Source organism: Excalfactoria chinensis, chromosome 3 (assembly GCF_039878825.1).
Source record: "Excalfactoria chinensis isolate bCotChi1 chromosome 3, bCotChi1.hap2, whole genome shotgun sequence".
NCBI lineage: Eukaryota > Metazoa > Chordata > Aves > Galliformes > Phasianidae > Excalfactoria > Excalfactoria chinensis.
Window position 1 is genome coordinate 17,933,092 of NC_092827.1, and position 144,179 is coordinate 18,077,270.

General features: G+C 38.8%; 3 protein-coding genes across 6 annotated transcripts; 2 read left to right on the plus strand and 1 right to left on the minus strand.

Moving 5' to 3' along the window:
• Positions 1 to 26,923: 26,923 nt before the first annotated feature.
• On the plus strand, positions 26,924 to 37,262 carry ALKAL2 (ALK and LTK ligand 2). Of its 2 annotated transcripts, XM_072332747.1 has the most exons (7): positions 26,924 to 27,064; positions 27,258 to 27,411; positions 27,714 to 28,032; positions 30,447 to 30,500; positions 30,620 to 30,700; positions 32,625 to 32,690; positions 37,134 to 37,262. In XM_072332747.1, the coding sequence occupies exons 3-6, from the start codon at positions 27,774 to 27,776 to the stop codon at positions 32,687 to 32,689; spliced, it is 459 nt and encodes a 152-aa protein (XP_072188848.1). In that variant the 5' UTR covers positions 26,924 to 27,064; positions 27,258 to 27,411; positions 27,714 to 27,773; the 3' UTR covers position 32,690; positions 37,134 to 37,262. The 2 variants fall into 2 exon arrangements, with proteins under 2 accessions (XP_072188848.1, XP_072188847.1); XM_072332746.1 differs by lacking the exon at positions 26,924 to 27,064 and having other exon boundaries at positions 27,156 to 27,411.
• ACP1 (acid phosphatase 1) lies at positions 36,934 to 61,603 on the minus strand. 2 transcript variants are annotated; one of them, XM_072332745.1, is made up of 7 exons: positions 61,511 to 61,603; positions 48,977 to 49,050; positions 48,584 to 48,697; positions 44,556 to 44,617; positions 42,013 to 42,118; positions 39,456 to 41,201; positions 36,934 to 39,409 (listed from the first exon to the last, which is right to left on the minus strand). In XM_072332745.1, the coding sequence occupies exons 1-6, from the start codon at positions 61,551 to 61,553 to the stop codon at positions 41,124 to 41,126; spliced, it is 477 nt and encodes a 158-aa protein (XP_072188846.1). In that variant the 5' UTR covers positions 61,554 to 61,603; the 3' UTR covers positions 36,934 to 39,409; positions 39,456 to 41,123. The 2 variants fall into 2 exon arrangements, with proteins under 2 accessions (XP_072188846.1, XP_072188845.1); XM_072332744.1 differs by lacking the exon at positions 48,584 to 48,697 and adding an exon at positions 48,753 to 48,866 and having other exon boundaries at positions 36,942 to 39,409.
• A 187-nt stretch (positions 61,604 to 61,790) lies between these two features.
• On the plus strand, positions 61,791 to 101,660 carry SH3YL1 (SH3 and SYLF domain containing 1). Of its 2 annotated transcripts, none has more exons than XM_072332350.1 (10): positions 61,791 to 61,890; positions 71,970 to 72,080; positions 73,011 to 73,124; positions 73,581 to 73,645; positions 76,620 to 76,732; positions 79,213 to 79,341; positions 80,285 to 80,429; positions 81,175 to 81,244; positions 81,944 to 82,000; positions 100,234 to 101,660. In XM_072332350.1, coding segments are annotated over exons 1-10 (1,005 nt in total). In that variant the 5' UTR covers positions 61,791 to 61,889; the 3' UTR covers positions 100,434 to 101,660. The 2 variants fall into 2 exon arrangements, with proteins under 2 accessions (XP_072188451.1, XP_072188452.1); XM_072332351.1 differs by lacking the exon at positions 61,791 to 61,890 and adding an exon at positions 66,232 to 66,354.
• The last annotated feature ends 42,519 nt before the right edge of the window (positions 101,661 to 144,179 follow it).

Sequence of the window (144,179 nt, forward strand, 5' to 3'; positions counted from 1 at the left end):
CCAAAATGTATTGCTTGATTAAATTTCTTTCTTTAGCTTTAGATAGAATATGGCAAATTTCACAGATAAAAATGAATTTGGAAATTTAAACATAGACTACTGAAAATCATTAAAGCTGCATGAAGGATTTAAGAGAGCTTTTTAGCTATAAACAGTCCCTTGGTTCCTTGACAAGTTGTAAGAAACGGAATTCCTACTAAGTGGAAAACTAACACTTTAGTGCATCCAGAATCCCACTGTATTTGTTGCACTTAGTTGTGAAATTATTTCCTTTTTTTTTATAAAATGGTCCTACTTCTGTTCTGTCTTTCCTCACCTTCTAATAGTTTGCACAAAAAGTTCAGCTGCATCTTTTAGGCCATTTCTTCTTCCCTGAAAACACAAAGGACATTGTAAGCTTACAAATAAAATACTATCCCAAACTCCTGGTTTGTGTCAGCACTGAAAGACATGAAATCAAGAAACAGGAAATATTTTTCCCAAAAGCAATTTATTGTCCACCTTAATATATATTCATAATTACAAACAAAACTCCTTAGGTGTTTCACTCAATATTTATCTCTCTGTGCACTGATTTGTCTTCATTTTTGTGTCATATCATCAAGGTTTTTGCTATCATTCAAAATTAAATTATTTTCAGAGCCATATGATTTATTCTTGTTCTTCTAGTGGCCATGAAAATTTGCCCATAAGTCTCAAAATAAATTTTCCTTTACATTAATGGTAACCAGTCACCCAGTTGTTTGGGATGCTTCCTTTACGACCCCCTAATCAGAGCTTCTGGTGGTCATATGTTTACAAATTCCATTCAGAACAACAAGAGCAAAATGATGTACTGGACACTGCTGTTGGGGTAATGATGAAATGCATGGCGGCTTTTGGCTTTTTCTCTTTATTCTTTCTGACATGGGGAAGAGATTAAGGAAGAGTGGATGGATCCCATGGGTAAGTAGCTGTTTGCACAGATGGTATTGGCAAGACAGATTATGCTTTTATGATCATTTTTGAAGATTTGAGGATTGCTAGGAAGAGTCAGGACCACCTCAGCAAGTAGGACTAAAGCATACGTGCCAACCTGCTGAGGAAAACCTAAACTTAGGAAGTATGGAGGGGAGCAATTAAGATCAACAATCAGAAGAGGTAGACAAGATGGCAAGAAGTGGATGCAGGGTGATATGGGCAGGATAGATATTGTAATCATCAAAGTAGTGCTAAAGAGTGACAGAAGTATATGCACACAAATAAAGGAGTGATGAAAGGGCATCTCTTTGGGAGAGTTTTTCACACTTCTGGGAAATCAGCACAACTAGGGACCTCCCTGAAGTGCCTGCACACTAATGTATGCAGAATGGGGAACAAACAGGAAGATTTAAAGGCCTGTATGCAGTCTCATTGGGATCAGGAAAATGTGGTGGAAGAAATCCCACAAATAGAGTGCAGCCATGTGTGGATATTGGTGCTCTAGGAAAGACAAAGCAAGAAAAGTCACCCATTATGTATGAGAGCAGAAGGAACACTACAGAAAATATTATCTTCAGAAAACTGAAAGTAGTTTTACATTCACAGCCCCAGTTGTTCATGGAAGTCTATAATCTTCACTGTATCATCTTGAAATGGCAACACAATAATCCAGATTTCTGGAGAGCGTTTTGACAGCATCCTAACAGAGATGACTAGGGACCCCACAAGAAGTGGTGCTCTTCTGGACATTATTCTTACAAATCAAGAATTGATATTGTGCATTGAAGGTTTGGTACTTGAAGGTTTGACTGCTTTGACCACGAGAATGTCAAGATTAGAATCTTAAAAAAAAGGGAAAAAATAATAAAGCAGGATCGCAGTCCAGAGCTTCAGAAGGGCAGACTTCAGCTTACACAGGGACCTCTCTGGAGAATCCCATGGGATATGGTCATGAAGAAAGGAGCGGTCCAGGAAATAAGTTTGGTTTTCAAGGCTCATCTCCTCCTGCAAATGGCTAATTCTGACAAGAAGAAAAAGTACCAAATGCATCAGGAGGCAGAAACAGAGAGAGATCATTCAGAAGACATGCAGAAACACCACTAGAGAATGAAAGAATATGAGAATTGGGGTTGTTCAGCATGGAGAACAGAATGTTCCAGGGAGAACCTTATAGCATTCTTCCAGTACCTGAAGGAGGCCTACAGGAAAGCTACATTTTGAAAAGGCATGTAGTGATGAGATACAATGGCTATAAACTGGAAGAGGGTAGATTTAGACTAGATAAGAGGAAGAAATTTTTCATTGTTAGAGTGATGAGACAATGGAACAGGTTGCCCAGAGAAGTTGTGGGCGCCTCTCTCTGGAGGTGTTCAAGGCCAGGTTAGATGGAGTTTTGAGCAACCTGATCTAGTGGGAGGTGTTCCTGCCTATAGCAGGGGGTTTGGAACAAGATAATCTCCAAGGTTCTTTCCAACTCAAACTATTGTATGATTCTATGTGGGGATGGGGTTAGGAGGGTTGAAACATTTTGAAACTAGTCTTGAAAGGTTGTGGTAACTGGGAAAAATTCCAAAGGACTGGAATACAGCAAATGTCACCCTAATCTTCAAGAAAGGTAAGAGCAAGGATTTGCAGAACTAGAGGACTGTCAGCCTCACCTCAGTAATATCACAGAATCACGGAACTGTAGGGGTTGGAAAGGACTTATGGGGATCAAGTCCAACCTCTCTGCTAAAGCAGATTCCCTATGGAAGATTGCACAGGAAAGTGTCTGGGCAGGTCTTGAATATCTTCACAGAGAAGATTCCACAACCCCTCTGGAAGCCTGGTTCAGTACTATGTCACCCTCACAGTAAAGAAATTTTTCCTCATATATGGAACTAGTCTGTGTTACTGCTTTTTTTCCATTGCCCCTTGTTCTACTGCAGTACATCACTGAAAAGCCTAGCTCCATTCATTCAACTCCTGCACTGTAGATATTTACAAACATTGATAAGCTCCCCTCTCAGTCTCAGTCTTCTCCAGGCTGAACAGTCCCAGGGCTCTCAACCTTTCCTCATGTGGGAGATGCTCCAGACCTCTAACCATCTTTATATCCATCCACTGGACTCTCTAGAATTTCCCTGTATTTTTGGAACCGAGGAGCCCAGAATGGAACACAGATGTGGCCTCAATAGGGCAAGGTAGACAGGGAGAATCACTTCCTGTGACCTGCCAGTTAGGCTGTTTTTAATGTCCTTCTTGGCCACCAGGGCACACTGCTGGCTCATGACCAACATGTTGTTCACCATGATCCCTAGGTCATTCTCTGCAGGGCCCCTATCCAGCGGGTCATACCCCAACCTCTACTAACGCGTGCTGTTATTCCCAGTGTGGGAGAGATAAGGATACACTGGACCGTCAATACATGGAACATCACCACTATAAGTAGCCTTCTCTTAAAAAATGAATCTCCTTCCCTCTGTTCAAATCTCTTTCCCTCTGTTACCTAATGCTTCCCTAACTAACTATACCCCATTGCAACGCCACTTGATGACTTCTCTCATGCTTTAGTTTTCTTTCTTTTTTAAAAAAACTTTGTGACTATGGTTAATAAAGCTTAAATTAATTTTTAATTAATTAATTGTAAAATTTAAAGCTCTCGTTATTCTCAGTTAGCATATGCCTTCCTATTTAAACTGTCTGTTTAGTCCTTCATATATCAGACACCCGGACTTTTGACACGTTTTCCACATTTGACACTGCTGACCACTGAAGATTCCTAACAGTGACTTACAGTCTTCCACAAGTGATGCATCAGAAGAAAGCTTCGCATTTCATGAGTTGTGTCAATTCTCTAACCTTAGTAGTTTTCTAAAATAGGATAGAAACTACATATGAGAGAATTCAATATGTATTAGTAAAGGGCACATAGGTAGAACAAGGTATCTTCCTCTGATCTGCTGCAAGGGTTTATGTTTCTACCTCCAGTTGTTACAAGGTTTTCTTTATTACACTACTGAAAGATTCAGAGTGACATGATTCAAATTTGGTATGGGCAAATTATGTCATTTAAAGCTTAATTAATCTTGCCTGGTATGTAATGGAAACAATAACAAACCTATAAATGGCAAATGTGTGATCTTGATAAACCCAGAGAAAGTGCTGAAATCTTTTACTCAGAAGATTCAGCATTCAAGCAGCAGCCTTGAGAAAGACAAATTAATGAGTTTTAATTCTGATTCAATCCCATTATTTATCTCTACTTACATAAGTAAGTTCAGCATGCCTTCTTTTCAGACCATTATAACTTGGCCTCTAAACCACCCATTAAAAGGAAACACTCAATCTGATGATTCAGATGTACTTTATAACTTTGTCTAACCTGTGATGGTGTTGCTTTATAGAGACCTAAATGATAAAGTGGTGCTAAACTGAACAGTTGCAACTTCTCACACTGTGATCTAGCGTCTTTTGTTCTCTGGTTTTCTGAACTACTTGTCTGTGGCTACTGCAAAGGATGAGCTGTACAAGTGTTGTTAAGTAGGGTGAAAAAAAGAGAATGGAAAAGAACAGATGTCCTTTCAGCATCTTTTCAAACTTAAGAGAACTAAAAAAGAAGCTTAAGTCACAAGAGACTTCCTTCAAATTTAAATTAGAATCTTTAAGCAAAACATTCCATTTATACAGTGAAATATACCTAAAACCATCTTGTGACAAAGCTCATTTTCAAGACAGAGATCACATTTGTAAAAACTACAGTTTTCACAGATTAGGTCTACATTTTGAGGCAGGGCTTTATAATGCAGTTCCTGCTTTACCAGACAGCTCTCAGACTCATTCTACACCTTTTATTATTATTATTATTATTATTTAAATAAATGCAACTTTGGATTTCACGCTTCAGTCTAGTGTTGCACACAAAGATACGATTTCTAGTACTTCACTTCTGCATTCATTTTCCAAAAGACAGCCTGAGGGAAAACTCTGGAAGGCGGAAGTTTTAAAAGTTGCCCTTTGTTCTTTTAAAAGCTGCATTTCAAATTCTCTGTTAATATCTCTATTTCATAACTGAAGTTGTTTTTGCCTTTGACGACTATGTTTTTTCATTGATTTTTCTGAATATGTAATTTAACATAATTTTAAAAGTAAAGAATTGAGCAAATAGTATTATATGCTAGAAGGAAATACGGTGATAAGAGTTGCTGAACTATTGTTTATCTCAGTATAGTGTCATCTGCAAACCTGCGGAAGGTACAGTCTACCCCTTGATCCAGATCAGTCATAGAGATGTTTAATGGCACTGGGCCCTGTATTGATCCCTGGGGTACACCACTATTTACTGGTCTCCAACTAGACTCTGTGCCACTGATAACCACCTCTAGACCCAGCCATTCAGCCATTTTTCATTCCACAAGTCTGAGTGCTTTAGCACATGTTTTTGTCACATTTTCTTTGAGCTGAGTAAGTATGTGGCCTCAGTAAGATAAGTTGAAAAAAACTTCTTCCATGAGAACTACGCTTGTTCAAATTAATTCTCATTACATATATAACAGATTATTTACAAAGTCTTACAAAGCTTAGCTAAGTCTTTAAGCCCTTACTTGTGACCTTTTATGATAAGACTTGCTTTCAAAAGTGTCATTTTCTAGAACATGTAAACTTCAACACCTCACAAAGCACACAGTAGGGCCCAGACTCCTTTGGTGCACCATTAAAGCACACCAGATGTAGAAGAAAAGACAGCATTGGAGAGTTCTCATTGGTTCTGCTTGGTATTTTGTGGATGTCACCTCTGCAGGCATTCAAGGCCAGGCTGGATGGGGCTGTGAGCAACCCGGTATAGTCAGAGGCATCCCTGCCTATAGTAGGGGGTTGGAACTAGAGGATCTTAAAGGTCCCTTCCACCCCAAAGCATTCTATGATCCTATGATATATGCCAATAATGTGAGATGGAAAAGAAAAGGCTTTTTTAAGTCTGGTCATCTGGTAACAAGGCAACTCTACTATTTCCACCTGTAACCCGAAACAGCGGAGATAATTGCATGGAATATTTTGGCAACACAGATAACAAAACTGCAGAACAAGAAATCTTGAGGTGCTAAATTACGTACAGTTCTCACATCTGCATTTTGTCTTTTTTCTGCCAGTAAAAATTCTAAAGAGAAATAAAACAATTTAAATAAAAAGCAGCTAAAAACCTTTACTTCCTGAAGAAAATTAGATCACACACTGTGAGGAATTTAGAGAAAACAGTCCAGATATATTCTTGCATTTTCAATTGCCAAGGGGCTTTTGCCATACTTTTTTGTACTAAATAAAGAAAAAAACTCCTGTTAGCCTCATGGAGTCCTGCTCCCCGTAACACATTCAACAGATGTCTTATATTAAGAAGAAAATGCCTGTAGGGTGTAAGTTCTGTCCAGTCAGACTTCTTTAAACATTAACATATAAGGGATGCAGATATTTGCCAGGATTATCTTTCTTTTTTATGGTGGAACTTCACGGAGAATTTACATATGAATAAGGGAAACAAGTCCGCAAACATTTCTTTCAGAAGACGTTAGATATGGAAGGAAGTAAATATTTCTCTTTAGGGAAGTCTCCCTTTGTGCCAGGTAACTTGATTAAATACATTAATTTAGTAAATTCTCAAAATAAAATTTCAGTTATAACTTTTAGGCCCCTGAAACGTAAACTCACATCTGGCCTCTTGGTAGTAGTTGGGATTACCAGACACATCAGAACAGAACCCAAAACACACAACATGAAACAGCTCAAAGCAGCTATTAAAAAAAAACTACGAGGAGTAAAACATGTGTTTGAACATCTCCATTGCCTAAATTGTCTCTGACATGATTATTTCCTTGTCGTCAAAGGGCTAGGAGAGAGTTCATGTCTTCTTTCAGAGAATAAGTAAGAATGCAATCATTCCATCTTTTCCTGATTAATGCACACATGTGCGTATACACTCAAACACTCCCTCTGAAGTGCAGGTACGCCTCACTGTTCTTCAGTCTGAAGGGGACTCATACACACACAGACACACTCATTAGACTGACTCGTGTACTTCACTAGAGTTGTTATTCCTAGAACAGTGACAAAACTTCTGAAGTGATAAAGAATGCTGCTCAAAACCACGCAAAGCAGCCTGTAAAATAACATTCTCATGGGAATATACTGATCACCCTCTGGGCTGCATATTTCATACAACTAAGATTCTCTGATATTTGGATGGATGATCTATCTACATGCTGCTAAATAGAGAGGAAGAGGGATTGGATTGAGCTTGGAATGAGCTCAGCATAAAACTACCACACTTGCAAAGGCTCAGTTTATAAAATGAGACCTTGTAATGGCTCAACACCAACCCCAGTTACACAGTAGAACAGAAGTAAAAGATTTGTGCTCAGAGTTCTCCACACTTTGTACGGATTTAGTAAGTAATGAATTGACAAAGTTTAGGAAAAAGGAGATTGCTTCTTAATTTAGCATTTAGGGAGTGAAATTCTGCCTTTCTTAAATGAAGAAAGACAATGATGTGGAAATATTTCATCTGTAAAAGCAGTTTTATTGTCATGCTACAGACTGCAAAACTGAGGTCAATTGTCAATTACAGTACAAAAAATGTTGATGCACACAATCTGGGGAGCAACACTGGCAATACGGACATAGGAGAGATGGTAGAGATAGTACAATTATTTTACGAGGGAAGACTAAAATGATAGTTATTACCATTCATAACAGAGAGCTCTTTACATGTCGACTGCAGTAGCATTAAGAATTCCCTCGCATTTGAATACAATTGAAAATGTACATTTATTTAGTAAATTAAATGCATAAATTTGTATTTATACGTTTATGTTTATATTTTTATTTATTAAAATGGATGTGGGATAAATATTCAAAAAGTGCACTTCTATCTTCCTGTTTCAAAAGATGAACTTGTAAGCCTAAGAGATTTTGAAAGCTGAAAAGACATTTTACAATTGGTCTTGATAGGAAAAGTTATATTTATTACATTGAATGGGGCTACATGTTTTACTAAATGCTCTCGAAAGCAGAGGCAGTAGTAAGAGTCGAAAAGACTCCAACTGTAACCAAACAGCATTACATTCAGAGGCAAAAGGACATAAAAAAGCAATCACTGTGTCTTAGGAGGGCTGAGGTAAAGATCAGAACTGCACCTCCTGATGTACAAGAATTTGATTCTGCTTAAAGATTTCAGGAGATATTATAAAAAGGAATAATGTGCTCTCGGGGGAAAAAAAAATAAAATAATGATTTTCAGGTATGTAAAAAGATCTTCAGGGAACAAAAACAACAACTTTATTTTGGTTTCAAATTCATACAACCAAAATGGGAAATATCAAAATTAAGGTTTCCTGGGTTATCTCAGTTTTACATCTTTATGTTTATTAAATGATCATCCGCATGTTTCCTAAATTTATTCAGCTGTGAGCAGAGCATGCAAAGATACATTCAATTATTCCTAAGTACAAAATCAATGCATATTGATACTAATCTTGTTTTATTTGTTTGTCGATGCTGAAATTGTGAATAGAATATCAATCTCAGGATGATTTTCTCTTCAGCATATGTTAATAAGCTTCATCCATTTATAGTGCTGAGTTAATATATGGAATAGATCATTCTTACAGCTATGTTTTGTGGTTTGGATTCTTTTTAAGGAAAATAAGGAAGCACTGTAACTAAAATAATTGAAAAAAAACTGTAAGAATTAAATGCTAATAAAGAATTGTAATTATTCATATGGTCTACAAGAAATTGTATTTCATTTTAAGTTGTACTCATCATTTTAAATGTTGGGTACACTGGTACCACAAGACAACATTTCAGAATCTAAAGCTTTATCTCTCAGTAATCAAAAAATCAATGTTTTTAACAGTGAGATAAGAAATGAGTATGTTACACCACTAAAGAATTCACTCATGAACAAAAAATGCAACAAAGCACTCGCGAAAAGACACAAACATGATTTTGATATAGAAAACACAATCTGAAGTAAGCTTGGCAACTGAGTACTGAATTCTTAACAGTCCTGTTTATGTGCTAAACTGGGCACTGAATTGTATTGAAAATGCATTTGAGGAGTTTCAACGAAGCTTCTTTTGGACCACAGAATATTTTAAGACAATCCTCACAGTATAATAAAAAATCCAGACTCATGTACTGTGTCGGATTTGTATAAGGATGTCTATATAATATAAACCCCACTTCATATAGCTTTTCCTTTTTTTTACAGGACTGGGAGGAAACATCCCTCCCACTTCACAAGTAAACTTACCTTGGATCATATATCAAGCAAGTCATACAGCTGAGAAACAGAAACCTGGTTCAGAGCTGCATTCCTTGCAGCAATAGTGGGAAATTCCTGCTGCAAGAAAGGCAGATCCGGAAATTAGGGGAAAAAATTCTCTCATAGCTGATCTCCCATCTTAAAAAAGAAAAAGAAAAAACGAACAAACAAACAAACAAACAAACAAAACCGAAACAAACTACTTGTAATATATAACCTGCTTTTACCAACAGACAGTGCCCACATTAGTATTAGATATTAGGCTTTCCAAAGCTATCCTTTATCTCAACTCAGAAGATAATGATGATGAGAGGACTGGAGCATCTCTCCTATGAACAAAGGTTGAGGGAACTGGGCTTGTTTAGCTTGGAGAAGAGTAGGCTCCAGGGAGACCTCATTCTGGCCTTCCAATACTTGAAGGAAGCATTTAAACAGGAGGGAGAATGGCTGTTTGCAAGGGTGGATAGTGATAGAAGGGGAAACATTTTAAACAGAGACTGGGGAGGTTTAGGTTAGGTATTAGAAGAAAGTTTTTCGCACAGAGGGTGGTGATGCACTGGAACAGGTTGCCCAAGGAGGTTGTGGATGCCCCATCCCTGGAGTCATTCAAAGCTAGGCTGGATGTCACGCTGGGCAGCCTGGTCTGATGGTTGGTACCCTGCAGATAGCAGGGGGGGTGAAACCAGATGACCGCTGTGATCCTTTTCAACCCAGGCCATTCTGTGATTCTATGACAATCATATCCTGAACTATACTGTGACCAGCTAAGCTCTAGAGGTCCTGCTTTACAGTGCCTAATCTATAACACAAGCTTCAAGTATGGATCTGCAACCTAAATCTCCCTTAAGTCAACTGAAAACTCACTCATATTTACTGTTAAACTCATAGCTCTGTAATATTTGTGTTTCTATTTCCAGTATTAACACAGATTTTTGGCATCATCTGTTTCAGCCTCTAACCAAAATAGCCAGCCATTACTCCTGTGTTTACCACAGTTTTTCTCTAAATGCCAGGCTATGTGTTAGTCCAGGCAGGATGCAGCAATTAAATTTTGCGAGTCACTTGTAAACTGTTACAGTCGTTTATAATCACTGTGGTATCGATCCTAGATTTACATGAAGCATTTTCAAATAAAAAATAAAACCTAGCTGTGGAACACTCTAATTCTGCAGGCATTATGAAATGCAATATTCTTTAAACTTTTTAGCACCTCTTGTGTAGAAACCACATTGAATTGACCAGTTTCCTAGTCTCGTTTCTAATCTTTCCCTTAGATAGGCTTTAAGGTCCTGTGAACTCCTTCACATATCCTCCTGGCCCTGTATGTTCTTCTTAGTTTAAGAATAACCCAATTTCTTAATCTACGTCTCTCACCTTAAGCTTCTTTTATTTGTACACCTCATTAGAACAGTAAATCCTCTACCACAACCACCACAGACTTAAAGGAAGTTTGTGTGGTTGTTTTTTTCTAACAATACTCAATCTCATTCTGCTACTGCAAAATATGTTAAAAAGACTTCAGTCCTTGATGTTTTTAATATTGATCCATTCCATAAAATTAGCCCAGACGTTTTCCATAGAACTTGTTTTGTGTAGAAATTAAATTCTAAACAGTAGTTTCACCTATATAAGGAAGTTTGCAAGTGTAATCTAGGAAACGTTTTATGGGCTATTCTAGCACACTAGTGTGCACTTAAGGAAAAGGCTGAAGTTAAGCCCAAAAGACAACTTGCTGCACTATACTGTCAATGCATGCTACTTGGAAAACTGGGATTTGGGTTTGAGCTGGCAATGTCTAGAACCTTACAGTCAATTCCTGGGTTACTGTATTGTATACTGTACTGTATTGAGAATAAACCTGAGGGTAAAAACTGGGTTTGCTGTTGGTAATACCAGTGGGGAGATGAAATGACGGAAATGTGGGGTAATTGCTGTAGTTTGCATTGTGTTCTTAACTCCTTTCCTACCCACCCCTACCCCTACATTTTGTGGTTCAGTTTAAGAATGGAAATCTTAAGGTTATTTCTTAAGGTTACCAGTGGACATGTAGAAATTCAATGACAGCTGGGTCTGGAATGCCTTTAATGTTTTTCTTCTTAACCTGAATCTGAAGTCAAAGTGCACATCTACATTTATCCATAAACAAAAATGAAGCATTTGTCCTGAGGTTTCAATTCTCACTTTAGCTCTGTGTGGCTTGCAGGATGCCTGCAAATCAAGTTCTTCAGTGTCTATTCTGTCAGCATTATCTGCATCACTGTTCCTAATCTTTACTCTCAATTTGCATCTACTAGTCATAACTGTCACAGAACATACCATAATTTCCCCACTCCTGTTAGCACCAGCTTTTATTCCAATACCATGAGATTTTTTTCTAAGACTGTATCATTAGCTACTTGGTCTCACTTTATAATGCTATGAAACAGATGGGGAGTAATATCTAACCTAAGGATTTTGGGAAGTGAGAAATATCCTGGCCATAGCTAAGTACCTAGGCTTTTGAAAAAGATGAGAGGTAAGACACAGTAAAAACTTAATACTGAGTTCTAAAGGAACATCAGCAAAAGCAATGTGTGAAGCGACAGAGGTAGATACATTTAATTTAGTTATTTCCAGTGTACAATTCTCATCTACTGAATTCTCAGGATCATTGATTTATTGACAATTATAAGCTAACTCTTTCAACAAAGGTTCCACTTACAGGCATAACAGACATAAATTCAATAAGAGACAGGTGTGGGATTTGGTGGAAATAAATGATTTACAGCTGTTCCTCTAGCCACTGCAGGTACCCTTCAACATGGCAGAGATGAGTTTGGGATGAATGTTGGGGTCTGTCCAAAGTCCACTGCATAAGAAAATTATTGGGAAGAAATAACAAAATCAAGTTAGCTTTGTGTCAAATATGGGTTAGCTGCTTATGCTTATTTACATAGTTAAAAACATAGCAGATAACAGCAAAGACTCAAGAACAGGTAACTGTTACACCCAATAGCAGTTCAACAGAGTGAATTACATTTCTGCCATGGATCCCTGTAAAGAAGTCTACTGCTGGTTGCTAGAAAGAACAAACATCTAAGCCAAGGTCTTTACTGAAGATGACCAAAAGTAGGCTACTGTGTTATTAGTGCAGAAAAAACAGGGCTGGATTCAAGCTATGTTTGTAAATCAAGACTGAAGAGCTGAATATTTTATTATTATTATTATTATTATTATTATTATAGAATAATAATAATAAAAAGTTCTGCTTAGGGGAATAGGGGAATTTGTTTTCTTGCAAGAACGTATCATGGAGCAGAAAAAGTGGGCTGCTCTGCAGAGGGTAAGCAGAAGGAAAGCAAATGGAGCAGCAACTTAACTGAAAAGACTGAGAGTTCCACAGTACCCCAGAGCAGAAAAACAATCCAATGACAGTAACTAGAGTCAACCAGTAGACCAGTGTCTGTAAACTCATGTCCTTAACACTAAAACAAACATCTGAAAGCTTTCCAACCAGCTACATATACTCTTCTGATATCCTGAGGACAGTATCTCTTGATCTGTTACCCTGTCTGAGCCCTGCAAATAAGGAGTCATTTGAAATTATCAGGTTATGGCTAAATATAATAGATTCAGGCAGTGCAGATCACAGCCATTCCTCACAACATGTCACAGAATCCCATAAACACCATCACAACCCTCCAACAAATTCACTCATAACTTGCCTTCTCTCCATGAAGAAAAACTGGCTTAGGAATGCTCTAATAGGTCCTGAGAATCCTTTTCAAATCATGCACTCCTCAGCAATACCCAGTAACAATAACTGTCCTTTCAGTTTTACTGCATGTTAGACCACACTTGGACTTCTGATCTTCTTATCCTGCTCAAATTCCTACAACAGGTCAGGCCTTTCTACTCTGTCTTACACAAACTGGATGGTTTGTCAGCTGAATGGTGTCTGGATCTCAGTCAGCCACTTGAAAACTCCAGCAACACTTCCAAGTTGCATTGTCAAGCTGACGTTTTGGGGAATCAAGGCTACTCAGTGAATGTCAAAAGCATTATTCTTACCCAGTATGTTAATTTTTCTTTCTAACGTGGTTTATTATTGAACACAACAACAGCTTTCGGTTGGTTCTGGATTCTCTTGCATTTAGCGTTGTTCTTGTAGCTACAGCTCTTATTGTGCCACTCATCCAACTGTTCTCAAGTTGCTCTTGAAGCTTCCAGTAGGTCTCCTGCCTCCATCTCTTTAACCATGGGTATAGGTGCATTTGTTGCTGGTGGTTTGCAGCTAACCTTGCATTGTTGTTGTTTTTTTTTTTTTTTTCTGAGGAACTCTAAATCCATATTTTCTTTTGTCATCATCCTTGTAGAACATTCTCCATCACGGGTGAACTGTCTTTGCCTGCAGCCATTGCAGGACTTCTGGTTTCACTCCACTAGACAACTCGTGGTCACAGTTTCAAAATTAAGCTAATGCAGCAGTTCTACCCAGGACAACAACAACTACAAAATCTTCTTCTTCAGGTAAACAAGAAGTTTTTACAGTTATTGTAAAAAGAATCACAACACACACAATGACAGCCCCAAATTTTCAAAATCCACATATACTTGAAAAATTTATATGCAAACTTTTGTGCTCCTTCCAGTCTGGCCCTTAATTCACTGAGGTAGGAATTAGCCTCCTGGGCTTATTGCAAGCATGTATCATTTTATTACAGAGCAAAATCAGTCGATTTGCTAGATTCAAAAAAGACACATGAACCGTATTTGAAGGAGCTAACAAAATTAGTTCTTGTGAGTCATCACTGCAATGCTGGTAAAGTGAAACTATTTGGAACAGGAAGAATAGGTATTTTAGTTTTAAACTTGAAGTCTGCAAAGCTGACATGGCTAGGATAAAACAAGAAACAAGAAGGAACTTAATGACTTTTTAAAATTATTTTCTGGCAAGTTTTGATAGATCGTTTATAAAGATAACAGAGTTAAGGATCGCAGCATACCAGTCCATAGGTTTATAATGAGGGTTAGAGATCGCAATAGTCAAGCTCTTTGGCCTACATTAGAGTTAATTCTCCAAATAGGTCTTCTCTACAGAAACTGATGAAAAGAAAAAAACATGCATACTTCTCTCTAGATTTTGTAGGATCTTCAGGAATGTTGGAGGTCTGGAGCTGTCACATTGACATTGACAAATAGGTAGGATCACATCGTATAAGGATATAATTGGCTTTCAGCACATGGGGTTATAAAGTATGTGACGGCAACCATTAAACAAATGGTTTGGTCTGGAGATGGGCTAGAGCTCAGGACATGGAAAGAACAAAGAAAGGTGCTGCATAATTCTAGAAAGAGCCCTTTGAAAGATAAACATTAGAATATTAGTCAGTGCAGAAAGGGCAGTCACTGACGGTGAAGAAAAGGAAACATGAAAAAAAAAAGAACTAAAGGTGAAAATAACATATATATTTTTGTAAGTCATGAACACTTTGAACTCAAAGAACCTCAATCTGCATGGACCTCCAAAATACTCAGACTGGATGATCTTTTAGGTCTTTTCCAACCTTGGTGTTAATACTTTTCTATGAAAACATCTTCATTTACCAGGGAGTGTCCTCAAACAGCTGGCCCATCAAATAAAAAAACACATCTTGTCAATGGAGGCTAATTATTACTACAAGTGTTTCTGCAGCAAATACATGCTGGAGAACAAATTATGTAACTTCCATTGCTGACAACTCAGCTGCCTTCTATTCACATCAAACATTCCCACAGATCTGTTGCTTTGTAGGCTTGTAACTAAGATTTACGTGAGAGGTGGAATTATGATGACAGTTCAGAACAGCATTAGTGAGAAGCCAAACTCCAGCATCCAGGAAGAGTGTTGGTGCTGGTAGGAGCAAAACTATTTTGACTGCATGTTCCCCTGTCATCACTAAAACGAGGGCTGTGTTATGGCTTGGTTGCACAGGTATTACAGGTTATGTCAGGGAACTCAAAGATATGTTGGATTAAAGGGAGGACTGGGTGAGGAGAAACAGTAGAGCTGGTTCACTCATTTTTATAAGATTTAACGGTGGTGATATTACAATTAAACGTGGCTGGGTTTTAGAGAACATTACAGTTGGGAAAAATAAGGACTGAAGATGTTTATTCATTGCTGCTTTACGGTAACCTCAGGGCTAGGAGAAAAGCTAGAGCCAGTGAAGCATTTTGTAGTTGATTTTGAGGTAATTGAAGGTAAGCAGGCTCTAGACAGGCTTAAAATGTAGCAGCAAGCTATTGTCAAAAATGCAAAATACAATTTGGACTGCAGATCTGAACTGCAATGTGTTTTACATCTTCTGTTTCAAATTAAATTCAACCACTTTAAGTTTCTCATTACCATATGCTGTATTATTTGCAATCACCCGTAACATTCCTCAAGAATGGTCATACCTGTTGAAATCAACATTGCATCTAGACAAACATGAAGAGTCTGACAAGAAGACCCATAGGGAATAGCCTCATCATTTTATAGGTCTCTATCATGTCTAGATACACCCCTTTTTGTCAAATAATTTCACATTGGAGATTCATAATCAACTTAGCTGTTCCCTGTAAAGAAGCTATTTCAAGTGTGTGGTCACCTCTCTGCAACTCTTCTGAACCTTCTCCACCTTTGCAATGAAGAGGGAGGATGCAACACGGCTGCAGACAGATCAACATCTCCATGGAGAGGGAAGGAATAGTTTCCATTTTGTTGTCTGCTCTTTTATCAAACATTTCTTAATATTTTGATTTGGAGCACTGGGATGACATTTTTGACAGAACTATTACAATTCTAAGATGTCGTTCCATAATGGTGATCAGCTCAGAGATCAATCTACTCTCTGTGTAAAATTTAGATCCATTTCCCCACATTTTTTACTTAACTCCGGATGTAACCGTACTGAAATTAATCTGCCATTATAGTGACCACACATTTGATCTCATAGAGCTTTTCCTGATTTTTCGTAGTCAGGCTTATTGTCAGTAAACACTGTCACATTTTCCAAAGAACATCTCATTAATGAATACCCTGGAAATAATCAGTCATAGCTCAGTTCCCTAAAGGGTTCTACTGATAAACTTCTTGCATCGCGAAAAATGACTCCTCATTCAAAATTAAGGGTTTTTTTAGTTTTATTTTTTGTATTCTAGACAGTTATTTACCTATGCAAAGACTTTGGTTCTCATTCCATGGACATTTTAATTATGTAGGAGCACTGTGAAAGGCTTTTTTGAGAGTATCAGCCAGATTTCCCTAAAACATGTTGGTTCTTCCATAAAAAGCACAACAGATTTGTAAGGCATGACTTTTCTTTAAGAAACTTGTGTAACTAATACTGAAACGAAATGGTAGGCAGCTAAAACCACCTGAACGATAGGAAAGCTGGTAACAGTGGAAAAAAAATCTATTTGTGGCACAGATAAAAATGAGGAATTCTAATGCACTGCAAAAGAAATGAATCATAGCAATGAAACGAGCCTTTTAACTAGACATGAATTGTTAAATTATTAATAGTGCAGAAAAGGAACATTTATTCAATTAATACTTCTGTCTTTAGAAGGAAGCTGGAAAAGCTACAGGGATCACACAGAAATAAAAGGAAAGATTCTTACTTCACTAGTAACTGAAAAAGATGTTAGACAACCTCAAAAACTGATAAACATCTTACAGGCTCATAAGATGTTTCCAGTAACACTTAATTGTTTGCTGAGGAAATATCTGGCCTCCTGATTTAATTTTATTTATTTGTTACAGTGGCAATGAAACCGTAGGAGACTGAAAATACCTTTTTTTTTTTTTTTTTTGGTCACCATTCAGGATGAGGAAATGGAGTGATATGGATGATAATTGATTAGCTTGATTCCAGTCAGAGGTAAATTAATAGAAAATTATTTAAAAGTCAATATATAAAGAATTAAAAGATGGAATTCTACTTAATCTCTGACAGTGTTTGCTTTATAAGAAAACAGATTTTATCAAACAAGATGAGATGGATTGCTGAGAAAAAGCCACACAGATATCATATTGTTTAACATGCTAAATATGTGTTACTATGAGAACCTGTAGCAAAATGATAGAATGAGCTGGCACTTCAGTGTATGAGAAGGATATAAAGATACACTGAAAGTCTAGGCACAGTATCAGTGTGACTGTTAGCGGCATGCTATGATCTCTCCAGATTTTGCCTATCCCAAAAGGATTTGGAAAAAATAAAGTGGAAGAACCACAGAAATGAATATGAAAATATTTTAAGGGCTGTATGAATTGTCAAAGGAAATAACTGAATACGAATTGAAGCAAGACTGGTAGTCAGATGTTCTTGCTTTGAATAACATGAAAATCTGTTAAAATGGGCAAGTAAAAACAATAATTTATATATTTTATCTTCTGATGAGCTATGATCAATCCGCTGCTACCTGAGTAGTTAATTGGGACTGGCTTTAGTAAGACTCTTCTATGAAGTACATGGATATTTTATCAACTGAGAGAAGTAGAACCTTCAATGTTAGTGTGGTTCCACTGAGTTAAAAATCATCTGAGTTTGATCTTCCGGAAGCATTCCCTTGGGGTAACATCAGAAAGAAATCCGCAGTTTCCCTTTCATGACAGGACAAATATACTCGCTTTCCCTATCACCTAGAGTAACTAATCAGACTATCCATTTGTACTGGATGCATATGTGATCGATACTGGAATAAGGTTTCTTCTCCGAAGTATGCTATAGAAAACTGCCACTTGCTTTTCTCCTGGGAAGAGGATCCTACTGGCAGACAACTATTCTGCTATCACCATCCTACCTTTCATACAGACTAAAAAGAATAAAATGAAAATGTTGTGGGTTTTTTTCCACAAATGCACAAATGTTCCACAATGCACCCCAATGGCTGGTAAGCAAATGCTCACATACACTAGCACTTACTTGTTGAACATAGTGTTTTATCTTCTCTATCAGGAAAACAAAACAAAACACCAAAAAGTATCATAGTATCATAGCATCGTGCGAGTTGGAAGGGACCTTAGAGATCATCGAGTCCAACTCCCGGGATTCGAGGCCTCTAGTGTAGCAGAGCAGCACTTGTACCACTTGCGCCACAAGGGGGATTCGAACCCGGGCCCTCCAGTGTTGCAAGCGGCGGTAATAAAGGCCAAAAAATTAGTAACATCTTGCGTTTTTCTACTAAGAAATACCCTAGACAGATTGCGTGCCTTTAATTTCTACTCCTTCATCCAGTTTCTCAGACTGAGAACTTCTTACTACATGAAGAAAACTAGTAAGACATTTTCTGATATGGCAATATTTCATTAGCATACCCTTCCCTTGTTAAAAACAAAGTTCTGCTGAAAGATTTTACTTTCTGTCAACTTCTGACAAATTGCAAGCACAGCTTCCTAGTAGGTCACACCAAACAGATTGTTTCAGTCAGGCAACTGGGGATTTAGCAGCCAATCTCAGGATCAAGTTTCTTGGCACAGTCAGGAGTTGTAGGACATCATGAAGCCAAGAACATAGTAGTAGCCTTGGGAAATCTAGTTAGACCCCAGCTTTAAAGACCCTGGAAGGCCTTTCAAGTTTTGATTCATTAAACATCCTGTTCTACGTGTTCTTTGTGCTAGTCATCATTCTGGGGAACTCCCAGGAGTGCTCCCACTTCTTAATTAGCAGGGTGCCTTTAGAAAAAATCATAGGATATGCTGTGATTTTCTGAAATTCTTTTAAGGATTGCTTTCCACCACTGATATTCTTGAAGGGTTTTGTTTATGAGACTGCCTTAAAAAGAAAGATATTTTGAAATGTTGAACTTTTCCAGACAATGGAAGTTCTAGGTTTCATCTAGCTTCTAAGCACAAATACCACCATCAAAAGCCTGTTCTTTTGGATACTGTCCTCTTGCTCCTGTAACATACAGAGCAAGAAACCAACAAAGAAAAGGAGACAAATATCTCCATCTGATTTTTGGTTTTGTTTTACTTCAGGTCACGTGTTTTCAAAAGGAATAATTGCAAAGATCACAGCTACAGTGGTCAAAGCTGACTACGGAGCACTCATTCTTTAACAGCCCCAAACAGTATGACAGCCTTAATAGAATCATAGAATCATAGAATTACCCAGGTTGGAAAAGACCTTGAAGATCATCAAGTCCAACCGCAGCCTAACCAGTACCCCATCTCTAAAAAAACCTCTGCTAAATCAAATCCCTGAGTACCACATCCAAACGGCTCTTAAACACATCCAGGGATGGCGATTCAACCACCTCCCTGGGGAGCCTATTCCAGTACCTAACTACCCTTTCTGTAAAGAAGTTCTTCCTAATATCCAACCTAAACTTGCCCTGGCGCAACTTGAGGCCATTTCCCCTCGTCCTGTCACTTGTCACTAGTGAGAAGAGACCTGCCCCACTCTCACTGTAAGAACCTTTCAGGTACTGGAAGACGGCAATAAGGTCTCCCCTCAGCCTCCTCTTCCTCAGACTAAACAGCCCCAGCTTCCTTAGCCTCTCCTCATAGGGCTGATTCTCCAAGCCCTTAACAAGCCTCGTTGCCCTTCTCTGGACCTGCTCCAGTACTAGAAACATCTGACTGCAATTTCTGACTTAACTGGAAATATCCAAGTGGTATTTGCACTAAATTTCCACTGCAAAACAAGTAAGAAGAAAGTGTACACATATCTATATGCAATATCTGATGGTAGTGATAGAAGTCTATCTGCATTTCTTTCATTACAGAGCCAAATTCTTTGGTATACTAGGAGAAAAAAAAATACAGTATTTGCATACAGGAGAAATAATCTCTGCATTCAATATTTTAATTGAAAATTAACATTTTAAGACAAATGCCTTGCCCTTGAGGTACCTTTTCCCCCTAATTCATTAAAAACAATACATTAAAAATGGATAGAGACTTCCCCAGATAAGAGTGCCAACTGGAAAATGTGAAAATGGATGTTTTTATTATGTAGACTGAGCCTCATGAAAAACCTGAATGAGTAACATAAACAGTGAATCGTCAATTAGATCTTTACTTTTAAGGGCAGCAAACAGGTACTAATTCAGCAATGAAAAATCTTTTCACAGTTACATGGCTGTTTTGCGGTGTGTTTTTTTCTCTCCTTCATCTATCTGTGTTTCCAAAATAGTGATAATTAAAATTATCATTAGATTAAAAATGGTAGAAAAGATCTTTATAACTTGATTTTTGGAACACAAGAAATTTCCAGAAAAAAAAAAACAAACCAAACCAACAACAACAACAAACTACCACATGTAAATAGATTTTCTCCACTTTCCTATGAATGTTAAATACAGACAACTGTCAGTTTTAGAACCATTTAGCGTGGTTCTAAGTTTTTGGAGGGAAATGAGATGAAAGAGGCTGAAGAGAGCAATTGCGTTAGTAAAGAATTCAGTAAGTACAGTATAGATTGTTAAAAATAATGTAATGAGAGGCAAAGTCATTTTCTGTCTTAGTAAAAAGACCATCTTGCCAAGGTCTTACAATATTGCTTTTTAAACGCTTCTTTTCCCTCAGGCTAAAACTAAAAATATTGGCAGTTTTATTTCATTGCAATATAGGATCTACTCAAAAGAAAATGTACACAAGAGGAAAAAAAAAGAAAAAAGAAAAAGAAATATATTTTTAGGCCCTTTTTATTCCATTTTGCTACTAACACGATTTCACTGTGAATGTTCCCGATTTACATAGACCCTTTGCTGCCTCCAGTGGAGGATTTGTACAGTAAAGACACAGAACTGTTTACAAAGCTGCTTATGAATTCTCAGATTTTGATGTCAGTTTTACTCCAGTTTAGGCCATGATGCAAAAAAGCCCCTGTAAGTTGGTAACAGTCCTCAAAGGATGGCTGCTGATCACTGAAATACAGGCAGAATTCACAGGCACCTACACTAGAAGACAAAACTGAATGCTGCTAAGGAGGGTTCCAGGCACTGGAATCCAGCCACGTACACTGTTAAACTGCTAGAGCAAACCCTGACACGTGGTTGTGACAACTCTCCCCACTGATCCTGTGGTACTGTTGGGAAGTTAGGAAGCACAGGAAGTAATCAGTAGTTCGCGTAAGGCTGTCCTCTCACAGGGAATAAGGGGGATGGACAGAATGGATGTGGCCTATCCTGTGCCAGCTGGCTTAAGTAACTCAGTCTTTAGCAATGGTCTTGAGCACATTACATTTACTCCTAGAAACGTAGCCTGTGTGTGCCAGGCCCTGGATTTCCCGCAGTTTGTCTGACTCAAGATGCTTTCTCTCTAAAGAATGGCAGCCTTCCGTACAAGAAGAGACAGTAATCACAAGCCTGGATTACTGGAAAATTTCCAGCGGACTTGAAGTGATTCTGCACAAGAAAGGCTAGGAGTCAATGTATTCAATCTCTGGGCTGCTCCTTATGGTCTTGAACTACTGCTGAATAAACTTCATGCCTTCTCGCAGAAAACAGCTTTTCTTTCTATGAAGCTGGTCATGAAGAGGCTGCAGTGTACGGTCAGGACTGCAGTGCTGTTTTCTGGAAGGACAGAACCCGTGATTATTTTGCAGGCCTTTCAAAAAGTATGCTTACTTACAAGCAGTCTCTGGACCATGGCCTTGCTGCTTAAAGGTGTGCTCTACACCTGAACTGTTAAAAGTCAGCCAGTTGTCCACCAGACAGTCACAGAGCCAGCTTAACAGATGAGCAGGATGTCTGCCTATGAATCCACGTAAGGAAAAATGTATTACTGCTTTTCAAGTTCTAGATGTTGGTGCTTACCATTCAGATGCTGTTAACAAGCTGTATGCGAGGCATCCTTACGTATGTTGCCTGAGATGACTTTTGGTTTTTAGCATAAATCTTTAAAGAAGTGGAGCAAACACACAGTGAGTTAACTGAAATTTAGGCTGTACTATCAAAATACGTCATTTGTCAGCAATGATTCTACAAAACACGTGTGACTCGCTCATCTCTTCAAGTTAAGAACCGTTGCTGGGAAGAGGAAGCTACTCTGCCTCTACTGAGATCTTAGGTACACTGAACTATCCTCCTTCCTTTTGCGCAGAGATCAGAGCATTCCAGCAAACATAATGCATTCTATCAGCTAATGGGACATCAGCTCCTACTCACACTCTTACTTTGTTATGGTTAGGCAGTCTCTGCAGCTGTACAACTGTCAGTGAACAAATAAGAGTCAACAGAGAACGCACATACAGTAGGCTTACTGCTGTACAGTAGCTATAGAACTTCCTATGGCCTGAAGGTTTCTTAAAATGGAATTAACCTCCTCAGCTGCTTAAATGTTAAGGTTCTGGTTTATGTTAGCATCCCCCTGAGGTCAACTGTCAAGAGAGGTTTGACTTAGTTCTCTGGGGCATTTATCCTTACTCTGAAAAACTATATAGAGAATAATTCAGCGCGGTGGTCTCCGGACTTTGAGATTTCAGGGGATACTTTGAACACAACGCAAGGTGGCTAAAAAAGGTGAGACAACTCTTGGAACACTTAGATTTCCTTGTGGTGCTGGTTCAGGGCAGCAGCTCTGCATGGATCCAGCACTGCTAAACTGATAGAGACTGATATTATTGAAGATGCTCAATGACTGATGCATTGGCCAATACAGAGCTGTCTTTAGCCTTGAATCTGAATACAGAAAAACCATAGCCAGAAATCTGTTTTGTGGTATTTTTTAAGCTTTCTACCAAACATCACGCTGGCCCTGACCATAATAGCAATAAAATATTTAGGAACTGTATCAAAGTTCATCACTTTTGGTTGTAGTGATGATTGATGGGATTTTAATCTTGTTGGCATTTGCAGCAGGTAGGAAGTTGGGGAAAGCCCTTAAAATGCTCAATTGGCTTCAATACCCCTAACATCTGTTGAAGTTTTTGTTCAAGTTATATATATTCTCTGGCTGATTTCAGTGCTGCAGGAATCCTTAATGCCTCATCATTACTCTCCCCAGCAGCTGTCACTGGGCATTGCCTCTGAGAGCTGGAGGCTCACAGAGATGACTGAGCCAGGTGCATAAATATTATTATACAGCAATGTACAATACATTATATTGAAAACATATTACTCATTTTCATAACTCGGAGGAGAGATTTTGGAAAGCATTGTCTGTTGGATGCAATATGTATACCTTTTCTGCATAGATTGTTAAAAATAGCTATTATACTTGTAATTCCGAAGTAATCCTTACCTATATATTATATCGATTGCTTACCTATATATTACATTGATTGAAAAGCAGCACAAAGACAATGGCCAGGTAAAAAAGCACCAGCTTGCCACCTGCCTGTGCAATTATTCTTTAAACATCAGGTGGGATAAAAGCTCCTCAGTAGAAATTCCTAACTTTTATTGGGATCAGAAGCTTGAAACTATCTGTGGCTATCAAATCCTTATTTTTATAACAGACTTTCAGTATTTTGGAAGTCCAGTTTACCCTGTTAACAAGCCAATATCCACTCAATTCAGAACTACCAGCCCCACCTTAATCCATTTATCAGGAGGAATGAAAAGTTTCTTCTGACCAAATGGCGTAGCTTCTGTTTTAAGATTAATGTAAGCAGTTTAAGTGATGTTTAAGGAGGAAAAGAAAATGCATTTTGAAATCCTACTTTGAGGTTCTGATGTCAATAAAGAGCAACGCAAGGAGCATTTTTATAGTCATGTCGTAAGAACGTGCATCAGAATTTTCTCCTAAGCATACACTGTATTGGATATGAGACTGATTTACACAATCAGCTCTGCTCTGCAATCACTTGAGAAAATGTTGCACTTACTTCTATTAAATATAGATAGGAACCTTTATGTCTGTTATAATCAGCCGAAACAAGAGCATGCTTGAAACCGTAGGGCTCTTAGCATGAAAATTTCACCACTCTTAGACGACAGAACCGAGGAGTACATATTTTCTTGTTTTCACATACACCACGTAAGTAAAAAAAAGTCAAGGCATCTTTCCTTTTTACTGTCTTAACATGGCATAATAGAATGGAAAAGGTAAAAAAAAAGTGAATAATGTGCGTTATTTAACAAAGCTAAAACTCTGCTTGGCTTTTGCTCCGTGTTCCAAATGTAGTGCCCCTGTTTCATAACTCACCAAGGGAATGTGGGAAAAGTACAGTGGTTAAATGCATCCACCGAATACAGAGTGTGGTCCTTTAATGCGAACGTGCTCACTTCATAAGCTCCTTATTCCAAAGATCACAATGAGTATTTTAATGACAAGTCATTCAATACCACAGTAGGCTGATTTATTCATAGATTTTGATTGCAGAGAAGTTCACTCGCCTTACATCCTGTAAAATTAAGCCAATAGAATTACACCAGGTATTTTAAAATGAAATCTACCACTGCAGGACAAGCCAAAACACTGCTTGAATAGCACTGCTTCTGTGATCTACTTACTCTTCCTGGTTCAGGTTGCACTTTCAGACTTGGGTTATTATCTCCACAACCTTCTTTCACAGAAAGCAAGCTGGTTTTTGTCCTGGCCACGAAGCTGCGTTCATCTTTCATCTCTACCTGAAGAGATTAAGCTTACATGTTGTAAATCCTGGAAGAATGCTTTCTGCAGCAGCCTGGCTGCTTAGTGTTGACAAGAGTCAGGTGCTTCCTAGTATCTAGGGAAGAAATCCAAGATCTTTAATGACAAACAGTGCATCTACTCACCTCAGAAGCCTCAGGAGTCAGACTGAGGGTGGGTGGAAGTCCTGGGGGTCAGTTTTGGCAACGTATATGTTGAAGAGCAGTTGGCAGCACTTAACTGGTTAGCATTTAGGTGGCTGGCTTAGATCAAACCCTAAGAAAGTGTAACCTGGTGGAACATTTTCATTCCAAATCAATCAGTGTAAATTTCACTTAACTGCACCAAAGCCATGGGAGCTGTATATATATTTGTGTAATTTAGCATAAACAAACCAGAACAGACCCCTACCTCCATTTCTTTGTGCATAAAAAGATAGTAGAGTGTTACTTATCTGCTTGATATCCCAGGTAGTATTTCCACAGTACCGTGAATTTATACAAATAAATTTAAAAAAGGAGTATTTGTGAGCACTGAAATGGTCTATGATGTTGATTTGTCCTCGGCATGTTTTTTATGAAGTTACCTCATGGAAGGGATTAATGCACAGTTTTTGATACGTTGTGTCTTAACCAGAGGAAGAAAGCAATGCAAGTCATCATTCCATGGCAGCTGGTCTCCATGCCAGACCTGCCTTGGTATATATGAATTGCTAGGGATAATGTGGCCAACTTATGAGCTGAATGGTGCAAGACTGCCTGGTGCGCACTTAGCACAGGCTGCTGTATACTTAAGGGCATGGGGACCGAGCTACATATAGAGGGGGGCTGTAATAAAGAAGGGGACAGGATCTTCAGTATCCTCTGTTGGGACGGGACTAGAGGAAATGGTTTCAGACTGAAAGAGATTTAGACTGGATACAAGGAAGAAATTTTTTACAGTAAGTGTGGAGCAGGTTGCCCAGAGAGGTGGTGGATACCCTGGCCCTGGAGACACTCACAGACTGGATGGGGCTGTGAGCACCTGATTTGACTGTCGGTGTCCCTGTTCACTGCAGGAGCATCGGACTGGATGGCTTTTAAGGGTCCCTTCCGATTCTGTGATTCTGTGAACACCAGGCTGTACCTAACTGGTTCTCCATCCTGCCCACGTCTATCAGGTGACCCCAGCACACAGCCAGAGTGTCAATATTTGGCGTGACTACCTTGTAAATACACCACATCAAGTTATGTCATGCCAGGTGCCACGCTTTGTCGCCGCCGAGCTACTCTTCCAATTAATTCTTTTCCCAGAGCCTCGAGGTAAAGCCAAAGAGAAGGTGGGATTCCGGACTTCACTCGAAGCCCTTCCTGCTCGCTCTGGTCCCCGACAGCCTCTCTCACTCACGGTGCCGGAGGGGCCGCGCTCGCTCCTCTCCTCCCGGCGGCGGGCAGCGCCTCAGCGGCCGCTGCGGGTCACTGTTGGCCGCCGCCTCACCTGCCCTGCGGCCGCTGTGAGGCCGGTCCGTCCGCGCCCCCGTCTACTTGGAGGGTTTGGAAAGCGCTACCGCCACGCGGTCCAACTTTGTATTTGCCTGATGGGTTTTTTTGTTTTGTTTTGTTTTTTCCCGTCTGCCAAGGGAGAGGTTTATACACACAATAAAAGTAAATAAAAAAGTTCAGTCGGATCGTGTTTCACCCGCGCTTCCCTCCAGCTCCACGCGTTCCGAGGGGCTCAGCCGGGCACAGCGCCGCAGAGCAGTGCGGTGGCACCGCCCGGCGGGGCATCGCGGCGCACACGGGACACGGTGCTGCCCCCCAGCCCGTACCGAGCCGTCGTCCCGTCCCCGCCGCCCTCCTTCTCCCCGTGCAGACCCTCCAGGCAGCGCTGACCCAGGAAGGATCCCGCCGGCCGGCACCGCCCGTGCCAACAATACACCCAGACCCCGCTCCACCACCTCTGCGCGGGCTTCCCGGCCGGCGGGAGCAGAAATAGGTTTCCTCTTCCCCGTTGGAGCCCCACCGCCTCCCCTTCCCCGAGCCGAAGTTCCCGGTAAACACGCGGCTTCCCCGCCCGCCCCCGACGCGCGGCCCCCGGCGGGTGACGGCGGGCAGCGGCCCCGCGGCCGGGGAGCGCCGTGCGGGAGCCGCGCCAGGGCCATGAATATTGCAGAGGCTGCTCCGCGCGTTTCTAATTAAAGGCCGGGGCGAGGCGCTCCCCCCCCTCCCCACCTCCCCGCCACCGCCCCCTCGCACCGCACACGCCCGCTGGGGACCGTCTCCTTACGTCGGAGAGCGGTGACTGAGCGCTGCCCGAGCGCGGAGCCGGGGGAGGGACGGGGGGACCGGGCGGGAGCGGCGAGGGCAGGGCTGGGGGGTGGGGGGGAAAAGCAGTGCGGCGGCGACGCTCCCGAGGTTGCCAAGTGGACTTTTATTGTTTTCCACCCACTTCCAAGTCGATACTATCTGCCGTCTCATGGCCATCCTATAGCCTATATAAGCGGTGCGCCGGGGTCGGCGGCGATGGAGTAAGGTGTTGGATGCGGAGGGAGCAGAGGGCCGGCAGGGGGGCGGCGAGCCGCCGGCAACCAGGACTCCCCGCCGCTGCCCGGGTGCACGCAGCTCGCCTCGGCGCGGACACGCAGGTAACGCGGTGCGGGGCAGCCGCTCTTCTTTCCCCGTCCCGCTCTCGCCGCTGCCGGCTGACAGCCGCCACGGAGCCGCCCGGCGGGCAGCGCACACGCGGCCGGAGCGGACGCGGGGCGGCAGGCAGGGGCGGGCTGCGGGCAGGTGCTGCCGGGCCCCGCGCGGCGCTGCCAACTTGTGAAAGTTGGGCTCCCCTCGTTATGCGACCTGCGGAGCGATCTCCCCGCTCCCCCCGATATCCCCCGTTTCACCCCCGTGAGCCGCCCGCCTCCGACCCGCTCCCGCTGTTGTTCTCTCGCAGTGAAACAGGGAAGCTCCCGTTCCGTTCCGCCGGCGCGCTCAGCCCGCAGGACAGCCGGCGATGAGCGGACTGAGGTCTCCTGGGCTGCTGGGGCTGGTGCTCTTGGTGCTCTCGGCAGGATACTGCAAAGAGAAAACAGACGGCGGGGATCTGAAGGAAAGGCAAAGTCTTTTAAATCTCATCATGGAGATCATTCAGGAATTGAAGAGGTACCGCCTGGAGAAGGACAGTGGGGTGCAATACTTCTCCAAGCACGACTACAGCTTGGATCGGAGGGAAGTGGCTGACTACGGAGGATACCAGGATGAGCAGAGAGTTGGTAAGTCCCAGCCCGTGGCTTAGAGCTCTGTCGTTCCGCGGGGCGTTGGGGAATCAGACATCAGGTTACCAATTTTAGACCGAGGATTCACCACCCAAAATACCTGCAGCCTCGCTTTGGTATCTGAAACTGATGCAGGCAGCACATTTGGAATAGGAAAAACTCCATTCACATCTGAGTCTCATACCCTCTGGATAATGTACTCATCTGAGCCTGACTTCCTGTGTGTGGGCTTTGAACGAAACCTGCTAACAAGGGAAAAGACTGCAATGTGTGAGATCAAAGAAGCTACGAAAATGCTCTTTCTCTTATTAGTTTACACTCTTTTTAAACGTGCCTGGTTTAAGTGATTCTTGGAAATCCCTTTAGTAGTGATTCCCCTGCAGGATTCTATGTCCATGCAGAGACAGATACCAGGAACTCTGTCATTTCATTGAACTTTTTGCCCAGCTTTAATGAGTCCCGTTTGTACTCTGAAGGGAACGCGTTTGATAAGCGGTAGGGAACTGCAGCAGAGTACTCCTCTGCTACCACAAAAGCTCTTGAATGCTTTGAGTCACTCCTTCGGTCTGTTCTGCTCAGCTGAGTGGCTCCTCTGTGACCTCCATGAGTTTCCATCTGTCCATAAGACACCCATCCAGAGCTGGATGTCCGGAGCAATCCGGAAGCAGTCATACCAAACACAGAGGGGTGGGTGGAGGTCTACAGCTCGGTTTCACGGTGTGCTTCCGTGCATCCAGCTGCAAGCTGATGTGACTTCTGCTGCCGTGTCTCGTTTGTTGTTCACTCCCAAACCCCTGGAGCACTGCTGCTTATCTTACTCCTCCTACTGAAAGTGACTTCCTGAATGCTTTCCAGCAGATGTCTGCTCATTTTTTTTCCCCAATCTGTCTTTTATTTTGCTAGTACGTTATTTATTTTGCCTTTATGGGTGACATAGAGCTCCTTTGTCCCTTTTCTTTACTCACTCATATTCAAATATCCTCATGATTTGCATTTGTTGGTGATTGGCATGAAAATGTCACTTCCCCGTCTGGATGATTAACCAAGATACAAAGGAAAAGGATTTTGTTCCATTTCAGATCAGCACAGCGAAAAGACGTTGTTTGGTGAAGGTCGAAAAGTTACACCAGGCTGAGCAGTGAACCCCCACATGCACAACTCAAAACTCAGCTCAGTTTTTGGCCATCCTACATCAGCATAAACATTTGGCTTATACTGATCAGTTATCTGTGTAGATGTTAAAACCAAAACAGAACAGAAACGTTGGTACCGGTGTTACTGACTCCTCCATCCTGTCATAACGGAGTTATTCCCAGCAACTCGGAAAAGGAACTCCTGCTTAAGAGTTCTTCATTGCAGTTTTGGCATCACTTTCCCAGTGAGTCTGTCCCCTGGGAAATTTCTGAGTGAAGCATGTGTGGTTTTAATGCTTTTCGTGACATAATTAGGTCAAATACGATAAGGTCAATTTTACTTACACTGACTAAAGTTAGAAGTAAATGAAGAATGACTTTCGAGAAGTGTCTAACCTCACAAGTGAATCAGATCTGGATGGAAATGTTCTCTGCTTGATATCTGATAAGAGGTGGCAGGGGAATGAAAAAGGCTGCTCAAGCATTTATGGTCAAATAAATAAAGCACCACGTAGGGTATCATACACAAGCAGCACTCTGCTATCAGCACTGAGTTTGTGACGGAAAGCAATCAAAGATAGCTGTAAATCAGGAAGACACAGGGAAGGGTTAGGGCTAAAATGGATTTCAGTAAACCAGTTTCATTTTGCCATCTGCTGAACACAATATGCAAGGTGGTAAACCACAAATACAGAGAGCCAGAAGAGAGCAATTTGCTTGGAATCATTTCCTGTGAATTTTATTTACAGCTTGAGGGGGGAAAAAAATATTTCCTGTAAGCAGATCAATCCAGTTTCATGATTACAGGACGGAGCTCATACAAACACACCTCTAACAAAAGAAATGATGTTTGCATAAGAAAACTAGAAGACCAGGCAAGGAACCAAACCTGAATTTACCTTTGGATCCTTACCAGTATTGGAATAAGCCATTTCTCAGTAACCGTGAATCAAAATTCTGTAGAGGTTTTAAAGAAGGTAAACGGGAAAATGCAATTTATGGAGAGCTGAACTCTGATTGTGAGTTACCTGTCAACACCGATGACTGCACATCTAACAGACATTACCTGTTTCCTATCACAGCGTGTTTCACAGTGGCTTCAAAGGCAAAACAAGTGTTTGGCATTTGGCCTACTGTGTGCACAGGAGACTGACTCCTGTACATCTGTCAAGAGGTGGTGGTGGTGGCTGCTGGTCAGAATTTATTCCTTTTTCCCATGCTTGCCAAGAACCATCCCCCTACAGAAGTGACTGTGTTGTTTTTTTTTCTCTCCCTCAGAAATAGTTCCCAGAGATCTGAGGATGAAAGACAAGTTTTTAAAGCACTTAACAGGTATGTCTTAATTTTGCATTGGTATCCATTTATTTATTTATTTGCATACGTCTCATAAGCTATGCTGTTCCTCCTGTGATCTATGGTGAGTCTTAAGTTATTTTTTCCTTCTATTTCAGGTCCACTCTACTTCAGCCCAAAATGCAGTAAACACTTTCATCGGCTCTACCACAATACAAGGGACTGCACCATCCCAGCCTGTAAGTGCTAAAAACAAAGGCTAATTTTCATAAAACAACAGAGGACTCTAAAGTAGAATAACTCTATGGAACAGCGGTTGTGACACAGTGGTAGAGTGTATGTCTTGCAGTGCTCTTCAGCATTAATATTACAGTGAGAGGAAATGGCAAGACAACTTTTTAAACTGTGGATAGACTGTGTAGAATGACTGTAAGTATTGATTCCTCAGCTATCTATGCACACACCTTTTTCGTTTGAAACCAAAAGTGTTTGTTTTTCATAGGAACACATGACTCGTCTCCCAAACCTATCATATGTAACTTCTAGTGCTGCAGATTCAAAATAGGAACAGGAATCCAGCTGGGGCTATTTCCTTTCCATTAATTATCTATGTATAACATGTAATGGTAGCGCCACAGGTTGCCCAGAGTGTGCAGGATCTCCTCTATGGAGATCTTCAGAAGCCATTGGAATGTGTTGCTGGGTACCCTGCTCTGAGTCTCTGCTTGAGCAGGGGCTGGACCCAGGGACCCTGCCAACCTCAGCAGCTATGTGATTCTATAACATGCTTTAAAGGCATTACATATTTTCATAGTTCAGTCACAAGTCTATCAGTCATGTTGACTTTGCAGCCCTTTCTCTTCAGTAAATTACAAAAACAAAACTTTCTAAGCCTTAGTGAAAAGAAAACATTCAAAACAACCCGAAACAGCTGATGGGTGCAAAGAAGCAAATTCAATTTATGATTATCTCATCAGTGTTGGCAGCACAGAGAATTTAAAATAAATCAGAAATCAACATTTATCACTCAGTAGACATGAGTCCAGTCTCATACCAAGATGGACCTATTGAATAAGATGCTGTTTTAGCACAGCCTTTTCAGAATGGAAGCACACTTTATTTTACTTGTCTGAGGTCAACCAGTTGGGTCAGTTGCAGAGCTGGGAATAGAAACAGGAGTTCCTGAGTCCAAGTTTCAAGTATTAATAAATATTTCAGCTAAATATATTTTAAATAAATATTGGGTAAGACCTATGGACTTTCTCCCTATTCATAAGGCCTTATATTAAGGATGCCTTGGAAATATAGATATTTACAGATAATGCAACGGTTTACATCGATGGAGATGGAATTGTTCATAACTAGTGAGTTTTAAATATTACCTTTTTCATAAGGATCACATCTCAAATATCATTTGGCTCTGTACTAACAAGTACTTCAAGCTGTGAAGCTAGAAACTAGTTGGCTTTTACGTCTGAATTAGCCTTTTCCTTCTGACAGGTGATATACTACCAACATAGTGTCTGGATAATGGAGGATAATTTGTACAAATGGTAATTATAGCCTATCTGTGCTGTGAGATAGAAAACTGTTAACATAGCATCTCTAGGAGTGTAGGTTGTTAGTTACCCACTAATGAAAATAATGCTGAATGAAAGTCAACATCAGTCACTGGACTGGACTGACCAGCATCTTTTTAAAGTAACTGTCTTCTGCAAACCTGAAATAAACAGCTCTAATGCCTCACACACAGTGTGACATTACTTTCTGATTATTTCTAATAACATAGCTAATGCAGGTTAAGCTTACTGTTCATTCTATGTTGTTAGGGTTTGAAAGACAACTTGAAAGCATCTGTGATGCTGCAACAATGTGGGAGCCAGCACAAAACTATTTTGTTGTCATAACTTAGTATTTTGGGTAGCTTAGTAGCATTAACAACTTAGAGTCACTTTATTCTGCTGTTGTGATCAACTTTCAGTTACAAAGTTTTTACATACTAGCTTTTTAAGTCCAAGGAACAGATTTCTATACTGTTTCAAACTAAGTTGTTCATTAAACTTCATTACAACAGTAAGCTGCACACCTTTATTGACTTGGATTTTTAAAAGCAAAACCGGTTACTTTAGTAATGTCTGTATTTATGCTCTTTTTTCATGACAGACTATAAAAGATGTGCCAGGCTTCTTACTCGGTTGGCAGTAAGCCCAATGTGCATGGAGGGATAAGGTAAGCTTTTCTAAGAGCAGTAATGACATTCCACTGAACAGCAAAGCTGTGGATTTTGTTTCATACGTGAAAACTCATAATACCTTTCTTTGGATAAGATATTCCTCTTTCAGAATATCTGGTGTTACTAGCTTAATCTGGCAAACAGTGGCAATAAATAAAGGCTACCCCCTACTGGAAGTCATTATATAATAAGTCCACGTGCATCAGCTGTTAATTATTTATATCATTATACAGTTAGCAAATACTAAGTCCGTTGTTATAGAACAAAAGACAGCTGTAGCTTATTTTTCAAGAGTTAATTCAGCATACAATCCCTCATATTGGTAGTGGCAGCCCTTTTATGCGTGCAGCTGTAGATCTACAGGGGTACATTTTGCATAAGGTAATATATATTAAGTAGCTACACACAAGACAGCTTTATAAATGCAGATAAGTACCGTAAAAGCACCTGCAGCCTGTAATGTATTAGCAGCATTGATGAACCAACATTAAGCTGCCCAGATTTCTTGGGATTTTCATGCCTGTGGTTATTCTCTCCCTTTTTGCTTCAATGTACCACTAATTCCTAGAAGTACTTTGAGGGATCTCAGCAGCTTCAGAAAGCAGTTCTTCCAAATGATCTGTGACCTCTGACAAAGGAATAAGCAACAACCCATACGGATTTGTCAGTAACAAACATTATCAGATACATTACAAGAAGAACAGTCACACAGCTACGTTATAGATATGTCAGTGGTCAGCAGAAGTTAATACACTTATTGATGACAGTGATGTAGCAGACACAACCAGCAGAAAATACTGAAATTGAAAATAATCTGCAAAGTGTGAGTCAACTGTGTCATGCTTGAAAAAAAGGCATAGGACAAAATGGAATTCATACATAGAAACACTGTTTATGAAAATAATCACTGCATCCAATTGAGGACCCCACACTAGAAGACATACAGGTGCTTCTTGGTCAGTCTGAAAAAGAGCAACATGCATGACCAAAGAAAACATAATTTACAAGAACAGCTAAAAGGAACTGTGAACTGGGAAGAAAAGATGAGTATTAGAAAACGTAATTGAGCTATTCAGTTTCATAAAAGGTTTCATAAGCCATTCTCTTTACCCAGTGTGGTTAAATAAGATGTAATTTGCTTACATTTGCAAGAAAGGATCCCAACTATTTTAAAAAATACTCTTTTAATGGCAAGTGCAGAGATAATATACTAAGTAATATACTAAGTAATTAGATGTAATTCAGCATTCTGACTTTATGCTAACCTTAACATTCCTGTTAGTATTTTCTGCCTGACTTCCTAAAGCAGCCCAGCTTCAAAGCAGGTTTCTAAGTTCTAATGACTGTTATATGACTTGATGTCACTGTTTGTTAGTATCACTCAGTAGTCCCATTTCTGATAAGTAACCCAGTCTGTACTCCTTGCTTGCCACTAGTTCCACCTCTGACTAGTTTTATTCTGCAACACCTTTCCCTAGTGCTCAGCAGAGCTATGCTGGACTCCTGTCCTCAATAATCCGCATTATGTCCTTAAGCCTCATTCTTCTCTGACTTTGCTAACAGCTTCCACATGTAATGTTTGCCCTACCATACAGGTATAACCAACAACTATTACATTGTCCACAATGAAAATTAGTGAGCATCAGGAACAAGATTCCTGAAGCATTCACTTGAAGTTCCCAATAAGGAACGTGTATATTTGCAGCACCAGACGAGGATGAGTCTGAAAATCCAGCCTACCTGGCAGCATTTGTCACAATCACTTTGGCTCAGTCACTCCTTTTTTCCCTTAAGTTTCTAGAGTTGCTTCTAATGAACAAGATAAAACTAGTTACACAGTTTTAAACTACTAAATACAAGACTGAAGGGTGAGAAAGGGAACTATAACACAAAAAGTACGTGAAAAATCTACTGGTTATTTATGCCCCAGAAAAGCAGATACAGCAAGCAATATTTTAAAAAGCAATAGAGACAATGTTTCTTGCTTAATAATGTACATTACAGGGCAAGGATAAATATATATACATAAGAAGGTCAAAGATTCTTTATAAAAATCCTAGTAAGCTAAAGCATACTGATAACTAACAATTTCTCTGGAAATAATTAAAAAACACCTGAGTAAACTTGTTAAGATGCTTTAACCATACTCATAATGTATGTTAGGAAAGCTGAAAGTACAAGAAATTTGGAAACCTCAAATACATAAGGACAAAACAAATACCATACTGGACGTCCCAATCCCGTATACCATACTGTATAAGCATTACTTCAAATCTTTATCATTACTATCAAATCTTTAAGCAAAAATACTGGGTTCTTAAGAACTTAAGTTTTGCTTCAAGTGTTTTCTAACCATAGAACAGCAGTCTTACCTTTCTTACAGTTTCTTATTCAGACTAAGACCAAGTGCACTGCAGAAACATCACAGACACTTTCATTTCTTTAAGGAAGTGATGTTGAAATTCAGATGTGAGTTTCGCGTATTATTCAGTGAAAACAAACTCTCTTTTTCTAGAAAGTGTAAGTTGATCCACCATATACAACTTCTCATGACATAATAAATCACTTCTGCTTGGTGGCAGGAAATAATTCTCAAGGAAACTAATTTAAGACTTCATCAGAACCACTGCTTTGAACTAAGTAGGTAGCCCGCACACCTGGTTACCACTGTGATATCATTCTCAGCTAAAACTCTGAATCTAAGACCCACAGACTTTGATCAGGTATCTGTGCAAAAGCAGGTGTAGTTCAAATAAGTTCAGTCAGTTCTAGTCTTTCCAGTCTTGGTAAGCTGCATTTTCCCATTAATAATGAACAGACTATTTATTAAATTCTGTGTTTAACTTGTCAGTTGTATCACACCCTAATCGGACTAAAAGCACATCAGTTTGCTTTCAGACATCATTTTTCACTTTAAATAGAGCACGGTATGGACACACATATGGAAAGCAGATCAAAATGCAAGACAAAATTTACCTCACTTTCCCCTCCAAGGCAGGACATAAAATAAATATTTCTTCTACCCACAAAGCCAGAGGAAAACTAAATTGTATTAAGCTTGCCTGTAAAATTATTACATTTCCTAACAGTTTCAAAAACATTGCAGAATTAAATACACGCTTAAATAATACTAACGAGTATTTCTGTATGCATCAATAGCTTGACTTTCAATGGGTTACATCAAGTCTGACTTTGCATTCAAATGATACCATTACAGATTACACTTAAGCAGTAGAAACTGTAGAGAAACTCAAAATATCAGAGTTCACATTGATTGTGACAGATACGTATGTTCAGATACAAAATATGAACATTACAACTATAAAAAGCGGCATCAGCAGAACTTAAGTATCAACGTACCCACTCCTGTTTTGTTCTTATTTTCCACATCTGACATCCATAAGACATATTTATACCTTTTTTCTTTAGCTAAGGTATTTTCCTTCAATAAGGGCATTAACTGGTGGTCTCAGAAACATGTGCAGTTGGGTAGACACTACTTGCAGCATTTTATGGTGACATCACTAGGAAATACAGTTGTGGAGAACATCAGTATAGAAGTTACTAGAGAAAGATTTCTGGATACATACAAATGGGGACGGCCATATTACATTTTCTCAGCTGGCTTAAAGGACTGGAGAGAGGGGCTGTGGTTGCCTTCACTGCCCAACTTTTCAGTTAACATTTCTACACCAGACAATACACGTGCATACACAGTGTAGAAATCTATAACTTTGTAACAGCGATTTTTAATACCAATGCTATAGAAATGGCTGTAATTTCATTCCAAGAATCAGTTCTGGGAAAAGTTATTAGAACTGGCAGCAAATTGACCTGTTGCAGCTTCTGCTCAGTTTGTGTTGCCTCATTATTTCCAGATTCCAGAAGCAATGGTTGTATGACTGAATCTCAAGAAATTACGTGTTTATAAGTCCAAATTTCTTCACCAACCAGCCCAATGAAACATCGAGGCCTTCCTAAATCCTTCAAACTTGATGATTTATTTTACTAAGCATTGTACCAACAGCTTCCTGATAGTAAGGCATTAGGAAAGAAATTTGCAATCTATTAATGCTATCCTTGTTTATTCACTTTTTGACCTCACTGCTGCAGATGTAGGTGTAGGGCTAAACTTACCTATGAGCGCATTATCAGCTGGTAGAACTGTAGTGTTTTCCAGTCTCTTCTGTCTACCTGAAATGAACCAGCGTAAAAACAAGAATGATTTCCAGATCTCAGCCTTGAGTAACAAAACAAAACACTTAATTTTGTAGAGCTACACACACGATTAGATCTTTGTGAAGATTTATTATTGAATCCTCCAGTATTATTTACTTATTATTTCAGCTATGATTCTCAACATTCTTAAATGCTTTTATTTAAGTATAAAAATGATTACAGACATTTTTTTTTTCTTTTTTTTTTTTTTAATCCACCAGGTACCGTTACCATTAAAAGAAACATCAAGAACCAAGAGAAGTGCCTTGGAAACCAACAGGGAAATAGAACTTATTACCTTTATAACATATTCCATTGTGAACAAGAGATTTATTTTTGCAGATTGACAGACTACTTCCCATAATTCTTTTAACATGTATTTTGTATGTTGTCAAGTTTGCAGATTGACATTCTCTTTACAGTAGCATAACTGCCAGTAATACATAATGTTCCATACTTTAAAAACACACCACAACTGATGTGTAATGCTGCCAAAAATTACATAAACACAAATATTTCACCAAGAAAATTGATGTTCTATTGCTTAATTCTACGGTTTTAAGGAATGTTTGTTAGCACATCTAGAACTACTAAAGATCTTCTCCACAGTAGTTGTGGTCACTTGATATCCTTTATGCTTATGCAAATTTATTAAAGTTTGGTTAAAACAAACTTGCATTGGGGTCACATTGTACCCTGGGAGTACTAACTGCATGACAACCAGAAATGTAATTCCAAGTAGAAATATTTTTGGGGACAGTGGAGCATGGATTTTTGTACACAAACACAAGCTGCCATTAATTTACTTTCTATAATAAATGTATAAAACATTCCAGCTAATGTGCAATATGTAAATAATGTAAATAACAGGCGTAAGTAATAAAGTGTTTGGTATGAAGTTGTCCTCCCATTTCCTTTCTGTTCACTGAATCTGATGATCGGATGCTATTTTCAGGTAGCTACATTTATCCACACGTAAGCCTCTTTCCAATGAGAATTTGCTTCAGTAAGAAAGAAACGAACACCCACCTTGGAGAAGTTCAGTACTTTGGACTGTGGACTTTTGAGGACTGACAGATCTTTGCATTAAAATCTCACAAAATGCTCAGACCACGAGGCTGCTCCGATTTCATACAGAATTCTGAGTTTCTTTTTCATGACAAATGGCTGTTTCAAACAAAATCCCTGCGATCAGACTGTTCGCATAATACTCATACGTAATAGGAATTTTAAATTAGTATGATTATTTTGGTTTGCAGTAGGACTGAAATCTGGTTAAATTAGAATTTTCTAGAAAAAAAAAGTACCATAAAAGGAAAATGGTAATTATTTAGTGGCTCAAATTAATAGAAATAGGTAAATTCTGTGGAAGTTCTTTTTTTCTGGATTTAGCAAAAATCATAGGCTCTAACAGAAGATAGAAACCATAGGGGAGCAGATTTTGCTTAGTGTTGGGTGCAGGTTTATTATGCAAGCTCAATAAGTCCAGGGGTTGGAGGAGGAGTCAGTTCTAGATCTTTTTTTCCCCACTCAGTATTAAAATATAACATTAAAAATGTAAATGTGTACAATGATTAATACACAAATTCTGTATCATACGTTTACTGTTTCTCTTGAAAGCCCAATAATAGTAAATGTCCTTCCTGAAGGCAATTCCTACCCCATGTTCACATTCTACAGATGCCTTAACCATACTATGTTGCTCTCCTCCTCATCCTCCAAAAGAAACCAATGAAGGACTAAACAAATTAATGAATGAGCTTTTACGTTCTAGCATAACTGATGGATTATGTAGCCAATAATGTACTGGCTGGAAACACAACTTGGGTCAAACCTCAAACTGCTATCTGAACCTGAATTTAACACAAATAGTTTTGATTTCTTACCATGTTAAAGAAAAGTTCCTAAGTTTAGCTAAGACAAACAACTGTATCTTCGCATCTCCTTTTTGTTACCCCAGCAGACCAAAGATACAGAGTTAAGACTTCTTAACTTCAATATGTAGGAAACTGTAGGTTCTATTTCTACTCAGTCACAAATGGGAAAGCACAACCCATCAGGCTCTTAATTGTCTGAGGTATATTCCTGTCACTGGCATATTTTAAATGGTCTTTTTGGCAAGAAATAACAATGGTTGTGCTTAAATACTTCCACTCCTGAGGCTACTGCATAAAAAATTCATTTAGATGCTATGTCCCTAACTGCCCATCACTTCTCCATATTTAAGTACTCATAAAATAAATGGAAAATGATCTTTTTCAGAGTCCCCATTTGACCTGTCCTGAAAGACTGCATATATTATCCTTCGTCCTGGAAGTGAAACAGCTGTTAATGTGCCAAGTCCTAACAAGTCTGTCAAAAAATCAAAATTGCTGGTAATCCAGTAATACACACAGATCCTAGTTTCTGTACCCAAGAGTTCCATCTACCACTTCCCTTAGTGTAAACAGGTTCTTAAGTTTTATGCCCTACTGGAAGCTTACCAAAAATCAGAGACCTCATTAACATGTTTTCTAGCTGCTTTACAGCAAAAAATCCCAGACAAGTCCCCAAGCAGACAGTGACAGGACAAGGGGCAACAGCTTTAATCTAGAAGAGGGGAGATGTAGACTGGCTGTTAGGAGGAATTTTTTTACTCAGGGTGGTGAGGCTTTGGCACAGCTACCTGGACAGGCTGTGGATGCCCCATCCCTGGAGATGTTCAAAGCCAGGCTGGATGGGGCCCTGGGCAGCCTGACCCAGTGGGTGGCAACCCTGCCATGGCACGGGGGGCTGAACTGAATATTTGAGGTCTCTTCCAAGATAACTCATTCTGCGATTCTATGAAATACAACCCCAATTGTAAAGGCTACAGTTAAATGCATAGTGACATTAAGATTTCTTCATCCCTAAAGGTAACAGGCTTCTCTATCCAAGTGCATCTCTCTCCCGGAAGGAAAGTAGATGACATAAGGAGGCTGCTCCTATTGGTTTGGAAGACAAATAGAAGAATAAATGCAACACAGGTAAATAAGAAAGCAAATTTTACAGTTTTACAGATGTGGTAATCCTTGTTCATATCAACATTTCCGTTATTCAAAATAAGAAAAGATGGCATCAGTTACATTACTGATCTAATTACATTTCACAGTCACGTTTCTGCCTAAGGCAGAAATTGAGGGTGATGTTCAGACAAGTAAGAATAGATTTTCATAATGCATTCCATTTCTTATTGTGCAAGAGCAAAACTTCTTACTTACTGACCTTCATATAGCTTCAAATTATATTACACGTAGACTTTCTTCGAATTGAACTATATTCTTAAAGAACATTTTTGACATGCTATCCATTCTCCTAAGTAAATATAAAAATATCATCTGCCGCTCAAATAGGAACTGTGATTACAGCATGTATTTGAATATTTTACTTCTGAGATATAAAATATACACTTCACTTTTAGACTTTTAAACTGAACTGTTCTATTGCGAAAGCAAGTGCTATATTACTTGTATGTATATCAGTGTGCTACAAATTGGCCCCAAGACCAAAGGAAGATGAACCAGAGAAGTCTTAGTGACCATTAGTGACAACTAGTTCTGAATTGACTTCATTTTAATGAGTATAAAAATCTATCAGCACAAAATGATTTCCTCTTTGCTAAATGAAGATTTAAACCTAAATAACAAACAGTTTTCACAGAATCCTGATAACAGGTTCTGCTTTCTTGACTCTGAAAAAGGGCTAAGAACAATGCCAGTGTTAGGAAGACACATTCCTTAGTTCACCAGACTCAGTATGAAAAAGCTTCATTCTGAAAGCTGTCTAATGATACTGGGACGACAAGCCTACATTAAAACACATGAACTATTATTTCACATACAGCCGTGGCAGGTTGGTTTCAACTAACGGCACAATGAGACAACTTCAGTTGACTCTGTATAGCGCATAAAGAAGCAAGACTTTTTTTTAGTGCTTCTGAGAAAGCACTGTAAGAGTTTACAGATTAAATTTATTCTCAACAAGAACTTTATTATTACACTGATAAATGAGAAAACGGTTGATCTACAACATCTGTTTTTCCAATTAGATGACAAAAACTACATTAAAAAACTGAAAAAGTTCTGAATCTTCTAAGGAAGCACAATTTTACAACTTAAATACATCAATCAAGGAAAGCTTACATATTTCAGGAGAAGCTAATTATTTTCTATTAGAAACAGAATGATTAAACATTAATGAGGCTTCTCCAAAAACGCTTTACAGCATCTAACACACTGCTCGTAAACAGTTTCAAAGTCCTTTTCACTCCCCTAGAAAAAACAGAAAGAGGAAAAAGAAGGTAAGAATAGTAATATTGGCTCATTTTGCAAATGTGTTTTCTACTGTCAATAATGGCAAATAAAACAACAAAAATAGTACAAAGACATAGTGACAGCATAGTGCATTTCCTCCCCAATCTGAAGAAGTAGATTTTGTACTCAGCAGTCCTGGGTGAACTTTGATTCATCATTGGTTTTGTTATTTGGTGTTGGTTTTCTTCATTCAATTTACAAGGGGGTGTTTTTTTTTCCACACTATTTTGTCATGTTGTTTCACTGTTTAACAAAGCACTGTGTGGAAACGAATATGCTGTTTTGAATCCACCTCCTATAATATATTTAATGCTCTCGATTTCTTATGTAATGTAATTCCTGATACTTCCCCATGATATTAACATCTTATAGAACCCCAGGACATCCTCATCCACTTCTCTTTCCTAAACTGAAGAATCTTAATTTAACTGGTTGCTCTTAGCTAATAGCGCTCAAATTCTTTGACCATTTCCTTGTCTTTGTCTCTATTTTTGCTACTACATTCTTTTTGCATGGAAACTGACTACAGAGGGTTTCACTGAACAGTCAAAATATAGATGGATTATCAACTTAGATTACTTAAGCAATAGATAGAATGAATAAAGATATGTTTTCATTTCATATTCCAATAGTTTATATTATATATCATCAGACAGACATAGAATATACGTATATACATCTCATATGTTATATCATTACTGTGGAATCTGGCAAGATTATATACTACACATACACAGCTTTTAATCAAGCTACCAAAATAATTTCTTACATAGTATGGATCTTCAATAATAAGTTGTTTCTGTGGATCATATGACCCAAGCAGTTCAATTTTGGCCTTGCAGTCTTTAACCTGGTTGCTTTTCCTCTTCAGATCTCTTGGGGAAAAGGAAAAAGAAAAAAAAAATATTAAAACAAACAAACAACAACAGAACAAAGCAAACTCACATCAATTTCTCTTCAGAATTTTTTAGCATCAGTATCAGATGCTCATGATAGTTTCTAGAGAATGCAGAAAAACAGTAAGTTTCTGAACTCAGTCAATTCTGTGGATTCTGTGCTGCTCCTTTTCTTGTTTGTTGTTACCTGTTTTGTTTTTCAGTTGAATACCAATGGCATACGTGAACTTACTGCTGACTCATAAAAAAGCCAGGACACTTGACTTAAGGCTTAACAGAACTTTGTGATAGCGAGTTTACCTACATCCCCAGATCATTCACTATTTTCAGTGTCCATCTTTAACTTGGATTAAATATAAATAATGACTACCTACTTCTTTTTTTTTTCAGAATTATGAACTCATGGGCTACAAAACAGTGTTTAAATGGGTATGTTGCAAGACCTCTCAATTATGCCTCTAATTCATGTGAAGTGCTTCTGCATTCAGTTGCATAGAATAGTAGATTCTTAAGATCTGCCTTGATTTGGACATATTGCAATATTTCAGCAATCATCTTCTACATCACCTTCCTCTGGTAAGGCATACTGGTTCTGAAACAGTATTTTCCTTGTCAACTTGCAAGTGGCCTCTATTATCCCAAATGTAGTCAAAATGCAACTTTCACCACCTTCAGATTAAAAGCTCATTACATAGTGGAACATATTCTGTATTTTATAATATTAGATCTTCCCATACCAAATGAGAATTTAACTTGTCCAATGCTTAAAAAGCTTATAGTGGTTTGCAATTGGTCATAAGTAGCAGAGTATTCTTTCAAATAGTTGTTAAGCAGGGCCTTTGAATGCATAGATTATCCTTCTGAATTTCACGTGGTCTTCAGGATAATGTGCATGTATCAAATGTAACATTCTCCTTAACAGATTCCAAAGTACACTACAATTGGCAATACTTTCTATACTTCATAGGAAAATAAAGTACACACTTCTTCACAAGCACAATCGTTTTTAAGAAACTAACTTCTAATTAATTATAATTAATGAGGAAATTAATTTAACGTAGTTTAGAATGACAAAATAGAAGTGAGAACACAATATCGTTTGAAGCAAAGAGAGGAGTGCTGACTTTTCTATCAACTAAGAAATCAGTGTTTTAATTTAGAGATTTAAAAAAAAATCTTTTTTAAAAACAAACAAGTAGCCCTTGTTGGAATGCTGAAAAAATTTTCAGAGGATAAGAACTGCGTTTGTCTGAAGACTGTCATCCTATGTATCCATCTGGTTGTGATGAAGTCCAACCACTTTCTTCAAGACTTCCAAGACATACTGAGACTTCGAGACATACCAGCTAATGAACAGGAAGGGGCCAACTGGTTCCAATACTACAGAAAAGCGATGTCCCAAATTCTTTTCTGATATGACAGGCTGATAAGACATCAGCACGTGGAGCCAGCTACAAACAAGCATTCTTAAGACAATGGTTGAATTGAGTGCACATTCAAGACGAAACTTAGAAGTGTGACTAACTCTTAATTCTGTTATAGCTGTGATGTTTCTTCTACTTTGCAGTTAATACATAAATGAAAACCAACTTCGGTACTAACAGTTTGAGAATTTGAATGAAACTATACATTAGCTACTCATTTCTTTGCCTGACACAAGTGTTATGTAAGAATAAAAGATGTAACAAAGGTCATTCAAAACATTCAACAATATCATTCCTTCAGATAAGAGGTGCTGGTCCTAAAGTAGTTATATGTTAATAATAATAATAAATAAATAAAAGCCTGTTATGCTACATGTTACTGTCTTTAAAAACACTCTGGCATTTCTTAGTTCTTCAAGATCACCCATCTCATATCTGCATAATAATCAGAAATTTTTCCAAAGATATCCATACTATCATACTAACTGGTTATTTCACCAAGTCTTTCTTAAGCTCAAACCAGCTCATAGACACGCAATTAAAAACATGGGAAACAGAAGCAAACAACAAAATTTCCCCAGCTAATGACTAAAATAATTTCTGTTTTTAAAAAGGAGGTGTGGGAAGCAATGCATTTAATTCTTTCAAAGATTTCAATGAATATTTCAGATCCTACGTGATCAGAAAAACAGTTTGATCTGAAGGCAGTATTTCCTCATTTATAACTATACAGGCATCAGTCACTCCTGTATAACACATACTAAGCTTCCTTTAATTTAGAGTAGCACATACTAAACAAATAAATCATGAAATTCTAACTCATGAAACATATAAGAAGTGCAGAATCCTTCTATCATTTACACATATACACACACAAACAAAAATACCAAGACAAGCTGAGCAATAAAATGTGACTTCTGTCTTCAGAGTGACTCAAAAGCTAGCAGTAGTGCAATCTATATGAATTTGTTCTGAATTTCTTCATCCATTACCTTAGATTGCTTTCATCCATACAAAGTATATAATCAAAGGTCTGGAAATCATCTTTAGTAACCTAGGATTAAAAACATGTACTTTAGCCAACAATCATTGCTTGATCACAAAGGAAAAAAAAAAAAAAAGGGAAAAAAAAGAAGAAATAAGTGAAGCGAGGGGATTGTTTTCATGTTTTCTAGTTCTAATTTCTTAAAAATAATAAAGAAAAAAAAAACAGGTGGAAAGAAAAAAAAAAACTGCTTATCTCCATCAACTCTTACAACTATTTAGGGGATTTTAAATATACTTTGCCACTTCTTATTAATCCACTTCTATAAAGGTCCCATGTAAGTTAACCTCTTTTATTAATACCTCCATAATGAAACTCTTTGAAAGTGTAGATAATGGCAGGACAAGGGGAAATGGTTAAGTTGCAGGAGGGAAGATTTAGGTTGGATATCAGGGGGAAGTTCTTCAGTGACTGCGATGAGGTGGTGGCACAGACTGCCCAGAGAAGCTGTGGATGTCCCATCTCTGGAGGTGTTCAAGGACAGGTGAGATGGGGCCCTGGGCAACCTGGTCTGGTATTAAATTGCCTGCAGTTGGGGGGGCTTGGAGATTCATGATCCTTGAGGTCCCTTCCAACCTAAGCCATTCTATGATTCTTTGATATTCAGAAAGAATAAATCAAAATCTATAGTGAGTTCACGTTATTTATGAAAGATGAAATTGGTGGCTGGCAACCCTGCCCACAGCAGGGGGGCTGGAACTAGATGATCTTTGGGGTCCCTTCCAACTTAAGGGATTCTATGATTAAATTTCAAAGGTTTCTTCAGTTTTGTCTAACAGGCGTCTTTAGGAATGATGCCCTAGAAAAAGGAGTAAGTAAGAGAACAGGTGCATTGCCCTGGAAACCAGAGTTCTAACCTCCAAAAAACATACAGCAGAAAAAAAACACAGGAAGTAACAAAAAACCTATAGGAATTATCACTAGATTAAGACCTTAAAGGAAGCATTTCACACGGGGTGGGGGGATGCAAGAGGGGGAAACTTTTGAAAATAAAGAGTTAATGATGAAAACTAATGCAGACTTGTTTATTTTCACTGTAAAAATATTTGCTGTATTCATGCAGTGCCTTTGACCTACAAAAATATTTTTACAGTGGAAATAGCTCTGTTTTCCTGGCAGCTCTACCAGAACCTCTACAAGCTTCTTCTGCTTGCTCCACAGAGCCAACACTGGCCCCTGCGAAAATAAGTAGGCATAGATTTCCTTATTGTGCAGACAGGGAAAACTTAAAAATCAAAGTGGAAACAAACAGAAAACAAAACACACCTGCCACACTTCCCACGACCTCTCTGTGCTTTGACAAAGTGACAATTATTACCCTATGAACCAGCATCAACACAAATCCAAATGCACCCCTAGACACAGGATTACTGGTTAGACTGTGCTCAAGTAGATATAAGACTTAAAATAACTACTATTTCAGGGGAAGAATCTAAAGGATATAAAAATGAAGGTGCATTCTGAGGAGTGATGAAGAGCTCAAGCAGTCAGCTATACAGAAAAGAAGAATTTTACATTAAAAAAAAAAAAAAGTATACAACCATTATTAAAGACCATCAATGGGGAAACACATCAACATTCCAATTCCTGTTAAGCATTTGCCTTCATTTACAGCAGGGTAGTAATCTCCTTTACTCTATCTAAACCAGAGATGTAGCAGTCCTCAAATTTATCCTGTTGTGAAACAATGTTTAATGCAACTTTCCTCTAATCTCAATTTTACATTTAAGACAAACGCTCGATATGAGTCATACTGAAATCAATTTTGGCCTCAGCATGAACAGAAGTTAAACTGATTAATGCATTTCTGTTCTGTGCATGAAGGCTTAGAGAATTTCAATGGGTGCATAAACATACAGCAAGCTATCTAAAAGTAAGACATTAACAAACATTTTTATCGGGACATATTTTTATGTATTTTATGCATATATTTACCCTTCCATTTAAAATTCACTTGAACAGTCACTGTATATGATTGTAAAATGCAACCGAGTTAACATTCTATCTTCTGAATTTTGATTCTTGTAACACATATGTGAGTTTAGTATAGAAGAAGATAAAATCCTTGATTATCATAATTATGCACAGGAATTGCTTTCCACTGGCTAAGAGTTTTCCAGAGGAACGAAGAAGATAACTCAATGAGGTCATCATCTTATGACAGTATTTATAAGACGACAGAAGAAAAATCCCTCCTTTCTATTTCTGCAGCTCTCAGATTAAATCTTTCTCAATCTGCTCTGAAGCTACAAAATCATACTGAACCTCTATTCTTGAGTTTGTTCCCACTAGAGAACAAATACACTTCTGCTTGTACTAGCCCGATCTCTCTGCAAAGTCATACTGCTTAGTCCCACTCCGGATGTACTATGAGACCATGTCAGGTCCACGAAGTTTGCAGTATCAGCAGAGACCATTCAACAAAAGTTTGAAAGAATACTGGAATTAGACAGTTAACATTCAGTACAATGTAAACAGCTACATGCAGTTCAAGAACTTCTTTCATTTAAAAATAAATAAAATCAAGTTGCTTGGTCTGGTATGATTTTATGTTTACATTCTGTTATTCTATCAATTTATTATCTCACTCTTTTTAATTCCCTCTCCCTGTGCATTTTAACATTTTAGACTCTTCTACTTCAGAAATGTTTTCACTAGCCAGATATACATATTATCAATTATCTTCACTAAGGTGCTTTCTTTCTCTGTCAGGAGGGCATATAGAGTTGCTTCAAGGCAAATGATCAGATGCTTTGCTTAACTATTCAATTCTCAAGTTTCCAAGGTTCATCTTTTAAGAAAACAAACAAGTTACGCTACAGTGACTGAAATAGTGATTAACCTGAGTACCATTTAGCTTGCATAATGACAAATAATGTTGTTTGTAAGCACTAATAAATAGCAAATGCAGAACCACCAGCGGATCACAGCAACTTCCTAGTAATTTCCTTAACAGTAAAGCCTTAAATATCTGGAGCTGTACTGTGCTCAGTCCTGTTTGCATTGTTATGTAATTGAGATTAGCATCAGGAAAGGTCATCAGAAAGCAACGGACTAATTGAGGGAATTTACTTTTAAAAAGTTAAAGAACATGCAGTATTCACTTTGTTCACTTTCAAAAACCTTACAAAGTCAGGTAAAACTCTGCAGGGATCAGAAACAAAGACAATGACAAAATTATTTGATCTTTTCATTGGGAAAAGAACCAGTCACACAATCTCAAGCTAACTAAAGGTCAGGCCCTAAAGGAATATCCCACGTCCAGAGAGCAGTTAACTGAACTAAGTTATGTGCATTTATTTTAGCGCCTGAATGATTTACATACATGAAGCCACATTTATTTCTGATCCCTCCGGAATCATAATGGAAATACACTTTTTGTTTTTTTGTATAGTGAAAACTGAGATGAGCTTTGGTAAGTTAGAGGATTTCACTAAGAAACCTGTCTCTGACTTAAGAATGTTTCAAGGGTGTTTATCACTGGAAATATCGCCAACAGTATTATTTATTAATCTTGGGTCTGAGTGCCTTAGTCCTGATTTGGCACCCTACAGATTTTAATTCAAGAAGAGAATCTTTTATTGATGGTAAACACATATTCTATATCTTTTTGGACCTGCTAAATAAAAATGTAATTCCTTGCAGAATAAAGCATCACAGATTGCTAAATTAAGTCCATTTAAAAATATTTTCAACAGATGTTTTGAGCAATGTCCCAAATACTAAACACCTGAAGGGAGGAATTTTAACAGAAGAAGTATTCCAATGCTTCCCAGTTATACTTCCAATCAAACTTAGCAACAATAAATTAACTAACCTCAACTGGAAGAGTTAGGCATTTTTAGAGTCCTTTGGAAAAATTGCATAAGCATTTATTATTTGATGCTTAGCTATGCACTAGTCAAATTACTTTTGTAACAGTAGGGCTAAACAAAGCATGGGGATGAACAAGAAAGAAAATACACTCTCTTCTACCTGTCGTGCTTTATGTGCTGTCTCAATGCCATGATTTCTTAGACAGCTTAAAGCCCTTGTATCTGGGGAGCGCCCCACGTTCCAGTCTGAAACAGCAGCACTGTCTGTCATCCACTGTAAGAACAAAACAAATACATACACATATTTAAAGAAAATTAAAGTACAGTACCTGCCTGGCAATATGATTCATGGTAATGCCATGCTTCTTCATGCAAGTCTGTCCTCGATAGTCAGGAGGGTTTCCTATTTCATAGGTAGATGTCGCTGCACTGTCTATCCTCCACTACAGAAAAACAAATTTATGTTTTTATGTTTCTTTTCTCACTTCTTATGTTTGTACTAACTGGATAGAATACAATTGTTTCATGGGCAGGAAAGAAATAAACAGCTTACCTTATTTTCAAGTTTTTCATCGGTTACAAGTTTCCTAAAAACTGCCTCAGCTATTGGAGAGCGGCATATGTTTCCTACAGAAACAGGAGATCAAAGTTAACAACTATTTCAGTTCAAAAAAGAAAAAAAAATACAATTCCATGGACTTGTCAGCACAGCTCAGATGAAAGACTTTTATTTATTTGGATAGAAAATGGATTGCTTACTGCAACCCAGAAGATTCTGCAAAAGTGGAAACATAATAATATTCATCTCTGTCCTGAAATGTATATTATTAAATGAGAACGTACAATTTGCTAAAATAAGTAGGAAGGAAACTCCTCCCGTACAAAGTCTCTCTGATCAGAAAAGATCAAGAAAAATTACAAATGTTAAATGGCAGCAAATAATCTTCCTACATGCTAGTAAATTTCAGCTAATGCTTTGCTATTGACTCTATGAATATTTGCCTCGAGTGTTTACATTATTACCTACCTATTAACAGAAAACTTCGATACGATTCCAAAACACAAATGCCATTACTATGGAACAAACTTAGAGAAAAGGCTGAACAACGTGCATCAGTACTTCTGATTGCTGAAGGGAAGTCACTCCACGTCAAACTCAACCCTTATCAAGAGTAGCTTCAAACAGCACACCCACTCTCCAACCTCAAAAGAGAACTCAATTACACAGGCTCTGAATCACAGAACTGTAGGGGTTGGAAAGGACCTCCAGAAATCGAGTCCAACCCCACGGCCAAAGCAGGCCCCCTATAAAAGTCTGCACATGTAGGTCTTGAATGTCTCCTAAGAAGGGGACTCCACAACACCCCTGGGCAGCCCATTTCAGTGCTCCATCACCCTATGCTCCAGTTTATGGCCATTCCCCCCTGTTCTGTCCCCACATACCACTGAAAAGAGGTTGGCCATGTCTCTTTGTCTCCCACACTTAAGGTATTTACAAACATTGATAAGATCCCCATGTTTACAAACACTCAAGAAATTACGTACTTCATGTTTGTGGGTTTTTTGGTCCAAAATATGGAGGATTAGTAATGAAAAGTAGCTGACAGCAAAGCTGAAGGGCTGTCAATCAGCCAACAGTCAAGGTTGTTCACTGTATAAATACATAATGAGTCTTGCCTTCAAACAGCCTCAGATTACGCTAGCCACTTGATCTGACCCTATTTTTAGCAAGACCTATTTCAACAATGAAATAGTGCCCAATTAAAAACTAGAAATAATAGGTCTATAGTATTTCTGCTCCACAGCTAAACCTGTATATAACTAGGTCAAGCACTGAAGGTAGATCTTCTGGACCTGCGTGCAAATTCTCTTTGGGAAAAAACAAAAAACAACAAAACCGTATCTCAACAGCAAATAAATAAATCTACTCAACTGTTATTCAAACTGTCAGCATCTTTTCATCCTGTATCTATTCTCCTCTAGTGTGAGAAATGAGACATTTATAGCTGGCACATTATCTATACGCACAATAAACCATACAAACCTCCACTTTCCATCAAACAGAATGTATGACTTTATTCACTTCTGATTTTTGAGTAGGTGAGCATAACATACCACAAATGGTAGAAGTCAATTCCACGTATTTAAAAAACAACAAAAAACAAACAAACAAAAAACCAACACAAAGATCACCGTTCATGCTACAAATAATATTCTTTCCAGATTTCAAACAGTAATGAAATGCCCACAAATGGAAGTACATTGCTGGCAGCAAGACATGCACAGATCAAGTATTTAGCAAAATATCAAACTGGATATTTCCCCATTGAAGAGGAAGAAGCTGCTATGGTCTGAGCATTTAATAAGCTGCCGTCAATCATGCTAACTACTGAAAAAACAAGTGGGAAACAAGCCACTTAGGTACAAGTTTCAGAGATCAAATCACGCAATGGACAAAAGCAACTGGGTAACCACTGGGAAAACAACTGTGCTGAATCACAAAATGAATTTTGATGGCAGCAGATCTTTTTCCAGGGAAAAACATACTATTTCCTTTATTTGAAACAAGTTTACTCAAAGAAAGTAAAAATTAGGTCTTAGAAGAATAAATAAAAGAGGAAAAAGGTTTTTATTCATAAGATACTCATATTTGTTACAAAAATTGTTAAAGAACATAGTAAGTTCTTTATTATTACTTCTTTAATTGAATGAATTAAACAGTTCATTTTAATAGGAAATAAACAGAACATGGTAACATACACCATAAGACAGTAAAGAACCTCCAAAGTCAGTGAGCCCAGTCTTCTGATATTACAGGCATATACAGCATCACTTCTCTTATAAACACATCAGGCTCTCTTTTAAAAGCATCATCTATCTTAAAGGATACTCCAGAAACTTATTTCCTGCGAGTAGCCAGAAATTCCCACTTAGTATTTATTCATGGAAGCCAATGCTCATCTGATCTTGGTTAACATCACTCTGTAGCTTAAAAAGCATCATTTCCTTCAACAGACACAGAACCCTTGTCAAGCACAGTTACGCATAACTAAACAAACCAAGCTTCTGGTTTCCTCATAAAATGAATTTAGCTTTGCCTAATCATCCCAGTTAAGCCAACTCAAATAAATTCAAGAATTTTGAATTCTGAATTCCTGAATACTCAGAAATAAAACCAAAGAATATATTATAGGAAAAAGTTTCACACACACACGAAGTTCTAAAATATGTACACAGCTCTTTTGAAAATAACCTAAGATAACTTTCTGTGACCATATATGGCTCCTTCATGAGTGTTAAGTTTATGATCACAATCTCTTCTTCTAATTTGCCCCTCTTCTTCCTCTTCCTTCAAACAGACTACCTTTAAGTCTTCTTTCTAAACTTGAATTCTGTTTCCACTACACCAGCTGTTGTACGTTATTCTCTGTGTGAATGATACTACACAACTCTGAACAGTAAGCTTCATTACAACACTTAATACTTCATTAATAATAATTGACATAACATTACTAGTCCTAATTAATTAACTAGCTAATTAACTACAATTACATAATCAGTATTGGAACCTTTTGTTGAACACCTTTATAGAGTCATGCTTTCTCAATCATTGTCTAGAAAGAAGAGTTGTAGTGATGGTTATCAAAGCCAGTGTTGGGTATCTGAGTTCTTAATCCAGACCATGCATTTATCTTTGATTTACTCCTGAACAGAAATGTGTCAGTTATCTCAACATGAAAGACAACTTGATTGCCTTTCAGGCTCAGGTCCACAGCTCATCTCTACATATTGCTGATCTTGTCATCCTTTCACTCTTTCAATCTGTTTTGTATTTTCATTGTTCCTTATTCAGATCTCTAAATCTTTCACACCCTTTGTCTTCCCAAATGACAACAGATGCTCCTCTCTTCTGTTAGAGACAGAAGAGGGAATAACAAAGGAGAAAGTTTTACTAACTTTCACTTCTCTCACATTTAAAAACACACTCCCTGCATGGTCAGTTGACTTCAGTCACTATAATACTGCTTCCTACTGTAATTTGCATCATTCATTAACTTATCAGCAAGCATCTAAAACTGAACTATTCTCTGCCATTAAGTATTCAAATTCCTGTATGAATTTCATGGTTCCCAGCATCTTATTTGTGCTCAAGTCTACCTGAAGACATTTCACATTCAATTGGATATGTAAATATGCATCTACCCTGTCACTTCCATCTGTGGGGTGAGGAGAGTGATTAAGACTAGCAAAACCCTTCACGATGGATTGATCAGGATGGATAGGAAAAATCCCAAAAAAGAAAACACGGAGACACACCAGAGTTCATGCCTCACAGGGGGCACCATTGTGCCTTATTACTGATTATATTATATAGAGTTTGTTAAGGTTTATTTAGGTTTATATAGAGTAATACATAATATTAGTTATATTAAGAGTATATTTTAAGGTTATGCATAATATATTAAGGTTTAGCAAATAAGACAGATAATTCAATTGGGCTTCTTTAGATATTTCCATTAGAGTACAGAATACTATAGAATGCAGGATAAGCTTTAAGCATTGGTTAGGTTTAGCATATTGCATATTGTAACGGGATAAGGCTTTTCTTGGCATGGGGAGATGTTGTATTAGGCAAATGCACCGACCTCGAATTGTAACGCGTTAGGCTCTCCCCTTGCGATAAGTATTAGTGACTGTGCAGCCCCAGTGGGCGTACGGCCTTGGGTTGTGACGTGTTATGTCTTTCTCCTTGAGATAAGGATTAGGACATGTACATTCCTAGTGGGTGTACACGAAAGGCATAGAATATGTGTGTGTCGGCTTCAATAAATTGGCCATTTTGCCACCTTCCTTGCTGAGTCACAGTGGTCTTCTTGGCCCTTGCGGGGGTTACGCTAGAACCTGAGCAAGGGGGATTTGAATCATGGGCGCACACGGCAACAATATGTTTCCTCCAAAATACTAATAAGCCTAGAGCATGCAGTAACGCCTTATTTTTCATCACTTTCACCTGTTCAAAGTTGATTAAACATTCAAACAGAACACACACTGCTCCTCCCCTCCATCAGATGCCCAGAAACTTTACTTCTGAAAATAGAAGTTGTAACTTCTGTTGGAATTTGGAGTACTGTTTCAGTTGGGCTCCCGAACAATATATTGTCTTTACACTGGTAAACTCAGACTCCCTCTTTTGTGAGTTATTTCTGCAAGTTTTTGTGATTTCACAGAAATGAAGTTATGTTGTTGTTGTATCATGATTTCACAGCACATGACAACATGTTCCTTGCCTTTTCCCTATTTTTAATTTTTAATTTTATATATATATATATATTATTTATTTATTTATTTTTGCCTTCCAGATGCTGGTAGCAAAGGGGAAAGACTGAGTGCCAAACTAAAAGCTTTGCCTGGAACCAGTGAGCCCTATGAAAGCAGCAGCAGTAAAGAAATAGGCAAGTGGGCATCTTGCACTTTGTGACTTCCCAGACCCTCAGAGAGAGGGGAAGTAGAGAAATTGTGTTATTGGAAGAGCAAGTACAGTAATTGCACAATTGGTTCAGAGCTCACTTTAAAGGATCTGTACATATTAAGGAATGTGGCCCAACTAAACATTTATTTATGTTACTGTTTGTCTGCTGCAAGGTTTGGTCAGGAAAAAATATCTTAAGAATCCAAATGTGGTATCTTCTTCTCCTTCAGTGATCTTTCTAGTCTGCATTTCAAAGAAGAAACCTTTCCAGATGTTTGATATGTTAGAAAGCAGTCTCGTGTTTGATGAGAGATGTTTAAAACCAAGCTAAAAGTACTTGCAGATAACTGTTTCAAATGTACTTGTTTAAATCCCAGATGCTTCCTACACAGACCCACTTGGCCCACAAGCAGAAAGACCTAAAACTGCAGCAAGGAAAAGAACAGAGGAAGATGACTTTGCTGATGAAGAACTAGGAGAGGATTTGCTTCCAGAATAATATGTGGTCCACTCAAAATCTTTTCTCCTTCTAAAATTTTTAGCCATGAAAATGCCTCTTTGAGATGGTTTTGTACCAGGTTTTAATGAAATAATTGTTGAAACACTTTTGTGTTTGTGCTACCATATATTAAACGTTTTGGATTTGAAGTTACAGTCTGTTTTATGATTGGTTATTTTACTTCTTCATTAGAACTGCAAAAAGCAAAATAAATCAATAAATAAAATGCTGGCAGTTGAGGGGCGGGCCTTCCATCAGCTCCTATTGTACACCTGCCATAGTGATGTGGAGGCAGAGTCACAGAGGATAGAACGGTGGAACCCTCTCCCGTAGGTAAATAAAAGGGCAGTGCCAGTGAGCCAGCAGCCCAGAGTGGGCAGTAGCCCCGAGCAGAGCGGACAACAGGAGCAGAGAAGAGAGGACAACAGGAGCAGAGAAGAGAGGACAACAGGAGCAGAGAAGAGAGGACAACAGGAGCAGAGAAGAGAGGACAACAGCAGCAGAGCAGAGAGGACAACAGCAGCAGAGAAGAGAGGACAACAGCAGCAGAGCAGAGAGGACAACAGCAGCAGAGCAGAGAGGACAACAGCAGCAGAGCAGAGAGGACAACAGCAGCACGGACAACAGACCCGAGCAGAGCGGACAACAGCAGAGCAGGAGTTGAAGTGAGGAGGGAATGTGCAGGGGCTGAAGTTAGATGGGATCGGGAGGAGCCGGGAGCCAGGGCTGTAGTGAGAAGCGATAGGGAGAAGCAGGGGCAGTAGTGAGAACGGCTAGGAAGAAGCAGGGACTCAGGTAAGAAGCGATAGAAGCAGGGGCTCAAGTGAGAAGGGGTGGGAGGAGTGGATGAGCACAGTGAGGAACATTATAGTGTAGATAGGCACTTCTGCTCCTGTTCGCACCACCTGTGCTCTCACTGGTGGTGAAAGGGGGTTTTTATCTTCTAGGCCAGGGACACAGCCGGAACACGGCATGCTCCTGGTGTCAGCCCTGCAGCTGTCAGTACATGAGAGCACTGCACCTCCGGCCCTCGCTGTTCCTGTGAGTCTCCAGGTGTAACTCCCAATAAAGCTTGATTTGTGAATCCATTGGTTGGTCCCTCTCCTTTGTGCGGTCCCTCTTTCCTTATGACACTGACATGTCTTTACACGTGTGTGCCTGCGTGTGGTGTGTGCACTTGTAGACACGGACAGAGTGTACCCATGATACATGTAGGGATCAAACCTCTGTTTATTTTCACAGAATTTTTCAGGTTGGAAAAGACCTAGAAGATCATCTAGTCCAACCATTACCAATACTTCCCAGCTAAACCATATTCCTCAATGCAACATCCAAATGTTTCTTGAACACTCCCATGGTCGGTGACTCTACCACCTCCCTGGGCAGTGCATTCCAATGCCTGACTACCCTTTCCGAGAAGAAATACTTCCTAATGTCCAGCCTGAACCTCCCCTGTCGCAGCTTGAAACCATTCCCTCTAGTTCTATCACTGTCTACATGAGAGAAGAGGCCAACCCCCAGCTCACCACAACCTCCCTTCAGGAAGTTATAGAGAGCTATAAGGTCTCCCCTGAGCCTCCTCTTCTCCAGGCTGAACAATCCCAGCTCCCTTAGCTGCTCCTCATAAGGCCTGTGCTCCAGACCCCTCACCAGCTTCGTAGCCCTCCTCTGAACACGTTCCAGGGCCTCAATGTCTTTCTTGCAGTGAGGGGCCCAAAACTGAACACAGTACTCAAGGTGCGGCTGCACCAATGCCGAGTACAGGGGGACAATTACCTCCCTGTTCCTGCTAGTAACACTGTTTTTGATGCAAGCCAGGATGCCGTTGGCCTTCTTGGCCACCCGGGCACACTGTCGGCTCATGTTCAGCCGTGCATCGATCAGTACTCCCAGGTCCGTTTCCTCAACACAGTCCTCCAGCCACTCTGTCCCAAGCCTATAGCGTTGCCTGGGGTTGTTGTGGCCAAAGTGCAGGACCCGGCATTTGGTCTTGTTAAGCCTCATCCTGTTGGCTTCGGCCCAGCTCTCCAGCCTATCCAGATCTCTCTGTAGGGCCTCGCTACCCTCAGGCAGATCAACACTCCTAGCCAATTTGGTGTCATCTGCGAACTTACTGAGGGAGCACTCAATGCCCTCATCCAAGTCATCAATAAAGATGTTGAAGAGGACAGGCCCTAGCACCGACCCCTGGGGGACACCACTCGTGACTGGTCTCCAACTGGATTTAACTCCATTTACCACCACTCTCTGGGCCCGGCCCTCCAGCCAGCTCCTTACCCAGCCGAGAGTGTACCCATCCAAGCCACAGACTGCCAGCTTTTGCAGGAGAATAGTATGGGAGACAGTGTCAAAGGCTTTGCTGAAGTCTAAGTAGACCACATCAACAGCCTTACTTTCATCCATCAGACGGGTCACAGGGTCGTAGAAGGAGATCAGATTGGTCATGCAGGACCTGCCTTGCATACTGAGATATATGCATACTGAGCAATGGTTGGCAAATGGCAATACCCCTGAAGGAGATGTAAACTGCATGCCTTCCCAGGTGAAGGCAAGATGCTCTCTATATGCTTCCCATAAGGGGAACAAAAAGAAACATGTCTTTCACACCAATGGTTGCTAGAGGCTGATGAGCTTGCTCCTGTATGGTTACAACCAGATCGACCATGCTAGGTACTATGGCGGTTAAGGGGCCTGTGTTAGCATCCAACCTGCACTAATCAATGGCCAGTTGCTACTTCCCATTATGTTGAGGGAACAGCCATACCAGTGAACTGTAGGCAGTGGGCACTGAGACAATTACTTCCTTTTCCCTTAATTCTGTTGTCACTGAGGCAACTCCTCCTCATGCTCTCAGAGGAAGGGGGTATGGCTGTACATTCACTATCTTAGAGGAGAGCAATTCAGTTGCAGTTTGGAGCAGTTGCACAGATGCTGTGGAGAGATCAAATATCCACAGCTTTTTTCCCATTCTAACCACACAAGCCCCAGGATGTTTGTCAGCAAGGCTCCTAATATCATAATGGTGTCAGCTGCGGTTTCATCTCCAAGCAACCAACACTTAACCTGAGTAGTCAATTGAGGTTCAGAATTCACAAATACATCTGTAACTCATATCTATTTTTTTATGAGCAACTATGCTGTTGCAGTTAGTGACATCAATCCTAAATGCTAATACCTGATAATCCCTGCCTACTAGAAAAATTAACTGGGGATATGAGAGGACCAAGGGGGAAAGTAATTAGCAAGTCTCTCTCATCCCCTTCTGTGAGCCTTCATAAGTGAATTCAACAGCCGTCCCCCAGTTCACTTATTGGAAACCGCACACACAGTTTCCCATCCTAAAATCAAGTTCTTTTCACATGCAGTAGGCATCTCAAAGGCAGTTATTGTTACATCATTTAGTCAGGGCTCCTTCCTTCTACTTACCACAATGGTTTCGGCTCACTGCTAGGGTGCAGTGTCATTTACCTTGCCACACTCAGATAAGGCTTTCTGATGCTGCTGTAGACAGACATCCATGAAATCTTGAGGGACCCCTTTCTCCATTCTTTCAGCCCACAATATATATCTCCTTGCACCTGGGGGTAAGGAGGGGGGCAATTTTCCTGCTGATCTACTCTTCCGATGGCGAGTTTAGACCTAGTAACGCCACCCCTAAAAACCACTTTCCCACCATATTTTTTTTGTTTTGGGCTATTTCTCCACATATCACAGGTTCTCCTCATTGGGTCCCATCTCCCTCCTCACTGAGCAAATGCATCCCACAAATGGTCTTGTAACTCCTTTGCATATACTTTCAAATAATCAGGTAGACCTCAAACCAGGGGTCATTCTATTGGGATTAACAACTGATAACGCCTGGGAAGGCTGCTAACAGACTGAACATCCATCATGTGTTAACTGAACACAAGCTGCCTTCTGCAAATTTTTGGTCAAAGTTTATAGTTGAGGTGTCAATACACACTGGATCCCCCTTTCTAAGGGCTCCAGACCTCCTGCCCAATAGGCAGCTCATTGAGTTGAAGACCACAGCTCTGCAGGGTCAACAGTAGTTAAGAAAATTCTAGGCCACAAGCCTCATCCCATGCTAGCAAAACTCAATCACTACTGGTCAGTGACACACTCCACACATATTCCACATTATTCCACCTCAGTCTCAAGTTAGTGTATTTTTCCCAGGTTTTCAAAATTCCAGCCACTGTGAAGGGCACCATTCAAGTAATAACTTGCAGAGGTTTCCTACTTCGGCCATTATCAGTAGTCTCCATTTTAACTAATGGCCTCATTACATGCCCGAATGACCTAACTTCCACATATTCCCCTCACCATCAAAACACAGTAGAATTTCTGTCAGAAGTTGAATACCAGCATGCAATTGTACCAGTCTAAGTAGAACTCAATTTTAGCTTAGGATATCCAAAAGATGATTATAGGAGAGTTAGGTCTCAAAGTCCATAGACAAAAATGGTTTAGCCAGTTTAACCAAGGTCAACAATGATAACATCTGCCAGGATTCGTGGTCATCAGGCCATCGGCTAACTGAGTGGTCCACACTTTAAACAGCTTTCCCTGTAGCAAGATTAATTATTCTCAGTTATCATCTACAGGGTCATTATGCCTTTCTCAGCAACCTTAAAGCTTCCCATTCTCTTTTTCTCCAAAAATATCTTTAGTTCTTGTTGTCAGCTTGCCCCTGTTATTGTCAGAACCCCCGTTACAGCAGCTGTTTATGATGAACACTTCAATGTCTTACCAAAGATACTGCTTTCCTATTGGCCACATTTAAAAGCAAATACTGTGGGTTGTGAAAACTGAACCAGAAAGCTTAAATCTCTCCAACTATAGCATAGTTTTCTCATAGCCAATACATTTACTGTCATTTTAGAAAAGATTTTATGCAATCTCTGATGGCAACATTCACACTCAGTGATTCACAGCAAGCATAACTTCTTGAGGATGCTGCCAATATCGCTTTGCTTAGCCATTTACACAGCAACTGTTCTTCCCCACATGGAGATCAGTAAGCCAGTTCCTGGTTTAACATGCCCATACAGCTTTTTACGTTACAGCAGACAAGACACGAAAGAGGCTTACTTATATAACATGGCATCATCCTGAGTTCATTTCTAGAGCTCAAGCATTAATTAGGTGAGTTGCATAAGTGTAAAAACAGAAAAGTGATTTCTGGTTCAACTCCAATTTAAATCATTTCTTGCTTTAAATGAATAAAAAAGTACTTCCTGGTGTCTCTCCATATACTGTAATTCAATATGCTCCTGGATGCTCGGCTTATTTCTTAGTGATAAGGGACTCTTATCATTAATCTAATTATCTACATTAACTAGATTATATTTTAGCGTGTAATGAATAACTGCTTATCTCATCACAAAGAAAAAAAAACAACCGACACGGTAAACAGATACTTCAGTAATAGGCTACTTTAAAAATAATGGAGAAGGAGAATGTGTTTCTTCACGAAGGCTCAACGTTTTGGGGATCCAATCTCCCCGAACGTGGGAGAACACCTGAATTATAACGCTTCATTAAAAAGCTAAGATATCTATTTCATAGTACTCTTTTCAGCAACAACAGCAGGTTATTCCAATCAAAAGTTGGAGGGAAAAAAAATAATAATCTATTAAGATATATCAGTTTTCAAGAATAATTAAAAAATACTAAGCAAACATACAGCGGATGAAGGTACAAATTACCTTCAAATTACCTTCAAACATATACTTGACCAGAAAAAGGAAGTGCTTTTCATGTTTAGCAGCTCTTACATCACATGCCACATACCATTAGGCTTCTTTTCTTTTAATAAGCTGGGAGATGGAAGAGGAAATTTCAAATATATTTATATTTATTTTTAAAAAATCAGTGTCAGAAAAATCAGTCCTTTGTGATTTGTTGATCCTTCCTTCAAATTCTATACCACAGTTCAATCCACATCTAAACTACCTTTCACTAATAATCCTCAAATGGATTAGGAACTTGATACAGTGCAAATCACCATTGTGGATGTAAAGACTCATACATACATACATGAAGAACGCCATTGCCTTCAGGACATGCTATTAGGAGAGAAGGATGTTTTTACACAGAGATGTTTGTCCAGACCACAGGCTCCCAAACATACAGCACGTGGTCATTCCTTATACAAACAGTTTCTTCCCCAGGTTATTATTATGGCTTGGTTTTACTGTAAGGGAAACATCAGAACATACTTCACAAAACTATACTCTTCCTTTGCTGTTGAACTCATTTCAATTTCTCTTATTTCAACAGAAAAACACTGTATCAACCAGTGGCTTTGTAGCAAGACAGTCAAAACACCACGGACTAATAGGGATTGCCTCTCACCATGTCAGGCTAAAACAACCAGGAAACAGACAAGGTTAAAACCACATGAGATCAGTGATGCACGCAGCTTGTCATCCCCACCAGGGAGTAGGAGCTTTGAGAATACACCAAACGGAGCACAGCCATACAGTCAGGTTAGCAATTGGCTGGCTGCAGGGAAGCAGAAATAACCAATTTCTTTACCAGCAACAAACTGTAATGAGCTTTGGGAAAACCAAACCAAACTGTTTCTGATCCTGATTTCTAAGTGAAAACGCGTCTGTTTTCCTAACTTCTCATGAGGTGTAATCCACAACTTAAAGCACGCGCATTTATTCACTTTAAAAGCGTGCTGCCTTCAGTTCTCCATGTGGGCAGCTCTCCAGATGACGGTCAGGACCGCACCGCACAACAAGCCCTCCGCCTTCCCCCGGGCTGCTCTTCTTACCCGAGCTGCTCGCAGCACAGCACTGAGCACTCACACTCCGCTGAGTCAGCGCACAGCTCAGTTTCCACATCAACTTCACTCTTACCGATACCGCGTTTCACCCCTTATTCCCTACCGACGGCCCCGACCTACAGAGGCAGCGGCGTGCCCGTGGCAAGGGGCGGATGGCACCCGCTCCCTCCGCCCGGCTCCCAGCCCGGTTCAGTGGCCGCTGCAGAGCCACGGCCGGGCGGGCCACGCAGCACAGGGACGGCCTACCCTGCACTCCGCCGGCTCCCCGGGGCCACCCCGCCGGGCTCCTGCTGCCCCTGCGGCCCGGCCCGGCGCTCACCGAGGCACACGAAGAGCACGGACTTTGCTTCCCCCGCCGCCATCTTCGCTCAGGCACGATCGCGCGACGCGGGCCTGGCGCGCAGCCGCGCCGCCTGGCTTTACGGCTATAGGTGGCCGCGGGTTTTGCCTGTTTTAAGAAAACGCAGTTGAGGCGGTAAAAAAAAAATATATTAATAATAATAAAATAAATCCTTTTTTTTTTTTTAAAGGTAAACCCTGAAAAACTACGAGGGCGGGCGGGCGCGGCGGTAATCACTACGGGCAGGCAGGCGGTGGACGGCCGTCTCAGCCCCGCCCGCCTCACCTGCCGCAGGTGTGCCGCTCGGCGTGGGCCGCCCCGGCGCTGAGCAGAGCGGGGCGAGGCCGGGGCCGGCAGCAGTGAGTATCCGCGGGGTCGGCGCCGGACGAGCCCCCCGTGCTGGGCAGCGAGCCCACGGGACGGCTGCGGGGTCGGGAGGTGCCGGGTGGCCCTCAGGGCTGCGGCCGTCGATTGGGTGTCGAGAAGTTGTTGGGGTTTCTTTTACGATTAAAGTGGTGAGGGACTGGAGCAGGCTGTGCTGAGGGGTGGTGCGTGCCCCGTTCCGGCGGACACCCGAGGTCAGGCTGGATGGCGCTGTGAGCATTTGATCTGGCTGTCGGTGTCTCTGTTCGTTGCAGAGGGGTTGGGCTGGATGGCCTTTAAGGGTCCTTTCCAACTCAGAAGATTCTGTGATTCCAGATCAGTTATTGCCTTTCCCGCACACTCAGCACCATGCAGGTGTGAGGAATGCACGGTGTAGGAGCCAGACGGGGCTGTGACACCGCCTGGGTGTGGGCGCAGCCTCCCTTGAGTCTGCAGGGCGAGACCAGCACCTTGTCCTGCTTACATGCAGCTCGGCCATGTAGCGTACACCCAGCAGTGCCGAGTGTCTTTATTTCTGCTTTCTTAAAGTGTCTTGAAGTGGTCAACATCAGCAATAGATTTCCTGCCCGTGTACCTGTTGGTTGTGGAAAACTGGGATTGTGCATGGAAGTGAGCGCTTTGGAGCTGATGGTCATCGTAGGTCCCCGCTGTCTGAACTGTTCCCCAAGGTTTGACCTATTAGAGAAGGTACTGCAGAATCAGAATCACGGCCTTCCAGTATATAAAGGGGGGCTGTAAGAGGGGGAGAGGCTTTTCAGCAGGCTCTCTTGGGATAGGACAAGGGGAAATGGTTTCAAACTAAAAGAGAGCAGATTTAGACTGGATATAAAGATTTTTAGTGTAAGTGCTGAGGCACTGGAGCAGATTGCACAGAGAGGTGGTGGATGCCCTGTTTCTGGAGACATCCACAGTCAGGATGGACAGGGCTGTGAACAGTGTCATCTGGCTGTCGGTGTTCCCGTTTACTGTAGGGGAGTTGGACTAGATTACTTTTATTGGGTCCCTTCTGTTGTGAACTATGATTCTGTGCTCATAGGGAACAGAGTTATATACAGAAAGGGGAAACAAGGGGCAGGATGATCAGAGAATCATAGAATGAACTGGGTTGAAAAGGACCACAATGGTCATCTAGTTTCAACCCTCCTGCTATGTACAGGGTCACTAGACCAGGCTGCCCAGAGCCAAATCTGGATGATGTCCAGTTTGACTATCAGTAGTGCTTTCTGCAGGAAATATCTGGAATATATATTTTGTTAAGGTACCCAAATATATATATTTTTTTCTCCTGGATTGCTACTGTAGCATATGGGGCAGTTGTGCAGTGCACATTGTGGGGGAAGGTGAGGGGCAGCTGTAGGCTACCAAGTGTTTGTTCCCTCTGTTCTTCTGTCCCTGGTGAGAAGGTAAACAGGATGGGGCTTGGGATTTTGTTCTTAAAAGCACAACTTTGTTTTAGTTAAGTTAGTGTACTTGCTTAGCACCTTAGATTGCCTTGAAGTTTATTCTTAGTTATTTAAAATAGGGTTAGCAAAACTAAACTGCTATTCAGTTTAGGCCTTTCCTTTCTAGCATAGCATGCTAAGTCTTGTATTTAACATGAAGGGGAAAATGGCAGAGCTAAGTTCCTAGTTCTGCTTTACCTTTGGTTATGCTACTTATCTTGCTTGGTGGACAGTGCCCAACCCCTCTGGTACTGACTGTTGACACATCAAACGTATTACAATAACTGTGTTTGAAAGACTTGCAAACAGGGTTTCTGCTATAGGCTAAGGCTTGGATGGCATGGTGGATAGGTGCGGTGACGTTTTGCACAAAAGCCTGTGATTCTTGTTGCATAAATTCTTGGAAGATTTCACTGTTTAGTCTCAGACAGCCCCCAAGGTAACTGTACCTTTGGTGCTTGTTGTAGTGCATTCCACTGTCTATATTCTTGAAAATGGAGACTTGTTACTGTCTTTGTATAAACTATCATTTCTTTATCACCTGAAAGGTGAATCCATTCATGTCTTGGGCTGTTTTAGCTTCATTTGAGGACAGTAGAATTGTTTTGTATATGTATGACTGGCTTTTAAGTTGATGTTTAACACTCTATGTGGAACATAATTCTTTTTCTGGCCTTTTCCAGTGCCTGATCCTTCTGGATATTCTAAACTGAAAAGCTTGGTATTGACTTGGTGTTGTAGTGCTCATACAATGTCTCCAACTTTAGTGGCTTAAAACTGATGATTTATTGATGCTAACTTTGCATGAGTATAACGTGTTCAGTGATGCTAAGAAGGGTGGATTTTCTACTGTTGACAGATAATTTATTAGCCTCACATCAATCCTAAACTACAATATTGAGACATACCACTATGTGGTATTTTATAGAAAATGATAATTTATATAAACTTTTTACTATCCACATACTGTGCATTTTCTTTCTATTCCAATGGTGTATCTGTCTGAATGGCATTGTCTCATATTTCACATCTAAGCATTTACTCTGCAAAAACCACATTACGAAACATAAACTCTCCTAGCAGCTTAGCTTTCTTCTGCTCCTGAGATGAGAAATGGATCTCATTCTTTGTTGTCTTTAAACACCTTGACAGACCTGATGAGCAGTTGTCATGCTAATACTTTTTTTGTTGTTTTTGCTTTCATTTTCCCTCTTGTATTTCTTGTCTGTTTGCCTTGAACGACTCATTGAAGCATTCTGTTTTGTTTTTAAAACACTGGTTCAAGATCATCATGCATCTCAAATCTACAAACTTGAAGTAGCTTACTGTAACTGGTCATCTTTGTTCCAATTATTCACTTTTAGGAACACAGTGGATACCATCTAGCAAGTTAGAAAGATTTTGTATTGATTATGTTTACTGTAAATAGCTTTTTCAAATGTAGCGAGACCTGTATTACTTGTGAGATAATAATATGTTGAGTTTATTGGTAGGTGCGTTGATTTCTTCCCCCTGCCTTTGCAGTTATTCTCCTGGTGCCAAGATTACAACTCAGCTGAAGTTAGAGTTTTAGCATCCTTGCCATTTCTAGGGGGGTGTTTTGAAGGCTTGAAAGCTATTCCTTTGCTGTGCCTCCCATGCAGGTGACCAGATGTTTTGTATGCTTCTCAGAAGAGATCATCTGACTCACCTGTGCCTCTGGCAGTTGGTGACTGTATTCGCATACCTCAGTTCCTTAAAGGAACCTTAATCTAATTAAAACATCTTGTATATGCAGAGTAAACACATCTTTCTTTAAAGCGCCTTGTTCAGCTATGTCGGTATCTTTGTATTAATCACACATCCCAACATGCAGGAGAAAATTCATCCCTGTAGAGATAAATTAGGAATACTCCAAAGTGTCTTCAGTAAAAAAAAACTGCTGGGGACCAAACTCATCAAATGCTTTTGATAAATGCATGGTGCTGCATATCTTTTCTTTCCCCTAAGTTGTTCTACCTCATAGACTTTCTCAAGGAAATAGGTAATTGAAAGTGAGGTTGAGGACTGAGAACCCATAAAATTACCAACTGTTACAGTTCCTGTTTGGATCAGTTAAGTCCTTTTCGCTTTGAGAGCAGTCATAAAAAAATATGCAGATGGTGAATCTTTCATTTCTGTGTACGCATTTTTCTAGCATTAACAAAGCGGAGATTCCATATGAAAAAAACATTGGTCTCCTGTGCTGTGGGAGTATGTACATAATTGACAGCAAAGTCAGAAAAGTTAGACTAGATTGTCTGTGCTAGCAGGGATTTCTAACTGAAAACCTTGTATTTTGGGCTCCCTACATGACAGTAATCATACTGATGTAACTAACAGGTATAAATACTTCCAGCTATCCGGTATGGGGAGGAAAAGAAGATTATTTACATTAAATTAGATAGTACAAAACCTCTCACGGCTGTGAAGGTGCACATTAGAGTCCAGTTTTAGTGCAGCTCAGCTGCTGCTCTGCAAGGTCACCTGGTTCTTTCTGGCATACAGGTACCCTGCCAGAGTGCAAAGCACTTGTACCAGCCTTGGTGAGGAACAGCACTGTATGAAACTTGGTAAAATTTCAGGAATCCAAATGGTAAAGAGTGTGATACAGTTGTGTGGGATCAGGCTTCATTGTGCAGACAACCTGTTTTCTCCTCTTGAACTTTGTTTTCATCGCCATCCATGATGTGTTTTCTGTCTTATTTTGTCTCCTTTACTGTTCTGTCAGAAGCTTCTGGAAAATCGTGCAACATACTCAATTGGTATGATTGCTACTGTCAGTGATTGCTACTTTCTCATTCCCTGGGACTGCTTCCTTAGAATCCTTCTGCCATACCAGCAGTGCTTTGCAGTAGGATATGTAAGTTCTCTAGCATTCCTCTCTCATGAGCTTTGATGTCTCATGGAAGCAGTGACTGCCTGTCCTTGGCTCCAGAATGAGAAGCATGGCACTCAGGTGCTGACAGCTGGAACACAGTAAGTCCCAGCTGAAGGTGGTAATTATTACCTTTATTGTATTCAATCTTTTGCCTACAGGTTCTCTTTCAGCTTCTAGCAACAGTTCCTTGGACTTCACAGATATTTTTTTTGTCATCTATCTAATCTTTGCTGTCAATTGTTGGCTTTCAGTGCTGCAAGTATTAAATAGAGGGAGGCTGGACAGAGATGCATTTTATAGTCTGCTGATTAAAACTTGCCAATTGGCTGCTGCTCTAAGTCTACCTCACTTCTTCTTTGGTTAGGCAAAATGCATACAGGGCATGTCTTGCACGTTGCTGAAGGATTTCCACTACCAGATGGATCCCACAAGACTCAAGGAGGCTGCCACAGTACCACAATGTTTCATGTTTATGAAACCAAAATTACGTCTTTCTAATTGTAACGCTGAGTTGAAATCTCTTGTTTAGGCTCTTCTCCAGCACTGGAGAAGGTCACTGGTCTTGCTTTTCAGGTTCCTTAATCCCATGAAGCGTTTGTCTTTAACCTTTCTTGACTGTGTTAGTTCTCATGTTTATGAATGCTTTTAATCATTCTTTGTTCCTACTTGCTTGTGGAAGTTGATGCTACTGCTGTAACGTTGGTGTTTGCAAATTAGCTGTTCTTTAATGTTTTGCTGTTTCTGAACTTCTTAGTGAAGCAAAAATAAAGACTGAATTGCTGCCCTAGACTTGTGCAAGGTGTTCCCATTATTTCTTTCTTGTTGGAACAAAAAATTAAAAACTACTTCTGCAAAAGTACTTCAAAGCTCATGTATACATGCACAATAGATATATGAAATATGCATGCTAGTCATTGTCTCCATTTTGTCATCAGTCTTCTCTGAAACTGTATTTTTGATGTTCGGGTTCTTATAATGCCAGCAAGCTTTATTTCATCTTCATATTCAGCAGAATTTTGATTATATCAGAATTAGTTCTAGCTTTTAAGTAAAAAGACTTTATTTATTCTTTATTACACCTTGCTCAGATAATTTCACCAAAATGTTCAGCCAACACATTTATTACTGTTAGTCAGAATGTAAATTAGAGGCTGACGCACTTGCCTCATCAGCTTACAAATTAAGCAGTTAATCAGTTTTGGTGCGATATTCCCCCATGAGGTTTGTGTTGCTGACTCACATATGCTCAGTATCTTCTCCCCTCAGCAACACGCAGCAGTGTAAATGAAGCTTGCTCCCAGCTGAGCATTTGCTGGTCACGGCATTCCGAACCCATCACTCAGTATATCCTCCTGATAGATATTATTGTCTTATTGCTTCTCGTTACCTCTTTCCTGAGCATTGGATGAATACAAAGCAGACAATTATATATGCATACTTAAAAGCTAATAGTTAAGACAGTGGTACAATATTATTCCTTATGTTACTGTGGGATGAACTGAGCATGGAGCTGCTGCTTGCTTCTAAATATTTCATACGGTACTTGTAATAAAGAGCAGATATTTCTATAACTTCTGTCTTCCAACGAAGTATTGCAGTGTTTAGGTTTTTAGGAAATAATTGTACTATTCAAATCACAATGTAAGCTTGAGAAAGAGGGCAACTCGATAAGTGAAGAGAAATTTTAACTATTTTTGATGTCACAAAAATCCCAGTTATGGTTCTGACTGTTCCCAGAGCAATTAAAATCAGTGGAATCACGATTTTATAACTAACTTTCACTGTAGTCTTTAGTCATTGTATTTCTATTATATTTGGGGGCAAAGTATCCTATAGTACAAACTGCCACAGATTTTTAGCTATCTTTGGATCATCTATGTGTGATTTTCCCCTTATTTTTGTGCTTTTGTTTTGTTTTTTAATGAGAAATGCTTAATGTTCTTTGGCCTTGGACAAATTTTAATGAAACTAATAGATTGTAAGAGTGAGACCTCACCTACACTATATATTTAGCTTATAAACACAATATTTTGTAGGTTAATTGTTGTCCGTGCCTTTATCTTGTATCTGCCAACAGAATTTTGAGTGTGGCATAGCCTAAGAGGGTGAGCCAGTTCTCCTTCTTCTCCCAGTGATAAAATACCAGATTTCTTTGGCTGTGGCACTGGCATCCAGCCACACTTCATCAAGCATCATATTATCCACAGTTGAGGTCAGGGTGTGGATTTGTTGGTTGTCTTTTTAAGGAAGTTATGATTTCCTTAAGACCCAGGAGTCATTCTGACTAACTCTGGGTTTTCAGCACTGAAAGTGTTTAATCAGTTGACTTATTGATTAAAACCTTTCTGTGCTTTGCTTCCTTGCCAAAAGAAAAGTCCTTTAAATTTTGCATCTCCTGTTGTCTAAATTGAAGTCTGGATGTAAATCAATCTCATTTGTAGCCCTCCTCTGTAAGAACCAGCTCTTCAGCTGGCACATTCAGCCTTTTCCTTTCTTCCCCTCCCTGTTTCTAGTGTGATCTAGGAGTCTCAGCCCACTTCTAACAGTGCATTATTCTGGCCCATGGGCACCGTTCTGGCTGAACGTTTTCAAACCCTCCTGATATTTCTGTGTCCAGAAAAATAATCCTGTATTACTCCAGTCTGTAGCAAGGCAGGAAAAAGCAAAGAACAATGCATGCTTGAATTCTTGTTGATACTCAGATGATGCAGAAGCAATACTGATGTATGCAACAAATGTACAAGGGGATAGTGGTGGTTCTCATGGATTTTTGAGAGTGGGAATAGCTTACTGTTACAGGATATGACTGGATGAATTGAAGAGACTGTGAGGTAGTAGCAATATTATTTTTGCTGGCTCATGAAGTTCAGCTTCAAATTGTCTTCAATTAAATAATAACTAATAGTAACTATTATAGGAACATGGTCATGCACACTTTTTTTCTGGTAACCATATCCTTATGAAGCAATTCTGAATCTGAAACATTGTGTGGAAAACTGGAAGTGATTTTTTTTTTCTTCTTCTTTTTTAAACTTCTGTTTACAGAATTTTAGATCTGAGAACACCCAATTTTTTGTCAATGGAGATGCATGAGGGAGGATTAAAGAGAACTGTTTCTCTTCTAATATGCTTGAAATACGAGTGTGGTTGGTTTGATTTTTTTTTCCCCTCCATGGAACTAACAAGAAACAGATTGGAGATGTTCCTACAAAATCTGGGTTGGTCAGAGAGAAACAAGGTGACAGAGGGAATGTTTATAAATATAAAGAACTGTAAAGGGAGCAGAGAGGTTACTTTTATTTCTCTATTATTTCTCTACATACTAAAATCTAGATATTGCTTGCTTTTGCTCCATCAGGTTTTTCTTTTCCAGTTGTCAGTGCACATGTTAGTTTCGTAAAGGCTTAATGACTTTGCTAAGAGTCCTTCAGGGCCAGACAGGCAGCTGTCCATTTTACCACTGTTAAAATGAACCATATCTTCCATTTAGTTCTTATTGTTGAATAAGATTAAAATACCATGAAATGTGCGTCTTGTGAAGATTAAGTAAAATCAAGATCTAAGAACTTAAAAAATACACCACGTGCAGAAGTATTCACCCGAGTATGCAAATGCACATGCATTGTATTGCAACATTACTTACGAATTATAACTTATACTATGTGAAAACTGCTATTTTTTATTTCATAGGAGGAATGGTGGTGTAATATGTTTTTCGTGACTGACTCAGTGTTTTTTCTCTACAAAATCAAAAACCCTGTTTTTCTCTTACAACATGCTTGTACTATTTCACCTCTGCCCTTGAAATGGTAATGTCAGGTGCAAACAGCAGAAGTAATGGAGACATTTGCTTTAATCTAGTTTGCTGATCTACCAAAAGCAATTATCCTTTTACGTTTTGCTGGGGCTGAGCTGCCCTCTCTTGCTGTGGTTGGTGCAGCCAGTTCCGGCCAAGCGAGCCAGGGAAGACGCAATTGCTCTCAACTCTTGCAAACTGGTATAGGATTTTAGTGCCATAGCATCCTGAGAGAACTGCACGTGCCTATCACTTTTTTCTGAAACTCTGAAAGGTTCTTAGAGTTTAGACCTTCACTTTGTGTGGAGACAAGTGAGGACTGCACCATTGTCCTAACTTTCTGAATGCAAACAAGGGATTAGAAGACCAAATTTGCATGTCTTCCATCTGCTGTCAATACATATTAGTCTGTTGCATTCCATCTTGTTTCCCTTTATTCCCAGAGAGTGCTATTTTTTGCTCAACATTGTGGTGATTTCTGTCTGTAAAACTCTCCTGTGTTGTACCTGCTGCATTTTTACAAAACCAGGTGTCACTACAAGGTTTTGCAGTGTAGGTTACTATAGAATTTCAGCTGTCAAAATCTCTTAATTTGCAAGTCTCTTTACTTGCTTAGACAACGTACTGGAGCATGGGTTACTTGGGCTGCACTGAGTAAAGAGGAATTACCTTGGGCCACATATAAAATATATATTTAACGTGTGTAAGTAACAAACTTATTTTATGTGTATATATTAGAATATTTTTAAAAAGAGCGCAACAAACCCATAAAACTGGTGGAATATTTAACCTTGGATTTGTGAAACTCATTCATCAGTCTGGTTCAGTGGAAGTGGCTGCAATTCTTTGTGAGTTTCAAGGTGCTTGTCTGTGATTTTTCATTAAACTTTGCCCTCCCTGCACTTCATCCTTGAAAACAGTTTGCATGTGTGTGTGTTACCAAAACTCAGTGACATGAATAACATGATTGTGAACCAAGGGATATCTTTCTGTGGTGAAAGAGGGCTTGTAAATGTCTATTAAGGTGACATGATCAAATTTTTGAGTTGAATGTCTGATTGAAACTGCACATTCCATTTGAAAATTTGCAGGGAACATATCTATGTCTACTGAAAATGGAACTACAGATATACACAAAAAATTAATGTTTTTTTTGGCACTCTCAAAAACCTATTCTCAAATCGCCCCCGCGTGATTAGCACAGCGGAAGCGCTATTTAAAAACATATCGCAAAACTAAATAAAAACATATTGCAAATAATTGTTATCATCATTATAGTACATCTGTAATTCCTGTTCTAGTCAGGAAAGGCTGCCAACTTGCCATTGAGTGCCTTGCTTATTAAGAGCAGACTTGTTCTCCAGGCTTCATTGACTTAATCTCAAAATGTATTTAGTCTTTTCACCTCCATAGCTTTTGAGTGGGAAGATTGCCCAGAGTGAGGAGGTGAATGAATGGTGGGGAATACCAACTGAATAAAACCTAGGTCACTCTTGACTGCAAGTTGCTTCTCTACAGAATTGTTTAGTTTTCTTTTTAGTGCTTTTCTGAATTGAAGAACAGTGACATTTTGTTGGACTGTTTTAGTGAGTTCTTTTCAGAGATGAAACATGAGGATAGATTGGGAGTTGGACTCGATGATCTCTAAGGTCCCTTCCAACTCGCACGATACTATGATACTATGATAGGTGGATCTTTGGTCTAACACTACGTGCATATATTACTTGAAAACTTTGTTGCTGATAAACTTGCAAACGGTGGGTGTTCATACCTCCAGACAGCAAGACACTTCAACAGAAAGTAGATAGCTAAAGGAAGTCTTCTGGTCTGAAATGGGCCAGATTTTCCATAGAGTTAAAATGGTTTATTTTTGTGCTTTCCTGAACTGATGATAGTTATTTCTTTTGTGTTTTACAGTGAATAACCCTATACCTTCCAACTTGAAGTCAGAAGCTAAAAAGGCAGCTAAAATATTACGAGAATTTACAGAAATAACTTCCAGAAATGGACCTGATAAAATCATACCTCGTGAGTAAAGGAAATGTTATGATTCAACTCAAACCTCCAGTTCTCCCCTCTGTTGAAATCCATCTCTTTATTGATGCCCTCTGTTTTCATTGAGCGTTAATTCAGAGAGGAGTGAAGAACTGGACTGTTGTAACTTCTCTGAAAATGTTTTGGAAGTGAAGGTGTTCAGTTTGCTGGGTTCTAGGCAGACATTGCTTACTGAGAGAAACCTTCTGCGTGTTTATAGCCAGCCACAGGAAGCTGTTTGCACAGGAAAGCCCCTCTCTGGGCTGTCTCTTGTTCACCATGTGAATATCCATTCTTAAGGAGAACCTTGAATAGTAGCTGTAGTTTTCAAACATCTGTGTTTATTAGAATTAATTAGATAAAAATTAGTTGAAGATATCAGGGTACATTTCTACTTTGATAATGGTTAAACACGTTTATGTACTTCTGTTCTCCTTATTTTTGCAATTGTTATTCTCTGTTTTGCCTAGGTATTGCTAGTTGTGGCTTTGAATTTATATCTATTATGTTCCAGAAGGCCTGTAATAAGACTTTCAGAATGATGACATTTTACTTGACAAAAACACTGCCTAATGATGTAAACTGATTAGACTGATGTGTGTCACTGTGATTTAAATTCAGGCTTCACTCCTCCAAAATTCAGTAGAGCCATGAATATCAACTATTTACTGCCTTATTGCCTTGCTAAGGGTCCTCACACATAGTATTCATGGCAATAAGCATGCTAATTCTGTATGAGCTAATCAGTGCACCCAGTTTTGTAGTTGACTGTGGAATGGAGGTGTCATGATTAGTTCAGTTTTCTTTAAGCTTTTGCTTTAATTATTTGACTTCTATGCGTTCAAAATTGTTAAATGCAGAATTTTATTTTCCCTTTCCTTTGAACTCTGACAAGGTTTTGAATAAATAATTCTGCTGTTTCAGCCCATGTTATAGCTAAAGCCAAAGGCCTTGCAGTCTTGTCTGTTATCAAAGCTGGATTTTTGGTGACTGCTCGAGGTGGAAGTGGAATTGTATTAGCTCGTCTTCCTAATGGCAGTAAGTGGATATTTTCCTTTTGTACTTCATGGGAGAATTAAAAGCTTTAAAATGCACACAAGCACACATGCATACACACACATGTATGCATATGAAAATGTCCGATTAGAAAGCTGTTTTCAGAATGTTACACCTGCTTTTGACTGAATGCTGTCAGTATCTTTGTAGAAAAGGATGAAATATGACAACATATAGTTTGAAATTCATTAGGAAAATGAATTATACTTAGTAATGCACAGCTGTATGCCAGATAATTTATAACATAGATATTTGTTTAAATGAGGATTTGTATGTCTTGCATTCTTTTTACTGGGATAAACTAGTGTCTGATGATTGTGTTCTAGTTGTCATGAACATGGTTTTAAGTAGTTGCTAGTGATTTTGAACTGTAATAATTAGATGAGCATTTCTTGTAATGTGTGGTAATGCTTCTGTAATTTTTGTTTTGTTTGGCAGCCTGGTCTGCTCCTTCTGCAATAGGAATTGCTGGCCTTGGTGGTGGATTTGAAATTGGAATTGAGGTATGATTTTGCATTTGAAGTACTTGTTTGATTACATTTTTTTTTTTTCCAAGCAATTAAATGCATCGAAAAAAGATGTAAATGTTGGTGAGATAGTGAGATCTGTTTTTCTGAGAAGATGAAAGAAAAAAAACAACACTTTTTTAAGGTCCATATATGCAATCCAAACAGAATGTGGAGTTTTAATCTTATTAATTTAATTGTTTGGAGAGATTTAAATGGAAATAAGTGATTTAATAGCTGTTTGCTTGATTTGTTAGAACAGACAGATCTTCTCTCTTGGAGAAAATTCAAGTCAGTTAGAATTAACTGAAAGTATACAGTATTTGATAGCTTATCAAATGCTTTGCTAAGGAGCACAAGGACTCCATCTAGCAAACAGTGAAAGTAACTGAAGGTATAGAATGCCAATATACATCATGCATCCCTTACTCAAACCATGATTCTTGACTTCACCCTTCAGTGTTAAAGCACCAAAACTGATGGTACTTACTCTGGAAGCTTGCTACAGAAAATAAATGATTTTCCATTCAGCAGAAACAGTTAAATGAGGAACTTTCAGCACATCCAAGGAGGAGTCCTGTTGATCTCTGATTATCCACTGCTGCTACTTTTGCCTTATTCATCACAGCTTCTTCACCATTATCTGTTGATGTGTCTTCCTCTTTCCTTCTCTGCTTTCCAACCCCATTCTGCTATTTTCTCTGTTTAGCTTTGCTTTTGCTGATTCCTAAATAAAATCAAATTTAACAGTGTGCTGCCAACAAGATCTTTTGCTATGGGAATTTTGCTCTCCTTTAGAAGAATCCATGCAAAACTGGTCTGGATGTAGATAAGAGCCCCCAGTGTGTGCCACACAAGTAACCAGCTATCCCTCTCCTGTCAACTTGTCAGCTGGTACTCACACAATGAGTAATGGATAAGTATTTTTTTAATATCCAGATAGTTCAGTATGTGATCTTGGGTGTCATTACTGTGCACTTCTAAAAAGATGCTGTGAATAAAAAATTAATAATTTTTGCAAGGGTTTTTCTGACTGCAAGATCTAAACACATTGCAAAATACTGTTTGATGTGCCCCAGGGGGTTTTAGTTTGTATTTTCTCCTTTAGCGAAAATGAAACAGACTCATTAGATGTCTTTATTAATCTGTGAAAGTTTTCCTGTAATCATCTTCATCTGATATATGAGATAATATAGCCATTTACTGCTGATATTTACTAAAATGATTTAAATATACAAGATATATCCAAGAGGACTTATTCTTTTTTTATTATTATTTTTTTTATTTATTTCCCTGAGCATTATGCACTTCATTTGAAATTGTAGTCACTCCGTTTAAAAATAGTTTCCTTACTTCTATAATGTAAAGTTAGAGGAGAAATTTCGAAGATAGCTGAGCTGCTTAGGAGCCCAGATTCCAATTTCACCAATGTTTCAGCAGTTTGTTCTTAAACCTTGTAGAAATTGTTTGCATTTTATTCATACAGGAGAGATCATAGTTAACATCATTTGTGTGCCCCCGGTGGCGCAGTGGTATAAAGTGCTGCTTGCGGCACGGAAGGGCCCGGGTTTGAATCCCCCCTGTGGCGCTAGGGGGTAGAAGTGCCGCTTCACTACACAGAGGGCTCGAAACCCGGGAGTTGGACTCGGTGATCTCTAAGGTCCCTTCCAACTCGCACGATACTATGATACTATGATGATCATTGTTTGTACTTATGGGTGGTTTTAAACAACAGGAAGTCACAGATTTCTCTAGTTGTTGTATTAGCTGTTCATGTCATACCTTTTGTATGGGATGGGGTGGAGGTTATGAGAGGCTAATAACAAAGGCCTCCCTTACACTGTGTGTAATACTTATGGCTGACACTGTTTCGTAAATAATCTGATATTTCCTCTTGTATTCCCTGCTGTCACTGCTTGGAATTTGGGGTAAGTTGAAAAAAGTAAACAGAGCAGTCTACTTTGTTGAAATCTGAAACAGTCTGCTGTGCTGGCTTTAACATCAAATTCACCTCTTTTTTTTTTTTGTTTTAATACATATGTGTTTGACAAGCTTTCAGTTATGATATCATGATCTTTGAAGGAAAAGAGTTGAAAAACTAATTTTTTTCCTCTTCTAAAGAAATTATAGGATAATTGTAACTTATGAAGAGACTTATAGTTTTATGGTACTGACGACAAAAGGCATCTACTGGGTTGTAGTTGAAGTTCTGTCTCTACATTCTGTATCATAATCCAGATGGTGTTTAAAAAACACTCATATTTTTTTTCTTATATTTTGTGTTTGTGTCTTTCAAAAATACCTTCTCTCTCCAACTATTTCCCTCAATAGTTTCTTGAAGAAACTGGCTACATCTCATAAATTGAAGTCTTACAGAATCCCGATTTTCTGTCAAGAAAATACAGTTTTGTCGATTATAAGAAAAGCAGTATCCTTTCTGTTGTTCTCCTGTTGTTTTTTTGGTTTTTTTTGGTTTTATATTTTGGCAGATAAATAAGTAATTTTTGTTTACTATTTTTTCTTGCTGTTACCACTAAGTCAGTTATGAATTTTCTTAATCTGAGGTCTCTTCAGTTCTGAGAATGCCTTCAAAGTATTTGCAAAAGCTTTATAAAATTAAAAGTTGTTAATAAGGAAATTTTGAATCAAAATCATGTTTCTAATATAACTGTATTTATTGCATTGAGTAAAAAACCGTGTAACAGGATTTTTCACTTCTCGCAGAAAAAGAAATAATTTCATTCAGAAAACAATTTCAAAAGGGTTATTTGCAAGAATGCAAGTAATTATCTGAGATGATGACAGATTCTAGATTGAATTAAAACCTTGATACATTTGGAGGTAGCTTTTCATATGGGGAAGGAAATATTTTCATTGCTACTATCTACTTTCCCACTGAACAGATTTTGCTCCCATGCAGTTCAGACTTTCTTCTTAAAAAGCATGGTACTTTTGTTTGATGTTTTTATAGGTTTCAGACTTAGTAATAATATTGAATCATGAGAGAGCAGTAGAAGCTTTTGCCAAAGGAGGGAATCTTACACTTGGAGGAAATCTTACCGTGGCAATTGGACCTCTGGGGAGGTGAGAGTAAAATCCTTTCATAATATGGATGGGTTCTAAATACAGAAGATATTCTTTTCTTAAGTTATAAAAACATTAACATGGACTTCTCTAATATCTCAAAAAACAGTCTTTGCAAACCTCAATGTTGACAGGTCCTTATTGTTTCTGTAGTGTTATATAGTGTTACACTGTTTTAGTTATTTATTGCTTTTTAATGGTTGGGTATTTTTGTTGTTGGTTTTTTGTTGTTTTTTTTTGCCTTCCATGATAAAGGCATTTATTGGTGGGAGGAAGGTTTGCTCTTATTTTGTAAGACATTGCTTGACTAGGCTCAATGAGGAGCAGATGTACTATAGCAAACTATTATTTTCACTTATCTATGGGCCTGTGCTTTGTTACCAGAGATCTGCCTGGCAGTAAGTAAAAAAAAATAAAAAAAAATACACCAAGTAATTACTTTTAAAGCTTAAGTGATTAAGCTAGCCTACTATGAAGGATGAGTTGATATAATCACAGAATAATTTAATTTGGAAGGGGGACCTCCGGAGATCTCTAGTCCAGCCTCCTGCTCAAAGCAAAGTTTGTTATGACTGCAGATTAGGTTGCTCATGCCTTTATTCCAAATGGATCATGAAAACCTCTGCTTAGCCTCGCTGGGCCATATGTTCCACTACTCAGTGAAAAGTTGTTATACATCCAGTCAAACCATTTCTTGCTTCAGTTGAAGACCATTACATCTTGTCTCTCCACCATGCACCACTTGAAGAACCTGGCATCATATTCTTAATTGCCTTAATTGGAAGGCTGCTGATACGTCCCCTTTTTTTTTTTTTTCCCCTCTTTCACTGTCTCACCAAGCGCAGTTGCCTCAGCTTCTTCTCTTAGAATATGTCCCCCCTTATACCTCTGTTTTTATGATGAAAGTTTTGCTGATGTTTTGTCATCATGTCTAGCAAAATAAAAGGATGATGCTTGTTCCTCTGATAAGATGAATATGTGGACCAAGGGAGGGTAGTACAAAGTGATGGACCTAGACTGTATAGAGAAAAGTTACATCACGAAACCTCATGAAATTAAACAAGGACAAGGGCTGAGTCCTACACCTTGGGTAGGTGAGTCCTCAGCAACTGTGTAGACAGGGCCTGCCAGACTGAGTAGCCAACCTACTGGAAAGACAGTGGCATCCTGGTGGACAGTAGGTTTAGTCAGTAGTGCGTCATGATAACAAAGATGTCTAACAGCATGGGGAGATGCATCCACAGAATTGTAATCAGAAGATAAGAAAAGTGATTATTTCCCTTTCAGTTGGCTGTTCATAGCTTGTGCCTAGAATATCACGTTTTGTTTTGGCCCTGCAGTACAAGAAAGATCTGTATAACCTTGAGTGCTTCCAGTGAAGAGATACTGAGATGGCAGGGGACATGGAGCATGTGAACTGTGAGGCTAAGGAAGCTTGGCATATTCAGCCTGGAGAAAAGAAGCCTTTGGGACACCTAGCTGCAGCCTTCTAATGCTTCTGATGCTTTGGGCATCATAAAATCAAGGAAGATAGATTTCCTGGTTACAACAAATGCAATCACAACTTTTTAAACATAATCTGCGTGCAATGATTAAAGTACTGACTAAAGAAGAAAACAGTGAGGCGATTCTGTCTCTGAATGCATGAATGGCCACAAGAAAAAGGAAAGGAATTAAAAAGTTCCTTCTGCAAGAGGTAGATGAGGCAAAAACTAGTTAGATTACTGTGATAAAAAGGATTTCTTTAGAGCTAAGAAAAAAATTTAAGCAGTATCAAATCTATCTATGGAAAATTTGGAATTTGCTATTGGACAAGTATTTCAAAAAAGCAACTAGCAGGAGTTTTTTTATCTATATTATTGTTCTGGCTTGGAAATTTTGAATCATCTTCTGAAACCATTGTGTTTGGGTTAGTTAGTTTTTTAGCCTTCTGAATGCAAGAGGAAGTCTAATATAGAGTATTCTTATGAGATGACATTATTCAGTGCTTCAGAGGAAACCTTATTACCAAAATTAATTACTTTGTCCTGGCTTCTGTCTTAAATGAAAACCGAAGGTGAATTTTAAGTTTGACTTAGTTAAGCACATTCAATAGAGTATTTATGAACAGAAAAAAAATTTGATACTTAAAGGCCTTCACTGTTCATAGAATCATAGAATGACCTGGGTCGAAAAGGACCGCATCTAGTTTCAACCCCCTGCTATGTGCAGGGTCACCAGCCACCAGACCAGGCTGCCCAGAGCCACATCCAGCCCTGCCTTGAATGCCTCCAAGGATGGGGCATTCATAACCTCCTTAGGCAACCTGTTCCAGTGTGTCAACACCCAATGAGTGAAAAACTTCCTCCTAATACCTAACCTAAACTTCCTTTGTCTTTGAAACCATTTCCCCTTGTCCTGTCACTATCCACACATTCTAACAGTTGTTATGTTGTGAAGCCATGTTGAAGACTATGAAGTATTTATTTTTTTCTTTCCAGAAATTTAGAAGGGGATGTTGCACTGAGAAGCTCAGCTGCTGTGTATACGTATTGCAAATCTCGAGGACTGTTTGCAGGCGTATCTCTGGAAGGAACCTGTTTAATCGAAAGGAAAGAAACCAATCGCAAGTAAGTTCTCCCTGAATCTGGAGGATTCAATAAAGGATTAATGATGTGATAAAATGGGATAATTTCAATGGTAAAAAAAGAACTTGTGGAGAACGTTCCATGCTGAATTCAGGGTTTCTTCAATGGCAAGTCTTTCTTCAATTTAGATGACAGGTATTGTCAAAGTACATATTTAGAAGCTAAGTGTTAAAAGACTCAGTGTTCTAGAACATAGTTATAGAGATATTTACTGTATAATAAGAAATATCCTTTAAGATCACTTGAAACAAACCAAGTAAACAACAAAAAAGTATGTTTTAGGTATCACTGAATTAGAGAGAACAGTTTTTGAAGTGCTACTTTTGATGTGCAGCTTATTAAATTTAAAGTACTTAAGGTGTATCTGAGTAGGTGGAAATATTTGAAATGCTTTTACTATGCTACAGATCCTAAAATGTCAACCAAATAATTCCAAGAATTAAAATACAGTAATTGTGAGATTTCTATTGCATTGTATATTCTATTTTTATAAAAACTTTAATTCTGCTTATAGGAACAGGACTACTATGATTTTTACTGACAGCACATCAGTTACTTCTTGCTATCTCCTGTCATAAAATTGCCATTCCATTGCGTCATTAAGGAATCTATTAAAACATTTTGTTGAAGTAATGTGTATTTCTTTATTCCATTGCATGATAGGCTTTCAAATAGTCTGGCTGATGCATGCTATGTGACAAGTAACAAAATATAACTTGCTAGAAACATTTTGAAATAAAGTGGTGGTCAGCATCCAAGTTGGTTGCAGTTATTCACCATTCAAAATTTATCACTGGTTATGGCACTTTAAAAATAACTGGTCAGTAGGAAAACTCTGGAGAGGAAATACTTTCACAAGCTGGACTTATCTAGGCACTGAAATATAATGGTGATCAAATGCCTGACATCTTTTCTTTGATATCAGGTTTTATGGGCAAGATATACGTGCTAGTGCCATCTTGTTGGGTGATGTCCCTTTTCCTGCTCAAGCAGAAGATCTTTATGAAACTCTAGCATCCTTCACTGAAGTATATGAAAATGAAGAGCAAAGAAATAATCCAGGAAAAGCTGTAAGGGGACAAGGAAGGTTTTGTGCAACTCTTTCTCATAGACTTTTTCCTCTTTGTAAACTGTTTACAGTCAAGGGTAATGGTAATCTTGGTGTTGTCGCATTCACAAGATCTCTGTTGGATGCTTATAAACGTAGCACTTAGCTGATAGCTCACAGAATCATCACAGAACCATAGAATGGTTTGGGTAGAAAGGGGCTCTAAAGATCATTTTGTTCCAACTACCCAGATATGGGCAGGAATGCCTTCCTGTGTTTAACTTTTCTGTGTTCCACTGGTGAGCTTTTCTGAACAAGAATGTTGCTGGTTTGGCTTTGCATCATCTAGAAAAACAACATACAGATGCCTTTATGAACAACACATAATCATATCTGGAGATGATGTTGAAGTTTCTTCAAGCTATTCGTAATCAAGTAAATAATGAGCATATTAGGTTTGATGTGAATATTTTTTTTTTTACTTTTTGTCTTCCATTCAGTCACAATTAAAATAATATTGAGAACTATGGGAGATTTTTATTCAGCTGTTATATTTATATGTAATCACTTAGTTTCATCTTTTTAAAACCCACAGTGAATTTCTCTGTAGTCATGTATATGTCACTAGTTCTTTAGCATTCTTGTTGTATTAATACAATTTCAGAGGAGATGATAATTTTCAGTGTAACTTGGCACACTTTTAGACTATGAAGTTAAATTCTGTTTCCAGTTTGATGAAACTTGTTTTAAAAATGTGTACATCTTAGGTAAATGACCCACCTGGTAGACCAGCAAGACCCGAACCACATAAACCTTCCGTTAGGCCAACACCACCAGGTTAGAGAACATTTTGATAATGATTGATTTACCTCTTTATAGAAGTAGAAAGTTCAGACTAATTAACGTTATGCAGTTATTGTATTAGTAACTGTCTATATAATAATGCTTTTTGTATTCGTTCTGAGTGCCATGAGCAATGAAGAGTAAAGGGGTTTTTGTTTCCTTGTGTTATATTAAAAAAATATTTTCTGTGACATATTTCCAATAGAAGTAGTGTTTGTTTAGTTATAAAAACAAATAGTTGTTCAAAGAAAGCATGCTTTTTTATTAGATGTATAGAAGGTCCTTGGCTCAGTGATGTTTCTTAAGTAAAAAGTCCTGGTTCTAACAGAAACCACTAGTCCTGATTCTGGAAACTTCTGGCTTCTAAAATATTAGTTCTCTTTTATGTTGTCACATCTTTAAGTAAGCAGTTCTTACAGTTGAATGGGGAAAGTTTTGACTCTATTAACAGTTTGTCTACCAATATATTCACATTGAACACAAGTCAGTATGCAGTTTTGTTGCTAGCTTGATTTATTCCGGTGGATGTAAGACAGGATTTAAGACAAAGTCCTTATTTCTTTGTCCTGTATCACTCCTTAGATAACAGCAGTAATTTGTGAACTATTGAACATGTCTTAGAGAACGCGTGTATGAAGTATAGCAGCGTATGTTGATGTATCATATAACTTGCTGCTTAAATTTACCTTTCAGCTAAAAAGAACTCAAACAAGCTTTATCCTGAACTTCCAAGTGATTATGCCTCTCTGAGTAAGTACTGAGCTACACATTTTATTTATAGTGTATATTGGCAATATGAAATCTGAAATGTCCTGAAAGTACTTTGGAAGACATCTATCAACGTTTGCCCATTTCTTTATTATCCATGAGTTAAAATGATATTTCGTTGCATACGGTCTACTGAGAATATTTCATTAATGTGTATCTTATTCCGTGGCTTTATATTCCAACAAAAATAAGTGCTGCAGAAAGAGTTATTTTGCTTTATTCAGTGACCTTGAGAAATACTACATTGAAAATAGCGAAGCTATTTTACACTGCCACCTAACTAAAGTGATAAAGAAAGCTGATATAACAAGTTTGTGCCCAAACTCTTATTGAAGGTAATATAACTCCTGTTTTAATTAAGAAGCACTTCCACAGGTCATGTATGATTATGCTTGCATATGCGTAATTTCTCTTGCAGTTATAGTCCTTGAGGTTTTTGTGAGATAGCTCTTTCGTATAATGCAGAGATATTACTTGTTCATTGTTGTGTTTTAGCTCTCTTAACTTTAAAGCAGGAGCAGTCTGAGCTCTGACAGAGAATCTTACTCTGTAGTATTTGCGGTGTAACTCTTTTGGGGCCCATCAACTGGAAACTTGTGATTCATTAGGAAAAATGTTATGATTGAACTGGTTATGTTCATGTAAATGCCATAGTGGTCTCTCCCATCAAAAATCCTATCTTGCACAGAGAAAAGGCTGTTAACTATTTGAAAGTCCATGAGACAGGTTGCTTGATAGAATATATTGTCCTGTTAATAATTAAATGTTTTTGGTTTTGTGCTGGGATAAAAAGCAAGGCTGTAACATTTTGTATTACAAGTGTGTGTGTGTGTGTGTGTGTGTATGGGTATGTACATGTTTTCACATATTTCATACACCAATAGAAAATAAAGTGAAACAATTGATCACAGAAGATTCTAACTCAGGCAGAGTGTTGTCACTTAACACAGTGCTTATCCTTTCTTGTCTGAAGGCCAAAATCTTGATTGTATTTTTAATCTCTCAATTCATGTAAGTACAGATCTTTCACTAAAAATGAGGTCAATTATGTGTTATTGTCTTCATAATCTTCCCTCCTATCTATTCTCCATACGTGCTATTGGAGTATGTATGTGTTGATGGGACTGACAGAGAGGAACTTAGGCTGAGCCATTGATTTATTTCTGCAAATCCTTAAAGTCCTTCTGAGAACAAAAAACTGTAAAACTTTTCCCAGAGAAAAAAAATATTGTTTTTCCCAGAAAAAGAATCCTCAGTTACTGTCATCCAGAAGAAAAGAAAAAAGTGGTCTTCTGGCCAACAAAATGGAAGAGTGCATAGAACTAATCTTTGGGAAGCTTCATTGTAGGCATAATAGCTAGTTCAGGGTTAGGTTTTGATAATGAGCAACAGACTTCTCTGTGTCGTGATATAGTAAGGGAGGTGCCTTCTCATTTTTCCTTTTTGGGGTTAGGGAAGAGGGTGGCTATGAAGGGTGTGCTGGTCAGAAATTTTGTCTTTTCAACAGTTAGGAAAGTGGAAGAAAGGCTGATACATTCATCCATCTCATTAAATATAAGAGGAGCTAGACTTGCAGATCAGACATTTTTAATTATATTTTATGTGGTTCTGAATTATCTAAAAAGGTTGTATTACATTGCTTATTTCAAACGCAAGAAGAATGTGAGATGAAAAACATGTTTTTTCTAAACTGATAGCGTGATACTTGACTGAGATGCAAGTAGAGTGTTTTCATGTAACTTAATAACACTTAAGTTAATGCATTTAGTTGGAAAATGAGATTCAGAAACTCTTTAAAATTTTCTGTGCACTTGGAAATATCACACATTTTATTTAAAGAGGAATATTAATTTGCAGAAACCTCTTGCAATTCTGGAATTGCTGAGATTGTGATTCAGTGGAGTTGAGGAATAGAGATGTGGCTTTTATTTTGTTTTTATTGCTTGAGGTGGTTTGGGTTTGTTGTTTTTCTTTTAAACTGTTTGACTGAATTAGATTTGGTCATGTCTATGGAAGTTCATTACTCCTACCCTTGTAGCATAAGGAACTTGTAACTTAATGTTACTGCTTGTACCATGTATGTTACGTACAAATAATAAACGGGCTGACTGGTCCTTCCACGTTTTATAAGCATGATGTAGCTCAGGTTATCTGGGTAGAAGATTTCCGTAGAGTTCTGTACCATATCTGTAATCTAAATGACTCAATGGCTCTTCAGGGGACTACTTGTGTGTTGTAGAATCAGGACACAAATTATTTTATAATGACTTTATTTTTTATTTTTTATGAAACTTAAGGTTGTTAGCTCATCACACTTGAATGATATCTAATTCTAGATGTTAGATTCTTTTTATAGTGCATTGTTTGCTTATTATTTCTATTTGGCTTTATGCCACAGAACAGCAGGCAATCAAAACTGTAAATGAATGGTTTCTTACTTTATCTGGCTGTCATCCAAACAGGTTGCTGAATACTATACAATTCTAAAACATTGCAGCCATTTTCCAACTGAACTGGTAGAAGCAGGAAATTTTGGCAAGATCTAAATAAATAACAGGCAATTTGTTCAGGATCAGAAGTCAGTATTTTTGTCACTTTTTTTCATCTCGGCTAATCTGAAACAAAGACTGGTTCACATGTATGGAAGAAAATCACTTAAATTGGCCAAGATGTTGAAACGATCAGGAAACTATTGAGATAGGACTTGGAGATGAGAGTATTAATTCATTTTCCTTAAGACAACAGCAAAAACCTAAACACTGTTCCTTCACTGCTCTTTTGTAGTCATCATAAGTAGTATGAAACAGTTCGGAGGTGTGAATTCTCTGACCTTCAGAGTGCATACTTGCTTAGCATTTTGTTCTGCCTGTGCTCAGTAATGTGTTCCATTTCAGGAATGTTTATTAACAGTGGGTTTGTTGTTGCTATGCTTTAAGAATATATATATTTTTTTCTACTAACAGAAGTGCATCCATTTGTAACAGAATAATTATTTTACCATAATTAGGAAAAAGCAATTATACAGTTTACAACTTTCAAGTAGTCATATGATTTGCTTAAAAAAAAATCATGAAAACTTGTGCTCATATATCCTGAGTGTTTGGGATTTGGTTCATTGGTGGTTTTGTTTGTTTGGTTTGGTTGATGGTACTTTTGTTGTTGCTCTTTAACATTTCTCTCATACCAGTCAAGTGAGAATTCTAAGAAAGACTTTTATGCTCCATTAAGCATATTTTGCCACGGAAATTGCAAACGTCAAGGAATTTACAAATATATTTGTTTTGTTTGCTTATTGTGGCCTTTTCTGTGGCCAGTTACACGTATGTTAATTAAGCCAAATGAGTTCAGAGTTAACAGAATGCCTCTGAGATACAAAGCTTCGCAAAATCTGTTCTGCAGCTCTCTGTGCACAATATCAATTTTTTTCTTGTGATCTCCTGTTTTACCTGCTGTACTTGGATGCATGCTCTACAGTTCCGTTTTTATCTCACTTAAAATCTTGCCATTCTGTGTGCATCCTGCTCTGTAGGATGATGTTGTTAAAATGCAGGAAGGAGATAAAACAGTGGAACTGCGACAACATTCTAGATGTGTCTACATTAGTACCTCTATTTATGTGTATTGCTGAGTTCTGTACAGTGTAGAGAAACAATTTAGAGCTTCTGAAAGAGAGCATCACTGTCACCGTGATTGCAACTTCAAAACAGGCTTACTTTGCTGAATGTGTATTGAAGCAATGGCTTTTTTTTATGTGATAGTCTTCTGTTTGATTTAACAAAACTAGTACCAGCTCAAATACAACTAGAAATCTGTCATGTAACTATTTATATCAGTTACAAAGTTCCACATTTAGAAATCCACAGATTTAAAAACAAACAAAGAAAAAACCTGACAGCTGCAACACAAGACAAATGTGTGACCAAATCCTTTGGCTTGGATGATTTTATTGTAATACTAAATACCTCAAAGTGAAAGTAGTATCTCCAGTTTTGATGATAATAAAATTCAAATATCTCTCTTGTCTCCAGTTCATTTTTCTGTGTGTAATATCTGAATTTGGTATTTTCTTGTACTGCTGGAAGAGCTCAGACTAACAGATATGTGTTTCAGAAATTTTTTTGCATAGCGTAATATGTAATATCTGTCATAAGTTCATGTTTACTAGGTCAGTAGACAATGTCATGAAGGCCCAACCCTCTGGAAATTATCTGTGGTAACCTTTTTTTTCTTTTTTACTCTTAAGACTTTTAGCTAAACTTGGTCTATTTTTCTGTTTTCCTCATGGCAAGGCTTGTGACATGTTTATATTTAGTTACTGGAATAATAAAACATCCATCTGGTGGTCTCCACGGTATTAACTTCCTTGCTATTATGAGCTCTTTCTTAATACTAACCAAAAACCAGGAAATCCCAGGAAATTATTTTTTAGACTATTTTTATCTCTGAATCACTTTTCTAGGATCATACTATTGTGAATGTAATAAGTCAGATAATCGAGCTGCTTATGGCTTACGTTGTGGCAAGCTGAGAGGAAAACATAGTGCACAGGAATTTTCTGGTTATACTGAAGTAAATAACTCACTGTGTATAATCAACTAACTCAAAATACAGCAGGGCACAAGAGATTGAGGTCTTAAGTGCTGGGATGAAATTGGTGTCTTCCTGATGTGTGTGCATGCGTTGGTGGAGAACTATAATGCTAAATATGACCCGAATGGGGAGCAGTATTTTTTTCATGGCACTTATTTAATGAATAGAAATAAAAATTAGAGCAAAAATTACAGGAAAGTCTCAGTGTAGCTTATGCTTTTTTGCTTTTTTTTTTAATTATTTTTTTATTTTCCTTTTCTTTTTTTTAAGCAGCCAGCAGCAATAGGGTTGCATTAGGTAGCATTTGATGCAGTTAAAATGCGAAGTTGTTCGTATGAACTTAACGATACTGAATAGTATAGTTTGAAGCCTTTTGTCTGAAGCCCTACTGAAACAAGCAAGCTGATGTTTGAGCATGCTTGTGATATATATGCTTAATTTTGGTCTGCTGTAGTAGTAGGATAAACAAATTTAAAGTACTATTCTTTCTATTTATGTGTAAAAACCCTCAGAGAGTATGGGAGCTTCTGCTTTATTAATTCTAATGGAAGCCAAGCAGGATTTTTAAGTACCTCTATGAATTGATAGCTACAGTCTTGAAAAACTACTACTACTAAAAAAAAGTCTCTATGTCAGATTAACAAAGAAGTCAGTGTTTCAGAGATAACCACCATAGAATCTGTGTAGAAACTACATAGAATGAAACTGGTCTTGCTGTTGGTTTTATTTGTTTTCAAGCTGTGAGTTGTTTTCCAGAGTGAAGTTGAAGATAATCTTTATATCAGGTGTGAACCAGTGCTAATGTTAATGTGTTAACAACTCAGTGGCAGAATATTTGAATCTAACAGTGTAGATTTCATAAGCAAAATGAAAAGACACTGTATTATTTGAGATGTTAACACTCAGCGTGTGTAGCAGAAATGTGGAAAATATTGTCAACAAAATAAAAGATGTGCATATCATTCCTAAACAGTCAAACTGACCTGAATAAAGCATTCATCAGTTCTCTTCACTGTGCTTTTCAGAATATGATGGTTATACCTAGCATTGCATCTCATCACATAACTGTTTATAAATATCTAAAGTGCAGGAGTAAAGTCAATGGGAACAGACTCTTTTCAGTGGCAAACAACAACAGAACAAGAGGTAACTAACAGAAACTGAAACTCAGGAAATTCCAGACTAATACAAAGAGGATCTTTGCAGTCACATTGATTGGACACCAGAACAGGCTGAGTGGAGTCTCTTTGGAGATATTCATGACCCATCTGCACACTTTTCCTGTATGACCCACTGTAGGGAACCTGCTTTAGCAAGGAGTTGAACTTGCTGTTGTCTAGAGGTCCCTTCCAACCACTACGATTCTGTGATCTTTTGCTGTACGATTTCAGCAAAGGTGTCATTTGCATTAATATAATCTTGAACATAGTAAAAGCCCTTGACATTGATATCATTTATTTTACCATTTTAGTTTGAATGAAAATTTGAATGTTTTTTGAAAAGGCAAAAAAAAAAAATCTGAGAAGTAATCAGCAAAAATACTGTTATGGAATTGACTCTTTTTTTGATTTATTTTTTTTATATCCTAAATATCAAATATATCCACAGATGCTTGACAAAAAAGGCACTTCTTTCATGCAAAAGCTGAGTGTGCTGAAACAAAGATAGAAACATTCCATCAGCAGAGGAAGATGATGAGCCAGCATGTTCCCTAGCAGGCCAGAAACTCAAAAACAGTGAACTGTGTTTTATATTGAATGAGCTTAATTTGCATAGTAACTTAAACTTTAAATATAGTCAGGTTTTCTTCAACTACCAATGAAACCATTGATTTTATTTGTTACATGTGGTGCAAACTGGTGCTATTACAGAAGCTGCTGCTTTGAGATAGTCTGTTCCCAGCTGATGTAGAAGAGATCAAAGTGTTTAAGTGCTTTTTTTTTGGTGTTTGGGGGGTTTGTTGGGATATGATACATCAATTCCATGCATACAGATTTTCATCTCTTGCTGAATTTTCTATCTCTTGAGTCTCTGGAGCAAAACTGAGTATAGCGTACCTTATAGGTTATGTCTATCTAGCTTTGCCTTGTGCTCTCTTTAACACATAATATTGAACCTGGATGATTTTTTCCAGTCATCATTTTTTTGTTGTTGTTGTGCTGATGGAGATCATACTTAAATTATTCCCAAAATCAACTAGACGGCTTTGTAACCGGAAGGAGCACTGGAAAGCAAAAACCTGTTCAAAGTACCTACATGGTCATATAGGTAATGTCTGGCTCTGTAAGTAATTCAGAAAATAAGGTTTGCTCAGACAAGTTTTGTGAAAGTGGATGAGGGCTTCAGGTTTAGTTTTGCCATCCTTTGCAGGACTGGAGAGTACTTTTAGTCATGAGGGATACTAGAGAAATTCTCCTTGCTATTATCTAAGCTATCTTGATCTTCTTGAAATTGCCTTAAATCTACAGCTGCTATAATAAAACAGATGTTGTGTCTTCTAGATCGGAGTCATTTCTTTGTCTACAAGTACTAGAACGAGGCAGAGAAACGCCTGCCTTCCCTCTTCAGAAAGTATTTGTGTAACTGATGGCACAAATAAATGCTTCTGTGGACATGAAAGGTTTTCAAATTTCATCATTGAATTAAAATACTATGAGAATCTTACGTTTTTTTTATTAAAGCATAGAGAAAGGTAACTATTTTTGTTTACGTAAAGGAGGTCACAGTTTGAGGTAAAACAACAGCTAAGACAAGAGAATATTTGTTCTGAGAGTGATTTGCTGAATATCATGTCTCCTGACCTTTCATCAGATGAGCATTGTTGGAAATTAATTGGATCAGTGATGGCATATGACATACTTCAAGTATCTGTATGGGAAGACTTATGCTTATATCTGATTATAGCAGCTTAGTACCTGTAGATATAAAATGTCAGTTCTACTGTGCATATTTAGGCCTTCTCAAGCATCTGTTCAGTGAGATCTCAAGATACGAGGTTCTTGTTTTGTGTGTGCTGAGGGTTTTTGTGCTTACTCTACATTTAAGAAAATTAAAACAAACAAACAAACAAAAATCCAAAACAAAAAAAAGAACTTTAATGTAGATTGGACACTTGAAATTTCATTTGTGATACTCCTGACTTCCAGCATTTAGCTCCTATCTATGCCTGGAACAAATGCTCGATTATAATTTGTCAAGAAACAATTTTTTCTGTGTTTGTTCTGCTCTAGAAGCTCAGCTTTTCTTCTCATGTTAAAGTCTTAGAGAGGTGGTCTAAATGCAGAAAATTGCAATAAGTTGAAAAAGGAACTAATGTGTACTGGTATGTTTCAATAACTGAAATAATTGTTTTCTTGATCTGTTGCATTTAAGATACAGTTGTGCTACAGTTTTGCTTTGTGAATGAGTGTTTCGCAGAGACACTTTTGTAAGTGGACATTAACACATGGAATGCTTTGTTACCAGACAGAATCTGAAAAGTGAATTTCTTCAGAGCATCCCAGTGTGCAACATTCTACAGTATGTTTTTCACACAGATGGCAGTGACACACTGGGACATGTTGCCCAAAGAAGTTATGGATGCCCCATCTCTGGAGGCATTCAAGGCCAGGCTGGATGTGGCTCTGGGCAGCCTGGTTTGGTGATTGGTGACCCTGCACATAGCAGGGGAGTTGAAACTAGAGGATTTTTGAGGTCCTTTTCAACCCAGACCATTCTATGATTCTGTGATTCAATGCTTCTGCTTTGCTTTCTTTTGCTGCCCCTCCATTTGATACTTCATTTTGTCTCGCAAGAAGAAAGCTGTGACATCTAGTTGTCATGGCTCAAAGTCGGGACAAAAGAGCCTCAAAGGTCCTCTTTAACTCTGTGCAGCAACTTGTATTGCACTTTGTTATATCTCCCCTTTCAGTATTTTATACTTCGCTTCCATTTTGTCTTTAAGCATAGAGGAATTCTCACATTTCAAGGATGCTTCTGCATTCAACCTATCACCTGTCATTCACTGTGCTTTGTATTAAATCCAGAGAATTATCATTATCTGATATAGTAAATCTTAGCAAAGAAACTCAACAAAGTGCTTCCTTTCTTCTAACCGTGATATTCTAAGCTAGATAACTTAGGAAGCTAACTTAGCTTTTGTGCTACCTAGCTATGAACATAAACCAAACATCACTTATAGGTTATGGTGACATTACTTAAACAGTAGTTGTTATGAATTGCAAAGCCTTAGAGATGTATTATCAAAGGATGGACTATTAGCTGCACCAAACTTCTACATCCATAAAAAGTTATGAAGCATGCACATCCAGTCAACTATACTTAAAAATTTCTTAATTCAAGATGACACTTTTCCAAAAGTCATGTGAAATAATATACTGTATCTGTCATGTTTTTATTATTGCCTGTGATTATAAAGTAAATATTATGAGGCAGTGGTGCTTCAGTATTCTGTAACCTCACCATGGCAATATTTTATTTCTCTTTGTTTACATTCTAGCAACCAAATGAGCCAATCCTTCTCCTTTATTTCACTCCTTTAAAAAAGGAATTATGAAAGATAATTTTTTTAAGTATGAGGTAATACTCAAACTGGTAGACATGTCAACTCTAAACTATCCATTTTCTGTTTCCATACAAGAATACTGTTTTCTGTTGCAGTTTTCATAATTCTGATTGTTTTGTAAACTCTTGAGTGAAAAAATCCGCTGTAACAACAGACTTTTGTATGCACAGTAATAAACATACAATTATATACTTCTGTAGCTTTGCTTCTTTGCATCCTAGAGTATCTTCTGTTTTCAGACGTATTCTGTGCATTTTTTTTTTTATTATTTTTCCTGGAATAAACAAGTTGTTTCCATTGTTTTGTTTCTAGGGGGACACGTAGGAGTATGCATGCATGTATTTTAGGCAATCAAATGGTATCTAAGACTGTCTTTTTGAGTGTCATCAAAGTCTGTATTTAATTATTTCTTTCTTCTAATACATTAGAATATGACTCTTTATAACTTGAATTCAAAGCTTGTATTCGTTGTCATTTTGAGGCTCTAACTTAATAGCAATTCCAAAATTCAGTGGTGATGTAGAGCATGTGCTACATGAAATTAGATGACTAGACAGCTTGCAGGAAACTGGCATGTAGGAATACTTACTCATTCCTTCAAAACCCAATATTAAGCCTTATTTCATTCTTACACACATGTTCCGATCCCTTTCAATGCTTCTTAGACTTGCCCTGGCACTTTTCACCAAAATCACTACAGGGCATAACTTTGTTTTCAGAGGTGATGTTTTAATTAAAACCAAGACTAAAGGTATATGAAAAGCTTGATGTAAGCCAGTAGTGTTTGCTTGGAGCCTGAAAGGCTGGCTGTACTCTGGGCTACATCAAAAGACAGATTGCATCCAGGCCTAGAGCACCCAGCACAAAACCGTTGTATAACTGTTGGATTGGGTGCAGAGGAGAGCCACAAAAATGATCAGAGGGTTGGAATATTTCTCCTACAAAGAAAGGCTGAGGGAGCTGAGCTTCTTCAGCCTGGAGGAGTCTCTGGGAACACATCTTGGTAGGCTTCCAGTAGTTAAAGGGAGCTTATAAGCAGGAAGGAGACCAACATTTTACATATGTAGATAGTTAGTGATAGGGAATGGTTTTAAACTAAAAGAGGAGAGATTTAGATTAGATGGAGGAAATTCTTTACAAAAGGAGTGGTGAGGCACTGAAACAGATTTCCCAGTAAAGCTGTGGATCCCCCATCCCTGTGGGTGTCCAAGGTCAGGTTGTATGGGGCTCTGGGCAGCCTGATCTGGTGGGTGGTAACCAAAACACAGAGGGGCTGGAACTAGAAGATATTTAAGGTCCCTTCCAACATAAGCCATTCTGTTATAATCATGTATAACCAAAGGCTGAGATTTTCCTTCTGATCCTGAAAAAAATGCCTTATCACTATACCTAGTTTCAGCTTCATCACTCTTTGGAGAAAAGAGAGAGCATTTTATCATACAGTGGGCATTCCTGTGTCTCTGTCCATATTGGTGGTCCAGCATAATTAGTTCTTTGGTTTCCTGATTAATTCTGCTTTTAATTATTTTCTAATGTAATATCAACAAGTTAGTTTTAGGCCTGTCGTCTTTCTCTCTTTGGAGTAGCTTCGCCATTTAATTCGTGTGCTGGTATTTCTTCTTATGGTCGGAGTGCAGATAAAAAGGCCCTAATTGTGGATATGTTTTCCGTTCTATTGTTAATCTTGCATCTCCCCAGCCTTAGGGTTATCTTCCTTTTTTTTCCTCTTCTGTAACCCTGGAGCAGGTCTCATTATTCTGTGTAGCAGCTCCTGTTTTGAAACTTACTACTGTTAAAATAGTTTATGGAACTGGTGACATTTTTGGATTAATGATCATCAAACTAATAAGTTGTTTGTGTTCAACATTGTATTATGTTATATGGCTCTAGTTTCAGAGTTCTGGTATGTGGAATATACCACTGGCATTCAGGATCTATAGCTGTATGTTGAAGTTTATTTAAACTATGCCACATCCTTCTTCTTTTCTTTTCTTTTCTCTCAGTCTTCGTTGTTAGCTGTGTAATATCGTTCTTTCAGAAACATTTGATCCCTTACCTCTGTGTTGTGTTGTTTATCTGTATTGTTCTGTAGCCTTGACTTAACTCAGCCTTCCCTATCTTTCTTTGTTGCTAATGCTTCTCTCATTCTTGTCTCAGCTGTTTGTGGCTTCCAGTTCCTTCAGTTCTCTCTGCTGTCCATGCCTTTCCTCTTTTTGCTTCGCTGATTTCTTCATTCATAACTCTATCCCTTAATCAGAAGATCAGTTCTGACAGTCTTCTGTGCTGATTCATCTCATTTTTTTATTTATTTTTTTTTACTTTCACATTCAAAAATAAATGTATGATCTCCACAAAATCTTGCTGTGTTCATTCAGTTCTGTCATCACTGTGCTCTTAATGGTAGAACAGTCAGTTACCTACAGGCGTCTTACTATGGAGGTAGGGAAATGACACTTACATTTGGAATTCACTTTATGTGGAATATTCTATTTACTCATTGTCTTGAAGCATTAAGGTAAATGGAACAGATGCAGAGAAAAGTAAGTACAGTGAAAGCAAGAAGTCAGAGATAGAAGGTTGCTAAATTATTTTTACTGTAACAATTTGGAGATTGTTGTAAAACACAACAACAACAAAAAAGGATTAAAAAAAGCATGAGGGCAAAAAACAAGAAAGAAAACTGTTAGCCAAAGTCTAATGTTGGCAAAAAGAAGTATGTAACCAGTAGTGAATTATTTGAAGCTGAACACGAGGAAGTTCTTACCCTCTGGGGGAGCAGGGCTCTGAAATAGCCTCTCTGAGGAGTTACTGGGGGTAAAAAGAGAGGCCAAAAGGAGATTTAACGTCTGGCAATGATAGCCTGAGCCTCAGAAACTGGGAGCGTGCAGCTAAATTAATCTCATCCCTCTGGATCTCTAATAAGATGCATTGCTGACTATACTGTTGTTACCTAATCTTTTATGTTTCTATTTGGAATTCTTCAGTATTATGCTGGACTCTCTTTAAAGCAGTTTCTCCTGCATCCAGCTGAAACTATTGACTCCAGTTATGCTGCTAATTGAAAATACTAGGGAGTGTGCTTTTTGCACTGAAATCCAATCACTTATCCTGATGTTAGCAGGTCCCTGGTATGATTTTGACCTGGGAAGGGTAAGATGTCCCAAGTGATTCCTTGATATTTCAGAAGTGTTTTGTACCGCCTGTTCTCTGCTGTAAATATAACTGCTACTTACAAGTCCCCAGTGACCCCTTTATAAGCATTTATTAGACATCGACATGATCGCATGTTTTCTTTGTAATGTCGATGCTTTTTATATTCTATTCTATGACTGTGTCTGTAATTGCCTTTACATCTATAGTTCCAGTGTCTGAGAGATCCTCCTTACAATTTCCCAACCAGTTACCTACTCCATCCATTTTCAATTGTTAGATTCTGTTTTGTGCAAAAATCTCACAACAGCCTTTTCCAGATCCATCTCTTTTTGCTTTATTGTATCATTTATTTGTTAACTAGTTACAAATTCAAGCTGAAAATTTTAAAATAGAATTTGAAACTGTCACTGGTTGCTACAGAGCTGTTCTCACCTTCCTATAGGTTGTTCTCTGAATACCATTTCAAAGATGCAGCCTTTTCTTTCCGTCTCCACTTTTGTCCAGACTTTTGTCCTGTTATGATTCAATTGTTGCAATATCCTTCTCTCTGACCTTTGCAAATTCAATATTCCTTTACTCTCATCTAGATTGAGTTCTTACTTCAAAGTTAATTTCCTTCCCTGTCACTTTTCCTGTATCATCCTCCTTTAAGTTAAGAATGTATTTGAGCTCAAACAGAAGTGAAAGAACACCCCTGGCAGATCCAGCTTTGATCTTGTTCTTGTGTACACTACAGACTGAACTTAGTGGTTCACCTGCTAATTCAAACTTAAGTCATTTATCTGTCTATCTTCACACCTCATTATAGCCCAGTGTTGCTGCATTCCTTAGGTCAAAATTTTAGGTCTTTAGTTTCTACTGACCTGTGCCCTAACTCTAATTTATAAGTTATCCCTGTCATTAGCAGTGACTGTATTGCCCTCAGAATTTACTATGGGATATTTCTTTTCCCACACCGTATTCTCTGCGTTCTAAAGGAATTTGCTGGATCCAACAGAAAATGTGCCTCTGATGCTTGTTGTTCCTAATTCCTATCCAAAATATTGCTTAGTATGCCTTAATTCTCAAAATATGAAGAAGGGGCAGCAATAATCACTGTAAGAATTAGTCCTATTAAGCCCTTATAAACAATTAATGTGAAAATGTAATAACTGTTGCTAACCTGTAACTGAATTCACATTCCTCCTTTAAAGCTTTGACTGTGATGCTGTAACATATTTAACTCAGATTAAAAACAGCAAATTAATTTGCTGCTCCTACTCTCTATTTATGTAAGGATCCAAATCTTGTTCTGAGTGTTATGAGCACATCAAAACCAGAAATACAACGCCTCATCTCATTCTTGATGTTGCTTATCCACTAGTGCACCCTTACTTTTATTGGCTCTGACTTTATTAAACTCTGACCTAATCTTAGCTCTACCAGTAGCCCAGTCACCCTTTCAGTCCTAGGTAAATTGATTTATTTCTGCAGAAAGAATAACCATCTTGGCTTCTCACAGGACTTTTAGTGAGCTTAGCGTTTTAATTAGAATTACACTCTCAGCCTAGCTTTATTACCGCAGTGCATACTTGTCCGCCTTACTAGGCCAACAGTTAAATCAAGTTCTTTAATTAAAGTTATTAGTTAAAGCTCAGCAATGGCCATGAGCCATTCAGTTTGAACATTAATCTTCATTGTGAGCACAGTCACATGCAAGAACTGTCACAGAGAAAGACTGCTCAGTTAATATAGCTCAAATCAAAACCACAATCAAAGAGGTCTATTAATTCATTAATGACAGATTGCTGGTAATACATGATCAGTGTTAGCATTACAGCAGCATTGTAGCAAGTGAACTACAACATTATACAACCGCAATATATTAATGAACACCTCAAAGTCCTAAATGCTCTTTTATGACTAACCCTCCAAATTCTTAATTGCACTTACAGGAGTGCATGCACATAAAGTATATAAGTGCATGTTCCCTACACCTCCTGTTGGAGATGTGGGTATTCCACTTGTGTGTTTGTGCAGGCCCCTACTACCTACTGATATGTAAGTCAGCAAGAAAGCCCCATCACAGAGCCAAGTGTGCACAAAGTGATACACCTTTACTAGTTGCAGCCTATGCTGTCACCCCATGGATGAATGCAGGATAGTCACATCATCAATGACAAGGCTGCTTAATCTGGCCTGAACAGAGTTGATGCCAACAAGGTGGCTTCTACTGGAATCGAGTTGAATTTTGACTACTGCAGTTTCCAGTCCAAACTCTCTTCATGTTATTTCAAATTTTCTTGTTGCTTTTGTACTTCTCAAGGTGACTTCTTTGTTTTAAAAGTCCTTGTGGAGATTTTCTGTTGCTGTTGAATCAAATTAATTAATCATTTTACTCTTTAACATATCCATTTGGGAACTGTTGATAATCTTCCTTTTCAATATGGTAGTTTGGACAAGCATCATACAGGCAGTTTGGTGTGTTCACTCTATGTATACACACCCTATATACACTTAAAATTATATCTTAGCAGATGTTGTTCTCTAAGTCATTTGCTAAAGATGGCCACTAAACCACTTAAATCTTCATTGCTGCTGGCACCAGTTTTGATTTTTTACTCAAACATTTGCAGGACCAAAAAATTAACCCGTTTCTTCAGCCTACTTTGTATTTTTTTCATGAACTTTAGTTATAAACTCAATAATAATCCTTTTTAATAAAAGCCCAATATGTTCCATAATAGGTAGACCATTAAAATTTGCATCTGTTCACTGTTAAAGCTCTCATCCTAAATTCACAAGCAATAACTGAGGCTTTCAGTCCCTGCGAACACTATATACTAGTGGTAACAAATATTTGTGACTCTCGATATAGTTGTTTTTCAAAGCATAGATGTTTGCATCTGCCTAGATCCTTTTACATGATCTCAGTCAGTACTCTCTCAGTCATCAGTATCCTTGATCAGTTGACTGGTCTGGAATGACAGTTGAGTCATAGGGCTTTTATTTTGCAAGTTCCCTTACTGTGGTTTAGGTGAATTCAAAACCAGCATAAATAGTTTGTGTTAATTCACTTATGGGTGCTATTGTACAGGTGCACGCATAACTCACATAGATCCTGCTAGCTCTGTAGTTCTAATAATTAGCTAACTTTTCAAGTTGGATGTCTAGCAAGCTCACCACTAACCTCAAACACATGAAAGTTACATCAGTTTTATGACTGTGTCAGTGGCCAAAAGCAGCATTTTACATTTTTAGTATAATTCTGCAAATTGTTTGGCATCAGACATTCAGACGTGATAACATATGAATTAGAATGTGAAATTAATATCCGTACCTAGTAGTAAATTGAACAGTGCTGGTACAAGCACTATAACTCAGTTACCAATATGGTTATGTTCTTTGAAAGTTCCTTCACATTATTCTCACCTAGCACTTTCCCAGAGAATTAATGGATGCCATTGAGGAGTTACGTTAGTCTAGAAGACTGTAGATTGGATGTGGCTCTAGCATTTACTGTTATGTGTGTGTCTGGTCTATGCTAGCTGGCCTCAATGTCAAATGCTCTTGCAGTCTTTAGCTAATTAGTATAAACATAGTCCGTGTCCCTGTCCTATTAAAACAACAATAGATATCTGTGCTGGCTACTGCAGTAACAGATCTTCAACCAAAATTTATGTAGTTCCATTTTGACCACTGTGCTCGTAGAAGGGTGCTGTGTGTACTCAGATACTGTTAATTAAGGAATTTCCACAATGTAATTCATTATGCGTACTCATAAATCTCAGTGATTTCAGTATCATACTCTGTGTGTAGCACTGTAGCACCATCTTGTGTGAGCTGCAAATGTGATTTCAGTATTTGTATCCCTCAAGTGTGTCTGTAACAATTTCATTTAAAACAATTTAGATTTTGGCAGTATGCTCTAAAAATCAATATCAGTGGAGTCTGAAAAAGTCATGCTTTCTCATCCATAGAATTTCTCTATATTGTAATACTCTCTTTTGTAATACAGTATACTAAATATTTACCAGAGATTATGTAAAACTTCAGTGTGGAGACAAGAACATGAAACAGTTCCCCCTTATAACACATGGCAGATTTCATAATACTGCATTCACTGAAGATACCCCTTTGTTAGAATGCCCCGTATAAATATGAGGTACAAGATGCCACAATCTGAAGACAGTAAGTATGTATTATATGTGGTTTACAGTACTGACATGCATAAATAAAGCACAGAGATTAAAATCTTGTTGAGAAAAATGAGAATGAGCTGGTAGGGAATATTATAATATTGATATGATAGATAGATAGATTAGATAGATAGATAGATAGATAGATAGATAGATAGATAGATAGATAGATAGATAGGATATTGATATGACAGTAATAAAGCTTAATAAGGTAGCAAATGGGGCAAGGACTTGGAAATCAGTGCTCATAAAGAGTTGTGGTGCTTTCAGGTTTCTGCATGTATGGAAGGATACACATGTGGAGGCATTACTTTCAAAGCAGCTCTTGTATATCAGCAAAATGGAAAAAATAGCTATGCTCTTTGCACATACATTTGTTATCCTCATCTTCTCCTTTTCTTTCTCACTTTTTTGAGGGAGAAAGTTTGTGTTTGGAGTGGGAATTTTTCCTTTCTTTTGAATTGGTAAAAGCAACCAGAAAAACGATTGTGAGGGTATTGATTGCTGAGGACAGACTGACACAAAAGAAATGTAGTGGTACGTCTCTCGTAATCCTTTCCAGCTCTATACTTGAAATTTGTAGTCTAAGAGGAGCATGGGTTTCTACTTTTGCAGTAGAGTTTTGGCAAGAAACATTACATGCAGAGACAGCTAATGATAAATACCTTTAATTTTGCATGTTTGACCATTTGTGCAGCCACCATGTCCATATAAACAGCATGTCCTGAATTATTTCCACATGGCTGTGTAGAGGTCTTTATCATTTCCTCTTAACTAGTCTTCCATTATACCCCTTGGGTACTTATTTTCACTTTGGGATATGATAAGGCCAGTGATTAAAGTTATTCAATATTAAACCAATGTGACTGTCTCCTACAGTTCATGCAGTAAAGGAATAGAAAGCAAATAAATATTACCAAATTGAAGATGTTCACTTATACTACAGGTTCAATAGTATGAAATGTTGAGAAATTGCCTAAAAGTTTTCAAATGAATGAAGACTGGATAATGATGGATGACTTCCAAACTAGATCAAAAGTTTCATGACATGATTCCAACACCAAGAACTGAAGGAGTTACAGGAAAATAAAAACCATGTGTATAATTGGTCTAAAATACCACTGTGCAAGCCAACTCACTTCCAGGACATCCATTCTTTCTGCTAGCATATTTTGTGGGTTTTTTTACAACGTGCTAGATATACTAAAATCCTAAATACTGTATGGAAGGAGAAGAGATGTGCGATGAATACTTTCAGTTTTACTGTTCTGTATCCTGAAAATTGATTAAAAAATTGAAGTCCCTGCTTTAAGTTTGCACATTTTGTCAAGAAACTGTCACAGGGAACACATACTAAAACTAAACAAAAACCTGAAGTTGTTACGTTGAGCACATGGTCAGGAATTATTTGAACTTTTTCCAATGCGCCACTTTTGTTCCCATTGTCTCTTTTCTCTTTGTTTGAATCATGCAGAGAAAACTGCTGATCTTTATTTAGTGCATAATGCTCTTTCATGAACTAAGTTGTGCTGATAGACTGGAATCCCATTTTCCCTTACTAAGAATAGGGGTAACCAAGGGTTTTTTTCACTTGCAGCTTATACATTTTAGATAAATTATTCTGATATCTTTGTTACTGTTTTTTACTGCCTTTGAAGAATATTTTATTAAGGGATTTGCTGTCTGTGCAATTTAGTAATTTTTATTTGATTTGATTTCTTTCACTTCAGGTAACTCTGCAAGCAATCCAGTAGAAGTGACAGCACTTTATTCATTTGAAGGACAACAGCCAGGTGACTTGACTTTCAAAGCTGGAGACAAAATCATAGTCACAACCAAAACAGGTTCACAGTTTGATTGGTGGGAAGGAAGAATAGGAGGACAAACAGGCATCTTTCCAGCCAATTATGTTGCCATAAGTAATGACTAAGCCTATATAGAAGAAAGTGTTGAAGCAACAACAAATCTACACTGAAACATATGTTTTAACTTTTCAGATTTTAGCTAAATGAGGTTCTTGATCAAGACTATTCCAGCATAACACTGAAATGTATTTAATGGCCTTAGCTTTCCCTTAAGCTTATTTCTTAAGTAAACATTAGGTGATGGTCAATTTATGGTGAAGTTTCACTTTTGAGTCAAGTTGCTGTATAAAAAGTATTCCCATTTGTGTCTAGTTTCAATTCTGTTATGCTATATACTTTTATTTTTCAAATAAGGAAAAAGTTACAAACATTTTAAAAACAGATATGTATCTTTCTGTAATAAATATTCTGAAATCTGCATCAACTTGTCTGAGTTGGAGTTCTTCACTTTTACTAAAAAAGCAGATACTTTTTTGCAGGTATGGCATAGAATTTACCTTTACTTGATATTAAAAGTACTTCTAGCATTGCAGTTTTCCATAGTAACTACTTTACCTCTGATCCCTGGTGTTTGCCATTGTTAAACATACAAATATCTTTCTTTCAAACAGCTCAGTACCAGCTAAGCAGTTCACCTTCTCTAACAATTTCCCCTATATTGCCCTCATCTTTGAAGAATTTAAGCACTTCTAGAAGTTTATTTAATAAAATGCATGATTAGTACCTGCCAGAAAAAGATACAGCTTCATGTCAATTGATTCCTACAGGAACTTGTTTTGCATATGGAAAACACAACAAAGAACACCCTTCTAGTTCACAAATGAACTTATATAATACTTCCTGCTTCTTCTCATTTAAGGTTTTTTGTTTTGTTTTCTTTTTTAATATTTGATATTTGATCTTGTTTATCTTTAAGGAAGCAGTAACATAGGATAAATTATGAACAAATTCCTGGTAAGAAGATATTTTTGTAGAATGTATGTAGTATTAGTAATGTATGTAGCACTGTAGCTCTCAGATTTCAACTTCATTCTAAATACAGACACTGAAGCTAGATATTCCACATGGAAAAAAATGCACTTCAGTTATCCAGTAGAAGCTGAAGCATCCAGTAGCAGAATTGTGCTGTAGTACTTCAGTAATTATTTCCAGAATGCTAGCTGTTCTTTCAGCCAGCACAGTGGCCTTTGTATAGGATTGTTACAGGTTGTTAACTCATCTCAAGTGTCTGCTCCCATGAAACTGTAAATGAATTTATGAACTTGCAAATAAAAAGATTTAATGTGTATATTTTATGTATAAAATCTTCTAAGTGTTTATGTAAATTCAGTTTCCTGGACTGACTTTGCTTCAGGAAAAATAAGGATTGTCTAATCTAAGTGTTCATGATGGTCTGTAGACTCTGGAATATAGCACTGACTAATTACTGAATCCAATGTGAAAGGGAATATTAAATGAGAAGCATATCTTATACTCAGAAATTCTTTTATTCTTTTATTCCTCTAAATCATAGAATCATAAAATCATAGAATTACCCAGGTTGGAAAAGACTTCGAAGATCATCAAGTCCAACCACAGCCTAACCATAGTACCTTAACTCTAACAACCCTCCGCTAAATCATATCTCTGAGCACCACATCCAAATGACTCTTAAACACATCCAGGGACGGTGACTCAGCCACCCCCCTGGGGAGCCTAGTCCAGTGTTTAACTACCCTTTCTGTAAAGAAGTATTTCCTAATGCAATATAGGAGCGAAAAATCAGTAATTAGTCTAATCAAGGAATTTCATTTGTTATCAAAAAGAAGACTCGATGCAATACAAAACTATACTGCCTGATTCTATATGCCTTTGACATAAACTAGATCAACCTGTGTCAGTGGACTGAGATTTAATCCCAAAAGTGGTTGGACTTACCATCAGGAATCCTGAAGAAAATCACCAGTATTTAGTACTAACATCTTGAAAAATTACTTACTTTATATTTTAAAAGATCTGTGATCTTCTAAAGATCTATGATCTATGATCTTAAAAGATCTATGATCTCACAGTGGCTCTAACCTTGCTTGTAACAGATTTTCACCAATTATATCAATCTTCATAGTCTTAAAACCATTCTACATACATTTCCACCAATTCCATAACAGCTTACGTCTATCTGATCATCTGATCTAAAGGGAGCAGAAGTACATCTTCATATGTTGATTTGTTGCAGACACATGGATCCACAGAACTTCTGAAATGTGGAACCATAGAACTTTCTTCAGTGTTTTCTGATACAGACAAAGCATCCATTTCTAAAAACTTGGTCACAACATTTTGAAGTCTTTTTTTTTTCCAAGAATCTAAATTTATCCAGCTCTTCAGTCCAAAAGTTCATGGGAAACCATTTGTGAGTTTTTAATCGGTTCTTGCTCTCAATTGAGTTAGAAATATTGCAAATTAAAATTCTTGGGTTTTTCCCATGCCGTAAGAAATGTAAGAAAATAAATAGCAAGCTGTAGTCTTCGGAAAGGGTTTTAGTTCATTTCATCCAAAATTAAGTGCAAATACTTGCCTAAATGTCAGGAGTGTATGAACTAGTGCATGCTAACTTTGATGCTGAATTCGTATCCAAGTTTTGTTTTATATTTGCAGTCCTTGCTGTAATTCTTTCAATAGGTCTTATTTTTAAGAGTAGAAATAATAATTCCTGTAGCTGTAGACTTCAGGGGAATTCAGCCATCTGCCTCACTAAGATGGGTCTTGGAATCTGCCTTGTAAAAACTTACTGACTTTGATTACTTGTCAATGATTTTTGAACCTTGGCAAAATTCACCTTCCATTAAACCTTATGGAAAAGCCAAATTCTCTTTGCATATTTCTAGCCTTCATCTTGAGAATTTGTTTTATGCAAAAACCTGCAAGAGCTTGAGAAAGAGTGCCAGGCACTGCCTAGATGAGATAAACACAGCTATCTACAACATGGAAGATCTACCTGCCTGAAGAAGCAGGAATTAAGCCCAACCTTCCTGTGACTTCCCTCTAAATGTTTGAGTAAATCTAAAGAGTTAATTAGGTGGGGAGGAGGATGAGAAAAGAAAGGAAGACATACATAGCTGGATTTGGCAGCCTGCGTTCCCACATCATTCCTGAAAATGCTGTTCTGTAACATCAGTCATAGGCTCCTGTAACAAAGACGATTGGAATTCTGAGTTTCTGGACATAGTGATTTGACAATATTTGCAGTGATTTTTATGCCTTCAGTCATTTTTATTTTATTTTCCCAATGAAAATGGTAGTCAATTACCCCCCATGGTAGACAATTTCACCCCAGAGTTTTACATCATTTTAGACTCTATGTTTTTTATTCTATTTAATGTGTTATCTCTCCTAATAAATTAGGATGATTCTATCAAGGGAAAGAAATAAAGCACCTGCATGCAAAGTTACTGTCACAAGTTGACAATTCCATCTGCTTCAGGACATCTTTGATGAATTAATTGCCAAATCTCTTCAGTAGATGCTATTCCTTAAGATTTTATTTCATACAGATATTTTGGGGAAAAATGAACTTGTCTCAAGCAGAGATTATGGCTGTTAAAGTACTGGTTTTAATTTGAGGTATACATTCTCTGGTGGTTGTTTTTTTTCTGGAAACTTGATCTGCCCCATTACCTTTTGAAACCTGTCTCAGGCTATTACTTCCTCTCAGCTTGGCATTCACTTTAATGTGTCTCTCGCATTTTCATGTTCTCAATTTGTTTCTTTCATATTTGATGTCAAAACTTATGGCACAGCTAAACCAGAAATTCAGAACACCTACAGTCATTAGAGGGAACCAGGACAATCTGCCCTAAGATTTCTCAGCCTAAATTTGTATTTGTAGTGTCTTTTTACATATCTGATTACATATTTTTCAGGCTGAACTATTGCCCCCCTATGGCAATGTTGAAACTACTTGGGCATGTTCCAGCTGATCCAAAATCATTTGGATTCTGATAGCTTGAACTAGTTTTTAAACGTTAAACAGTGCTGCATTTACTGAAAATCTCTGTTACTCTGCTGACTTTGCTAGGAGCCACACTGCTACTCAAATTACAGTGTAGTACAGAGATTATTGATGTATTTATGTGCTTCTGAGTACCATCCAAACAATATTTTCTCCATCTCCATCATGCACACAAGCCTGTGTCTTAATTTACCTTTCCATTAACTCACACTAGCAGATGCAGACCTATTTTGCGTCAGTCCATGCTAATTATTTTCATCTATGTCTTCTTCCATTTAGTTACTGTTGTCATTTGAAAAGCTATCTCAAACATCTCACATGTTTGAAGCTAATGTTTGAAGCTCTGAAGCAGCCCTGACCTTTGCAGATTTCTCTGTGATGTCCAGCATCTCTTCCTGTATTGGCAGCCTGATGTCACGAAAGTGACAGCTGAAGGATACAGACACTCTTTTTGAAGATATCTAGTCAGAATTGTTCTTTAGATAATGTTAAAATAATTTTCTAAGTAAAATGTAAAACCCTAGAGCTTTTTCCTTGTTTTGTCCTCTCAGTGTTTGGAACACTACCTTGGCTTAAGTAAGAGTCTGTTATGATGTTGTCATGGTTTGCAATGTTGTAATTTTGCTATCAGTATTCCACATCATAACATCATGTTAAGCATAGATAATTTTGACAAATCTGCTGCTCACAAAAGAAGACTGAATGTCCCAGGGAACACCACGGTCAGTCATATGACACAGACTCTATATAATCTCACTTCAGTGCTGGATTCGCTCTCTTGGATCCTGCCAGCCAGGGGGAGAGCTGTGTGGGAGCGTTCCAGCCGTTTCGCCTAGAGTTACAGTAGGCCTCTCGGTTTCGGGACTCACTCTCTCTTATTTTACTTGATTCGTTAGCCTTAATTCCAATTATATTGCATTATATTGTGTTATTCTGTATTCCAGTATAGTATTTAGTAAAATAGTGTGCCTCCTTAGATCGTTGCCGCTGTATTTATTTCCTTTTTCCCAGTTTTCTTTTCCTTTTGGGATAGCGGCCCTGCAGGCCGTCTATACCCCTGTCATGGGTGCCGGTAGATTTTAGGATAACCTATGACAGATGTCAAGAATTTTCCCCTTGTTGCAAGTCTTTTTCTATTAATACATAGGTTTCTAGGGACAGTGCTTCTGTGAAGAAGCATTCATTGCCACATTGCTGGTAAATATTAAAAATGAATGTGTAGGAGAAGAGGATTCAGCACCAACCAACAGGTCATCTAGAGAGTATTTTTATTTTGGGTTTGTGCCACCTACTTTCAGGTACCTGTAGGCTTAGGAATGTTTCCTAGACAGATCTCTGTTTTTCCAAAGCAGTCAGTCAATAGAGAGAACTCACTTGAAAAGCCTTCTAAAGTGCATTCTGGAGTCTGCAGTAGAGAAGATTGACTTGTTCCATGTAACTATTATCCTTATGTCATTTTCTTGCTAGTCTTCCAAATGATCACAATACATGAATGTTATCATCTTGCATTTCAGTAGTAAGTGTTTTTTTTTTCTCCATGCCCTACTAAATTGAGCAAGAAGACAAAATTTCAGATCCTATTAGTGAGAGTTTCTAAACTGGAACATAAACAGAAACCGTGGATCACTGCCACTATGAATTAAGAATGGAAAATCTAAGAAAGGGAAAGATCTGATTAAAAGCAACATCAGTTCATATCTACATCAAACACAGGAATGAACATGAGATATTAATATTTGTTGCTGGTTTTGACAAATCCAAAATATCGTCTTTGCCTTTTTTGGTACTAATATAAGTGCTAGATAAAAATGTACATATCTAACTGATGGCTCTCCATAGAGGCAATTGTGTTCAAACCCTTCTTTTAGATTAAAATACTTCATTCAGGTTATTCTTTCAATTGATTTAGGAATATTGTTGGCAAAACAAAGAGGTAGAAAATATTAAGCTAAAAAAAGAACTGCCTGAAGAAAATAAGATCTCATGAAAAGTTGTTATTTCTTAAAACTGTTGAAATCATAAGTTGCTACATGGACCATCTTAATCTAGGGCCCTTAATTTAACACCTAACAACAGTGGACATACCAAGACTGAAAAACTCAGCCTGGAATTTCTTTCTTTTACATCTTATAATATCAAAAACTATATTTATATTCCTCTCCCAAGGGCAATGTCAGAATAAAAAGCCTAAACAGTATTCACTTACATTTTTAAAAAGCCAGTTTTTTAAACATGAAGAGGTTTCTGTTAACAGTTGGGCTCTAAAATCCAAATGAACAAAATGTATAACATGAAACTCAGCAGTTTCGCATTAATGGATCCTGGCTGACAGTATGAAACTTGGACATTATTGATTACAGTTCCATTGAGATGTACTAACTTTAATACAGCGTACAAGCAACACGTGCAAGCAAGCCAGATGCAAAACTGAAACATTATCTAAACAGAGCTGATTTCAAATGTTTCAAATGTAAATAACCCACTGGGTGGTCTTTGAGACTGTCAGCAGTCATTATTTTCTGTAGCATAAACAGGGCTGTCAACTAGGATTTCTGTCACATAGATAAAGGCTCATTCTTCCCTAGTGAAGCCTGGGCTGTTGTTCTTAAAGAAAGTCATGTACCTCCATCAGAGACACAGAGTTCCTTGCTGGATTATCTGGATTATAATGAAAGGTCATCTAGTCCAACTCCTACACAATATCTTGTCAAATCTGCAGAACCATTGCCGTGTGCTTCAATGGGAGCGTGATTTTGCACAGTAGAACACATCAATAGATGTTTAGATATATATATTAGATAAAGACTTCCAATTGATTTTCTGGAAGAAAATAAAATGTTCAGGTTCTCCTCAAGACAGCTTTCAGACTTCTTTCTGGAAATGGATTTTCAGTTGTCTGTATCTCTCTTCTGCAATTGTCCTGTGCTCTAGTGAATGGCGAAGATGTGTTCTACCTATGCAGGTATTTTTCTTGTGCCTAAAGAGCTGAATACAGATTGCAGATTCCATTGCAAAGTAATCCTTTTTGATCTGTGTTCTTGCCTATATACATGGTGAAAGTGAAAGACGAATCTTACCAATGGAAAGCATTAACAATGTGATGAATTCCTCCTGGTGCCTCGGCTCTGGATTAGTATTACAACCCTTAGTAATTTTTTGAATGAGGAAGGAAAAGGGAATTCTTCTGCTGGAGTGTGACCTGAAACCTGAAAGTCTAAAGAAAGAATATGCATTTCAGTGTGATAAATGAAAACTGTGGGAAGCATTTGTCGGTGCTCCAGAGTAAGCCTGCTCTCTCATCCTTCTGTAACTGAGGATGTTATTACAGTTTGTTTAATCTTAAACTGCACCCATGGTTGCACTTCTTTATTTCCAGATGGAAAGACAATATAAACAAAGCTCCGTTTGACACAGAAGAAAATCTCTCTTCATCCAGGGACCTATGACCAGTGATGCAGAATTACTTTTCTTCAAAGCCTCTTGCTCATTTGGAGAAAGGTTAAAAAGACAAGAAATCTCTACTCATCTCTCTTCACCCTTTGCTTACATGTTCTGCATATTCAATATAGCATTGTCTTTTTGCTTTTCAATATCCTCTCCAGCAGCCGCAAAGTATTCGCTTCATTTTTCTTTCTCCAAGGAATTTTATGCCATCCTTTCAACCCTTGCTTTTCTGTCCAGGAGAAACAGCTGTATAACACAGCCGGCATCCTGCAACAGCATCTTCCTATTTAAATCTAGCATTCGTATTTTTGTCTGAAGTTGTTTATAGCAAGTTATCTTATTTTTATGCCTTTTTCTTCCTACAAAAAGTTTTGATTTGCATCACAGTATAAAATAATTCTGTGTGTAGTCCAGTACTTTACTTCTGAAAAGAACTTAATGGCCAACTCCTAATAAGTGCAGTGAGTCAGAGATAGATAAAATACTACAGAAATATTACACATGTTTCTTTCCTGTCAAAATTAACTTGAGTAGTAATGCCAGCATATTTTAAACAGTTCTTTAGTTCAGCAGATCAGGTCAGCACATACTCAGCAGACAAGGAAGCTGTGAGAGCCCCATGCATGTTTTGTAAGTTGGAAAGCAGACAGCCTGAAATGCGATGAGATGAAACCTTCCCATGTTCCACTCAAATAAAAGCCAAACTCAACTACAAAGAATCTGTTGCAAGAAGTTGTGCCGGAACAAGGTGACCTCAAGTGATACATTCCACACACTGCAGTAGACATTAAAGGACTGTAAGGGTGTCTATGCTTGTGAAACAAGTGAATATATGCTAGTGAAATGCTTATGGAATCCCTCTATGTATGTGTTAATTAATGTTTATTCATATCAACTTTTTCCAGCTTGTGAATTTCAGTTCCGTCAGATTAAGTACTAGAAATATATCATGCTGTAAGCACTCACATTAGCCATTCACAGATTTTTTTCCTGGCATCACATTTTCACTTGAGCCCTGTCCCAGACTTACAGCTATTTGCATACCATGGGAAGACCTAAATAACTGAAACAATGATAATAAGAGATGTGCCCTTGCATAAACATCAAGAAGATTATGGAGGCCAGCATCATGCATAGCAGGTGGTCGAGCTCCGTGAGACTTCTGCTTTTCAGCAACATTTTACAGCTTAACTTCTCACCGATGAAGTAGTTCTGTCATCCTGGTATTTTAATAATAGCAGCCTACTAATTGCTTATGGTCAAGAAAATGCAGACTTTTCCTCTTCTCTACTGTTCTGATGTGTCAGGCTTGAACGTGAAGTCAGCTGAAACTGCTGGTGAAGAAGACTCTTTCAAATCCTGTTCTTTGGTATCTTTATTGTAAGTATACATTGAGTTATTGGATAATTGCCAGGGGACTTTATTGCATGTACTGCATATGCAGGCAATAAAGTGAAGGGACTGGACAGCCAAGGTTATATTCTATATAGCAGTTTGTATTAGTGCCTCTATGTGTGTATGTATTTATATGCAGTTGATAGCAAAGAGGTAAAGCTGAACTGAACCTCCTTGAACTATACTGAATCTTGCCCTTTCCATCATTATTACATTATTAGTTGATTGGGATTTAGCGTGGAAATTCAAAAGCCATAGATACACTGAAGCCCTGGTCCCGTGACCTGTAATAACACAACTTCTTTTCCACTCCACAACCATGATTTACATGCATGAATAAGATTTAAAGGATCAAAATTCTAACTTGATGCTGTTGGACGTACTGGCATAATTTGGTGTTGTCTGTTCTAATTTTGCTCCAATGTAAAAGAGAAAGATTATAAGACCGAACTCCTCACACAGTCACTGGAGAAAGGTAAGTGCTTCCAGGGGGGCCACTTAGACAGTGTAAGTAAGATGGCTAAAGCAGACAGGGTAGATAATGTGCTTGTGAAATATAACCATGACATGAGGTTCTTGGAAACTTAACCAGAGACTTAGGTGCATGTTAAGATTACTCAAAGAAAGATAAACTCATGGTGGAGTTCTTGCTACTTTCATTTGGAATGTTAATAGCGCAAATTAAACAGTGTAGAGTACTCCAAATACCAGAGCAACGAAATAGTTTACAGCAGTGATATCAACATTTGGGATATCCATGTTTTTTCAAGGTCTGTTCATTTCCCATGACTTTCAAAACACTTGAACGCTGCCAGATAAAACTCAGGGTGCAGATATGATGCGGGCCTGACTTTAATTTGAGTGCCTGGGTAATTCCTTCTAGGAATTATAAGACCTAAACAAAGTAGTTTTATATAAAAGAAGTAGACTTTCTTATTCTTGTAGGTTTTTTGACATTAATTGCAATGTGGGGGAAGAAGAGAATTCTGTTTTGAGAATGAAGTGATTTGGTAATATCAACATAAAAATTGAAGCAGCCCCTGTTAACCTTATATCTTCTCTGAGCGAATGGTAGATTTGTTCTCTAAGATTGGCAACCTGTCTTTCTGAACTACTGAATTCAGGTTTTACAATCAGCACTCACATCAAAGATAGTGGCAGGAGATGAAGTGTAATCTCTTTATTTTCAGTTCACACCTTTTACACAAGCAGAAGTGAAGAAGAACCAGAAAGCAAAGGCTGAGAAAATGGCAAAGCATCAGGCAGAGAGACCAAAGCTGGGAATCTGTCTGGTTCATGAATCTGCTGCTTGTTGGAGACAAGCCCTTACCTGAGCCAGCCTTACTGCTTACTCTTCCCCACAAGCAATGTGAGGAACTTGCTGTGTTTCAAACAATTCAAAGACCAATCCGTGAAAGAAACTGAGTTTAAGCACTTCTGACTGATAGAAATCTGTTTCTACAACACTTGATGCATTCCTTGTGTTAGTGAGTTGGCAGTAATGGTCAACTCACTGCTCATGTGCAGTGCGTTCACAGGTGGTTCTGGGCTAGCAGCTTACTTAAGGCACAGCAGAGTAACACGTGAGCTCCCTGCGGTCTCAGTAGTGTTGGCAAAAGTGAAAATGTATTTGTGTTTTCTAAGCTTTCCTCTGCAATCAGCTTCTGGAAATAACTTCCACAGTGACATTAAAAACCGCAGGGACATACACTGAATGTGGAGCAGGAGCACCACTCATACTGCTGCAGAGCACATACTTGCAGACCAGAATTTCACAGGAAGTTAATGCCAAAGTTGCAAAAGATGCAACATTACTCCGCACCCACAGAATAACTGGAGCTGTATCCTTGAGAAGACTTGCCATCTTGGGTAAACCCCAGCTGTCCTGGGCATCCTTTATTCCAAAAGCAACCCTTTGGCCCCTTTATATTTTTTGTAATTAAATGAATGTTATCAAAAAGAAATAAGAACGTGGGAAAGAGGGGGGGGAAATGTTTAAAATAAGCATGAGAACTGTGGGAACATGGTGAGGGAAGAGTAGTGAAGGCAGTATCTCTAGCAGAATGAAGCCCTGGGAAAAGCTGTGCCATGTACATGATGATGTTCTTTGGAAAGTCATTACCTGGCTTACCTGAAAGATGACAGGAGCTGTGAAAATACGTCATTGATACTCTAAAAATGACCAGAGTTTAGTGCTTACTGGGTCCAAGGACAGCAGGGCACAAGTTGAGCAAGCACACCTCATAATTGGCAAAGTTTGGGTGCTGGTTGTTAACTAGAGGGAGCAGTTTTAAGGTGCACAGATGCTAGATGAAAGCATCCTATCTTTGGTCCTAGAGAGATCTAACATGAAACATCTGCGAAAGTGGCTGCAGAACATGTATGTGCAACCTAGGTAGGGAGTTCTCAACACAAAAAGAAATAAAAAACTTTAAAAAATGCAAAAAAGAAAAATACTTATTTTTGCCCTCTTCCCATGGTGGTTCTTGGAAGTAAATGATGAAATGCTTAAATGCAAGAGAAGTGGAAACTAAACTAGAATAACTCATATGCTGAAAAGGTTTGACCCTATTGCTCTTGAAATCATTAAGAATTTGTTAACTTTATACTGAATGCCTAATGACATTCTTCTTTTAGTAAATGAGCTGCCTCACTGAGCGCAGAGTTTGTGGTAAAGGTTATTTAATTTACAGAGCTGTTGGCTAATGTGTCAACACCCATAGAGTTGGAACAATCACAGCTCCAGGCAAACCACAGATGAAAAGATACCATCAATGTCAGCAAGAACAACTGTGCATTCTGTTAAGTGAAGAGTGTAGGTTGTGCCCTTGTTTACCATTCTCTTACATTCTGTTTTGTTTTGTTTTCTAATTCTTTAAATGTTCTGAATTACATTAATATCACTGGGGCAATATGAGAAGCCAAGCAAGACACTACTTCCCAGAATACCAGTTTCCTGATGTTCATCGGGCAGGAGTCAAAGCCAAAATTGTGTGGGACAAAGGGAAAGGGAAGAGGCACTACTGGAAGATCTTGTGAATCCAGATAAATAGAGAAGACAAATAAGTCTGGCAGTAGCTAGCATTAGCACTCCTATTAGTCTGCTTCAGTAAAAAGGAGCAGCTCCGTCACTGTCAGGTAATGCTGGAATGTGTGAGAAAATATGGAGTTAAACCAGACAGGAAGGGATACATTTGGGAAGCAAACATAGAAGAGAGAGCATGAAAAAGGATTGTATCAGAAGGCTTATACCTGAAATTAATTTCTTCCATTGTTTGCATTTGGTGTATTAACCTCATTTTATTTTGAGTTTTATTTAAAAGGAAGATAAGATAGCAAAAGAACTGAATAGTCCACCTGCTCCCATAAACTAAGGATGAACCGGAAGATAAATCTGTTGTTTTATAGAGTGCCTAATGACATTAAACATTATCTTATTTCTCCTCATCCCTTTCCCTTGAAGCCAAAAGGACAGATGCTAAAATTGGTGCAACCCAGAGATTAGCGAGGCCCCCACGCAAGGATTACATAGAGATCTATGAAGTGTTCTGTCAAGCCAGAAATCCAGTTACAACTTGGAAGCTTCCTCAAGAAAAATGACACTCAAGTGAGAGTGTTTGTAATTTTTGATAGCAAAATTATCCCTCTCGTAGATTATTAACGGGTCCCCAAATGGTGGTTAGAGTGAGGCTAAGGTGGAAATGGAACGAACTGCAAGTAGAGGGGGTCAGGTGTGAGAAAGCATAAGCAACAAACCATACAAATGTAAATGAGTCAGTTCTCCTTTTGGCCTTCATGCATCTGCCCTCAGTAAGTGTGTTTTCCAGGCTCTGTCAGAACAAGATAAAAGACTGATGTCTTCATGTTCATTGTCTTGGAATATTCTTTCCCTTGCTTTTGGTACACTAGCTTTCTTCCTTGCAGAATCAAAGCAAATGGGGCTTTTAAACTCATAGCGCATGAGAAAGAAAGAGGCAGTTATTGTCACTTCTCTTGTGAGATAGTTCTGCAGCAAAAGACAGCTCTGATTAGAAGAGCCATTCCTCAATAAGCCGGTATTTTTTGGAAGGAGAAGCACAAATAATCGTGACATTGCAGGTGATCTTTTTAGCCACAGAAAACTGACACAAATCATTTCAACGCACGACCTGATCATTCCTTTGGCAAATGTACGTGATGTCAAAATGGTGAGGTTAGTCTGAACTTCATAGATTTTAATGTGTTTTTAAATGTTGATATTTACCTGGTCATTAACTGAATGTGGGCTTCACATTATGGAATAAGATGTACAAAGGAAATAACATACCAAGGGAATAGAGTCTTCATAAAAGAAGCAAATATCGAGTATAGTTTGGCTGCTGTTCAAAAACACAAAGTTCTGATGGGCTGATTAATGTTAGTAGAAGTTTTGTTCTCAGACAATCTAAACTTTGTGATCAGTGGCAGCCAGCAGAGCAATAGCTAACTTGTCTTTTGATAGATGGAGCTTCTCATTAGCCAGCTGGGTTAATAAACAGTTTTGAAGGGATTTTTTTTATCCCCTGTTATATTGATAAAACTTGCAGTCATTGGAAAGTTTGAATTGAAAAGTAATTTTACATCTTTGTGACTGCAATCATACACTGCATTTAGGACAGAGTATTTTGTTTTAGATTCCTTTCACTTTCTTTGAACACTTATAACTTTATTTTTTAACATATCATTTATAAACAGTATTTTTAAGAAGGCGAATAATTGTTGAGCTGTTGCTTTTTGTCACAAAAGCAAATAGGTGCCAATTAGAAAGGTTTACAAGTCAATGACCTCTCCTGATCTTTGGATTATGCCCTGATTTCTAACAGCTAACACCTGGCACAGAGAAAAAGCTAAACAAGTGTCAAAAGAACTGAGTTGATAGTAGGAGAACCGGGACTGAATGCTGCTGAATGCTGACAGTGTCAATCAAAAACACACAACCTGGTTATTTGTAGGTGAAAAACCTGCAGATATGTGCCATTTCTCAGGAATATATTTAATGCGTTCTTGAGTCATACTGGAATTCAACATTTAACAGGTACTTCAGTTTCCTTAATGAACTGGGGCCTAAACAAAAGAGTTTTATAAAGAAAAAAAAACTTTCTTAGCCTTGTAGTTTTCTCAGCTCTAATTGCATATGGGGGCAGGGAGGAATAATTTAAAAAGTCCTTCTGAGGGACACAGTGGTAAAGTTAGGGTACTAGGTGGATGAGAGTGTTGATCAAGCAAAGATATTGAAGGTGGGACCAAAAAAGTCTTCATTTTAGACTCCTCTCCTGCCATTGCAGTATGGACCTAAAGAAAGTACTGGTTTCCTTCACATTATGTTTTATAAATGTTTTTTCTACAGGTGGAATAATTTCAGCTTGATCATACGTAGCGTTTATGGATGGAAATGTTTGCAAAGAGAAAAGACAACTTTAGCAAGTTCCTTTTCATTGAGTTTTGTTTTCTGCAGATCTACTAGGAACTTGTAGGTGCTTGGCACTGCTGAGAGATTCTAGGGTGAAATTGTGGCCAGTGGGAATTTTGCCATCAGCTTCAAAAGAGTAAGATTTCATCCTAGATCTTATTTGACTAGCTAGAAAGAGCTTATTTTTCTGTTCTTTTTCTGTGCACAAACTGTCAGAATTGCATGAAACAAACCATCCTGATTTCCAGAGGGCCTTTCAAAAGCTGAGTGATTGCCAAAATTGCAAATCCAATTTGTTCACAGATTGACCAGTGTGTGATCATTCCAATTATATTTGGCACATGTCAAGAGGAAGAATCAAACCCCCCTCTTTTTGGATCACTTATAAACACTTCAAAAAATAAACTCCCGATATAATTAGCTGCTGAAATGCTTGGCAAGTTGCCCTCAAAAAATTCCCCAACAGAAGAAAACACATCCCCTGGATTCTTCCCGGGCACGTTCACCAATAAGCTGCTCAGACCTTGTCCCCTGCACCTGCACTGATTAGCGTAAGCCTCCTGACTGCCTGTGGGTACCCCCAAAAAACAGCTTTCCCACAAGTGAGGTACAGGAGCTGTTTCACAAGATCTGGACAATGTGGCAAAATCATTCCCCCTCCCCAGTCTCACTCTGCCCAAGATGCTTCTGAAGCCCAGCTGAAAGCTGAAGGGATCCAACAGCCCTCATTGGCACCCTTATCTTTCAATAGCCCTGAGGATGCTGAGGTTTTTGGACACAAGTGAAAGTGTGATCGGCCTTATGTGTCTGAAACCTTGCACAGGAGCTGCCTTTTCTGACAAATGTCTGCCTTTTACCTCTTAAAAAATCCTTCACTTCTGCCTTTTGCATACTCCTGCCAAAACAGAAAGACAGTGTTGATAAGTGGGCAGGTTATTTATTTCTGCTGCTATCTTACATGTTTTCAATGTCCTTCCAAGTCATCATCAAGACAATGCTCAGAAGCTGGGAAACAGTAAAATACATTGCTGCAAATGGAAAGTAGGAGAGCTGGTAGATATGTGTCATGAAAAGCAAGCTTATTCAGGAAAACCACATTTCTGAGAACAGTTTGGCAAGAAAGATGTGCCTACAGACGTTTTAAAGTTGTTTTTTATCTCATAGTCAGAACAGCGAAGACCTTCCAGTGCTTAGAAGAGATTAGTTCTGAAAGTAACTCACAGTCTCGTGGTGCTCCAGCTTTCACTCTGTGCTGTTTACTTTCTCTCTGTTTCTTTAAATCAGGTCTCAGAGTCACCCAGATCTTCACCCTGCTCCCACAGCACTTGTAATGCTTCTCAATGTTCTGCTTTATTAGCAAAGTTCATAAGTACCTATTCTGTGTGCCAAGACCATCAATAAATATATTGAAGCAGACCTATCTCATGACCAGTCTGCCAAAAAAGCCCTGTTCAGCTCCATAGATACCCTCTCAAAGAACCAGAACACATTCCCCCTGTTAGGTATTTTCTTCCTGATTATTGCTTTCCATTTCCTCATCTCCCCTGTCCCAGTTTAATTTTATGTAGGAAATGATCAAAGGCTACAGCAAGTGTTCCAGACAAGTCCAGATAGACTCCCTCTGCTTCATACCCTTCCCCAGAAATAGCTATCACAAAGCAGACAGATAAGTCTCGTATAATCCTTATTTGGTAAATACTATTGCACTTCTTTCTACATCTTTGCTTATGTTTTTCTTCAGAACTGTTTTAAAATCATGAATACTGACAAATGGGCTGGCTGATGCCAGGTTCCTGTTATTCTTTCATAAAATATAGGGCGTTAGTTTATTATTTTATTACTAGTTTATTATTCTCTGGTCAAAAGCTACCACAACCAGTGTGATGGATATATTTAACAGTTTCAGCTTCACGTGCCAGTTTTCTAACTGTTCTGGGACCATGTGATCCCTCCTTGTTTTCTCTACAGTCTTCCCGTTGAAAACTGGTGAGCCACCTCATCTCAGAAGTACCTCAACAAAGAAAAAATAAATTAAACTTTCAGCTTAAGTTAATATCATTAAATTTTATGAGATTGTTACCCAAGGACTTACACTTCTGAGAGAAGAACAGTTGCACCTGTAAGGATAGGAAAACACTGCCACCGGTTTTATAGTTTAAGAGGGGTAGTCTTTGTACCTAGTAAGACAGGATCTCCCTCTTTCTTGTTCATTTAAACAACTGCTTTAAAGATAACAGACTGAAAACTGATTAGGAATCTCCTTCAGAAGACTTAGACTATTTTTTTTTTATATGTTTCTGCTTTACGAGACAGAGTAGCAATCTCTACTAGTATGAATGGCACTGACACTGCTCCTCCTTTACAAACCTGTATTTCTGGATATCTGTACATCAGCCCCTCAAATTGTTCCAGGCAGAAACTTGGCTTCCATGCTCTCAGTACAGATGGGAAGGGTTTTCTTCCTCCACCTGTCAAAAGTAGATTTGATACCACACCACTGGAATGCAGTAAATAAATAAGCATTTCAATGAGATATTAGCAGCCTCAGTTAGTTTGTTTACCTTGCTTTAACTCAAATGATCTCAGCTTAAGGCATAGTGCAGTTATTTTGCTGTGCTGGGTTCCTGTATTTGTTCTGTCACATAGGATAAGGAGCGCAAACAAAGAGCTTTGTAACATTCAGGAGAAGGCAGGACAACAGAGAAGCACCAAAACATCATAATCATGCATAAGAACTTGTTGTAAGTGCTCAGATCCCACGTATTTCTGGGATTCTTTACCAATAGCTCCTGATAGTGCTGATACTTTAAGCACTGCTTATGCCGACACAGAGTTTGAGATTCTGGGCAAGAAGACACAAATCTCCCCATTCCAGAAGGTAAGCCACTGCTGTGCCATTTTCTGATCACTTCCGTAAGTTGAGGGAAATGCAAGACACAGAAAAACAAATATTCCAGAATTTCCCAATCATTCTCTCCTTTCAGAAGGTTATGGCATCAACACTGGATTTCCTGCCATAAAGTTCTCTGATTGCCATACCCCAGCTGCAGGGTGTATCTCCTGTCCAAGTCCCTCCTGGGGTCACTGCTATGAATATCCCCTCCAGCAAAGCAAGCTGAGGCAGGCAGAGCCACGTCTGGCATTTGACTTGGAGAACATCAAGTTACATGAACATCAGCTTTCACAATCTGATTCACAGCCTGAGAAAAGGCTGCAAGTTTTCAGGCTGATAGGCAAACAGATTCAATGGCAGATTGCAGCCTTAATAGTTTTATTTAATCTGAAAAGATTCAAGTTACAATGAACATAAAAAGCCTTAAGAATCCCTATTCCACTTAAATTTCATCCCTTCCTCCCTACTCACTGTTTTTTTCCCAGAAGGGACTCCAACTTTTAGAAAGACAGCGAAAGGAGAATAAATAGTTGCCAATCTGCTGTACATTTCTGGCCCCCTGAAATTAATTATTTTAATTATGGAAGGACAGTGCTGTCTGCCACAGACTACAGAGGTAATCAAGAGTCTCAAAGGAAAAGTTTTGTTATAAAAGAAGTTTAAAAATACCCAACTTCTATCCTTTCTCTCTCTCCAACTTTAATGGTAAGCCAGAGCCATCCAGCTTTGCTTGGGCTTGTACTGAGACATCCAAATACCCTCTATGGCCACACAAGGAGATGGACATCTCTAGAGGGCAGCTCTAGCAGCCTCATGGCATCTCAAAATCCATCAACTTTTTAGTTCCGCTGATGGTCTGGAATAAATTGAAAGCACAGTTTAAAGGAATTTAATCAAAAATCCACATAGTAAAGGCATAAGTAATTAAAAATAATGAAAGAATTTTTGTACGCAAAACCACTGCTCTGATTTAGAATCATAGAATCACAAAGTTGGAAAGGACCTACAAGATCATCCTGTCTAACCATCCTCCCATTACCATTGCTAGCACAAGCCACTAAATCATATCTCGTAGCTCTTCATCCAGACACCTCTTGAACGCTGCCAGGGATGGCAACTCCACCACCTCCCTGGGCAGCCATTCCAGTGCCTGACCACTCTGAGAGAAAAAGTTCCTTCTTATATCTAGTCTAAAACTCTTCTGGTACAACTTGCAGCCATTTCCCCTGGTCCTGTTTGTTGCCTGGGAGAAGAGGCCAAACCCCTCCTCATCACAACCTCCCTTCAGGAAGTAGTAGAGTGCAATGAGGTCTCCCCTGGGCCTCCCCTTCTCCAGACTAAACAATCCCAGCTCCCTCAGCCATTCTTCATAAGACTTGTGCTCCAGACCCCTCACCAGTTTTGTTGCCCTTCTCTGGACACATTACAGAGAACAGCAGAGACTTCTCAGAAGGTCAGAAAGGAGAAATAAGCAGTTTTTCCCCACTGGATCACACCTAAAGCATCTTTCTGAGCTTTAATGACCACCAGCGTTGCAGCCTCTTTGAGCAAGTTTCCAAGCTGTGCTGCTTCTATTGATAACAGTGATAATGCTGCATGGGGAGAAACTCTGCAAGTGCATTTTAAGCTGAAAAGCAAGCCAGAAAGCTCCCACAGTTCCATGCAACTGTGGAAAAGGCTGAAGAAGTCTGAATTAAAATGGAATCTGAATCCAGTGCATTTCATCCAGGTATTGAATAGTGGCTGGCACTGTGAGGACAAAACTCAATGAGCTGTATATACCAGGGTGAACACACCTTCACTAATGCACATAAGAATCAGGTTACCAGTAGGAGAATGTTTTTCATCAGACAGACAATGTGACTATGAGCTCTCAGTGCTGTTCCCATTCAAAAGGTGACTTGAAATTAAAATTCATAGTTCTGTCTGTTATCGACTTGTTCCTTATAAGTTCTCTGTTCCACAAATGTTAAACTCTTGTCTCTCTCCTGTCACTCCACTGGGACTGAAGTCATTGCCATCTTTCTTCTTTGAAATTCACCAGCTCTTCACTCTTTCTTTCAAATTGTCTAATTTGTTAAAATAATTAAATTTAACCCCGATCAATTACTGTGTTCTCAGCCTTTCTCTATCTTTTCTTGAGCTGTCTTAACTGGAAGTTTTCTGCTTTTACTTCAGACCCCAAGAAGAGTTAGTTATTCCAAGATCTTGTTTCACTTGCATATAGATCACAATATGCCACAAAACAAAGACCATTATATTTTTGTGTGTCATTATCTTAATGACATCTGTTAAACAGACCTCCTAAACTGTAAGAAAGTATAATTAACAATATTAGCTCCTACACCTGTTTTGTTTTTTTTTTTAAAGAAAGAAGGAAAGAAGGAAAGAAGGAAAGAAGGAAAGGGAGGCATGGGAGGGAGGGAGGGAGGGAGGAAGGGAGGGAGGGAGGGAGGGAGGGAAGGAAGGAAGGAAGGAAGGAAGGAAGGAAGGAAGGAAGGAAGGAAGGAAGGAAGGAAGGAAGGAAGGAAGGAAGGAAGGAAGGAAGGAAGGAAGGAAGGAAGGAAGGAAGGAAGGAAGGAAGGAAGGAAGGAAGGAAGGAAGGAAGGAAGGAAGGAAGGAAGGAAGGAAGGAAGGAAGGAAGGAAGGAAGGAAGGAATTCTGTAAAATAGTGTGGGAAAAAATTGGAATAATCTTGTAAATAGAACCGTCATGAAGTAGGAAAAGTGATGTTTTATGCTTAAGACTGTCCTTATTCATAAGACTGCCTCATTAAGGCAATGAAAGACTTTGCACCTCCTGTCGCTGATGTTCAAATATCTGGTTGCACAGCACATTATGTGCAAAAAATCGATCACCACTGCTTTCCAGAGGAGCATCTGTCCTGTGTCTCCAGCTGCTGCTCATAGGACATTTGTAGAAGTTGTTATTCCAGGACTTGAATGAATGTACTTCTATGCACATTCAGCCCCAAATCCTTAGTTCTTCTGTTGCTTATCTTCAGTACCTTTTACAAGATACAAAGAATAGAAGTTGTTTGATTAAAGCTTCATTAGCACCAGAGATTTTTAAGCTTGTTAATAAAGATATTTTCCCCCTTAGTTTTTTACTTGTCCTTTTTCATCATGTTTTTCTGTAATAACCATCTAGTTAAGACATTTGTTTCTTATGATTTACTCTTCTTTTCCTAAAAGCTTCATAATGAAGCCCTCTTCATTTTTCTTTCTTTAAATTCTAATTACTTTGTCACTATTTTAGAACCTAAGAATTATGTCTGTGTGCATAATTCATAACTTGGTTCAGTGGTTGACCTTGAAAATATGGGCTGGTGAAAGTTTATGACCAGCCTAAAGGGATTATTGGAAATGCTGGCATACTTCTTAAATAACGCTCTTGCTCAAACTAAGCATTAGTCCAACCCAAAGCAATTTAATTTGTTTCAAACTATCCAGGTTTTATCATAATCATATTTTCATTTGGAGTCAAATATTAATTCATCAAAGTGCACCAAGCTGGTATTCTAGGTGTCATCTTACTGGAGCAACGCTGCAAAGATAGCATTTTTTTTTTTAAAGGCACAGATTTGTGCTGCCATCTGAGCAGGATGTCATAAGACCGACGCTGTTAGCCGAGCAGGCAGCCAAGGGCAGGAGTTATCTTCTATGTCCTGGGGCAACTGAAGCGGCTTCTTCTGCCACATGGCATTTTCCATCTGATTTGTAGATGAAGATTTTACCTAGGACTCAATTGTGTTGAATAGAGTCTGTAAGGATTGAGATCACTCACTTCCATACTCTGGGATTCACCTTGATAGGGGCATATTTACAGGAGCTAAGAAGAAATACAGTGTCTTTACAGGACAGACTAAAACTCCAGTATGTGGTATTATAGCTCTGGGTTGTGTATGTCAAAGAGATTCATAGGTGTAATCAGGCATCCTGTGTTTTAGCAGTTCATGCTGTTCTGATACCAAAAATATATCCTTGAACACAAAGTCCCCATCACAACTGTTAACATATCTGAAACAACGTGAACTGCAGGCAGGATTTTCAAAAGCATTCACTATTCGTTTAACCGTGACTTGGGAAATTAAAATTATTCCCCACTACCAACAGTGATTTCAGTGAATCTGTGTTTAAAAAACCCGTAATTTTTTCAGGATACTGGCATTATTCCATGGACCTGAAGTTAAAATTATGCTCACATTATTCTACCAGACAGAAACCAGTCTAAGCATTTTCTTGAAATCAATAATTTTCCTATCTTTTCCACATACAAAGTGGTTCTGTTTTCTCTTAACTTCTCCATAAATCTTTAGATACTGTCAGAATGCAACATGATTTATATTCATTGTGCTTCATAGATGTTTCCCAGAGGTGCCAAAACAATAAACCATGGATAACAGATAAGTTATTGCTGATAACTCAACCAAGAAATATATGACAACTGTGATAGCATGATATGTTCACAGCAATTATTTGTATTCTCTGGGAGACAGAAACTATTCCAGAGCTTGGGAGCTCAAAGCTTCTAATCCAGCTGTTAGGAACAGAAGATACAGCCAGGCTGCAGAGATTGCTCATCTCCTTGTCATCACGTGGAAGAACAGGCAATTATTTCTGTTGAGCCTGGGCACGGGTTTCTCTCTGAAGGAACCTCAGACTGGTAGCACTTAATTTCTCCAGGGAGAAACATAATTTATCCTATTCATAAGCAAATAACTAGGTTAGCAATTAGCATGAGAAAAGCCTGTATGAAGCAGATGGTGGAAGGCTGAAGAGTAGGAACCTCCAGTGGCTACCAAAAAACATGGCGAGGGCAGGTGGGATGATGAGAGTGCCATGTGCCCTCACTGCCTCTGTCCAAGGTCAACCAGGCAGAAGGGCTTTGCCAGGCAAGGGACAGGAGATGTGGGCAGCCCAGGCATGGTGCAGCCATTCTTAGACAATGGTCCGCAGTGCAGCTGACCACTGGAATTTGGAGAAACCCTGTGGAGATCTGAGATATCATAGGATCATAGAATGGCTTGATTTGGAGGGGACCCCAGAGATCTTCCAGTTGCAGCCTCCCTGCTGTGGGCAGAGTTGCCAACAACTAAATTACACACTGGATCAGGCTGCCCAAGGGCCCCATTAGACCTGGCCTTGAACACCTCCAATATGATATGAAATTAAAAATGGAACACAAGCATTTTATCAGCAATATATTTGTAGCATGAGTGGATTTCATATCATAATCACATACAATAAATGCTCTCTGGAGACAAGCAAATAATCACGGACCTGAAAATCTCATGGAATGAAAGGCACTCTGTTCCCTCCCAGCAGCATAGCATTACAGGCAACATTCAGAAAACACCAGTGAGTTTAAAAATAAAACAAATAAACAAGTAAGCACATCACCCTCCACCACTCCCCGGCACAGAATCTCTTCCTAAAAAATGAGCTGGCAGCAAAGCTGGTTCCTCTGACTTTCACACCTGAGATGTAGGGCAAAATTAATGCTTTTTTAATCTTTTTTGTTCTGTGTGTGTACATGTAGATTGAGATGCCAGAGCTACACTTCATCTCAACTGAGTTCCTTGGATACTCAGAAGAAAAGCTGGTCACCAAGCACCCAAACATCCAAATCATGTTCTGGAGGAGACACTTCAACAGCTGAAGGAAAATCACTGAATCTTTTGAGAAGGGACCTTTTGAGGTCATCTGGTCCAACTCCCCTACAGTGAACAGGGACAACTACAGTTAGATCTGGGTGCTCAGAGTCCCATCCAGCCTGACTTTGGATGTCTCAAAGACAAGACCACCTCTCTGGGCAACCTGTTCCAGTGCTTCACCACCCTTATTGTAAAAAAATAAATAATTTCCTTATATTCAGTCTATTCAGTCTCCCCTCTTTTAGCTTGAAGCCATTTTCCTTGTGCTATTACCACAGACCCTTCTAAAGAGTCTCTCCCCTTCTTTCTCATAGCTTCCCTTTAGATACTGAAAAGCTGCTATCAGTTCTCCCCAGGGCCTTCTCCAGAAGTAGCTCACAATCTCTGAAATGCTCTGAATTCACTAATAAATTTGGAAAGGGGATTGATTACAATCTAAGCTCTACTGCTTAGATTGTAAGGTTCTTTTATGCCTCTTGTCGACCTTTCTAATTAACTTGTAAACTTCCTAGCAGGAGCAGGCTCTTGCATGATTGCTGGGGATTGCAGGTGCTGGCAATACGGTGGGCAATTACTCTGACAGTGCAAGGTCTCATCATGCCACCACAGTTTCTACTGATACTTAATCCCCCCTCATCTTCCTCCTTACAAGCAGGAGACAGGATCAGCCTCTGCATATGGGCACGTTTGCAGTTACCAGCTTCTTAGCCAGGTAATCCTGATTTTGAAGGAACATCATCAGTCTGCAGCTAGAGCTGCTGGGTGGGAGCAGCTGGAGGTTTTGTTCTGCTCTGTGCTTCACTCAGCTGGTGCTGGTTCATTGACACCCGGGTCTATATGAGCAGCATCAGACAAAAACAGTTGATATGGACATACAGCAAAATCACTGATAGTGCCAAGGTTAGACCTGAGAGTTACTGAAACAGTTACTGAGAGTCAACAGAAACAGGCTGCTGCTTTTAAAAGCATTGTGTTGTTTGACTTAAGAAATAAAAAATATCGGCACTGTGTAGGTTTAATATGGATTGAATGATGAATCCTTGCAGTCTTCTTCTACCAACAGTGTCTATAGAGCAAGGACTTCCCAATTTCTAACATATTGTTTGTATTATTTGTAATTATTATCACTACAGGAGTCAATGGAAATGTAATTTCTCTATAAAGGTGAGGTGTTTGTGGTGGTGGCTACCTGAAATGTAATTTCTCTATAAAGGTGAGGTGTTTGTAGTGGTGGCTATCTGCCTGGAGGCACCATATAGATACTGGGGTATTTGCAGCCCAGCAGCAGGCACATGCAGAGCCAAATCTTTCCTGTAGCTTTGTTAGCTGTAGAGGAAACGAATCCATTAGCCACACGATCGTGGCGTTTCCCGAGAAGCGGTTTCTTTCTGTATTCCATGAAAACCACTTCCAGTGGTCCAGACTTTGTCAGAATGCCCTAAAACTGTCACGGCGCTTTTGGGAGAAGAAACCACCGAGGATGAGAGACCGGCGGTTCCACGGGAGGAATGCGGTGCGAGCAGAGCCGTAACAGCTGCAGCTCCCGAAGGTAGTCCCTAGGTGTCACTAAATACCGCGGCTGGCTGAGCGCGTTCTGTGCTTGTAGCTCTGAAGATGTGATGTATAACATCCTTCCCTTTCTTTTTTACTTTACAAACTAGCTTTACCCCCACAGCCTGCCCACATCTTGCTCAAGTCTCCTCCTTTTTTCTGCCTGAGGCATCTGGTGCCATCAGAGACCCCAGCTCTCTATCACAGAATCATTAAAGTTGGAAGAGACCTCTGGGATCATCTAGTCCAACCGTCATCCTGTCACCACCGTGCCCATTGAACCGTGTCACTCAGTTGTGTCACACAATACAGTGAGCTGTGCAGTATAGGAGTATAGTCTGCACTGAGAGACGTCCCTGGACTCCCAAAGCAGCCCAGAAAGGAGTGATCTTACAGCATGAAAGTTGTTAGTCAAGTGGTACCATTCCTTTACAAAAAGGAAAAACACTTGCAAACAGTAGAAACACCCTCAGCAGGAAAGGAGACTCTGCTGAAAGTGGGAAGAAAGTGGTTCTCTTTGAAACTAAAACAGAAAAGGTATTATATCTAAAGTGAGAAAGAAAGGTAACACGTGGTTTGTGCTTGCAGAACTGAGGCTGTAAAGCAGAAACATGTTCCACCAGCGGGTCCAGACAGGTGTTGCTGCAAATAACACTAGACAAATAGCACTGCCTTGGACAGGAAAAACACCCAATTCTGAGGATTTATATTCTTGGTCAGAACATCTGGCAACTTTCTGTATGGTGCATTAAATCGTACCCAAAGTTATGCTATCTTGAATTCTTAAGTGCTCTGTTCAGTGTACTGGGATGGCACAAGTTTAGCTCTACTTAGACTTTGCTTCTTTATCTTTTATCAGTATTTCAGTTCTCTTATTGTGCTTATTTGGCACAACTGAAGTAAAGCCTTTAGTTTTTCTGTTAAGTCTGGGTCCAGGTGGACAAAATTAGAGCAATTTAATGTAGTTCTTCTATTATTTCTGTATCAAGTGGAAAGACAATAAAACAAATCACTGGAAGAAGCAGGTATCTGTTGCACCATAGGAAAGCAACGCTACTAACATACATAGTTGTGGGTTTGTTGTAAACACCAACACTTTGGTAGTATATACAAGGTGTGACCCTGCTCAACAGCTCTCAGGCCATCACTCCTTGGCACACACTCTTATTAATAACACTGTTTGTGATTTGTACTGTAGTAGTACCTAAGAACCAAGTCACAAAACTAAACTCAGCTACTCCATGCTCTGCAAAGACAGGACAAAAAGCCAGTCTGACCCAATGACCTTCAAGGTCTTCCCAGAGGGGAGGAGAAGGGTAGGTGAGCAGGCTAGGAGACACCACTCAGCACCTTGGGTCTCAGCACCGCAGCTGCTATTAACACTAACAGTACACTGCTGTCACCTGATTGGCCTTGGGAAAGGCATCATAGGAACAGCATCTGAAGACAAGTGTGAGGGTGCTCATAAAGAGACATGGTACGGTGGGATGGTAGCATCACAGGAGACACTGAATGGGTGTTTACTTTGAAAGTATTAAAGTCAGGTTTAACTTTTTGACTGAGTAGAAAGGCTTTGGAAGAGCCAGTGGATCAGAAATGAGGTTGTTGCAGTAACTGAGATACAGTAGGTGGGAATCTGAATGAAAATCTTACCTGAGTGCATGGACAGAAAGCACATCTTATGGATGTGGAGTCAGAAAACTTCAGGGAGAAGCTCAATATAAGCATACAGGTGTGAAGAGGGGAAAGAAAGCCACTGTCATGGGCATGAATGATCAGGAAGATGAGATGTTTCTGAGTGAGTGAGGGGGGTGGAGGAAGGCACGCATAGGGGATCTTGTGGGATGAGACACCCCAATTTTGAATCCTATATGTTACCAGCAGAACTGAGAAGATCTGAGTTCTGAGTTTGAACAGCCAAGGGAACTCGCTCTTTCATTCTGTGTCTTTCTGTTATCATCTGCATGTAACATGGGATGTAAAAAATCAATAAACGTGTCCCAAAATGCATTTTTCTATCAGATAATACATAAAAATTATTGTATTTCATACTTAAAATATGTTACAGTGGCAAAATAAGCAGCAGTGCTTATTTTTAGTTATGGTATATTACATGCATGGAATATAATTATAAAAGTATGCAGTCGATTATGGTATCTGTATTTAATGAAAGGAAGTATAGGGGTAAGAAGACAGATAATTTTTAAAAAGTTAAAGGTTATTTTATTGAAGTGCTATTAGGGCAGAAGATCTTACCTTACTTAGGTAACTTTACGGCTTTATAGCATCTACAGGTAGGAATAAGTGTATGAACAGAGTTGCAAAGTCAGCAATGGACCTTCTTTTTACTGTCTTATGGGGTAATATAAAATTATCTTAGTCTATGTAGTGTAAGTGGATTTGATAATGAAGTTGTAAATTAGTCCAAAGAAGGAGGAATTGCTTGTCTCTTTAACAGACAACTTGTTTTACTGACTTGTTGGTCATGAAAGGCCTCAGCTCATTTCTGCCTCTGACTTACAGAGAGTTCAAAGGGCACCTCACTTCCTATCCACCCAACTAAAGCTGAGGTGGCACAATATCCTGTTTTTCATTTCAGATTGAAATCCATAACTCTAGAATATTATTAGTTCATCACTTCGAAGCACTGTTCAAAGAATTCAGAATGGAATCATAAAATCATTGAATGGTTTGGGTTGGAAGGGACCTTCAGGATCATCTAGTTCCAACTCCCTGCAGGGACACCTGTCTCTAGACCAGGTTGCTCACAGCCCCATCCAGCCTGGCCTTGAATGCCATCAGGGAGGGGGCACCTGCAGCCTCTCAGGGGAACCTGTTCCAGTGTTTCACCACCCTCACAGTAAAGAATTCCTTCCTAATATCTAGTCGAAATCTGTCCTCTTCCAGTTTAAAGCCATTTCCCCTCATCTTGTTGCTACGAGCCCTTATAATTAAGTCCTTCCCCATCTTTCTATGGGCCCCTTCATTAAAAAAAAAAATAGACCCCCCAAAACAACAACAAAAAACTAGCAGAAAGTCTCCAACCCCACACCATACCCTTAACAAGTATTATCTTTCTCTCTTTCTCCAGCTTGCTACTCTCAGTGCAATACCTTCTGTGCATATGCGGCCGTGCATTTAATGCTGGACTCCAAGTCCTGAAATCACAACTTTCTTTCTATGGGCAAGATCAACCATGCCACTTTAAGCCTGCTGACTCTCTGGGATCAAAGGCACAGCAATGTGCTGCCTTTACACCTGATTGCTAGAGCGACAAATCAGATTTGCCTTTCAGTCCCAAATTCACCATGCAAAGTGCACCGACATAATAAAAAATTCATTAAGCAGCTTTATTTTTTCCACATAACAAACTTCAAAGGAAATGAGAACTTGGAGGAAATGTGTATGATATAAGGAAAAATACAGCTCCAAATAAAGGATACTGTGGAGAACTGGGAGGTTCCTCTGCAGAAGTGTTAACTGCTTGCAGCTGAATATCACTCCACAGCACTGAAAATCAGGTTGGTGTTTTTTAACCATGCTGAGCCATTCCCCACATATTATTTATCAACACTAATCTGCGTGAACCTTACCAAACAGTAACTAAGTGCAAAGTTTGGCCTTAAATATTCTGTTGCAAAAAAAATATGTCTTCTTTTTTTTTTGTGGAGAGTGTATGTTTTCCTTCATGATATAAATGTCAGGACACAGTGAGTCCTAATTCCTAAAGAGACTGAATGATGGTGCAGATCAATTTGAAAGGAGACCATCTCGGAGCACTGCCAAGAATGACTGATTTTTTCTGTTTTGCTTTGAGGAGATGCCAGCACCCTTTGGTTTCCCATTAACACTTGGTGTAGAGCAGAGGCATCCTAAGAATCGCTCAGCTTTCATCAAGCCCTCCAGAGGAAAACAGCTCAATCCCTGTGGCCTTATAGGCAGAACATTTACACCGATATATGCAATCCTCTTAACTCATGTAATGGAAGACTGATTGCAGCAAGTAATTAAGTATCAGCATATTCCAAAATGACAGAGAGGGCTCGAAATTGGAAATCCTGTTTAATTCCATAGCAATAGCACATACTTTGTGTTCTAGGCGGTTTATTTTGCTTCATTTTATTTTATTTTTTTCCCATATGCCAAGCTCACTTATTCTTGATCACTGACACGCAAAGTAAATCATAGCTTGCATACTTTGCTATTTTTGGTTTAAGAGATGTATTTTTTTTTTGCATTTCAAGAACGTGTAATGGTTTGTTCTTCACATAATTTCCAGTGTATTTGTTCCACGCTATTTCATGCCTATTGAACAATGCAAAGCCTGCATTGTTAGCGGTAAAAAGAAGAAAACAAAACTAAGATGAAAAAAATACAAGGTCAGAATGAAAACAAACAAACAAAACAAATCCCAGGCAATATTAATAAGCATCCTCTTAACATACGGTGGCTAGTGAATATTGGAACATACAATTACCTAAATCCCATGTTTTTTGTCAGAAATTGCTTCTATTAAAAAAATATTCCATTAAGCTGTTTCACATTCTTATATTTTCAAATAAAAGAAATCAGTATAAATCAGTAATAAATCAGAACAGAAAGCTTCATTTGCATTTTTGCACTTCACTACTATTGTCTATACTCTTTACAAGTCCACAGAGTACCCATGTTAGGTTCATAACCATTGATCTTGCATCAAACCTGTGGCATTTTAATTTCTGATTTCCATCTGCTAAAACATACACCTGGTACTAAATAAATAATAAATAAATAAATATTAAACCACTATGACATAGGAAACCCTGTGGTTCTGGGGCCTGAATCCAATCCATGCCATCATTTTACAATGCATGTGACTACATGCTTCTTTCGTATTCTTACTGGATAAACATTTGTGTGTTTAATGTTTGTCCTAAAACAAGTTTGAAAGGCCTAGTTAGTAATTGGCAAGGACAAGTTTTCTCACCCTGAATATATTATTTTCTGTGAATACCTTATCTTGTATTTAGAAATCCCAGTAAAAATAAAATAAAATAAAATAAAATAAAATAAAATAAAATAAAATAAAATAAAATAAAATAAAATAAAATAAACAAAATAAATAGAGCTTGTGTATCAAACACAGGCTATCCAAAATACATCTGATTACAGGATGGAAGAGGTAAAATCCTGGACCCAAGGGTTGCATTAGAGTCATATCTGTTTGCACTACATCTTGAGATAGTATTAATGTTGCCCTGGCCAGTGCAAGAGCTCTCTGCAGTGAAATCACATCACCCTGTTCACATTTAAAGCTGGCAGTTTGGAGGTAAACGTTCTTTTGTACTTATAAAATAGAAGGCATACTCTGCGTATAATATAGATGGATTGTAGTAGTTACGTTTTATTTCATTCAGCGTTCCTGGTTAACCTAAATCACCTCTATTGTGATTATATGGGTTTCAAGAATTCTGACCAAGGATAAATGCTTTTCATTCAACTTATTTTAAACACTGTAAACAGTAGTTTGTGCATTCTAATAGTACGGAGAGATTTGCACCACTTCAGCCAGGAGATGGTGATACTTAAATTAATTTTGGACCAACTGCTATTAGGAAATCTGATGTTCATTCAGTAGCTTTTCCCTAGGCATTACTCTGACACATGTAATATGATTTCTGTCACACAGTTCATGCATCCAGTACAAAATAAAGAATCAGTTTTACACAAATTGGTTCCGTTTCTGCCAGTCAATCAGGTGAGCTTGTTTTTTGTTCAGATGTTATTCCCTTGACAACTGCCAGCCCCAAAGCTTCAAATGTAAAGCCAGATACCAAAAATATTATGATCAATTCAACTAGGAGACTTTTGTCAAGCAAGGGGTTATGGATTTGGGTTGTGTTTTTGTTGTTTCTATGCTATTTTTAGAGGTCATTTTGGCCTTATTTTCTTGCTTTTCTCGTAAGGCATGTCGAACATTTCTGGGTTTAATGAATGTTATTTTTTTCATACTAACTTCTGGAGTTCAGGGTTAAGAAAGCTATCGAGTATCAGGAAACCCAAGATAAAATTACAAGAGTTGTTACCACTTCAACTGCATGTACAAAGGAGACGTGCTTATCTTGGATGACTAACTTCCCAGTCATTCTAAAAACATGTTCCAGATTGACATTATGTTTTTCCCTTGAAGCTTTTTCAAAGGAATTATTTAGTACGGTCAATTACCTGTAAGAATCATGCCTGTTATGGGAGCAATTAGTAGAATACCCATGTTATCCTGAGATTGGTAAGAGGAAAGAGTAATTTGGAATTTCTCTTTTATGGATACTTTTATATTATTTCCCCTGCAAACTGCACAGTTCTGTGTCTTCATATGGGCTTCTAGGTTCAGGTTACCTGTGTTTGTCATTATTATAGACAGTTCATTTCTCTCTGTACAGTAAGTGCTGACCTTGATATTTTCAATCTTAAAAGTACATCAGACTTTCTGGTGTTGTTTTATTGTCTGTTTGGTTGGTTACTATTGACATTGATAATTGATTGTTCGGTATTGTGTTGGTTTTTTTTTTAAGTTTTTGAAGCTCTTAAATATACTTTGCAATTATTACTGTCACTTTACTGTATAGGTTGGGATTTACTTCAGTATCAGAACTGATATGACTACCAAAACTAGAATTATGGAAGCAAAAGACTAGAAATTATATTGTCCCTTTTGTGTGGATTGCTTCTTTTACAGATATGCTTATGTTAATAATTCACTGCAGGATAATCCCTGTACCCAACAGAAAGTGTCTCACTGCTTGTCTTTGAAGAGATTTATGGAGGAATGGTACCCTTCTCAGCTTCAGAGGAAGGAGAAATGTGCTGAGGCTGGGGAGAGGTCACTGGTGGTATGAGGAGGAGAGATCCCTTTTCGCTGAGAGGACTATGGCCATCGGGATCTCAGTGCTGTGTTGTGCTGAAGTCATTTCAAAGGCATTCACATGCTGTCATTGCTGTGGCCAGCCTCAAGTCATTTGCATTCTTGAGAGAGATTTATGACTGCAAGACAGTTAAATTACCTCACTACTAAATGAGTGGCAAGGGGTGGCAAAGAAGAAAGCAGAACAGATGCCTTTGGCCAGAGCAAGAAAAAGACTTCTACATGACTATCCCCTGTCCTAACCAGCAGAGCAACCAATTCATCCAAGCAGTACAAACCTCACTGCTTACATTTAGTGCTAGAAGCTCTGATACCTCATTACAAGCTGAGGAAATCTCTTCTTGTTGCTAATACAACTTCCCAAACTCTGGGTGGACTTTCCTCTTCAAGCTTCCAATTTTACTACAGCTGAGAAACAAGGTGGAGTGGCTTCCTCTCCTCCAGTCCAGGCAGCAATGGAGGGACTGATATCTGTCTGCATGAGGGAAGCAGTAATTTCCCAAATATTAAGACTCTTCTAATGTTCACAAAAAATGGTGAGGTGCATCTAGAGGGTAGACTAGTCTGATTCTGCCATATTCTTCCTGAAATGACATGATAGGAAATGTGTGAAAAATTTGAGATGGAAAGTGACATGATTAAGTTTGCTGTTTTATTTTTTTCTAACAGTGTCTAATATGCAGTGTGCCCTTGCAATTACAGCTAAGCAGTGAGCCAAAGTCTCATGAGAGATAGCTCCAAAATTTCCTTTTCTGAGCAGTAGCAGCGTATTCAGAATCCATCACTATGCATGTCTATCTATTGATAGTTTTCCCCATGTGAATTCTTTTGCGTTTATTCACGTTTAATTTCATCTGTCATTTTGTCATGTAATATTGTGAGCTTCTTCAGTAGCATTCTGCATTCAGTTTTTATTTTGAATCCTCTGAATAATTTTGTATCCAGTGCAAACATTCACCTACCTAGCAATGTTTTTATTCCAGGCTAATTCTAAATGTGTTGAACGGTAAAAATCCAAAATCCAACAGTGATCCTCATAAAATTCTTCTCAGAGTTGTGGTCATGAACATTTATTCTTATCCTTAGTTAGTCTTCTCTCTAAGCCAGTAAGAGCCTGCTATTTCAAATAGTAAATTGAGAGAAATATCATCAAAAGGCTTTGAAAGTTAAATGACATCATAAAGATCAGTTTGTCCCTTTTCTCAGGACATTTATCCATTTAAGCTTTTAAAAGTAGGACTTCCATATGCCAGACATCCAAAAAAAATCCCCAAAACACCACCAACAACAAAGGATGGGGATAGAGACAGGAGAGAGAAATGGTAGTTTTTTGGTAGTTTTTATTGTTGTTCAGCACTGGTATTCCTCACTAGGGATATTTTTTACCATGGAGACTTAAACCCTTCTTTTGTACAGCATCCCTTGTTCCCTCCTCATCTCTGCTAAGACCTTCTTACCTCATCCTAAATCCCAGGATCCTAGCCTAAAAGCACCCAGCTCCCCAGTCCTCTTGTCAGAATTTATCACCTCTTTGCTCCCCAGTCTCTCCCACCAAAGAAGATCCCTTCCATACTTAGAGAGCAGCTCCCTCACAACAGGTAGCTTCATGGAAGATGTTTGAGATCATTTGGTGTTGAAGAATGAAGTCTTATGGCTTGGGTGTAGTGGCGCAAATCTTACGGCACTTTGTCTCCATCAGCTCCTCCAGGCATAGCCACAACCAGTTGGCTGCTGGTCCTCACCACCAGCAGCCTCCACTTCAGAACAGCTGAGCCTCAGTAAAGCCAGAATTACTTTCATTGCCCACCTTACTACGTGGGCTACTTACCTTGGAGAAAATTTACTCTTCAGTGCTGTTGTAGTAGCAACAACTGCAGTGCACAGATCTTGAGCTACACAGTAATGATCTTCAATGAGAAGCTAAGGAAATTGATTAAGCCAGCAATCATTTTTTTCATTTGCAACATCTTGTGCCATTATTCTAGCATGCTCTACTTTACTAGCACATAGCAGAGTAACTATTCTGCCTCATAAACATGCAGTTTCAATGCTTTCAATCCCAAACCTCAGTGTAATTATTTCTTAGAAAACCATGATTTCTCTTCTGGGACAGGAAAATATTTTAAAAGAGCTGATTAAGTGCTATTAACAGTAATTAGCATAGGTTGGTAATTTGGAATTTTATATAACTGAAGTTTTAGTCTCTCCATTTTTATTTTTATTTTCCACTACAACTGGATAGGGAGTTGCCTGCTAATCTTTCCCCGAATACTGCACTTTTCAGAGATCTTAGGGGCAAAACCAAACAGTTATGATGCTTCTTCATGCCACTGGCCAGTTTTTCCAAGGCTCGTTGTTTTGGTCAGCCAACAGAAACATCTCCCACTTGCTTGATGTGATGAAGAGGGAAGACAAGTAGGGGGTTTGTTTAAAGGATTTCAAATTATGATTCCAATCCACTGTTATTAGGAGAAAAATGACAATTTCTAGGTGTATACTTCATAACATTTTTCATGAAAATCTCACCCAGACTACAAACTACAAATGGATTATATAGACTTGTGATTAGCATAACTGAGATATATATATATATATAAAATTCCTGTGGTAGTTATAAGAAGAAGCCCACATATAAACAACCTGAACATAATCTGAAGAGGCTGAAAAATGCTTCTGCAAAAGTCTGTCTTTTAGAAAGACTGCTAAAGCTTAGGCAGTCCCCATGTAGGTCATGACCATCAAAGACAAGCTTTTAAAAGTATAGGCTTCTGATTTCGTTTTTCTTTCTGAATTTGGAAATAGAGTCATATTTAGCCCAATGGCATAGTGTACTGAGTAGACATGAAGATGTTCTAAACATTTTCTGCTGGTTCCCATGTTAGGTATTTGTAGATGTCTTTGCTAGATAGTTGTGTTCTATGTGATTGCAGGAGAGCCTCCTTTGCAATGCTATTTATGAAATTCTTTCGCCTTAAATTTTGTCGCTTCTCAAAAACCTTCATAAAAGTATCATTAAGAAAAAATAATTGTCCTTGGGTTGGGAAGTTGTGCATCAAGTTTGACCCCATAGTCTATTTTTTCTGCTACATTTTAAAAAATAGACTAATTCTGGTGCCGGTAGAACTTTCACTGTTTCAGCAGTAGAGAAGGCTGTTATGGGATAATACACGCACCATCTTCGTCAGATAAATAAAAGATTAACTTATCTATGTGAGATCTGTAGAATACAGATAAATGAACTAATAAGGAAGAACTGAACCTGAATCACATTTTTATTCCTCCAGCTTGTCTGATACAAGGAAAACACTAAGGATCAAAAGATCAGTATGATTAGTTTCAAGAATTCTGCAGTGTGTTTTTGATAATCCTCCCAAAGAAATTATTACTTTTTCACTCCTTTTCTACTGAACTTTTCCTCCCACTTGGTGCCATTTAGCTCTGTTGATCCAATACTGCTTTCCTTACTTGCAGGTGTACTCTTAACAGCCCTTTCAAATGATGCCCCAATGGATTATCTGAACAATTTCCCACTGAAGGCAGTGAGTAACCACTGAGTGAGATAATGTAATTTCAATGAATCAGTTCTATCTGAAATGTCAGATAATGGCCAAAGTAGATAATGGAAAATGGAATCCAGCCATATCCCTTTGTGAAACACCAGTTTAATGTGAAATAAAAGCCATTCATCCTTCCCACTCCCTGAATCACATCAGTTGAAACAAAGCAGAGATTTGTCAATGCTGAAATTGAAGTGAAGGCATAGATTCAAGGAAGGACATGAGTAACAGCAGGTTGAGTGGTGTGATACCAGAAACCTGAAGGGAATACAGATTGCCTTTTTTCTAGACATAGAGTGTGGGCACTGCTCAGTAGTCTGAAAGATGTTGGCCACCCTATTTAGGTATTGGCTTAATGGTTGAAACCATAACCAGTGAATAACCTCCCTTTTTTACTATGAGTGGGGGTCATATAATTGAGGTCAAACTCCTATCTCTGAACTCCAAAGGGAGTACCATAAATATCCAGTCCCAGTGCAAGATGTAATGTTGAAGATACTTTCTCTACTCTTCCTAACAACAACTGCTGTCACTCACTAGTGAAGAGCACAAATTGCACAGGGTGTGGGAGAGAGTTTGAAGAAGACTCTTTAACACAGGGCTGTGATTAGGGCACAGCTCAGGAACTGATGGATGCTGAAATGAGCCATCTCAGGTGTTGGAAAGAAGTATTCATCCCCATCTGCTATCCAAGGCAAGCAACTGGGTCTTAAACTGCAACTGAACATGAGTGAGTTTGTGGCAGAAAAGTTTGCTAAGAGGATGCTAAGATGATGCTTCAAGAGGATAGATCCACTCTCCCCTGTGTGTGACCCCCCTGCCAGTGAGGGATCTCCCAAAGAAATAATGTATGTCTACCTTGGAGGGTGTGCTAAAGAGAGTTGAGAACCTGCTGAGATGGGACAATTCAGGGTGCTTGCAGAGCTTTAAAAGAATAAGCGCTAGGAGTGCTGAGTGCTATGGTCATCTTAAATGTCTTCAGGAGTAGGGGCTTTGAAAAGAGGCAATGGATAGCTAGAAAAGGAAATTCATGGTACATACTAGAGATCTGAAAACCACCCAAATGCTGGATCTGCAAGCTGCCTAAGTGCTGGTTTGGCTCCCAGTTCAAGCTATGATCTGAATAACAATCAGGTCAGAAAGCTTGACACAGAACATCGAGACCCGAGATGGCAAGAACTGAGCTCTGTGGAGGCTGGAAGCCAGAGCAGCATTTCAAGGCAAGAGCGTTAGAGGTGACAAGAATGAAGATTTTGATGGTACTCAGGAGGCATGAACTATAAGGAAGAGGCTGTGTTGTTCAAGCTGAGAGATCCATTTTGGCAGTAAGGATAAATGAAAAGAAACAGTTTTTAAGCTGATGTTGGAAAAACATTAACAGTGTTTTGTAAAAGCTTTACTCTGGTAGGGAAGAAGAGAGAACTGACTTGTAACAGCGATAATATCATTGCTAGATAATATGATCTGTCTGCTATGAATGCAGAACACACTGAAAAGAACACAGACAAGAAATACAACCACTGTTTCCTAAGAGCCATTAAAACCTACTCAGGTAAAAGAAAGAAAAATGATTTAAATTAGATTAAAACCAAAATATTCCTAACATCAAAATGAAAATGCATTCAAATATCTTTGTATGTGTGTAAGATGAGGAAAGATTCAGTCTTGCAAGCTGACCTTGCCTGGAAAACAAATTGATGACTCAGATAATATTGTGTATAATAGTACAAAGTGAGCAAGGGGCCAGCAAGGGGTTAAGTGATAAAGTCAAAGACACTAACCCTCTGCCCTCAACACATCTTTAAGCACACAGAAACCCCATCTGGCCAACTCTCTGCATGATTACAGACCTTTGTACCATCTTACAGCCGACTGATTGAGCTGGGATGCTGCATGTCCACTGCAGCAGCATTAGCTGCAGGAGCTTAAGGGATTCAATCAGGGACATCATTATTGATTTGAAGACAAACACAAATACATGGGTTAGACTGGAACAGTAAAGCAGGCATTTCAGTATGCACAGAGTGAAACTGCTCCCTCTGTAAGGAAGGCCTCAGCAGAACAGAGGAAATTTCTGAAGCAGAAGACACAGGTGGAAGGGAGGTTCCTACAACACATCCCAAATTCCCACTCAAATGCTTTTTCTTTGCACTGTGGTGCAGAGGCTAATGCTGTGTCAGATCCTGCAGCTTGAGTCAAACAGGTACCTAACTAGAGCCAGAGTCTTGAAATGAGTATTAAAAAGATTATAGAGTGTGATGAATGAGAGCAGAATTTGATTCTACATCAGAGCTTTGTGCACACTGCTCTTTAATACTTGTTTATTCTTAGCAAACTAATTGTTATTAGCTGAGAAAGCAGGAAGTTCGGAAAATGAGAAGACTAATCACAATAAATTGATTTTAAAGCATCTAAAAATAAAAGGCATAGTAGTGCACTCAGACATAGCATCAGAGATGCTGATTCACTGCACTTAATATAAAGTTAATATTCTGAATTAACTTTCAAGTGATGGAGATAGGGAGGGGCAGAATGAGCACAGCTACTTAAGGATGGCTGGGATAACTGGATTCCTGCAGCACTGGAGTTCTTCAATGAGTTGTGATCTATGTGCTGCTGAAATATTTTGTTGATATTTCTACCTTTGTGTTCCCCTCAACATGGAGAATCAATCAAGTTATTTCACTTTTCCTTTCTGATAAAGGAGACAAAAAAGAGGCGTCAAGTTTATTGCATCCTTAACTTCTATGACATTCAATTACTTATAAATATTACTACAGGATTCTCAGAAACCTTGCCAGCTCAAGGCACCAATGAAACAATAAAAAAAGGCTGATTAATTCAATGCTGTCTAATTTTGTTCTCCTACTTAAATCTCACATACCAGCACATTAATTCTCATAAGTCACTCCAAACAGTCAAGAATGAGGTTTTGCAAAAGGTACATGAAAATTCTTAAGATGTCAGGTTAATCGCTCAATAATTAATAGATTCCAGATTTAAGATCATCTGAGTGACTTTATGGAATATGACTATTTCCTGCCTTTCCCCTCTCTCAGAAGATTTCTTCTACCTTTGGAATATAAATTAAAAAATAGATTTATAGAAAAAAAAAAAAGTTTGGAGTGGACTTTTGGATGTCATCTCCTCCCATCCTCAAGGCAGGTTTGAGTTCAAAGTTAAGTGAGGCTACTCAAGGACTTGAGTGGAAATCAGTAGACCCTGTTTCTTCCCCCCGACCTTCAGAATCGAAGGGGGATCTCTGAAGCACTGAAGTCAGACTAGATAAAATCTATAGAGATGTTTTAAAAGAATGGAAGACTGTCAGCGCAGGTGAAGCCATAGAATAAGTCACTTTGGAGTCTATCAACAAATAATTAAAACAACAAATACAATTCAGAATATTCAGAATGGCTTTTCAGAAGGTAAATCCAATGAAATAGTCCTGCCTTTTATTGGTGCTGTGGGCTGCTAAGGAGGAGACAACTCATTTTCACAACGTAACTATTTCCACGGCGCAGTATTTTAGCCAAAAACTTGCATTATGTGTAATTCACAGCACACACATCACATAAACAGGGAGTGGGCTTGGTGACAGACCTCAGAAGATAAACTGATGGAGATGTTAGCCAGATAGTTACTAACAGGATATCAATTCCCTATCTAAAGCTGTTTATGTGACTGAGATAATATAAAATCATTGCTGGTATGCTTGCAAACGACATAAAATTGGCAAGGTAGTAAATAATAAGAAAAAAATATTTATCTGTTATATAATGGTAAGAACTGTAGAGAAAAATATTTCAAATTCCACAAAATGCTTTTCAATGCAGTTATATGCAAGGTAATGTCAAGAACGTCTACAATTTGGAAGATTGATTCGGAAAGTATTGTTTCAGAAAATGATTGGATGTCACCTCAGATAACTGATCAGGGACAGAAGCAATCTTACCTCACACACAGTAAAGATATTCCTAGAATATTTCTTCCTCATTTTGTTTCTGTGCTTTATGGATGAAGTGGAAATGATGGAAGGATTTCAAAGGAAACCTTTAAAATGATTCCGGGGTGCAAAAACTGAGGGGGAGAAAAACATATTACCTTTATCATGAAAAAAAAAAGATTTAATGGACAGGAATGCAGATACAAAATATCAGACTCTGAGGGAAAGAGCTTTTTGATCTGAAAAGTAGAGGCAGAGTGAAATTAATTTTTGGCATCTGAAATTAAATTAATCCTCAGTGCTCCTAGCTCAGAAAGTCTTTAAGTACTGCAGTACATTCGCTGGAGGTTTGGTCAGCCTCTTTGGAGTTTGCAGAGGACCATAGCCACCTCTGTCCCCAGGGATGAATGACAGCCACGAAGACTCAGATTTGTCCTTGCCAGGCTGGCAAAACAGAAAGGTTTTCATTAAGAGCTGTTGTTTCATTAGGAGTTGGGGTTGTTGGAGCAGGTCCTGGAGTTGTTGGAGCAGGTCCACAGGGGGACCACGAAGATGATCAGAGGGCTGGAGCACCTCCCCTAGGAGGACAGGCTGAGAGGACTGGGGCTGTTCAGCCTGGAGAAGAGAAGGCTACAAGGAGACCTTATAGAGGCCTTCCAGTACCTGAATGGAGACCCTTCAGAGGACCCTACAGGAAAGATAGGAAGGAACTTCTTATAAGGGTGAGTAGAAACAGGATGAGGGGAAATGGCTTTAAAGTGGAAGGGGGCAGATTTAAACTAGATAATAGGAAGAAATTCTTTACTGTGAGGGTGGTGAGACTCTGGAACAGGTTTCCCGGTGAGGTTGTGAATGATCCATCCCTGGAGGCATTCAAGGCCAGGCTGGATGGGGCTTTGAGCAACCTGGTCTAGTCAGAGGTGTCCCTGCCTATAGCAGGGGGTTGGAACTGGATGATCTTAAATGTCCCTTCTGACCCTAACCATTCTATGATCCAATCCTATGGTTCTATATGTTAATGTGTTCTTCTTACTAGGAATGGTGCTCTGAAAATGCTCTGTATCTAGACAAAGTAAAAGCAACTTGCCCTTCTCCCTGAAGAAGGTCCTACTCTTGCATGTGGCAAGGAGATAGATAACAGAGCAACCCTTTCCCTCTCCCCCCCCAAGCTTGGTGTGGTAGCAGGAGAGCTGAATGTCATGATCCTGGTGGACATGCTGGTCTCCTCTGTCTTTTCTGTCTCTCCCTCCTCTGAACTGAAGACACTGTGTGTGCATTTAGCAAACACCAAGGTAGCCCCCTCTGCTACTGATGCTTCCATCTTTTTTTTTTATAAGAGACTACTGGAGCACTGCTGTCTCTGGTTTCTTTCTGAAATCACAGGGTTTCTCACAACCCTTTCCCCAGGCGTCTTCTGCTCTCAGTCCTTGGTGCATTTTGGGAGCATAAAGACAGGACAATCTGTTGTAGGAGCATTAACTAAAGAAGCAATCCTAAAGTTCTCAAAACAGCTTTGAGCCTACTCTGATTGCTCCTAGTACATGCTGTAGTTATATTTGCCCTTTGTGTTCTGTCTGTGACAGCCTCATAATACTAACCAGGGTTTAATGCTGGCTTAAAAATGAGATCCCTTCTCTGCCTTACTGAACACTGAAATTGGGTATAGGACAATACCTGTAAATCTATGGGCATTAAACAAATGCAGAAGTTATATAAGAAGTCATAACTTAGAAGGATTCTGTTTCCTTAGAAAAATGCTACATGCCTTATCATTTGGACTCTGAATTCAGTGAAATGTAATTGCCAGATTCCCAAAGAGAGAAAGAGAAAAAGAAAACAAATCCTCTTTTTTCCTAGAAAATACTGCTTGAGTGTAATTGAAGGGATTGTCCTGCTCTGCTATGCACTGGCATGGCCTCTCCTCCAGCGCTGAGTGCTATTTGGGGCACCACAATTTAAGAAGGATATAACACTATTAGAGAGCGTCCAAAGGAGCGCTATGAAGATGAGGAAGGGTCTGGAGGGGAAGATGCAGCTGAGGTCCTTGGGTTTGTTCAGCACGGAGCAGGGCAGGCTGAGGGGAGAGCGGGTGGTGGCTGCAGCTCCTCACAGGGAGCAGAGGGGCAGCGCTGAGCTCTGCTCTCTGTAGCAGCAATGGGACCAGATGGAACAGAATGGAGCTGTGTCAGGGGAGGTTGGACCCTGGCACAGGCTCCCCAGGGCAGTGGTCGTTGCCTCGAGCTGTTGGAGTTCAAGAAGTGCTTGGACAACGCTCTCTGACATAGGGTTTGAATTTGAGTGGCCCTGTGTGGAACCAGGAACTGGATTTGATGCTCCTTGTGGGTCACTTCCAGTTGGGGACATTCTGTGATTCATGATTATCCATCATAGCTGATCAATGTGAAAGGAACTGAGAATGGAACCTTCCAGAGAACAGTCTTTGTGAACTAAAACTGATGCTTAATTTTGTAGCATTTTTCAAACTATTCCAATTCAGGACAAAATTGTGTGTTACCAAGTACACATTATTTGTAGATGCCCAAGTAGAAATACTGGGCTATGCTATTTGTCTTACTGCATCCTTGCAAAATAAATTAAAGTAATTGAAATAATCAAAAACTCAAATACTTTTGACTGGACATCACCATCTCCATTTTGCAAAGATTAGTGAATTCCAGAGCAGTTGTGACCTCAAGGTCCATTTCTGTCAGGTGCATCGAATTCCACAGACAGAAAACCTCGTGTTTCTTTACCCTCATCTCTGGTAACGTGTGTCTTCTGTGTTGTACCCTACATTCCTATGACTGAAAGCATAAAACCATACACCAGTGGTACATTAAGTGGTACAGAGGTAGGAGTTACTGCAGGTGAAATCCGGATAGCAATGAAGTCCTGATCATTTTAGACATGTTGATAAAAACAGATCAAAATGCAGCATCAAAATCCACATTTCTTTGCTGTTCTGACCTTTGTATTTTTTGTTTATTTGTGGAACGCGTGGAATGCCATCATCTATTTCCCTTCATTTTGACAATAATCTTCAGTATCTAAGAAAAGTAAATTAGAGCAAATTGCAGTTTGAAATGTCTTTCAGTAACCATAGCTTCACGATTTCTCAGTTAAAATCTATTATTTCCCATGGCCTCCCTCTGCTTCTTGTTGCTGCAAAAGAATATCAGACCTTCTTATTTTAAATAAAGTGGGGTTTGGATAGCCCATATCCAAGTTTGTTGGTACTATATGGATGGTTATTTCATATTTTGGCCCCTTGATCCAGAGCACTTATTCACATTCAGGGAAACATTTCAAACCAAGCAGCTGTTCATATTTGCCACATAGGAAACACAATCCCTTCACTCTCTCTCACCGTCCTGCTGGATAATGCTTTGCTAGTGATAGTAGTATGAGAAAATGCAGGTGTATTTTTTAAGTTCAGTTTTATATACAGCAGGTTTAATGTCCTGTCCACAAATCAATTTTGATTTATTCTAAGCATCCATGGTATGAGATAAATGGCTTCCACCTCAGTACCACAAGTTTAAATAAGCCATAAATCACGTTTTGTTGGGGTTCGGATGCACAATAGGTCAAACTGTCTTAATGTTTGTGTCAGTCATAAAAGCACTTGCAGAAATCTGGAATACCCATTCTCCCCATCCAAAATCTATATTTACCCAATAATCTTTTGTTCTTCTAATTCTTACTGGTTCTTGAGACAAAACATCCACAACTTCTGTTTTTAGTTCAGCCTTTGACAGAGCACGATTTAAATCTGACATGTTTAAAGCGAGTCATGATGTCTGTAGAAAGACTTAAATGCAAAGTGAATCCAAGGGACTTTTAGTATTGAGCAGTGGAAGAATTATTCGAACCTTTATAGTATCAGGCAGCGTGAAGCCATATTGGCTTAGTCCATTGAAATGCACATATACTTGTTCCAGAATTATGTTGCCATATGATCTGTTGGAGATTTACTGGGTTAGGTGCCTGTGTAGTCAAAATAAATGCATGGAATCAGTGGTATTCATTTTGCTGTAAAACGTTTTTAACTGCATTCAACTTTACTTTCAAAATACTTTTGGCTAACTGTTTGGTAGTTGATCTTTCAAACAAAATACCACAAACACGACATTTCTATGGTTTTAAAGAAATATCTGGATTTTATTTTGTAAATGGTATGAGACAGACATGATCCCAGTAGATTTTAACAATTGAAACTGGGACACGCTGGGTCACACTGCCGTTGTCAGCTTCAGTCTATAGGCAGTCCTTCACAGGCTGTCTGTATGAGTCTGCATCTGGATGTAAGGTGTAGGCACCATGCTGAGCTGCTGCAGTTTGGTTATGGTGGAAGACAAGTGTGAAGGATCACTGTGGGGGGATGGACTGATCCCTCCAGCAGCCGAGGGAAAAACCTTGCATCTGCCCAGGCCCCACCAGCTCATGAGTGCTCTGAATATGAACAGATACACGTAACAAGAAAGGGAGAAAGAAAAAGGAAGAATCTATGGGGAAAAAAAGATAAAAAGTTCAGTAAACTTCTAATCAACAGACATACCCTTTTCACATAACTTGATAAATTTGCAATAAGTGCTAAACCTAATCAGTCTACATGTTTGTGGCCCTGTGAGGTACAGGTTGTCTGAGTTCATCTTTCAAAACCAGTGCCCAGCCCCATGGATGGCTTTGAGGCATCATGAAAGAAGAAAAAAGGAAGAAAGATGAGTCAATTTTTCTCAAACCTGTTTTCTCAGCAGGAAAATATTCCTCCAGGTGACCCGTCAGTGAGTACTTACTTGCCCAGTAAATGCTATGGCGGTAAGATTTATGACCACCTCATTAATAACACTGATTGACAAAGAACTTCCTCGGAACTCTTTGATCTCCAAACAAACATGATACCTGTGTAACCGAGTGCATTATAAGTTTAGAGCCAAACAAACGTGTGCATTTGGGTCAGGGTTGTCTGTTTGTTTTTATCCCTGTGATCAGTATTTGGGGCTGACCTACGGTTGCTTTGAATGGTGGCTTACTTTCTGAGTGCCCTCTTTA

Bases quoted from the DNA above. Each gene is read 5' to 3' on its own strand.
- ALKAL2 (XM_072332747.1), top strand. From the start codon at position 27,774: ATGAGCGGACTGAGGTCTCCTGGGCTGCTGGGGCTGGTGCTCTTGGTG. The intron at 30,501-30,619 runs GTATGTCTTAAT...CTTCTATTTCAG, and splicing joins GTTTTTAAAGCACTTAACAG to GTCCACTCTACTTCAGCCCA. The intron at 30,701-32,624 runs GTAAGTGCTAAA...TTTTCATGACAG, and splicing joins GGACTGCACCATCCCAGCCT to ACTATAAAAGATGTGCCAGG.
- SH3YL1 (XM_072332350.1), top strand. The intron at 73,125-73,580 runs GTAAGTGGATAT...TTTGTTTGGCAG, and splicing joins AGCTCGTCTTCCTAATGGCA to CCTGGTCTGCTCCTTCTGCA. The intron at 73,646-76,619 runs GTATGATTTTGC...ATGTTTTTATAG, and splicing joins GATTTGAAATTGGAATTGAG to GTTTCAGACTTAGTAATAAT.
- ACP1 (XM_072332745.1), bottom strand. From the start codon at position 61,553: ATGGCGGCGGGGGAAGCAAAGTCCGTGCTCTTCGTGTGCCTCG. The intron at 49,051-61,510 runs GTGAGCGCCGGG...CTGTTTCTGTAG, and splicing joins CGTGCTCTTCGTGTGCCTCG to GAAACATATGCCGCTCTCCA. The intron at 41,202-42,012 runs GTAAGAAATTAT...TGTTTTTTCTAG, and splicing joins TTATTGAAGATCCATACTAT to GGGAGTGAAAAGGACTTTGA.